This window comes from Macadamia integrifolia, chromosome 4, assembly GCF_013358625.1.
Source record: "Macadamia integrifolia cultivar HAES 741 chromosome 4, SCU_Mint_v3, whole genome shotgun sequence".
NCBI lineage: Eukaryota > Viridiplantae > Streptophyta > Magnoliopsida > Proteales > Proteaceae > Macadamia > Macadamia integrifolia.
Window position 1 is genome coordinate 5,991,766 of NC_056560.1, and position 101,919 is coordinate 6,093,684.

The following is a 101,919-nucleotide window of genomic DNA, read 5'->3' on the forward strand; positions in this document are numbered from 1 at the left end:
CTGTGGCTGTAGTAGCACTATACCAAAGACTTATCATGTTGCTTAGATGGATGTGATTTAAAATGTATTGCATAGCATGTAGTGCATATGATGTGTTTTGCTGTGTGGACTGCTGTGTGGTCCATCTTACCACTTACTGAGCTAGTGAGCTCATCCCACGTGTGCATCCCCTTTTTAGGTGATTTTGCAGGTCATACATCTGAGGAGCACGGGGTGGGTCCCACAGTCGAGTTCCCCGAAGAGGACTGGTGGGCCCCTGAGGAGTTAGAGCACGGCACTGACTGATCGTGCGAGAGTTGTGCTGCGGGTGTGATTGTCCTACAAAGAAGCAGGTCCATCATAAGCAGTTCTTTCGCTCCTCCCGAAAGCATAAGAAATGGTTTCCTTTTAAGCCTTCTAGGTTTAAACGGTTTAAGCCTCAGTGGAAATTCCTTCGGAAAAAACAATTTCGTGGGAAATCTAAGAACACTTCTTGCTTCATTTGTGGAAAAGATGGACATTTTGCTAAGAATTGTCCTAACAGAAGTAAGAAAGATAAGGTGCTTCATATGCTTGCCTCTCTCCATCATGATGATCTACAAGATGCAGACCTTGAATCTCTATATTCATTAGATGCAGAGCCTACTGACCTCTCTCTTTTTGCTATTGACTACCCTGATGAGCTAAGCTGAGCTCCACTTTTGAGGCCGACCTGAGCTCTACCATGTGATGCCGAGCTGGGCTCAACCCTTGATGCCGAACTGAGCTCTAGCCTTTGATACCGATCCGATCTGTGTACTCTGATTATTTTAATGCTTTCCTTTATGTACTTGATATGTGAATTGTACTTTTATTGTGTAAATATCATGCCTTCGGGCCCATATGTATATATAACTATTGTATCACAATTCGGGTATCAAGTATTATGGGAATATTCACAGGTAAACCTAGTCTTCCGCTGATCTGATAATCTTTTATTAGTTGTATGTATGTTGTGGTGGAATACAGTATCAGATGATCCTGGCAAGTTTGGGTTAACCGGTGTTAACCCAGTCACTGTCCCGGTTCAGTGTGAATGGGGTGTGACAAATGGTGGTATCAGAGCATGTTGCTCTGCTCCACTCACAGCATACCATTAGAATCCCGTAAACTCTATAATAGGGAAATGGGGTTGGGTTAATGTAAAAGCTTTAAAGAGTAAAAGCCAAAGAATGAAGTATTAAAAAGGGTTGCATTAGATGTTGCATTCATGGCATGCGTGAGAGTAGATAAAAGGTAAATAAGTTGATGTTATAACCTATCGAGTACTAGTTTGACGAAAATTCGACAGCATAACGGCGTAAAATGGGATTTCCAAAAATTTTTCACACAAACACCTGATAAAAAATGCATTCAAAAATGACAAAGATCAAAAGTAGCAAAATACACCACAACTAAACTACACGAGTATTCAACATATGAATTCACCACAAAGAAATCGCTATCAAAATATATTATTCTACAAATGATTCCATTTACAGTGCAAATACAAGGAATGAGAAGTAATGAAATATACAACAAGGTCCACAAAAAGGAAAATAGATAAAAAGCTGGTGTGGGCGAGCTAAGCCCTCACTGATCATCATCGTCGTCATCAATGATCACCACGTTCACCGGAGGCCTAGAGTTGATGTCGAGGTGGTGGTTGTAGTAGTCAAACCTCGCGTTCACTAGTCGTACTGCCCTCCGTAGTCAGCCAAAATCTGCTGACATGGCGTTGGTCGTGGTGCTCAAGTCTTGGCTCAGTTGGAGAAAGGAGTTCTCCAAAGTAGCCTGCCTCTCCAGGATGCGTTCCTCACTGGAAGCACTCTCGTCCAACCTTCTCAGTAGCTAAACTTGGCCATCCTGCAAGGCCCGCATGGTGGACATCATGCCCTTGAATCGTACCCACCACCCTCAGGTGGTGGGGCTCTCTGATGTGCGGCTACAGCTCTAGAGGGACTAGGATCGGGACCTCTCGACTCCTGAGGCATGTCACCACCCACCAGATCATCCTCCTCGTCCTGAGGAACGTAGTCCTCATCCTCCCCGCTGGACTCCTCCTCCATATGGACATCCTCCATAGGGGCAGCCCTCCTACCCCTACCTCTCTGAGCTCCTGCTCTCGGAGGTGTATCCATAAGGGTATGGAGACCCATCCTCAAGAGGTTACCCCTGTCGAACCTATCAGCCGGAGTCTTCCCCTACTCGCCGCTCAGGTCCACCCAGTAGAACTCGAAGATCCTAGTGAGGATCCTGCCATAGGGGAATCCTCCATCCTCAGGGTGGGAAGTATGGTGCTCCATCGTCTTGAGGATGATATAGGGCAGGCACAAGTGCTCGACACCTCCCTTTACGACCGTGTAGATGCAGAAAGCAATGAAGGCCGCCATGAAACCCACCTGGTTCCAATGACCTCCTCTGGGGAGCAGGTTGAACTGGACCAAACGGGCAAATAAGCGAACCACGGGGTAGAAGGATGTCTCGAACTCCGGACGGGTACTGCTGCCACAGATGGTCTCGTAGATGAAGTCCGGCGTCTCCAAGCTCATGAATGGTCCCAGAGGCTTATTGTCACACCCCGTTCACACTGAATCGGGCCAGTGACCGGGTTAACAACTGTTAACCCAAACCTGCCAGGATCATCTGATACTGTATTCCACCACAGCATACACAACTAATATAAGCTCATCAGATCAGCGGAAGACTAAGTTTTACCTGTGAATAATCCCATAATACTTGATACCCGAATTGTGATACAATAGTTATATACATGTGGGCCCGAAGGCATGATACTTACACAATAAAATACAATTCACATATTAAGTACATAAAGGAAACCATCAAAATAATCTGAGTACACAGCTCGGGTCGGTATCACGGGCTAGAGCTCAGCTCGGCATCAGAACTGCGGTCCCGCAGCACAACCCTCGCACGAGCAGTCATTGTCGTGCTCTAACTCCTCAGGGGCCCACCAGTCCTCTTCGGGGAAGTCGACTGTGGGACCCACCCCATGCTCCTCAGATGTATGACATGCAAAATCATCTAAAAAGGGGTGCACACGTGGGATGAGCTCACTAGCTCAGTAAGTGGTAAGATGGACCACACAGCAGTCCACACATCAAAACCCAATCATATGAACTACATGCCATGCAATACATTTTAAATCACATCCACCTAAGCAACATTACTATGTCTTTGGTTTAGTGCTACTACAGCCACAGTGCGCGTATACTCCGGGTACGAGCCGCGAACTTCATCCCGCAATACGCCCATAGGGCTGTCGGAGAAGGCCCACCGTGAGTACTCAAAAAAGTAAAAATAATGTCATCCACCGGCTCTCAACAGAAAAGTAAATGACTGAAATTAAAGGTGCTGACTCCAGCAATTTAAAAGCAGTACGATTGGCCCTCTTGAATGTACCACCGGGGTTACCGACTATCCTATTGACCCACCCGGCGTTATGTCTAACCGCCACAGTGACCCGATAACCGCGACCACTGCTTCCCCCCAAATGGTAACCCAACACCTTAACCCCTGTTGGGAAGGGTCGTAGCACAGGATGGTGAAAATCCTGAACCGCATGCTCCTATATGACAATAGTACAATTGCATAATGCCTCCGCGTCCCATACCACGGGCCACCAATGCACTAGTTTCCAAGCCGACTACGGCATCTAGTCTATCAATGCATCATGCACAATGATTTCAACATTCAATCACATAAGCATCTCATCACTTGGCATTTAGAATGTAAACATAGCACACATGCATAACAATGTGAGGATGACTAATCTACATAGTAATTTCATGATGGCATGACTAGTATAGATACAAGTAAATGAATGCCAAACAATGCCTTTAAACAAGGCCAAACGTCCTCTCCCCACTTACCTGTAGTGTACAAGGATTCCCGTTCGGTACGGGTGAGATCCGATGCGAGACGCGTAGGATTTGGTGAACCTAACATGATTGAGCGGGGTTAGTACTTCACCATTTTGGAATCAAAATTAATGAGATCCGATGACAAAATCATGTTTAGAACGTTAAAAGAAGGTCACACGTCCGATTTGGGTCCAATCAGACGTAAGAATCACCTTCGGGGCCTCTCAGGTGGGTCAGACAGCCCACCTGTCTGGCCACCGGTCTGGCCCACCGGTTTGGACCGACGGGCAGGTTAGCCCGTTGGTTGGCCCGCCGGTCATGCCTGCTGGTTGGGCCAGGGGGCCCTGCTAAGACCGACGGGCAGGTTGGCCCGTCGGTTAGCCCGCCGGTCTGGCCCGCCGACTGTGCCCGAAGGCCCTGCCCTCTCAGGTGGGTGCTCACAGGCGGGCCAGATGGCCCACCGGTCCTACCCACCGGTCTTGGCGGGAAAACTGTTGTTTCTTCCCAACTTCCTCCATTCTTTGGGGATTCAAATGGGCTTTTCCAACCCATTCTTCACACTTTCAAAGTCTTATAGGATGGTTCTAACCTAGATCTAGGTTAGATTCAAGTGATGGGAAACCATCTTACCTTCTTTGCTCAAGAATACCTTCAAAACCCCAAAATCACTTCAAATCCACAATGCTTCTCCAACCTTGTCAATACCTCTTCAAATCCTTCAAGATCAACACATAAATCATCTATCAAACCTTAGATTCATCATTTCAAAGGGGATTTACAAGATCTCAAGAAACCCTACTCGAATCAAGGGTTTAAGCTTGGGTATGGTGAATGTTTAAGGAACCCAACTTTGCTTACCTCTAAATGTAGATCTAGAGTTGAAGATCACTCTCCCGGCACCGGAATGGGAAGATCAAGCTTCGACGCCGCTGAAATCCTTCTCTTCTTCCTCTTCCTTCTCTTCCCTTCTTCTTCCCTTTCTTTTCTCTCTCCTCTTAACTATCCTCACCGACGTATGAGTGTCATAAATGAAAAGAAAAGATAATTATAAATGCTATATATATACTTCCTAAATAACTGAATAGTTCACATGGATGGGTCACTCAGGTGGGTGGGTGCGCCCACCTGTTCGCCCACCTGAGGGCCAAATCTTGGGATTTTGACAGAGTCCGGGCCCCGACGCGAACCCCACCCCTGACATACGATGTAATATACGTACACACCTTAATATACGACTACAATACCTGATTTATCCGTACATGGCCTTATGATAGGTGCATGTACACGGCTTGGGTACTCCCGTCTCTTCTGGCACTGGCTCGGACTTGTCGGGCCAGCCGGTGTTTAAGGTCACCCTTGCCATCATAGTCCATAAGGAGCCCGCTCTAACTCTCTCCGGTTCGGTTCCTGCAGAGATAAACCGGTTCAACCGTGTAATCAGACCGGGTTTAAGAAGTAGGGTATTACATTATCCCCCCCTTCTGAAAAATTTCAACCTCAAAATTGCATACCTGGTTGATCAAAAAGATGAGGGTACTTGGCTTGCATTTCATCCTCTTTCTCCCAAGACGCTTCTTCATGTGAATGATTAGCCCACCGCACTTTTACATAGGAAATGGAGCGGTTGCGAAGGGTTTTCACCTTTCGGTCCAAAATTTCAGCTGGCTGCTCTGTATAGGTCATGTCAGCTTCAAGGTATTCTGGCTCCATGGGTAATACATGAGAGGGGTCATGAACGTATCGCTTTAGCATGGATACATGGAATACATTATGAACATCCCCAAGTGAAGGTGGCAGAGCAAGCATCTAGGCTACTGAGCCAACCCGGGCTAAGATCTCAAATGGTCCAATGTATCTTGGGCTCAACTTCCCCTTTCTGTGAAACCTTTGCAACCCTTTAGTAGGAGAGATCTTGAGAAATACCTTTTCTCCTGGCTGAAATTCAATGTCTTTTCTGCGGGTGTCCGCATAGCTCTTTTATCGGGACTGAGCTGCTTTAATCCGTTCTCGAATAACGTCGACTTTGTCACAAGTCATCTGTATCATCTCAGGTCCTAACATTCAACGTTCACCTACCTCATCCCTAAACAAAGGAGTTCTGCACTTCTTGCCATATAATGCCTCATACGGAGCCATCCCAATTTTGGATTGGTAACTGTTGTTATAGGCAAACTCCATAAGTGGTATATAATCTTCCCAATTGCTATCCATCTCCATCGTACATGCCCTGAGCATGTCCTCTAATATCTGTATGGTTCGCTCCTACTGACCATCAGTCTGTGGGTGGAAAGCTGTACTCAAATTCAACTGTGATCCCAAGGCACGCTGTAAGCTTTTACAAAATCTAGAAGTGAACCTTGGGTCCCTATCTAAAACAATGCTCACTGGCACTCCATGTAAGCGCACTATGTTGTCCATGTAAAGTTGTGCTAGTTTGGCCATGGAGAACATGGTCTTGATGGGAATGAAATGAGCAGTCTTTGTAAGCCGATCAACGATCACCCATATCGCGTCCATTCCCTTAAGTGTACATGGTAGCCCAGTGACGAAGTCCATTGTAATCCTCTCCCACTTCCATTCTGGTACTGGGAGTGGCTGAAGAGTACCATAAGGTTGATGCCTCGTAGCTTTTACTTTCTGGCATGTGAGGCAAGTCGCCACATACAGAGGCTATTGTGACTTTCACGCTTGGCCACCAGTAATTTTGTTTGAGGTCTTTGTACATCTTGGTACTTCCTGGGTGAAGTGAGTACTCGGAGCTATGTGCTTCTCGCACTCTCTTATCTTATATATCCAAATCATCGGGTACACACAGTCTGCCTCGAAACATCAATACCCCATCACTAGCTAGAACAAAATCTGGGTCGTTCATTGTTTGATCTTGAACTTTAACTCTAATCCGCTGCAATTCAGGATCCAAAGGTTGTTTCATTATTAATTCTTGCCTAATAGCCGGATGCACTTGTAGAGCCGTTAAGGATACAGTCAACCATTTAAGGTTTTTTGGTTGACGTTCAAATTCTAAAGTTGCTCCTTCATACAAGAGGGCTTCATCCATTAGCATCGCCTCTTGCACGAGTGATGGGCTGACTGCTAAGCATGAGAGCGACACAGTCTGTGTCTTCCGACTCAATGCATCTGCCACTACATTAGCCTTGCCGAGATGATACTGAATATCGCAGTCATAATCCTTCATGAGTTCAAGCCATCTCCTCTATCTCATGTTCACATCCTTCTGGGTGAAGAAGTACTTCAGACTTTTGTGATCACTATATATCTCACACTTCTCCGCATACAAATAATGTTGCCAAATCTTAAGGGTAAAAATGACTGCGGCTAGTTCTATGTCATGAGTGGGGTAGTTCTTCTCATACTCCTTTAGTTGTCGGGATGCATACGCTATTACTTTACCGCGTTGCATGAGAACGTAACCCAAACCAACTTTGGAAGCATCAGTGTAGACTGTCATTCCACCTGTGCCTTCAGGGATGGTCAACACAGGGGCCGACACCAACCTCTTATTCAATTCCTAGAAACTCCTCTCACATTCCTCTGCCCAGTCGAATTTCACACCCTTTTTGGTTAATTTAGTCATTGGTGCTAAAATTCGGGTGAAATTCTCGATGAAATGTCGGTAGTATCCAGCCAAACCCAAGAAGCTTCTAATTTCAGTGACATTCTTGGGGCTTTCCCATTCCACTACTGTTTTCATCTTATCATGATCTACTTTGATTCTGGCCTTAGACACTACGTGCCCCAGGAATCCAACTTGTTCAAGCCAGAATTGACACTTGCTGTACTTGGCAAACAACTGTTGATCTCTCAACCTCTGTAACACCATTCTCAAGTGTTGAGTGTGCTCCTCTTCCGTCTTGGAGTAGATCAAGATGTCGTCAACAAAAATAATTACCCATTTATCAAGCACATCCTGAAATACTCGATTCATTAGATCCATGAACGCTGCCGGTGCATTGGTTAACCCGAACGATAACACCAGGAACTCATAGTGACCATACCGAGTCCTAAATGTTGTCTTGGGTATGTCGCTACTCTTTATCTTGAGCTTATAATAGCCTGACCGAAGGTCTATCTTCGAAAATACCCTGGCTCCCTGTAACTGGTCAAATAGATCATCAATGCGTGGCAATGGATACCGGTTCTTAATTGTTAGCTTATTTAATTCCCGGTAATCGATGCACATACGCAAGCTGCCATCTTTCTTCTTGAAAAATAACACTAGGGCACCCCAAGGTGAAACACTTGGGCGAATAAACACCTTTTCCAATAATTCCTGCAACTGCATCTGCAACTCCTTCAATTCAGCTGGTGCCATTCTGTATGGAGCCTTAGACACTGGAGCTGCTCCAGGAGTCAAATCTATGGCAAACTCCAATTCTCTATCAGGTGGTAAATGTGTCAGATCATTTGGGAAAACGTCGGGAAACTCTTTAACCACCTTTACCTCTTCTAGAGGCGTAATCCTTGCATCAACATCAAGTACCGATGCTAAGCAACCTTGACATCCATTTTCTAGCAATTTTACCGCTTGAAGAGCAGAGACAAGGACCTTCCTCACCCTTTTCATTGTATCTGCTCGGTATACCAATTCTTTCCCTTCGTCATCTGTCACCCTAATCAGCTTTTCCGCACACATCACATTAGCTCGATGAGCCGACAACCAATCCATACCCTGTATAACATCAAAATTCTGCATATTGAACTTAATGAGTTGTGCCTCAAAATTCTTCCCACTAATTTCCACTGGGCACGGCCCATATACTTCCTTCAACTGTGTAACTTTACCCGTAGGCATACTAACAATCATTCCGTGATCTAGGATCCTGGGTGACATCCCAAGTTTCTCTACAAATCTCTTAGATGCGAATGAATGAGTAGCTCCTGAATCGAATAAAACATAGGCTGGTATGCCTGATATGGGTAGGATACCTAATATAACAATGCATATAATTTCAGCAGGTCATCAATATTAATCATAATGAATTTCTTAATTTAAAATTTACCTGCTACTACTTCTGTACTGGCCTTAGCTTCCTCGGCTAATAGAGCATACATCCTTCCCTACTGTTGATTCCCCTGAGCTAAGGGAGGTCGGTATGCAGAGGGCTGACTGGAGGGCAAGGCTGGTCTAGCCCGACAGTCTTTTGCATAATGCCCATATGAATGGTAGTTGAAGCAACGAATCTGAGACGTCAGAACTGGGGCGGGGCCCCTCTGCACTTGACCAGTTGCAGATGGAAATCGAGGTGGCCTTGGAGCTGTAGGTGCCACACCAGTGTTGGGGCTAAAAGATGTGGAGCCTGAACCACCAGCTGGTCTAGGAGGGTAGCCAGATGGCCTATAGGGCTGCCTATACATAGGCCCAGAACTGTACGATCCGCGGTATGCCTTGGAGGAATTTCCCTTATCCGGAAATGGGTTTGTTCTCTTCCACAGTCCAGGGGTGAGGGACTGTTCTCCCTTTTGCTTATCCTCCATGGTCTTGGGCTTCTGCACAATCTGGCCATATTCGGTCAAATCCAAGACCTCAAGTGCAGACCCAATAGATGCTTTTAGGCCTTTTAGGAACCTCGTTGCCTTCTCTTCAGCTGTCCTCATATGCCTTGGGGCAAAATGGAACAAACTCTCAAATTGTTGTTGGTACTCAAGGACAGTCTTACCTCCTTGAGTTAAGGCCATAAACTCAGTCTCCTTACGGTCTCTGAAGCTGCACGGATAATGGTTGTCCAAGAACAACTCCTTGAATTGTTCCCAAGTGGGTTCTGGATGGGCAGCCAACAATATGGGCTTGGAGGCTTGCCACCAAGAATTTGCCTCCTTCTTGAGTTGTAACCCAGCACAAATGAGTTTCTGTGCATCCGTGCACTCAAGCACCTCAAATATTTTCTCTAGTTCTTGGATCCACTGGTCCGGTTCCAGAGGATCACTACCCACCTTAGAGAATACAGGTGGTAAGTTCCTCTTGAATGACTCCACTACCCTTGACGTATTATTCGTCGCCGGGAAGTTAGGAGCATAAGCCAGATAGTAAGAGTATGGAGGAGGCATCCCATACTGAGGAACACCGAATGGTGGGATTGGAGGCGTACCTCCCACTTGTGGTCCCGTTCCCGACCCTACAGGCGGGTCCTATGGAGTAAGTACCCGGGGAGGATGACCCGATTGAGAAAGGTCCAATTGTTGCTGAATAGCAGTCATAAATGCTTGCTGTTGCTGAAGCATTTGTTGCTAAAAAGCCTGTTGTGACTGCTGAATTATAGTAGCAACATCTCCCGGAGTAATGACCAGTGGAGGGTCCGGGAGTGTAGTCATAGGTGGGTCCCCATGTGCCCCACCCTGACCAAGGGTCTCTGGAGGTAGTGGAGGTGAGGTATGCCCCACAGAGCGGGACCTCCTGAGATTTTGTGGTCAACCCACCGGACGAGGACCCCGCGAGGTACCTCGGGCATTACTACCGGATCTAGTACGTACCATCGTATCCCTGTACCTGGAACATATCACACACCATATTGGTTAAACAACGTAGAATTGATTTCGGCACACAAGTATATGCCATCACATGGGGTATTGTAGTGTATGATAGCCTGCAATTTGCCGCAACTTAATTTCGAGATACAGGGCCAATGCCCCAACAGGTGAGTCAATGGTCCCACTTGACCATAGCACAATAACATAGGAACAATAATAATAATAATAATCAATATAAACATGTTAATAATATATAAAAAAAAATTTCAAAATTTCCCAAGTTTACACAACCGGTGGGCTGCACTGGCGGGTAGGGGCCCGCCAGTCCTAGAACCCCAAACCGGTGGGTGACACCGACGGGCAGGGGGGCCTGCCGGTCCTGGCCAAGTAAAAATCGTGAACAGGGCCCTGTTCTGTCTCACTTCCTTCCCTTCCTCTTTCTCTCTCTCCCTCTCTTCCTTGGGCTATCTTGGAGGTCTCCTCGGCGCTTCCACTCGCGGTTCCACTCATCAACTCGGTGCTTTTAAGAAGATTCAACTTCCCCACTTCCAAGTAAGTCTCTTCTTCACCTTTCTCAGAATTTCCTCTTGGGGAGTGAAATGCATGTGTAGACTTTAATCTAGGATTTCTTTCCACATTTCTTTCCATAGAATAACATTTCCATGTGATTGTGATGTTTTTCTTGTGGTCATTCGTAGTTTATGAGGATTTTATCTCCTCATTTGGAGAAAAACCCCAAATCGTGCCCTAGTTTTCCCAATTTGGGGATTTCTTCAAATCTCGCTCTTTTTCTCCAATTAATGATTCATTTGTGATGCATTACACTTGATTTGTGCTTAACATGCTATAGAATTCATGAAATGTCTCTTTTGCTTGGAATCCCCATGTCTCCCTATGAAAAACCCCTCTTTTGTATTGGGTTTCCTTGATTTTCATCACGTACATTTATTTGTGGACCTCCATAGTCTATTTGGGTATGTTTTTGTACAATCATTATCCCACTACCATGGCATTTCATCTTAGACCTATGGTTTCAAGTTTTTCTCCATTGTGAATGAATTTGCACATTGGAATTGAATCCTCTCATGTTACATATGCCCTTTGCTGTCGTTTTGCTGTTTTACTATGTCTCCGCTTTGTCACTTACTGTGCATCATGTCCATAGGCTCCCTATCATTTCTAGCTTGTCGCCTTTTCCATTTTGCGAAAATTTCGGTTTTGGGGCTCTCCTTTTACTGTTGTCATTTTTCCTTTCTTTACTCACTCTGCTTTCCTCTTTTCTTACCAGGATGTCATCTCGCACCGGCAAGGGACCCTCTTCCTCTGGCGTTTGACATAAGGGACTTTGCTCCAACAGCAACAAATGATTTGCTTCTGGACATCAATGCAAAAAAATATTTTTGATTGAAGGTTGTTACAAAGAGGAGGCTATGTTGGAAGATCAAGTAACCATGAAGCATCATCATACATCTGACCTTGAGGATAAGGTCATATGCACCCATATTTTGCTTGCATGCATGTTTGCAACCGAACCTTTGGGTATATACCTTCTAAACCCTATATCTTTTGTTTCAATATTTTATTTTTTTCTATAATTATTCAAGTATGTGTTAGATTTATTTTAGCTAAGTAATAGGAAGATCTATTTTGCTTGATCGATTCCTTTCAAGAGGACTGGAGTGCTTAACACCTTCCCTGGACCGTAACATTGAACCTGCTCAGATCAACGGCAAAGGGGTTATGGAGTCATTTTTGTTTTGTGTGGGTCCTAGATCCTAATCTAGGTTGTAACTCTAACCTGTTTCCCTCTTTCTACCCAACAAGGCAAGGTGGAGGACATATGGCGATTCCACATTCACCCATGTTGTTACAACTAGGAATAACACTAAATGAATATTAGGAAATGATTTAGCTTTCAAAACAGAGGCCAATAGACTATTGGAATTAGTTAGGAGTCTCCAATCAAGTCTTAGCAAGAGAATAATGTTATGCAAGTGGGAGGTTCTCAACCCCAACCCTCCTAAACATGCATGCAAGCAGCCCATTCACCTTCTTTAACTAAATTCTTAATAGTCAATCCAATTGTTGGTGGCTAATGCCCATTCTCCTCCCATCCAAAACTTGCAATCTCATCTTGATTGTATCTAGTGGTATTGTAATCAATATAGAAACCCCACCAACCATAGTTGCACTCACTTTTTTTTTTTTTTGCTAAAGATCAACAATCAAATTCCATTTTTAAACTAAGAATCAGAGATTACGAAGAAAAACTCTATTGATCTAATGATCCACCTTTGGCATGGCCATCAGTAGAACAAAGCCCAATCACTAAAGACTATTTACATAAATATGTATCTAGGATGTTTTTGAAACTTCCAACTTACATTAGAAAGTGCAAAAATTGGAGCATCATCCCAAATATCAAATGTTCATGAAATTGCCCCATGCTTAACCAATTTGTTAGCTACCATGTTGGTCTCAATAATCCATGTAGTACTATCCAAATACTACTTATAAAATAACCACTTATGCTCAAAACGTCATGGGATTTTTTTACTCCTAATAGATGACACCACCGCCTCACTTTCTACCCATAACTTATTCATCCCCTTTGCACTTGCATTTTGAATCCTAGAACAAAAGTTGTGAACTTTGCCATAAAGTTTGTTCATAGTGCACAAACCTTCTTATAGGAAATCCTCCTTCATTGTAGAACATCCCATCTGCTCCAAAGCACCCTGGATTTTCGAGAGAGCACCCGTCTTTATAATATTTAAAGACAATTGATGGATGGAACCTCCAAAGAAATTCCAATATTCCTTTAGGCTGAACCAATAGCGTAAACATCATTAACTTCTTAGACAAGAGAAGATCTGGTATAGAAGTCACCTTTGTCGCCTCTAGAGAGGAAAAAACCTTGAGATCTCTTAAAATTACCTGCACCTCCCAATCTGCAGACTATTTCTGATCTTCAATGTTCCTCTTATTTCTTTCCTCCCAAAGATGAATAGGCACTATGATACAAAGCAGCATCCACAACTTAGAACAACATACATCAGCAACCTTCCTTTTCCACCAAAAGAATAGTTCTTTAATAGATGGGAAGCCAACCTATCTTTATTGACTTGATAGATTAGGTTTCTTATGAAGATTAGGTGATGGTATTGATAGATTAGGTTTCTTATAAACATTAGGTGATGTTATTGAAAGATTAGGTTTCTTATAAACCTTAGGTGATGGTATTGATAGATTAGGTTTTCTAAAATAATATGATTTTTGGTTTCTACTTGCTTAAAGCATAACTTGCATCTCGATGGTAAAGCAATTGAGCATTTATCACCTGTTGGAAGGCAGTGTATTTGTAATACCGAGCCTTGCTCCCTAAAACTGGTTTATTGACTGGTTGGTTTGGTTTGGTCATGCAGGGTCCAAACCGGTGAGGATTGATGCGGGTGCCCTATGATGTATGACACAGTAAGGGTGAAGTCAAATGTGGGGTGGTTGGACAAGATTGAGCCGGTACCCGATGTGATTTGCACACATAAACTGTGCCCTTGCACATATCATAAAGTCATATATGAGTAAGGAAGGTATGTCATCATATTGAATGATAAGAACTTGGTCCACGACAAGTGGCGGGAGTGAAATACACTTTAAGAACCCATTTCCCACCTAAGTACAGCAAGATTGGCCTTGTTTTGGCCAACCGGTGGATGATCACTAGTGGGTGCGAACCTCCCAATGTGACCCACTTGTAGGAGAAATGTGGGTCCCGGTAATCCCAACTTGGGTGAGCACATGTATTTTTGGTTCCCCGCCATAATGTAGTCATGTGTGCCTGATAATGTCGGTTATTTCACCCAGTTTCATAATTTAATGCGATTTAGGCCAAAGAGTGACAAAACAAAACAAGCCTTAGTAGATATTTATAACCAAAGGTATAAATAGCCATTTACTTCTCTCTCTCTCTCTCTCTCTCTCTCTCTCTCTCTCTCTCTCTCTCTCTCTCTCTCTCTCTCTCTCTCATTTATGATTTCAACAAGAGTTTGGTGAGAGGATTAAAGTAGAGGGAGAAAAGAGGAAGGAGAAGAGAAGGAAGAGGGAAGAATGGTTCCCCTTGATTTTCAAGGCCGCATCTTGCCTTTTCGTCGCCGGAATAGTGATCAAAATATAATGAAACCCTCTTGTGTGTGGTCAAATCAAAGGGTTAATAGAAAGCTTATGTGATTTCTTTGAATATTTAAGGAAGAAAACCAGGATTTAAAAGTATTGTGGTGACATTTTCAGTTTGGAAAGAGGATCCTAAGTTTTTAGGGTTTCTTGAGCTAAGGTATGATTTTGTTCCCAAAAACCTTAATTCAACTTAAATCTATGGTATAATCAAGTGGATGAAGCCTATAATGTGTGAGAAATGAGGTTGGAACAACCCCCCTGGATTCCCAAGAGGTGGAATGAAGAAGAGAGGAAGTATAGCAAAACCCGCTAAACACTGGTGGGTAGCACTGGCGGCTAGTCAGACCCACCAGTGTGACCCCCCAATCTTACCTGGGCTTTTGGGCCTACAGGCAGGTAAGACCGACTGGTAAAATCGATGGGTAGCTAAACCCATCGGTATGACCCATTGGTCTCACCTGGGCTTTTAGGCCTACCAACGGGTACTAGGACCCATCGGTAGCACCCACTGGTTTTGTGTTAGCCCCAGGTCCTATAAGTTGGTAGGATCGACGGGAACCAGACCCACCGGTAGCACCTGTTGGCTTGTGTCTAGGTGCTATCTGCCTGGGCAGTTTGCACAAGTGGGTCCTCCTACCCACCTGTATGACCCAATTGTAATCCAAATGAACTCTGTTCGAACTCAAACTCATCGATAGCCTTCTTCACGTTATTGAACGCATCGTGACTATGTCTTACGACTTTTTTATGATCCCGAAATGGAAGTATTCTAAGTTTCTTATCTATGATAGGTTTCGAGACATTTGTCTTCTCACGTCGGATCTTACCCGTACCGTGCGTTCATATTCTTGTACAATAATAGGTAAGTGGAGAGAGGACGTTGATCTTAATTTTGGAAATTTTTATTGCATCATTCTCATCTTGTATATATATATCATCATGCCATCTTCATACATCTGCTTGTCTACCATAGGATGTATTTATGAATTGATATGTTGTATCGTGAATTTCAATATTGTTTCTTGCATTGAATTATGATCATTGATTATTCAATTATTGGATGGTGATGGTTAGTTGAGCATGTGATAAGTTGTTAGACTAGATGCCGTAGTTGGCTTGGAAATAAATGCATTGGTACATCGTGGAATGGGACACGGAAGTACAATACAGTCGTACTATCTCATATAAGAGTATGTGGTTAGGATTTGACATTCCATCGTGCTACGACCCTTCCCAATAAGGGTTTAGGTATTGGGTTATCACTGGGGAAAAACTTTGATCGCGGACCACCGTGGTGGTTAGAAGTATGTTTGGCTGATCATTAGGATAGTTGAAAACCTTAATATATTCAGAAGGCCAATCATACTGCTTTTATTTTCTATTATGGTGGTTGTACTTTCTACTGTGGTTCGACCATAATTTACATTTCTATTGTGGTTTGACCACGATTTACTTTTTTAAGTGCTCATGATTGGCCTTCTTTGACAACCTTATGGGCGTATCGCGAGATGGAGAATGCATCTCGAACCTGGGACATACATACACTATGGTTGTGAGTAGCAAGTAACCTGACTTAGTAATGTTGCTTAAGTGGATAGGACTAAAATGAATCCCATGCATATAATATCATTTGATTTTGTAATTGCTTGTGTGAGTTTTTCTTTTCATATATTGAGCTAGTGGGCTTACCCCTCGTGTACACACATTTTTAGATGATTTTATAGGATTTTTAGTTGAGGAACATGTGCCAGAGTCTATCGACGAACCTTCAATGGGAGATTGGTGGGTCCCAGAAGGATTTGACCACAGAGTAGGATGCCCGTGTGAGAGTTATGTTGTGAGGCAATAGTAGATACTCCAATACACTATTCTTTTTTAATTCTTTTAATGCATTCCCCTTTTCATGCTCTAGATATTGAATTGTTATTTCTTATGCAAATATCACACCTATAAGCCCACATGTGAATATACTATGTATAACAATTTGGGTATCAAGAGTAGGTGGGGAAACTTTACAGATATGCATATATGACAAGACTTCCGCTGAATTATATTATTTTATCTCTAAGATTATATGTGGTTTGTTGTGCTATGGTTACTGTATCAAATGATTCTTGTGGTTTTGGGTTATCCGGAGGGAACCCGGTCACCTGTCCGGTTCTATGTAAATGAGGCGTGACAGCCCCGACCCTATTAACCTTGCACAATATTGTCCTTTTTGGCCCATGGGCCTCAGGCTTTAAATGTGTCGTGCTATGTTAAGGAGGCTAGAGGTTATTAACTAGCTTAGTAATCTCTCCCTAGGCGATGTAGAACTAAAGTTTGTATACTTTCATCAATTTCCCAAACCCCCTAGTACTTACCAGTATTCTTAGTGGGAACACCTCACCGATCTATCAGGTGAGTCCGATACTTATCGTATTCTTTGATCTCATAAACTATTCTCCTTTCAACACAGTGTCCCTGTTGTGGCCCCACACACTATCGGGATCGGATCTAATACTATTTGTAATGCCCCTGCCCCATTAACCTTGGATAATATCATCTTTCTTAGTTTATGGGTCTTAAGGCTTTAAAACACATTATGCCATGTTACGGAGACTAGAGATTATTAACTAGCCCAGTAATCTCTCCTTAGGCGATGTGAGACTAAAGTTTGTGCACCCTCACTGATCTCTCAAACCCTCTAGTACTTGCCTTATTCTTGGTGGAAACACTTCACCAATCTCCGAGGTGGGTTCGGTACTTGCCTATTCTTGGGTCTCACAACATTCATTCACTGCACTGCCGCCACTGTTTTCGAATTTGACCGAAAGCCACCGTTGCTATGCTGATGTGTCATTGTTGTTGTTACTATTCTCCTTACTCTCATCGTCTCTCTTGTAGAGATAGCAACAAATTCCAACCCACATGAGTCTCTATACCATCAAATATGATGCCCACCGAATTGCATTCGAAGGTGTGTGTTGGTTGATATGGGTATACCAAATCCTTTGTATAGGCCCCCAAACCATCAACATTGAGAGTTTTCTTGAATACATTGATATCCCACAACGATATTTATAAGGGGATATGTTGGGGCTGATGGGATTGCCAGTGCTGCCTTGGACTATGAGCATTGGGTGACCACATAGATCAGTGTCCAAACAAGCCGTGCGACCATTGCAATGCTTAGTCTGGCTGTGGCGTTGGCCCTCGCAGAGGCTGTCAATTTTGGGAAACCCACACAGACAGTTGTAATTCCCACATTACTCTTAGTGATCTCTAGAGCTCTCATGTAGAGGGCCCGAGCAGGGATTGTTCCCATTATGGATGCCAAAGCCTATATAAAGGCCTTTGATGCCCTCGTGGCACAAGACAACAAAGGCCATTTTAATGGAAAAGGGTTGTGTTTATGATACATATTGTAGAGTCTTGAGGAGGACGACAAGGTAAAGGGTAGCAAAAACTCCAGAGAGAGCATGGCACCAAAGAAAAGAACCTGGATTTGCCTAGCATTCGTCAACCGCCAAAGATGATAAGTTAGTTAGGATGCTTGTAGTTCATCAAAGATGAGAAGTCTGAGGTAGAAGATGAACTTAGAGATGAGAGGTTCGTTTGTAGAAATGATCAGACATATTCTCTTGTTTTAATTAAAGGGTAGAAAGGTAATCTCACACCTATCAACAGCATTTTGGCACGTCATCGCTTAACATATACAAATTAACGCTGTGGGCCGCTTTTAGAAATTTAAAATGTAAGGGAGGTTCGTGAAATTTCTGAAAACATGGGAGAAGAAGTGTAATTAGGCGATAGTCCTGGGATGGGTGTGTAATTTTTCAGAAAAAAAAACGTTGTCTACCTGAAACATCGGGGGCGGGGGGCTTCTCTCTGTCTCTCCCAGACACATAAACTCTCAGAGGGAACCAAAACCAAGATTTTCATGGCGTTCGCATCTTGGTTCTCTCGTTTCAGTTCTTCTTCAAGGAACATTTACAAGATCATCCAGAGTTCATCCGTCCACCATATTCGCACTCATAGTACTTGCACCGTAGAGGCTTTCAACTCCGGGGGTACTAAACCAGTGCGGTCATGGTCAAGCTCTCTTATTCCCCTGGCCGTCGCGCTCTCTGCTGGATCAATTGTCTTTGACATTGAGAGAAATCCTTCGCTGTGCGATGCCGTCGGTGTTGATGATTACCGGTGCATACCTAGACCTCTATCTACTGGTTTAGTTGATTGGTTGATTGAAACGGTTTTGATCATTTAGACCTTTCATGTGACGCCATAAACCTTTTCCAATATTATTCTGTTCATAATTTTCGTCGAAATTAATGAGATTTCTCCTTATCGTTCCTTCCTTTCTTCCTCAATGAGGTTCCCAGAGCTTCAATCGGTTATATATTTTAGGCTTGTTCATTTAACTGAAATACTATTGGTTTCCATGTGAATGATCATATTATAGAGTTCGGTTGCTCAGAGAAGTTGCTATTTAGTTGATTTGATTCGTGTTTGGATTTTCGAATTTCAGTGGTGGTACCGTTGGGGGCAAAGATAGCACGGACCTTCTTGTGAAAGGTTCCCGCAAGGATGCACCCCAAGAGCTTATGGACGAATTGAAGACAATTTGTGGAGTAATTTAACTTGAACTCTTCCATTTCCGTTTTGTAAATCATATTTTAGCAGTGAGCCTACTTACAATGTAAAGGGCTGTACGTTCTTGTTCTAAAAGTTACTTTTAATTTCATTGGCAAACTTGTCCTTGACTTGCCTGGTTTGAAGTAGAATTTTCAAGGATAGGATTTTGTGGCAGAGATTGACGTTTTCTTCATATGCCTAGGGAAATATGACGCTGGATTATGATGAGAGATACTTTCACGGGAAGCCACAGAACAGTTTCCACAAAGCAGTAAATATCCCTGACACTGTTGTTTTCCCAAGGTCTGATTCTTTTTCGCATGGTTCATACCATTCAATCTTTCCGTCACTTCTGTTTCAATTCCCTTCTTTGAGATACATTTGGGTGATTCTTCTAAGGATTACAATAATTTATCTGATTCAGTTTTGATATTTATTTTATCAGATATCTTGTACTTCGAGTACACCTTTAACTTTGATTATGGAAAAATAGTTTTCAAATACTGAAAAAAAAAAGAAGAAGAAGAAGAAAAGAAACAGCTAGCCGGGGTACCTCTCTGCCCTACCTTCTCTTGCCCTTCAATGCAATACTGTTTTTAAAGAAGATTGTGTAATTGGGAATTTTATAGCAGAGTTGGTCACAAATCTGACCATTTATACAACCCACCCAGGACTGAAGGAGAAAAAAAAAAAAAAAAAAATTCCAATGAGCATGCGTGGAGTAGATATCTCCATGCCCTAACAAAATGACCATGTGAGTGGTTCTTGAAAAGATATTTATTGAATTCAGATATACCTGACTTCCTAGCGGACATAGATCAAAATGGACACAGAGTCCATCATGCCAGTTCTCCCCTAGTCTTGGTGGCTACTGCCGCCGGAACCACTCCCTCCACCCATCCTACCCCTGTTACCTCTTCTCCCCTTCCTTCCATTGCCGACGCTCTTCCTTCCACTTCTCCATCTCCTAACCCCACCACTCACTCCCCCTCTTCTCCCTCTGTCCCCAAACGATGGACCTCCTTCTTCAGGATAGCCCCCCCTCCATCATTCTAGTAATGACCTCCCCCTGTACTTTATCCCTCCCTCCATCATCAACTGCACCAAAGTTGGGCTATGCCCCCTGGCTTTCTGGATTCAGAGATCTCAAAGTGGTGTAACTGCTTAGTTGGTCATTTTCTTGGTCGCCGACCTGCATTTCTTGTTGTGGAATCTTCCCTCATCAATCAATGGAGACCCCGTGGCACCTTGTCTACTATCCTGCTTGATAATGGGATTTCCACTTCAAATTCTCAGACGAAGGCGATAAAACTCGTCTTCTTGAAGGTGGTCCTTGGGAAGTGGGGAAGAGACCCATTTTCTTAAGGCAATGGGATCAATGCACTCAGCCCGAAAATTTGATTTCAGCTCCATTCCCATGTGGATTTCCTACGAAATTTGTTGCTTCACTATTGGTGTAAACAAGGTTTGGGTATCGTTGGGTTTGTCACGGGAAAGCCTCTCTACTCGGATGTTCGCAGAAAACGTATGGATCATCTGACCTTCGCTTAAATCTGTGTCGAAGTTTTTGCATATATGCCTCTCCCATTGTTTGTAAAGATCATAGATGATGAAGGATTTGCCTTTTCTCAAAATATCTACTTTGATTGGGCTCCTCCATAGTGCCTTGTCTACAAGGTGTTTGGGCACCATACCAAATCTTGCCCCCACAAACACAAACTCCCCAAGATGCTTTGGCTCATGCTTTTGAAGATCTGTGTTTGGCCTATGCTCCTCCCTACTTGGTCATTTCTAAAAGATCGACATACCCTCCTTCTCGGCCTTCTTTGATGGCCCCTATTGTTCGTGAACCTAGTCATGGCCGAAGATGAGTAGACATTGGTGAACCCCCCCATCCTATCACAAAAACCAAAGTAATTCAAAGGTTGATGATTCTTCAGCTAATCCTTCAGTCACCCACTCTTTGACCATTGAACGAAAGAAATTTGATCTTCTTTGCTCTGTAGACTTGCGTATGGAAGAAGTCAACCCTGATGGCCCTCCCTATGCCTCTTTGAGATCTTTGCTAGCCGCTCTTAGCCCCCTTCTGGTCGATTGCGATTCCTTCTTGTCCTTCCGTCTCGCATCCCATAGATCCCATCACCTCTGCTCCTCCTCCCCTTCGAGGAAGCCCTCCTTTTTTACATGTACCCTCCCACTTAAGACATATTCTCTCACATGCTAAGGTGGACCACCTTAACCCCTCTCCTAGTCATACCCTTTCTAAACCTAACTATTCCTCTTCTGTCTTTTCCTTGATCAATGTTGGTCCTAACCTTAACCTTTATACCCCGGTTAATTCATTCCACTCAAACCACCTGTTTCACCCAGTCCATCCCAATCCATTGGTTCTTCTCACCCATCAGGTTTACAACCTGACTCTTTAGTCTGCTTGTCCCCCCTCAGGTTCTTCTCCTTTGCTAAACAATCTCTCCCATCCACTTCCGTCTATCTCTTCCTCGCAGGCTCCCATTGCAGTTGCTCCCCCCCTCTATCTATGGCTCTAATGATGACTCCATTGACGTCAGCACCTCCTGCAGCTCTTCTTGTGCTCTTATAAAGGCCACCCTTCCCCACCCCTCTCCCTGACAGGTTTCCTCACAGGATCCACCTGTTGACTGCCCTTCCTTGACAACTACCAGCTACGATGACCTTTCTGGTCCCTCCTTCACCAACAACTATGACACCAGCATCCCCCCTGAGATCATCTCCACCTATTCTGTTGACGGCTGCCACCATGTTCCTCTGATGGATGCCCCTCTAACTCCTTCCCTTGTACTGGCTCATCCCTCGCATACTCCTCCTATGGACAATCTTCCTCCTTTGGCCACTCAACGCCACCCTAAGGCTCCAGATCGTCACCCTCATCCCTTGTAGGCTCCATCTGCGGATGGTCTTCCTCCTTTGGCCACTCAACGCCACCCTGCTGCTACTTTTGCTATTAGCCCCCAAGCCCCGTCTCCCTTCTCGATGATGACCATTGTGACTCCTGCAACTACTTTTGGCCCCTGGCTCCGACTTCCCCTATTGCTGCTGCTTTTGCTTCCTTGAGGATGACCTTGTGACCTCGGCTTCTCCTTCAAGCACTGATGCTCGCTCTCCCCTATTGTGGATTACAAAAGGGTCATAAGAAAAAGCCTTCTTCCCCCAAAGGTCATGCCATGCTTTTGACAATGAGCTCTTGTTGCCCCTCCCCTACAAGTTCAAATGATCTAGACATTGAATTCCTTGGCTAAGCAAGCTGAGGTTCGTTTTAGCATCAAGTCTTCCCATGCAACCTTGTGTTGTCTTCTCGAAACCAAAGTCCCTGAAGCCAATGCCTTTCGCATTGCAGCCTCTATTGCTCCTTTTGGTCCTTTTCCTTTAATTATCTTCACTGTCCCAATGGTCGCATATGGATTCTTTGTGACCCTAGTAAGCTTGTTATCTCTTCTTCCTTCTCCTCCTAATGTATTCATCTTTCCATCTTTGATCCTACTAATTCATTCTCCTTGTTTCTCTCGGCTATCTATGGCCTCAATCATGCCTCTGATAGGATTTCTCTATGGAATGATCTCCTCTCCCTTGCTCCCAGATTGGTCCCCTCCCCTGGGCCTTGGGGGGAGATTTTAATGTGGTCAGGATGGCCTATGAGAAGATGAGAGGCTCTCCATTGATCCTTCTTTGGTCGATGCTTTCAATGAATGCCTTGATGAAATTGGTGTCAACGATTTGCGTTGGTCTGGCTATACCCCTACATGGTACAATAAGAGAAGTGGAACTAAGAAAATTGGCAGTAAACTTGATCAGGTGCTTGTAAATGACTATTGGTTGGCTTCCTTCCCCTCCTTTAATGCGACTTTTGATCTTCTTGGAATTTCCGATCATTAGTCCCATCTCCCTTCTTGTTCAGCCTTACATTTCCTTTGACCCCAAACCATTCAAATTCTTGATGTGTGGTCCCTTCATCAAGACTTCCTCCCCTTGTCCAGTCTGAATGGAACAAGCCTGTCCAATCCTTCTCTTCCCCTCTTTTTGCTTTCGCCAAAAAACTTAAAAATGTCAAAATTTCTCTTAAGGCTTGGAATATCTCCACCCTTGGAAACATTTCCTCCCGTGTCTTCTCTTGTAGAGACTCTTTAGCCACCATTCAATCCAGGCTTCAACTTGACCTTAATCCTTCCTTTGCTAATGAGGAGCTATCTTCTTCCATTGAGCTTGCTTTGTTAATTGCTCAAAAAGAAAGTATCCTGAATAAAAATTCCCGCTTAAGCGGCTTGAGCTTGGGGACTCCAACTCTGCTTATTTCCATAGATCCCTTAAAGCTAAGACCAAATCCAATTCCATCCGTTGCTCACGGCCAGAGATGGCTCCATTCTCTCCTCTCCTGAAGACATTAAGTCGAGGCCTCCTTTTATTTTTTTGACCTCTTTAATCCCCCCGCTCTTCTACTCCCCCCATTCCTCCTGGCCTCCTCAACAAATCCATTCTCACCCACCTCCTACCTTCCTTCCATGCTATCCTCTCAGATGAAGAAATCTTTGCTGTTGTTCTTTGCAACAAAGCCAACAAAGCCTTTAGTCCTGATGGCTTCATTATTGGTTTCTTCTCCTCTTGCTGGGGAATTGTCAAGTCTGACCTCATCAAAGCTATTAGAAGCTTTGTCTTCAATCCCTCCCAAATCCAAGGTATAAGTCATACCTTCCTTCGCCTTATTTTTAAGAAAGAGCGTGCTTCCTCCATTCATGTCTTTAGGCCTATTTCTCTTTACAACCTTTGATGGGGACATCAAGGTGTACAACCGAAGGAAGAAGAAGACCCTACCACACGTTCCTTCTTTGTGGTTGGAGGATTAGAAGAAACAAGAAAGAAGAAGGAAGAAGAAGAAGGAAAGAAAGAAGAAGAAAGAAGAAGGAAAGAGAGGGGTCGAACCAGCCTTTCCAACTCTTGGCTCGACCCCCCTTTGTCCTCCCATTCAGCAGATCTTGTGTACCCCACCAAATCTTATTTTAATTTGCTTTGATTCCAGTATTATTTGATTGTTTTATTAATTAGGAAACTAGGACTTCTTTCCATTGGTCTATTAGGTAGTTTATGTTTTCAAGTAATTGAGTTTCTAAATGTCTTTTCTTATTTTTGGAAGTTTTATTCTATTTAAGTGTAAGGCCATTGGCCATTGTTTTTTATTTTTTTTTGGGAAGGAATGAATTATTTGAATGAAGCACAAGCTAACGCCTCTCTCTTTCTCTCGATTCTCTTTCTCGCCTCTCTCTCTCTCTCTCTCTCTCTCTCGCCTCCCCTCTCTCCCACGACTTTCTCTCCCATTCTCTTTCACTCTTTCGCTGCCTTTGTTCCCCTGAACTGCTGCTGCTGATCTCCTCTTTGATGCTGGACTGCTGCTGATCTCCTCTTTGATGCTGGACTGCTGCTGATCTCTTCTTCAATACTGGGCTGACCTCCTCTTCAATAACTGGGTTGCTGCTGTTCTTTTCTTCAATAACTGGGTTGCTGCTGTTCTCTTCGTCAATAACTGGACTGCTGCTGATCTCCTCTTCAATCTGGACTGCTTTCCCTTGTCAAATCAGGTAGACTGCACTTCTTATCTTGGAGGACCTTGAGTTCTTTTTACTTCTCAGACTTGGACAGCAGGTAAGTAGAGGACTGAACCTTCCCATTCCCCCATTGTTCCCTCATTATTTACTCCATCATCTTCCATTAAAACCCTCCCATTTTTAGCCCATTGTTTGACCTTTATTTGCACCACTGTTTTACCTTAGATATTGCTGATTTTCTTATTACAAGTATAACTGATTTTGGAGCATATAACATGGGATTTTTATCTATCTTCGGTGCTTAATAGGATAGTGTTATAACCTAATTTTGCTTGCTACTATGTTCACTACCCCGTGTTCCCCCGTGATGCTTGAGTGAGTTTATGTGTTTTTCTTCTTAGACCATTATTGCTCATTGTTACATTGCTAATTTATCCCACTATATTTTGCATGTCAATCTTGTTTGTTGAGTTTCCCTTATCCTGCCCAACCCAAGTCCCTTGAGTTTGCCCTACTTAGTTAGTTTATCCTGTAGGAAACCTAGTCACCTAGGAACCCCTACATCAACCTTCTTTACAAATTTATTGCTAAGATCATATTGCCTTCAGGTTGAGATCTATGGTTGACTCCCTTTTCAGTGCTAACTAATCGGCCTTTAATGCTGGTAGGAGCATCACCGATAACATTCTCTTATGTCACAAAGTGGTGCGTGGGATTGATAGGAAATCCTGCTCCCAGCCACCCTCCTTAAAATTGATATCCATATAAGGCTTTTGATTCTATCATATTTCATCTCTAATGTCCTCCATGCCATGTCCTTTCCCCCTGTCTTCATCCACTGGATCTATTCTTGCATATCTTCTCCCGCTTCTTTGTCCATGTCAATTGTAGCTTGGCTGGACACTTCTCTTCGGTTGGTATCCGTAAAGGCTACCCCCTCTCTCCTTCTCTTCTCCCTTGCCCTTGATCCAGGCTTTGACATGCATTTAATCTTCCCCCTTCCTAAATGCAAATCCCTCCGCCTCACCCATCTTGTGTTTGCTGAGGATCTTCTCTAAGGCTGATTCTCTTTCCATAGATTTCATTATGTCTTCTCTCCTCGTCTTTGAGCATCTCTCTAGTCTCTGTGTCAATCTCTTCAAATCCCAACTCTTCCTCTCTAGTTGTTGTGTCGATTCCAAGACCCATCTTCTCGCTATTATTGGATTTTCCTTGGGTTCCCTTCCTATTAAATATCTTGGTCTTCCCCTCATCTCCTTAGGCTAACTGCTCATCACTATACCCCCATGCTGGACCACATTAGGAAAGGCACCAACTTTGGAAAGGAAAACTCTCTTCTTTGTTGGCCACTTGGAGCTATCAGTTCAGTGCTCTAATCCTCTTATATCTAATGATTATTTGTCTATGAGCTCTCCCATTGCTCCGTTAAGAAAGTTAAATCCCTCTTTTGATCCTTGCTTTGAAAAGGAAGCGATTCCTCCAGGTTCCTTCATCCCCTCGCTTGGTCCTATGTTTGTCTTCCCAAGATGGAAGGGGGCCTTGATCTTAGGAGGATCCAGGATGTTTACTCTATTGGTATCCTCAAACTTCTTTGGAAGATTGCTTCCAGTCATAACAACATCTGAGTTTACCCTGGGTTTGGTGAAAAATCCTAAACTTGAGGCTTCTTGGCCTCAAAGCCATCTCCTCCCGTATTGATAATGGCTCCTTTGCCTCTCTTTGGCTCAATAATTGGCACCCTTCCGGAGTTGTTTCCTTATGATTGGTGCTATAGCAGACTACTCTTCGGCCTCCCCAAAGATGACTCTGTTGCTTCCATCCTTTCCAATGGTTCTTGGGCTCCCATTCCCTCCCTCCCTCCCTCCCTCCCTCCCTCCCTCCCCCCTCTTTGACCTTTGGTCTTTCCTTCCTCCCATTCCTTATGGACACCGGGGAAGAGGAGATAAAATCATTTTGTCAATCGTCCCCTTTGGTTCTTTCTCGTGCTCCTCTGCCTGTTATCTGGTTAGGTCTCACAATCCCTTTGCTCCCTGGCATAAAATTGTCTGGTTTGAAGGCCATATTTTCCGGCATAGCCTCCCTGCTTGGAGAGCTCTATCCAACTGCCTCCCTACTTGGAGAGCCCTACCCTACTGCCTCTCTTCTCAATCCTTCCTCATTCATGGGCACATCCTTGTCACCTTGCTGCCTCTGCTGGAATGTTATTCAAGATTCTGACTACCTCTTCTTTTCCTACCCTTCTCCTCATCCATTTGAAAAAGATTCCTCTCTTCCTGGTCTTGCTCTCGCCCCCATTTTGTCTTTTCTACAGGAATGGATTTGGGTTGACATGACCTTTGCTGGTGGCTCTATTTGCGACACTGCTAGGAAGCTTGCTTTCTATGCCACAATCAACCACATTGGGATGGAGCGCAATCTGTGTAAATGGACTTCCAATTCCAGATCTTTTGATATGATTTGGAAAACCATCTTCTTCGATATTAGCTCCAAGCTTGCGTTTCGTCCCCATTGCCATGTTAGGGGCTCTCCAAGGAACGTATGCTCATTGTTGTTGCCTGGGGTTTGTCCATCTCCATATTGCACCCTTCCTTCCCACTAGGTTGCTTTTGTTTGGCTTTTGTGCTCCTTTTCCCTTTTCCCTTTTCCCTTTTCCTTCCCCTCGGAGCTGTATCCTTTTTTACTGTTGTTAATGATATTTATTAATCCCCAAAAAAAAAAAAAAAATGGACACATGATAAAAAATGAAGGTCAATGGGGCTCACATTAACTCAGTAGGCATGAATCATCTAAATGACATAAGAAAGAGCTAGAAGTAAGAGGTAAATTAAATATAAACAAAACAGGCACGATTATATATTTATCAAAGAGAAAGAAATGAAAAGAAAAATTGATTAATAAACACATAACGACTCCATAATCTGTAAACAATGAATGGATGTTCATGGTGAATATTATCATAGTTGTGGAGTTTCACCTGCAGCTTGTTTGAGGTACATCTTTCCACATATGGATGAAACACAAATTGAACTGTATATTACTTTAATAATTAAAAAAAGAAAAATGAAAAAAAGAAGGAATACATAACTGTGTAAGACTATAAATACAATAACTAGTATTTGAAAACAATATCGGGCACTTAATGATCATGAAACTTGATGCAAGTCCTTTTTCAAGTCACATCGTCAAAAGCACTCTAAATGGGCATGGTACTGCTCGAAAGAAAGGAACTAAATAACTGTGTAAAGAGTTAGTTATCCACCACCCGCACAACCAAAAAAAACAATCATTACTTGTAGCGGAGAAAAAAAGGATTAAACAAGTAGCAAAGGGTTCTCTCAGGAAACAGGAATGAAAAAATGTTCCACTGTCAGCTACTACAGGAAAGATGGCACTTTATGATTCATCAAACTTGATGTGTTTCTTTTTCAATATCAACTTGTCAACAGTGCTGCCCAGTTGTTTTATTTGGGTTGCTGGCGGTCATGAAGAAACTTGCTTTGTCACTGTTTTCTGTCTATCTAGGAAAATCATGCATCTGGGTTTGAATCTCCCCTCTCCACCTATGTTAATGGTGTGTGGATTTCAATTGCTGGTGACTTGAGGGCCTGATTTTGATTTTTAAATCTATCTACATGATGAGATTTAAATCTGTTGGTGAATGTTTGATTACTGTTTAATTGAGAACTAAAAAATCTCAAGCGTTGAATCATTTAACCAAGCAATGACAAAGGCTTGGCGCACATGAGGCAAAGTACAAGCAATGGAAGGACAAAGCAAAGCTGAGCACAACCACATAGCAAAACCAGAACCTGTTCAAAGAAGAACAGCACCAATGGGTCTTACAGGATGACACCAAACTCAACCGACACTTTAGGATATAATGCCATTACCTGCCAAAAAAAAAAAAAAAAAAAAAAACAAAGCTGCACCCTTCCCCGCCCACCCCAAAGAATAAGAGACAGAGTGGTGGAGGTCCAATGAGAATGTGAAGATACCTGAGATGGGAACTCAGAGTTGTAGGGAAGAAAGGAAAGCTCCACGACCACAGTCGCACACATGCACTAACGTAAGACTAGAATCACAAGTGATCCTAATACTAGGCAGGATTTCAAAATCTGACTGAATAGGGAGAAATTCGAGAACTCACAAACCGTGTCTTAGATGGAGCTGAAACTTGGAGTAGATGAAGGTCCTAGATAGGTCAACAAGCCCTTAAAATATGAGCCAATTCTGATGGTTGACTTGAGAGTTATGCTGTTGACATGAATTAGGAAACTTTTAACAACTTCCAATAGCTTGAGATTTCGGCCTCCGACGAACCTCAAATTTGGAGCAAAGGTCCCTCGTGTATGCCCAAATATCCTTCAAAAGATGAGCCTCAATGGATGGCTGGTTCGGAAGTTACGCTTGAAGAATGAAAAAGGAAACTTTTTGGAGTTTTGTAGTAGCAGCAGCTACAGGCCTTGGATGGTCTTCGAACTGATCTTTTAATGGAAATTCTGGACTTTAACAAGCTTGTAATTATCACTCAAATACTCTCTCACAGCAAACAAATAAAAAGAAAAGAAAGAAAATTGATGGAGGGTTGAGAAGGGTGGAAGAAGAATTTTAGGGAATGGGCATCTCACCCCAAGTTTTTGGGCATCTCTCTCGTAGGTAATAGCTATTTTAGCCATGAGTAAACACTCAATTTTTATAAACTTCAATCTTTTCTTTCATAATAATCAATGGGCTTTAAATAGCCTTACATAATTTGGACATAAAGCAATAGCAAAAAGAGGAAACTAATGGACTAAAATAGGACTTTCTAATTTGTGTCTAACTTGCTAACCAAGCTTAACAAAATTAGAAACTAACAACTGAATTTAGAAGGAAGCTAATCTAATTACAAATAGGAAACTAATTACTTAACCAGAAAGGAAACTAACTTGGATACCAAAGTAGAAACTAAATATTATGCTAGCTGGACCAAATCAATGTCTGCTGGAGATCTTCTCTTGGAGCTGAATAAAGGACAGTTGTATAGCTTCTAAAAGATCCTTTTGAAGAACAAAACTTGCTAAGAAAAATAATGTTCATGTGTTACTATTTATGTGAACAGTAACACCGATTATGGAAGCTGCTGGATAGGCTGGATTGATGGGTGCTTGGGCTCTTTTAGAAGACCACTTAGGGAAGTAAAATATGCACTATTCAAGGAGTTGTTACACTGGTTCAATAGTTGCAGGAGTGGACCAGCATAGGTGCAATATTGGGGCCAACAAGGTTGGCTCGATGGGACAAAACCAGGTCCAGACTTGGGACAGAACTGAACCATGGTTTGGTCGTTCGAGTCCTTTTAACAGCCCTATCTACATCACGCACCCGACACCACAACGTACACAAATCTACTCTTTTTATTCTAAAAACTGACTTCGTTGGTTACAAGTATATAAAGAGAAGAAATAAACAAAGAATCCTAATTGGAATGTAAAACAACTAACTCAAACTCTATCTCCTATTTCCTAAGCAACCTATTTAAAGCACTACATGATTTTATAATACAAACTAAATCACTATCAGCCTTTATTAGACCAAAAACCCAATTTGGCTCGCTTCTGTTTGGGTTTGGGTTTCCAAAGCCGGTCATATTGGTCCATCCACTCTAGAGCCACCGCATCAACTCTCCTTGATAGGGACACGGTAGGGAGAGGGAGAGAAAGTAGGAGAGAGAAAAAATAGGAGAGGTAAAATAGGGTTTTGGCTAATTAGGAGGTGCCTGCCTCTTGGCTTTATGGACGAAGTCGGAGATCTGGCTAATTAGGAGGTAGCAGCCTCTTCTTGAGAAAATCAAGAGAGATAATTTAGGATAATTTTCATGCCCCTTCTATTCCATATTAGTTCCTATTAAATAAGATGAAAAGGTAGTTACAAACCCTTGCTCACGTATTCCACTTACATTGAAACTACCACACCATACACTCCATCTATGCTCCACTACTTCCACTTCCATACTTTATCTCTAACTTCTACTAACTTACCAACTTCTATTAATTACTTACAAATTACATAACACACATAATAAAACATAAAATAAATTAATAAAACTAATTTGTCTGGGCACGTATCACTCCTCTAAAAAGAACTCGACTCCACTGAATTTGGATAAGGACCAAGGAGGCCATTTGAGTCAACACTCTGGATAAGGAATGATTCTGCTACCCATACTGAACTTAATGTTGGGGAGATCTTTAGCAGGGAAGAAACTTCATTTCCTTGTTGTGGTGATTGAAAAGAGTAGGTATTCACATCCCACAATGTTATGCCTTCTTACCAAACAATCATGGTCGATCAAGATGAACATGACACACCTTCAGAGGGAGGACGTCACATTTTACTGTATCCACGAATCCACCAATAAAGCATGTGAGCAAACACTTGTAAATAATCTTGAGATTGGTCTTGTTCACCCATGCAACTTTGTAGGGATTTGGATGTGGTTCTGCCTGTAATCTAAGCTTATGAACGTCTTTAGAGACGATATTAGTGCAACTATTTTCATCGATCACCATGCTATGTAATTGGTCATTACACTTCATGAGGGTTTGGAAGATACTATTGCAGTGTCAATTCTTATCCTTAGAGACCTTGTGAGTGGTCAAAATATGATGAACATAACAAGGTTTTCACTCCACATCATTGTCATTTCCATTGACTTTACATGACTCATGCTCTGTCTCCAAATTAACTGTCTTAAGACTTAGTTACTTTTCTGGGACAATAACAACAACAAACAACGACGATAACTCAGCCTTATCCCCACTAAATGGGGTCTTCTATGTGGATCCTTGCCCTCCAATCAGCTTCATTCGATATCAAAGGCTTAAGCTATGCCTATCTTTTCTCACCACTTTTGCTAGTTTGCCCCTGGCTCTTTCCCTGGCTCTTTTAGTTCCTTCAATCTGAATCAAATCACTCCTTTATACTGGAGCATCCAAAGGACTCTGTTGAACATGGCCACGCCACCTCAAACGACTTCTCGTAGCTTATCATGTACTAGAGCTACTCCCAAATCAGCTCTAGTATGCTCATTCCTTTATCCATCCTAGTTTTGCCACACATCTATCTCAACATCCTCATCTTCACTACACTACGTTTATTTACATGATGCTTCTTAGGTGCCCAACAATTTGCACCATACATCATATCCGATTGTATGATTGTCTTATAAAATTTTCCTTTTAAGTTTTGAAGGAAAACGTTGATCACGCAACGGTCCAGATGCACCTTTCCACTTCTTTTGTATTTTAATTTTTTTTGTGAAAATATCATCCTCTGTATCACTTTCTTTATTAGTTATTGAGCCCAAATACCTAAAATAATCACTTTGAGGAATCTCCCTCTCATCAATTTTAGCCACCACATTATCCTTCTTAGCATCTTATACTTTGTCTTTGTTGTACTTATATTTGAATTTTTTTATTCCAAGGTTGATCTCTTTAACTCCAACTTGGTGTTAATCCTTGGTTTTGTCTCATCCACCAAAGCAATATTAAGAATATTCACCAAAAAAAAAAAAAAAATATCATTAGCAAAAGGTATACATCAAGAAACCTCATCTTGAGTGTCCCTTTTTAAATAATCAATGATAAGCACAAACAAATAAGGGCTAAAAGTTGATCCTTGATGTAACCCAATTGTAATTGGGATTTCACTACCTTGACACCTCACAGTTCTTACATTAGTCACCACACCGTCATACATATCTTTACTTATATCCATATATGTACTTGAAACACTCCTCTTCCCTAGTACTTGCTAGATTAACTCTCTCGGGACCATATCATATAGATATACTCTTCCTTTCCCTCATTTTAGCTGTCTTATCGATAACTTTTCCCCTTCCTTTGTGCTTATATTGTTAAAGTTCTTATTTCTTCACCCTTGCTTTTCCCACAATCTTCTTAGCTTCATTTCTGGCAAATATATACTCTTTTAGATCCTCTGCATCCTTTGTCCTTTGCCATGTCTTAAGACTATCTTTGTAGTCTTAATAGTTATTTGAACCTCACCATCCCACCACCGAGTTTCCCTAGAGGAATGACGTTTCCCTTCTAATTTTCGTAGGACATCTTTAGCAACCTTCTTAATAAAAGTAGACATCTCGTTCTGCATCGTATTGCTGCCTCTTATAGTCCCGCTTTCCTTGTTTGATCACTTTATCAGTAAATCATTTCAAGATATGTTCTTTTAAGTTCCCACACCTTAACCAAGAGAAATTAAGCTCACCTTTCTTATGATTGTGCATAATGACGCAAATTTCCATGACCACTAATTTATGTTGTGTGGTTAGGCACTCCCCTGGTATAACCTTATAGTCCACATAACAACCTTACAGTCCTTACATAACAAGGGTGGGGAGTAATAATAATGGATAAAAAGGCTAAAGAGAAGAAGAGGGTGGCCCAGGTGGGAGGGTGGTTGATTGGTCCTTAGACCAAATTAATAAAATCGTGTAGGCGGGGGGGGAGGGGGGTTAAGAAATTGGATCTTCTTCTACCCCTAGAAATGCCAGCGGTGGACAGTGCTTGGACTTGATAGAGGAGAACTCCAAGTCCAAAATCTGGAATGCTGAAGGGTAAGGATCGAACTACAGCTAGGGGTTTTCTAAACCAGGCACGAGTTCTGTTCCCCACCTTTCAACACAGTCAAATCTGTCTTTCTTTCCCTGGTGGTAACCCCAGGAGAGGAACTTGATCAATGTCACAAGAAGGAAGGGCTTTGGGGATGGGAACCTAGGGGTTAGGATCTCCTTAGAGGGGATTACCCTCTACACTAGTTTTGGATTGAGAAGAAGAGCTAGGGGAGAGATCAAACTAATCTCAGTCAGACAACCAGTAGCTTTAGAGCAGGGAAATGGGGAAAGAAAACAGAAAAGGAGAGAAGAAACAGGAAAGGGGAAAAATAAAGAACAACGAACAACAGGGAAGAAGAAAAACAGAGAGAGAGGGAGAGGTCATACCTTTGCAGAGGGAAGAGAGATTGATGGGGAGGAAGACGGAGGAGTTTTGGCTCTGATACCAAATTGATGGAGGCACAATGAGAGAATGGGAAGATTCCTGAGATAGGAACTCAGAATTGTAGGGGAGAAAGGAAAGCTCCATGACCACAGTCGCATGCATGCACCATTACATACTAAAATCTACTTGTTTTTCATTCTAAAAACTGAGTTTGTTGGTTACAATTACATAAAGGAGAGGAAACAAACAAAGACTCCTAACTGGAATGTAAAACCCAAACTAACTCAAACTCCATCTCCTAGTTCCTATGTAATCCATTCAAAGCAAAACATGATAATATAAAGGAAATAAAATAATAGACTACAAACTAAACCACAACCAGACTTTAGTGGACCAAAAACCCAAGTTGGCTCACTTCCTTTTGGGTTTAGGTTTGGGTTTTCAAATCCAGTCATATTGGTCCAACCACTCTAGAGCCACTGCATCATAGATTGGCTGGATCCGAAGTTCAAGGGAGGATTGTGGGTGGCGAGGTACTCTTCTTCATTACATGATTATTAAGCTTTATAAATTGATGCGTATTTCCTTTATGTTTGTCTACACTATAAGTGGACCTTTAATGATGCTTAAATTAACTGTCTAGTACATTTAGATGATCCCTATTTCCACATTTCTTCTCAAGTACCTTTGTCCTTGACTGAAAATTTCCTGCTCCTTTTATGGTCCAACCGAAGATGAGAAGAATGAAAACACAAAATATTACTCTCACAGTTTTCTTCATTTAGGCTTTCTGTTTCCAGATATATATCATCTAAAAGAGCAAATTTCATGTAAAACCTTATTTTTATACTAATTTTACCAAATACTTTACCTTTTATGTGGGTTTTACCTGGAAACAATTGGAGCCTGATGAACTATTTCTCTTGCTTATGTTTCTTTTGGTTAATAAAATTTCCCCTTTGCTCATCAGAAAAATGATTTCTTTACATTTGCTCTAATTCATTATTTAAACATACAGGTCTGAAGATGAAGTCTCTAAGATTGTCAGATGTTGTAATAACCATAGGGTGAGCTTTCCTAATTTTTTTTTTTCACGGAAGCTGCAGATTTGTCTACTTCTTCTTTTTATTATTATTATTATTATTATTATTATTATTATTATTATTATTAACCTAGTCACTTTTCCTTAAAGATCTGTTTCCTAGTTGAGTGCACCATAGAAAGTGCCCACCTCCCCAATGTTTTTTCCTCTCTTATTAGTAGTAAATGGAAAAATAATTTTGCTTGTAAAATTCAAGTAAAAGAAGATAGTGAACACATCCTTTTCACACAAATACCATGAACTGCAATTTTTCTTTTTTAAAAACTGAAGGAAAGCATGGGATACATTACGCAAAGCTATATTTCTCAAATAAGATTATCATCTCCTATTCTGGGTTTGCAGACCCCATAAATTCTTTCATTTTCCCCTTCCTCATTATAGCACCCAATGCATGAAGAAGCCATCACATTTTGGGTGTAATTTTGGCTTTATCTTGGAAGTCCTTTCCCCTCTTTCCAAATTCCTTGCAATAGGATGTGGCTGAATCTTCCAAAGAATTTGACCTTTCTGATCCCTCCTCGTCTGGTGATACTCTGTTAATTTCATGTTTCGGGAGCTTCTCAGTGATCAACCTGCCCGCATGATCTGCACATGAGCTTAGGGGTCTTCGACTCGGTACAATCTCTTTCAAAGTGGCCCCTGCTGATGAGAGAGAATTGTCTTTTTATCCCTTGGGTAGTTATGTTACACTCTGAACACTAGGACGACCAAATGTAATAACATACACAGGATATATAAACAGATGAGTTGTTATTTTCTCCTCTTCCTTACACATGATGCTTCTGTTTGCCAGATGAAATCGTATTACTTGCAATAGGCAAGAGTTAACCTTTCCCAAAGCCTTAAACCACCCGACTCAGCTTTTGTGGTGGTGCTGTTCCCCAAAATTTTTATTGCAATTCTTGAGTGTGAGATTAATAATATGCATTAACTGACATAGTTGTGGTGGTTTCTTCATCTATTCTCTTCTGTTTTCTATATAAATTTCGATCCTCGAACCATCTAGTCTTTCAAATATTCTTTCCCTCTTATAATTATGTTGCAAGCAAGGTTCGAAAACTCGCTGAAATCACGGATATTTCGGTAGATTTTTCTTTTTCGAGACGAAATGGCATACGAAATGTAACAGTACATAATTTCGGTCATATTTCGGCCGTTTCGTTTTGAAATTTCACTCATTTTGGCAAAAAAAATGCATTGTTTGGTCAAAATTTTGACCATCTTGATTATTTCGTTTCATTCATTTTTATAATTTCAGCCACTTCAGCCATTAGCCCCCCTAAAATAGCTAGCAAACACTTGGGAAAAAGTACACCATTTCGACGAAATTTCGGAGGAACCACCAAAATGGGACGAGTTCTTGAACCTTGCCTAATAGTTAATTGCCTATCAATAGGAGATCTAGCCCAGTCAGTATCACAGAAACCCTCAATACGACCATGTCCATGATCAAAGTATAGCAGACCACGACCTGGAGCATTCTTTAGATATCTCAAAATACAAATAACGACATCCTATTGAGATGTCCGTAGAGAGGAAGTAAATTGACTCACGACACTGACATGGAAGGCAATGCCAGGCTAGGTCACTGTCAAATAATTAAGCTTTCCCACCAATCTTCGATACTTCCTAGGATCATCTAACAAATCACCACTCTCAACCGTGAGTTTCACATTAGGATCCGTAGGAGTATCCAAAGGCTTGGACCCTAACATTCCAGTCTATATCAGAAAATCCTAAACATATTTCCTCTGAAAGAGGAAAATGCCTTTTCTTGACTGAGCAACCTTAATACCCAAGAAATGCTTCAACTATCCTAGATCCTTGGTATGAAACTTCTGTTCTAGATGTGTTTTCAGACTTCGGATCCCTTTTTATCATCTCCAGTTATAATAATATCATCAACATAAACAACCAGAAATATCCTTCATGTGTCGGACTTCCGATGGAGCATTGAATGATCACTGTCACACCCAGACAACCCAAACAAACCACATCAGTGAACCTGCCAAACCATGCCCGAGGAGGTTGCTTCAAACCATGTAAAGATTTCTTCAGTTTGCGAGCTATACCAGACTCCCCTGAGCAACAAACGTTGGTGGCTGCTCCATATAGACCTCTTTATGCAAATCTCCATGAAGAAAAACATTCTTCACATCGAGCTAATACAACGGCCAATAAGAAACAACAGCAAGAGATATCAGAATGTGAACAGAAGCCAACTTGGCCACAGGAGAAAAAGTGTCCTGGTAATCAACTCCATACACCTGTGCATAGCCTTTGGCCAGTAACCGAGCCTTCAACCAAGCAAGAGAACCATCTGGGTTTACCTTAACGACATAAACCCATCGACAACTAATAACAGACTTACCCTGAGGTAACAATACAAGATCCCAAGTATGATTTGCATCCAAAACTAGCAAATCCTCTTCCATAGCTGTCCTCCAGCCATGACTAGATAATGGCTCTGCAATAGACTTAGGAATAGGATGACAAGACAAAGTAGAGAGACAAGTATGAAAAGAGGAAGATAGACTAGAATAAGAAGCAAAGTTTGAAATGGGATGTTGGGTACAACTCCAAACACCCTTACAATGTGGAATGGGAACATCAACATCAGAAAGAGAAATACCTGGATCAGGTAGGCCAAATGATTAGGTAGGAACCATAGAGACAAGGAGAGTGCTGATTCTTTATGAAGACGATGACTATAGAAGATTGTACCAATAGGTGGTGGGGGCTCGACTGTGGAAAGCGGGGGCACCACTGGTGGAGGTGGTGGTGGCACCACTATATTTGCGGTAACCTGTGGAGAACAATGTTGAATAGCATAGAGCGAAAGATCATCATCCATTTTCAGATACAACAACAAATTCATCCGGGTCAGTAGTAACAAAATATTTTTGAAGTGTAGGGCAATAACAACGATAACCTTTCTTAGTACATGAATAACCCAAAAAGATCCACTTAAGAGCATGTGGATCCAACTTCGACAAACCTAAACGATGATCACAGATGAAACAAACGCAACCAAAAATACGAGGAAGAATAAACAAAGGGTCATAAGGAAACAACAAAGAATGAGAAATAGCACCCTGTAACAATGATGAAGGCATTTGATTAATAAGATAACAATGAGTTTAAAATGCTTCTGACCAAAACTGTTTGGACACCTTCACCTTAAACGAAAGATACCGAACGTCCAGCAGATGCCTATTTTTCCTCACAGCAACACCATTTTGTTGGGAGTGGTGTGTCTGAGCAGGAAGATTGATGTATCATTCCCATGGTTTAAAGTATCGGTATCTATAGGCCGATAAGTATCGGTATCGGACCTTACCAATTTGATACTATTGATACGCTACATGAAAATTTTAAAATCCCTTTGTATCGGTATGTATCGTACGATGTGTACCGGTGTGGTGCACTACGATCATATAATGGCCAAGATGGGTCATTTCTCCGTAAGACACGATTTAGAGGGGTTTTTGTTCCAAAGTTGCTGCCAACCATTTTTCTCTTTAACTAAAGTGGAAATCAAGGTTGGGAACAAGGATTTTATACATATAAACAATTACAAACCTTGGATTTCCCAGTGCGATACTCTATTTAGTTTTTATGCATAACACATATGATATATAGCTTTTTTTAACTTTTTTTATGCAAAAGTGTATAAAAAAGTGTTTCCTATCCATTTATGTGCGTATCTTAGCTTAGCTCTGATACGTATCTTAATTTTGGCCGACCAATATGGCGACCGATACCGATACTTTAATCCTTGATCATACCGCAACCAGCTATAATTGAGAAAAAGGGCCAAAAAAGTATTCCTTGCCATTATCACTTCATAAAACCTTGATTGCTATTAAGTGACTCTGAATTTCAGCAACAAATGTGAAAAAAATAGAGAACTCAGAATGATGCTTCATTAAATAAAATCAGGTAACTTTGGAATAGTCATCAACAAAAGTAACAAAATATAAAAAACCTAATTTGAAAGTAATGGGACAAGGGCCCCATACATCCGAATGAACCAAAGAAAAAGGGTGGGGGATAACTTACAAGGTGAAGCTTCCCAAACTGACATGACTCACAATCTAAATTGGAAATAGGATAACGAGGATCAAGCTTCTATAAACTTTGCAAAGACGGATGACCTAGTTGGCAATGGATCTGATGGGACTGAAAATACTTGAACATGCAACGGAAGAAGAATTGCCCTCAAAGAGATAAAGGGAGGTGGAAGCACCATTATTAATTTTAGGGGGCCCCAAGAGCAATAGGTCTATGATTCAAGATCTTCTGCCAAACCCGAGAAGCATTAGAGGAAAGACCAGAGTAAACCTAATCAACCTGAATGCTTTTTGTTCTTGACCGCAAGCGTCCAAATCAATTTGAGGATTCTAACAGAATTAAGCTCTTTGATTCTTCAAAAGCCCAAAACTCCCTCATCCTTAGGAAGGAAAACTCTGCAGCCCAACTGGTAGGGTGGAGGAACCTGGTAGAATCTGAACCTTTCCAAAGAAAGGCACACATGAGGGACTCCAATGCCTTAATGGTGGACTGGGGAATCCAAAAAAGGCCAAACTAATAGTTGTTACCGGATTGGAGGACTGATCTGATCAATTCCAGACGAACGATTTTGATTAATGAAGAATTGGTGTTGCCTCTTTGCTGCTGTGAAAGTAAGCTGTGGTGAGACTTGGTGAAAAGTGAAAAACTCTTGGGAGTTTGGACTAGTGAGATTCTGTCTAGCCCTGTTGGTGGGAAATCAAGTTATATCCTTCTCCATATTCTGCTTTTTCCTCCCAAGTAATGTTATTTCATCCACTGTTATTGATGATTACTGAGTTTGATTTAACTTGAGTCTCAAAGGGTTGATCATCGTTTTATTGTGTTCATATATTGTTCATACTGAGATTTAAATCGCAGTATTTAACCACCAACTATAAGCTGGTGGCAGCCCTGTTTTGGGCTCTAAATTGCTAAAATCGATTTTGGAGATTCAAGGGAATATGGCCAGTAGATTTCCCTCATCTCTTGCGGTGTTAAAGGTCCTGCTAATCGGCTCCTTCGACCAGGGTATTGGATTGATCAGACCTGCTCATCTGCTGTTGTGTTAATCCTCTCAAATTCTGGTTTACGGGTTTCAAAATTTCACTGTTTTGACTGTTGATTGAAATCTGACCATTAGAACATTGCAGTATTTTGGGGATTATTTAGTCTAACAGTTTATGATCATTGACCAGAATCTGACCTCTTGGATAAGGTTGACTTTGACCTTATCGTTGACCTAGCTTCTCTTTAGGGTTTTTCTTGAGATCCTGTTAAAGTGGTGTTTAATCTGAACCTAAGGTTTACCCTACCTACCCCTCACCACCCACCCTTTTAGTGTACATACCCCAAACAGATGAGGTTACTGAACAAATCTCACTGGAATCCGAAAATAAGACAAAATCAGAAAACCCATTCTATATCCCAAGCTTCTAGCTCCTTCTATAACTTTGTCCTTAAAATATCCAACCCACAAGAGAACTCTTCTTCAAATTAACCTGAAGACTATGTAACCCTCCAAAAATTCTGAGAATAACCCCCCCAAAAAATCTACGTAACTTCACTCTAAAAATGATTTGCTGATTCACATACTACCAATTTGGGTACTCTTAGGAGTTATGCCATTTCTTGGTCCCACAACCAAGCCATCTTCCGCTTAAAATATTGTTGCTTATTTCTTAAGTTCATCCCAGAATTGCACTTGAAAGAAAGCCCAAAAACGAAGGAATATACATCACTTCACTTGCTTAAAATATGATGGTCCATCTTCCCCCAACATTCAACAGTTCCCTTAAAGTTGAGCAACTAATACTCGCAACTCGGCAAATAATTTCTTAGTAGATAACTTAGGTCATTCGTTTCCTTGATTTTGACAATGTATGACTGGGTTGGTTGGCTTCTAGAAGTGATGTCTAAACTGCTGCTCCTTTTGTCATAAACAGGTTCCTATTGTACCATATGGTGGAGCTACGTCGATTGAGGGTCACACTTTGTCTCCACATGGGGGTGTTTGCATCGACATGTCACTGATGAAAGTATGAATTAAAAGTTTCTGGCTAACGTTTATGACAATTAGCACTAACTTTACTCTTGTATTTCCTTTTGATCAGCTGTTAAGAGTTTTATATTCATATGTTGTAGCAAACTGTTCATATATCTGTGAAGAATGAGTCAATAAGATGTCCCAAACAACCAAGTTGATTTGAGTCTTTGTAGCGGGATGTGCTCCCTTGGCCTTCTTTGATAATCTTTGCTTGTTTCCATGTGCTGAATTCTTCTACTAGATAGGTCCTTTTTTGGGAAATAAAATCAATTATTAAAAAAAAAAAATATCCCCAAATACGTGACAAAAGGAATCAGTAAAGGGACAGCATGAACAAGATCTGTACTGATGGGAAACCATCATTGGGCTCCAGATTACTAACTGTTCCACCATGTATGAGGCTCAAAAGCCCAGCTGATGATTATCCTGGAGACCCTCGGGCCTCCATGTAGAGAAGAGGGTGTTCTTTGACGGTCTTTTTGTTAGTTTTTTATTTTCTGTGTTCCCCTTCTGGTTGGTCCTTTCTTTTGCAATAAAAGCATTTATTCACAAAAAATAAAATCCCTGACATAGTTGGTCAACTTGGGCACCTTGGTTGCCTTGGTTGCCTTGTTGGTGTCACTTTACTTTTGGACCCTCTACACTGCCTTGGGTTGCCTATCCCCTTGACAACTATGGTATGGAATCTTACGAGATTTTCCAAGTTGGGTAGTTAATGTAGACTAGGATAGAGAGACTAACCAAGTCTTTTGGATTTTATATTCAGAAGAACAACCAGAACCAACCCAATTAACAGTAGAAAAGTCAGAACAGAAAAGAAGGCACAAATGTCACTTGACTCCAACAGTAGGGTGCTTCGGATCAAACCAGAAACAGTTCCAGCAGCCTATCAGGGACTGCTTACAGGTCTCTCACAACCTAATTAATATAATCAGCAGCATAGAAATTTCACAGGACCAAAACACAATAGGACAGCCTACCGATTTCAGTTTCAGTCTCTAAAAACCACTACAAGACAAAAATAGCGAGATTTGCAATATCTCACAAGTGGCTGTTCAGAATTAGCCCAAACCAGGGCCGAGTCTTACTGGGATGGGGAGGAAGGATTAACCAGTATTTTCGCTCCAACCGATGGCTGGAAGCCCTACAGGGATCAAGGAACCGATTGGAAATTTTAATGTAATTCTGGGCAGAATAGAATCTTAAAATACCTGGTTCAATGCTTAATACTATACCCCTTGAAAAGAGAAGGAACCTTGAAAAGAAGAAGAAGAACACTTGCAAGGAACCTCTTGGGCTTCACACCTCAAAGTGTCACGGATCACACACCAGTCCACGACTTTGATCAAACACAAAGCAAGTTCTCACATGGAAGAAGCAACAGCAACATAATTTTTATTCATAAAATCGTCTAGCTTTAGGAGCCTCCTCTTCTTTATTTATAATGTTGATGGGGGAGGGATTTACAAAATAGAAGGCTCCTTAAAAGAAACCTTAATTTAGTCTCCTAATACAATACTTACTAAAAACTGAAATTAGAAACTAACTACTAATGACTTGACTCATAAGAAAACAAATATAACTTAAATCAAACCCAACTAAAAAGGAAACTAATGAACAAGGAAACAAACTATTAATCCCGTATGCAACCTTAAAACCCCTCTTGGAGGCCCATAAAAGTGGCCTATTACACTCAAAGGACACGGGATCAAAGGCCCAGCATGTATGGAACCCAATCCTAGGCTTATTCCTAATAAAATAAGCCTAGTTTGGTGAAGAATCTGCATCAACTCTCCCCATCTTGAAAAAATTCGTCCTCGAATTTTGCAGTGATGAGGGAGAAACAATATGTGTGTAGCAGCTTTGACCATTCCCAAACAAAATTCTGGTTGCTTGTAAACTTTCGGAATGTAGTCTTCAAGGCATAGAGCTTTCTTTTCAAAGAACCATAATCGCATAACAAACTTTATATGTTTAACCTCTGAATCAATACCAACTATGAATGTCGTATGCATAGAGTCATCAACTTTGGTAACCTTCTCATCAAGGATTGAAGGAATAAGCCCTTCATTTTTATCGTGAATCTCAAAGACTTGTTGTGGAGTGCTCTCAACCACTATCTTCTCGTCCACGGCTTCAATATTGTCTACTTTCTTCTCTTCAGTGGAGTCTTTTTTCATGGTTTCAGTAACCAAGACATTACTTGTAACATGAATGCCACATAACCCATCATCATATGCATCGGCATCATCAAAGATATTAAAATCCCCATACTCAAGAGGATATGGATATAGATCATGGTCTACCTTATCATGTGCCTTTTTAATTTCAGCAACGGCATTTGTTCTCTGACAGTGTGGACAAGTCTTCGTATAGTGCCCAATCTCTTGGCATTGATAACATTGCACTTTATTGCCACTAGTCATAGGTGGCTTCCCTTTGTCAGAATGTGGAGGAAATGTGGTGTGTGTAGGAGTTGTAGTAATAGAGTTAGGTGCTGGAATTTTTTTCTAATGCTCTTTAGCTTGAAAACCAAACCTTCTACCTTCCAGTTCTGTTAAATCCTCTGCCCGAAGAGCCTTGTCATAGCAATCTCTCATTGTGTACACATCAGCAACACCAATTCCCCTATTAATCTCATCCCACAATCCCAGTCAAAACTGAGAGAGTAATTGCTTTTCATTATCCCTAATGCCTGTGCGAGAATAAAGTACATCAAATTTGTTCATGTACTCTGCAACAGTTATATTTCCTTGACGAAGAGAGTTCAACTGGTCTTGTATACGAGCTTTAAAGTTTCGTGGCAAGTACTTGTCTGATAGTTTTTGCTTCATCTCCTCCTAAGTAGTAGGCACTCTACAACGGTCTTCAAGTTCCTGCTCATAGGTTCTCCACCAATCACGAGCAGCCTCAACTAGCTTAGCATAAGCTAGTTTAATTTTTTGTTCCTCAGATAGGTCATAATAATCAAAGTAGTCATCCAATGTAGCTATCCAATCATAAAACACTTGGGGGTCATGCCTACCATCATACTCCTTGAGGTCTAGCATGACTTTTTGTGACTCTCTAGAGTGTTTATGATATGTGGGACGTTCATTGTCAAAATAACTCTTCATACAAAAGTGGTTGTACTACAGGAATCCTCTGTGGCCCTCTCGAATTAGGGTTAGGTTTCTTGTTAGCAAATTGGGCAACTGAATTCATAGGTGCATCCACTTCAAGTGGTAAGTGGGTTGTTGTAGTTGGGTCTCCACAGCCACTAGCCTTGCACCAAGAGCTTGCTGTTCTGTCCTTATTGTCTGTAACATCTCCATCATAGAAGCTATGGAGTTCATAATATTAGCGGTAGGATTGTTCTCTGCCATGCTCTGATACCACTTGATGTAGTCTAGGATAGGGAGACTAACCAAGTCTTCAACCACAGGATTTTATATTCAGAAGAACAACCAGAACCAACCCATTTAACAGTAGAAAAGTTAGAACAGAAAAGAGGCACAAAAGTCAGTCGACTCCAACAGTAGGGTGTTTCAGACCAAACCAGAAACAGTTCCAGCAGCCTATAAGGGACTGGTTACAGGTCTCTCACAACCTAATTAATATAATCAGCAGCATAGAATTTCATAGGACCAAAACACAATAGGACAGCCTATCGATTTCAGTTTCAGACTCTGAAAACCACTACAGGGAAAATCTCACAAGTGGTTGTTCAGAATAAGCCCAAACCAGTGTCGAGTCTTACTGGCATAGGGAGGAAGGATTGACTAGTATTTTAGCTCCAACTGATGGCTGGAAGCCCTACAGGGATCAAGGAACCGATTGGAAATTCTAATGTAATTCTGGGCAGAATAGAATCTTAAAATACCTGGTTCAATGCTTAATACTAGACCCCTTGAAAAGAGAAAGAACCTTGAAAAGAAGAAGAAGAACACTTGCAAGGGACCTCTTGGGTTTCACACCGCAAAGAGGATCACACACCTAGTTTGGTGAAGAATCTGCATTAGTAGTTTAGTTTAGTTGGAAATTGTATTCTTCTCATTTCTTTCTTTTTTTTTGTATTTTAGTTTAGTAGGAACTTGTATTCTTGAGCTTTCCAGATCTATGCTCCAATCTATATATCTCTACTAGTCTAGAATCTTTGTTCTCCCCCCCCCCCCCACCATTAAAGTTACTGAGTCTCTCATTTGTTCCTTCCTTTGGAAAGGTTCTGACTCTTGCAATTTTCTCCACCCCACCCGTTGGAGCAATGTCTGTCTCCCCTAATCTGAAGGCGGCTTGGGTCTTAGGAGCATCAAAGACGTCAACTCTGCGTCCATCCTTAAGCTTATTTGGAGGGTAGTGACCAAACAAAACAACATTTGGGTCTCCTAGGTCTACTCCCACCTCGTGAAGCATAACTCCCTCTGGACCACTTCTCCTGGTCCGGATGCCTCTTGGGCCTGGCATGGCACCTCAGCTTAAGGCTCTTGGCCATGGACGCTATCTTATACTCTATTGGCAATGTGTCTCTACCTCCCCCTGGCTTGACTGTTGGCACCCCTCAAGTGTGCTCCTCTATGTTATTATCCTCAAGATTATCTATACTTCGAGTCTGGATCGATTAGCTATTGTCTCTTCCATCATCCTCAATGATGACTAGGCCCCATCCTCCCCCCCCTCTGGATGACATCTGGGGCAATCTTCCCACCCCTGGCCGGAGAGGTAGGGAGGATTCTATTCTCTAGAAACCTTCCCCTTTTAGCTTGTTCAGCTCCTCCTTTGCCTGGAACTTCGTCATATCTAAAGCCCCCCTTGTTCTCTAGTGCAAAGTCCTATGGTTCAAAGGTCATATTCCCCATCACAACTTCACTACTTGGCGGATTATTATCAATTGCCTCCCCCACGCAGTCCTACCCTCATCTACCGTCACATTCAAGTTCCTATAGCGTGCTGTCTGTGTTGGAATGGTATTGAAGATGTTGACCTTTGTTCTTCTCCTGCCCCTTCTCCTTCATCATCTGGAAAGTCCTCAGTCGTTGTTGGCCTTCTAGTAGGAGTGTGCTCTTTTTCATTAGGGAATGGATCTGGGCTGATATGACATTTCTAGACCCCACCATCTGTGACATTGTTAGGAAACTTGCTTTCTGTGCCACCATCAACCACCTCTGGATGGGATGGAATTTTCGTAGATGGATGTCCAACTCTTGCTCTTATGACAAGATTTAGAATGACATCTACTATGATGTCAACACCAAGCTTGCCTCCCTCCCCCACCGCTCAGTCAGAGATTCCCCAAGAAACAGTTTCATTGTTGTCTCCTGGGGCCTCCCCCTTGATGGATTGTGTCCCTTGGTTGTGCCCCTCTCCCCTCCCTCCCCCCTTTTGTTTGGGTTTTTCCCCTTTTTCTTGGCTCTCGCCTCTCCCCCCTTTGTGTATTCTTCTCCTTTAATATATTTTATTCATCCAAAAAAAAAAAAATTATATGAGGAGACATGAGTCTATTGATTTGATTCTTGAATTTTTATTGAGTTGTGATGAAGTTCTTTCATTATTGAGGCTATTCTTGAAGCCATATTTCTGTGTTCTCCCACGGGAATACTGAATATTCTCATTGCGGTTGCCCTGCCTCAAGGCTGGATTGATTTGGAATTAGTGCTGGGCCTCATATATGCGCCTCCCCCATCCAGCCACAGGTAGTGCGCTCCCTTGGTGAGAGTGTTCCTGTGAGAGAGATTCACATTATGCTGCTGGTTTTCACATCCCCTGTTCTAAGTACTGCTTCTATCCAGTTTCTGCTGGAGCTTTACAGTGACTCGATTTCTTCAATGTCTGGTAAGGTTTTCCATTCTTAACTCTGGTTTAGGTCTGGAAATATCCGCTGGTTTGATTGGGGGATTTTGATTTGAGTGTTGTGGTTGAGCTATAATAAAAGAAACATTTTATTGTTTGGTTATATTCTGGCATTACTGTTGCCTGTACTCTTAAGACCTAAAGAAAAACCAATCTGATCTGATCAGACTGAGATTTGAGGGTTTTGATCTCCCATCAGAAAGGATTTTGAAACTTCGCTGATCTGCTGAAGTTTGATTATGTTTATTGCTTGTAAGCTCAGTAGTTTGATTGCTGGGTGCGTTTTAATCACTTCCTCTCTGCTGGTCTGTGGTTTTACTGTGTAACAATTGGAGTTTTTTAAAAATTTTGAGTGTGAGTGTGTGACAGCAGTAGAACTTGATATCAGTTTCTGGACATTGAGGAAGAGAGAAGAGAAGCAAGAGAGAGAACGGAAAGTGGAGAGAACTGCCCACGTTTGAGAGAAAGACAGAATACTCAAACCCCTCAAGCTGGACCATCGATAGCACCCATGCCCACCTTGGAACATCCTTGGAGAAATACATTTTGAAATGAGGCTTTGTTAAACAAGTCTTCAAGTTGATCACTAAAATTGAAAAACGGAGTAGCAATCAATTTCTTCGTCGCTGCATCGCAAAGAAAATGACAGTCCACTTCAATATGTTTGGTCCTTTTATGAAAGATGGGATTACCATCAATATAAATAGCTGCTTGATTATCATAGAACATTTCCATTGACATGCTGATCAGAAAACCAAGCTTTTGAAGAAAAGATTTAAGCCACATCAACAACTCAGCTACAGTATGAGCCATAGCTCTGTACTAAGCTTCAGCGCTAGACTGAGCTAATGTAGTTTGTTTTTTGTTTCTCAACGTAACAAAATTACCTCCAACAAACGTACAATAGCATGTAGTAGAAGACCTCCGATCACCATCAACACCAACCCAATCTGCATCAGAATAACCAACAATCTTGGTGACATCATAGTTGTCACGATGTCTAGGTGACTTTAGGCATTAGAGGGAGTTCAAATGCAAGGTGACTCCAACAAAGCGACCAAGGCATTCGCCTAGTCGACGCCTTGACGACATGACACTCTTAAGATACCTTAGTATTCGACATGCAGCCTCCCAAGGAGCTTGCTTAGGCATCTCCATAAACAGAATAATCACACCAACAACAAAGGATATGTGAGGTTGGGCAATAGTAAGATGTATGAATATGCCAACTAACCTCCGATTCTGGTGTTTGTTGGCAAACTCCTCATCCTTAAAAGCTCAAGTTCATGAGGATTATCCATGGAAGTGTCTACATGCTTACAACCTAGCATTCTTGTCTCACTCGGAAGGTCAAGAACATACTTCCGCTGAGACAAACTAAGTCCTTTCTTGTTCCCAATGACCTCAAAAGGAAAAGAGCAACCTAGTGCAGGAGGCTCCCGCTACTGTAGGGTCTGGGAGGGGCAAATGTACACAGCCTTACCTCTTGCTTCGCAAGAGAGGCTGTTTTTAAGTTTCGAACCCAGTGCACGTGGCTTGTGCGCAAGTCATGTCAATTTATTGTATAGTCATGTATTAGTGATTGCTAAGATGGCTTATATCGTATTAGGCTGGTGTTGGTCAAGCATTTGCTAAGGCGTGGCACAAGTAGTTTTGAATTTGAAAAGAACTTGTCTGTGACATACCGGTTGGTTCCTGACGGTTCAGTGGTCCGACCTGGGCCTACAGTTAATTCTTTTTCTCAACTTCACAACTGAAACCAGCCACCTAATTACATGGTCGGTTTTGGTTTTAATTGGTTGAGTTCTTTCGGAGCGCCTTAGCGATAAGGCAGGCATAAAGCGTCGCCTTATTGACTAAAGCGTTCCTGTGTAATTTTTTTATAAAACCAATCTATTTGGCTCAAATCCTAGTTGAATCCTATTACTCATATGTTAAATAAATACTAAAGGTTCATATTCATACCAATGTAGGATATTCATCAAGAAAACAAATCAATAAAGTGAACAAACTAAGTTCATCTTCATCAATCATCAATCATCATAACATATTAACATATAATATAAATACATAATTATGAAACAAAATTATAAATATAAAGAAATGAAGACATAAAAAATACAAGTATTTATTATACTTACCTCTAAGATGCCAAAATGAGTGCCTAAGCCCTAAGGTCATCCACTATATTTCTACTCTTGTCAAAGAAGAATGAAGCTCACCGCTGCCAGAGCAAAATGGTCGCCTGGATCAGTGGTTCTTCCTTGTTCCTTGATTCCTTCTCAAAGCCCTTTCTTAAAATGCTTGACAAAATCCAAACCCTGTTTGTGAATTGTGTTTTTGTTTTATTTGTTTTGGTTATTTTGGGTGGAGTAAAACTGATCTCATACATCTCAAGTATTAACAAAACCATACACTTACCAATAAAAAATCTATATTTGGATCTTTATCAAGTAATTTTAAAATATGTTAAAAACAAAAAAAAAAAACCCCATAAGGCGTCACTTCACGTAAGGTGGAGCATTGCCTTACCATCTCTAGACCGCATCAGCACCAAGGCGCTGATGGCAGCGCATTAAAAACTATGGTTGAGTTTAAGTCGGTTAATTGGGTTTGGCTTTTAAATGACACCCTTACAACAACTTATCGACCCATGGCCTTTATTTCATCAATCTTTTGCATTATATCATCTATTCTCTACTCAATTCAATAAAACTCAGTCCATCTTTTGGCCTGCCCTTAAAGTGCATGGCCAGATTGGATTTTCAATTGGCAACACATAATATTTTTTTTTTTTTCTTATAAATTAGTTACAATTAACAGTACATGGGAGCACATAGTGATACAAAATCATACAATGGAAAAATATAGGCCCTAATCTCAAAGTGTCCCCTCACCAAATACTAAAGTACTCTGCTACTTACATTGGAATAGCATTCCCAAAAACAGAAGCTAGCTCTCACAACCCCTTGCTTTGACTACTTTAATCCTCTAGACCATAGTTCACAGCATCTAGGAGAACCAAGGAGTCAGAGGGGGCCTGGATGCAAGGCGACACCGACAAGGCGCCTGAAAGCCTAGGCGGCATCTTATGAACTATGTTCTAGACATCAACTAAGTTTTTATCTCATTGGTGACTCAAAGAGAAAGCCAAAAAACTCTGATTTCTGTTTTGTAAGCTTTAACCTCTTAGGTCTCTCTTTTTTTTTTTTTTTTTTTTTTTTTATTTGTTTTTAACATCCTATAGAACTGCCCAAGGGGTCTTTACTCACACACACAAGAGGGGAGGGGGGTGGGATGATAGGAAAGGGGGGTGGGGGGAATGCGTGTGACAGGAGTTGATCCCTAGACCACAAACTTGGCGCTTGCTCTACCAGAAGGCTGCAACCAGCGTGCTATGCACTGGATTCACCTCTACAAGGATACAAAATTATTGGGCCTTGGCCTTGGCCTTTTTCCTTGGCTCCTGTTAGATACCATTTTTGCCATCTTGCCCCGTTGCTCCGACATGATTTGTAATCCAAAAAATTTTAAGTTCAATTCTGAATAATGCTTCTTAACTATAAGATGTTTTAAGTTTTCTGGGGATTTAAATGCTCTCAGTATAAAAGTTAACTGAGGAAACATCTGCTACTGCAATAACCAGAGGCTGCAATTCTGCTGTTTGCATGGCAGAATGTTAAAGCACTGCATGTTGAAGACATGGATGTGGTTGTCGAGCCTGGGATTGGATGGATGGAGCTTAATGAATACCTGGAACCTTATGGTCTTTTCTTCCCACTTGATCCAGGTCAGTTCAGAACCTATATTTCATAATTCTTTTGTTAGTTTTGCTTAAAAAAGTTCATGGGATCTATTATATTTGAAAATAACATTTAATTGAAGTATTAATTGATTGGAAAATTGGAAGTCTCTTATGTGTCGATTCAGCTTTGTCATGGCTTCATTTGAAACCCCTCTATAGTTGTTAGCCTACCATAAGCTTGCATGCCTTCCTGCTATTGGTACAAGCAGTACGGAAGAAGAGAGAAGGGGGGGGGGGGAGAGGAAGGGAAGTAATCACACACAAAAACTTGCCTCACAGGCTGCAACCAAGCTCAATTCATTATCTTCAAATCTGGCTTCTCTTTTGTTTTACAGCCAATTTATAGGATTCCCTTACATAAAAATGGAAACCCAAATAAAATAAGGAAACTACTCTAAAATAGAAACTAACTCACCCAAGGAAAGCTCCCTACGTATCTACCCAACTTCTAAAACAAAGAGAATAAAACTAGTATAACAAAGAAATAAAATCTTCCAAAAATAAATATCTTATGTGGCCTGCCAATCCTTGCCAGACCAGAAAACCAGTTTGGCAAGGGCTGGCAGGGCACATAAGATATTTATTTTTGGAATATGGGATCACTTTGGTCCAGCCAAACCAGCACAACTGCATCAGTTGTTGCATCAACCAAACACCAACACCAACCCTTTCTATAATCAGGCTAGGCCTTACTAACCGATCGGTCTGGTGTCGGGCTTTAATCGGTCAGGCCTACAGGTGCGGGCTAGCAGCCTAGCTTTTGAGACCCCTATTGGTGGTGATTCCTCCCTTGCAGATCATATGGTGATTCCAGATCATAGGTTTTCTGTCTTTTCTTTCCAACAATTGCTTATAAGTTTCAGACTTTTCCTTTTTAAGGGCATAATATTTTGTGCTCTCAAATTCTCTGATTTTCTGAGTTTTAAGAATCCTAGCTTCTGAAGGATTCTCTCATTGCCTCAAATCTGTCCATCAGATTCAAGTCATAGTTTACAGAGTCGATGTATTGCTTGTATTGTTAATTCGACTGTAATTTCAGGCTGATCAGAATTGTTTAAATCAAGTTATCTGTTTTTTTTTTTTTTTTTTTTTTCCCTCTCAAACCTGGTTTTATCTTTATACTTGTGATCTTGTTACAAGCTGATCTTCGTCTGGATTTCACTGGTTCGGGATTGACAGTGCATTGATGATAAATGCATTATATTAATACAAGGAGGAAAGTAAATTTTTAGCTTCTCTATAATGGCTAAGACTACAGCTTTGTTGGATTATGAAATTAGTGTTATACTTGTATGTGGGAAGGCATATTCATTGGCATCCAAGCTCTAAGTATTGTTGGCCTTTTCAAGCACCTCAGGAAAGATCCAAGGGGCCATCTCCTTATCTATGGGAGCTGATGGCAATTTGGCTTGGGTAGTTGTCTTAAAACTTGTTCCTGTTGAATTGTGGTTTGGATTTCAAGTTTTTTTTTTTTTTTCCTATTTGGAAACTGGGGCTCTCTTTCTCTTATAAGGGTTGGTGGTTTTCTAAGTTGGTTTTAGTTTCTATTGGGGTTGAGAATTGTTTTTTGGGGAAGGCTATTGTGTTGGGTTTTCTTGGGGAAGCAATTTGGAGAATCTTTGCGATCATACTAGTTGTTTTCTGTCACCCTATGGGCTGCTATGTTTTGAGCTTTCTGCCATCCTCCGTGCAATGCTAGGGATCAGGTTTTTCGTTCTCATTCAAAAAAAGAGTAGGGTTTTGTGTAGGGATTTCTATTGGGGCAGGTTTGGGTCCTTGGTTTCCCTTTGAGTTTCCGATTACAATCTTGGATTTTTTGTTGTTGTCTCCGTTGGTAGTGCTCTGATCCTGCATCTTCACTAGTGAATGTAGGCATACTGCTGATTAATTTAGATCTTTGTATTTGTTAATCTTTTAATATTTTATTTTTTATTCTCTTATTTTGTTACATCAATTTCACATTTCTGTTCCATGAAATTTATCAGACCTTGACAGAACAGTTCCTTTCTTTAAAAAAATCCAGTGAACTCCTAAGAGGTTGGATTTCTGAACAATCATTGCCCATTTTCAAAAGCCTGGATTTACATTGCAAAAACAGCTCCCAAACATATAATACTGGAACTCAGGAAGATGTGGAATGAACCAAAATGAAATGGAACTGAATCTCTGTTGCTGTCTTGCAATGGATGAATGGTTATATTCAGGAGGAACAATCATTGCCCATTTTCAAAAGCCTCAATTTTCCAGAAATAGCGCAGTTCATTGCTTTGGATTTCATGTTTGAGGAAGGTCGTCAAAACTTGATCCCTTCATTTTTGTATAGTAATTAGGAGTTTTAGTGGAAAATATTTAAAATATATAGCCAAAAGGTGGATCAAATGAGTGAAGGGCACTGGATTGGTTTGTGCATCTGCCATATTTAGTAGGTCTTCTCATGGTAAATCCTGTTGAATCTTACCTTGAATGGAAAAAACCTCAACAAGCAATTAGGTTGTTGATTGCACCTTCTATGATTATCTTTGTGACTTGAGCCAAGGAGAGACTTCTTTATAGTCTATACTATGTTTTCTTAGTGATTGAATCACATAATTCTTTTGTCTGTCTTATTGTCCAGGAAAAAAAAAAGAATATAAAATCTTTTTGTCAGTTCAATTCTGTTTAATATTTCTTCAATCGCATTGACAAGCAGGTCCTGGTGCATCCATTGGGGGCATGTGTGCTACACGTTGCTCTGGGTCATTAGCTGTAAGGTATTGTGGGTTTTCCTTTACCTTCGGCTTTCTTATAAGTAATTTGCAACAAAACAGTCTCAAAACGTCAGATCTAGTTGATAAGCAATTGTTCTCTTATTTATTTATTTTTGTTAATTCTTCTAACCTGAAAGGTTTCCCTTTTTCCTCTGGAAAATTGACTATTTTAACACATGTTTCATTCAGAACTGAGGTAATTGATACTACTAGATCACCTACTTTTCTGTCATCAATTCCCTTTTCCAAACAACTTCATTGAAAGAATAAAAGAGCAACCTAGCGCATGAGGCTCCTGCTACTATAGGGGGTCTGGTAGGGGAAAATGTACTCAGCCTTTTTTTTTTCGATGAATAAAAAATTCATCACCAAAAGGAGAAGATATATAAAGGGAAGGAGGGGGGGAAAAAGGACGGCAACCCAAAGAGGGGCCAAACCAGGGGAACTACTAGCCTCAAGCCGAACAAGGAAAAACCAAAAAACAAAGGGAAACAACACCATCACTGGGATGTGGGGAATGGAAGAGGGAAGTTCCCAGGAGACAACAATGAGCCTGTTCCTTGGGAAGTTTCTCACAACGCGGTAAGGGAGAGATGCATGCTTGGAGCTGACGTCAAAATAGACTGCCTTCCATATTTTATCACAAGAATGAGAATTGGATGACCATCTACGAAGATTTCACTTCATCTAGACATGATTGATGGTAACACAGAGTGCAAGCTTGCCAACAGTGTCACGGACGGTAGAACCAGCAAAAGTCATATAAACCCATATCTGTTCTCTACTAAGGGGGAGGATTCTTCTTCTAGAAGGCCAGCAACAACTGAGGACCCTCTTACAGATGATGGAGGAGAATGGACAAGAGAAAAAGCGATGATTCACGCCTTCAGAGGCATTCTAGCAAAGGCAGCATGAAAAGGGGACCTGAATGTGCCGGTAGATGAGGAAGGACTGCGTGGGGAGACAGGTAGAGAGGGTAGGCCAAGTAGTGAAGCTATAGCAGGGGATGTGACCATTAAACCAAATGGTATTATGCCATGGAACAAGAGGGCCCTAAGATTAGACAAAATCCAAACAAGGCAGAGCTGAAAGAGCTAGGAAAAGATGGTGTCTAAGAGACTTTCTCATCTCTGCCACATTTTCCTAGTGGAAGAGGGGGAAGGACGGACCAGATACCATTAAAAAGGGGGGGGGCAAAGACGAGGGAGGGGACCGGATCCCATTCAAAAGGATGGAGTCAAATGTGGCATTTCTGCTCAAACCTAAGGAATAGACAATCCTAGAGCTAATCACAAAGAGGAATAGAGGGATGCGGAGGGTCAAGTCAAAGGGAAGTTGTGGCACTGTTGCCAATACTATAGGTGATGGCCTCTAGGGCCTTGGATATTTTGCTAAGGATATGCTTCTAGACCCAAGAGGCATCAGAAGAAGGGGAAGCCGTCCAAAGAGAGTCATTCTTAAGGAGGTAAGAGTATGCCCCCTATATGCTATTATGCTTAGTTGCAGTCTTCTAGAAGAGTTTAAGTATGCTGATACTGTTGACTTCTTTGACTCTTTAGAGGCCGAGACCACCTTCAGATTTGGGGAGGCAAACAGAGGCCCAGTTGAGGGGATGGAGGAATTTGGATGTATGAACCCATTTCCAAAGGAAGGAGCAAAGGAGAGATTCTATGGTTTTGATGGTGAAATTAGGGAGGGAGAAGACACTTGGCCAGTAGAGTTACATAGATTGGAGCACGGAACTAGTAAGCTTAAGACAACCAGCGTAGGAGAGGAGCTAACGTTTTCAAAGATGGGCAATATGCCTGGTAGCAAGGTATTTGACCGGGAGAGTACTGAGGGAGAAGCTTGTAAGCTCAATAAGGCGAGCTTTAGAAGCTTCAGGGACATTGGAGAGGTAGAGGCGGGATTTAAGGAGACATGTGGATGCCGGAGAGGTTTTCAAAGAGATGGAGGGAAGACATGATGGAGGAAATGGAGAAGGGACTAGCTTTTGAGAAGATCATAAGATCATCAGCAAAATCTAAGTGGGTGAGCAGGAGGGACTTGCATTTGGGAAAGAGGCAGATGAGGTGAAGGTCAGTGGAGGATTGAATGGATCTAGAGAGAATCTTAAAAGAAGAGAGAAGAGAAAGGGGGGAGAGGACACCCTTGTTTGATTCCCATAGAGGAGGAGTAATACCTCGCTGGACTACCATTGACTAAAATGGAGAAACGAGGAGAGGAGATACAAGCGTGAATCTAGTGAACGAAAACAGGGGGAAAGACATTTGGAGAAAACCTTAAAGATGAAGTCCCATTTAATGGAATTGAAGGCTTTAAGGATGTCTATCTTAAGGAAGGGGGAGGGGGAATGGGATTTCCTATCAAAACCTTGGAAAATCTCGTGACATAAGAGGATGTTGTCAGCAGTGCTTCTCCCAGCAATAAAAGCAGATTGGTTAGCACTGACAAGGAGTCGACAACCAGTTGGATTCGGTCAACAAGAAATGAATTTGTATAGGAGATTGCAGAGAGAGTGGTCTGAAGTCAGCCATAGAGGAAGGCCCTTCTTTTTTGGGGATGAGACAGGGAAGTGTGATTAATCCCTTTAATCTGGTCGGGATCTAGGAAGAAACTACGGATGGCTGTAATGAGATTTGACCTGATGATACTCCAACAAGAGTTCGGACCGGGGTTTTGTTGGCTTTGTGGGAGAGGATGGCTGCCAGGATCTCATCATCCGATGGGACGGAATGGAGGGAAGAGAGAAGATGATTGGGAAGGAATTTGTTTTCAAGTCAAGGGGGAGGGGACCTGGAGGAGGGACTGTTTCCAAGTTTTAAACCTATGGCCAACATGTTGCCAATGGTGTAATAAGAGAATAAAATATTATAATTTTCCTTAATTTTGGGCTTTCTTAGATGTAATTTGCAATGAAACAGAAAGTCTCAAAACTTTAGGTCTGGTTGATAAGCGATCGTTCTCTTGTTTGTTTGTTGTTAGTTCTTCTACCTGAAAGGTTTTCTTTTTTTCTCTGGAAAAGTGACTATTTTAACATGCATTTCAATCACAGATGGTGGGCTATATTTATGGCAGCCTTCTTGTCACAATAAAGCCTTATAGGTGCCTCAGTATCAAATCCCAACTCTTGGACGACTAGTTTTGTCAACCAGAGAAGCCCACACACTCCATGAGTCATTGCTCTAAATTCATCCTCTGCACTAGACTGAGCCACCACAGATTGTTTCTTGCTCTGCCATGTAACTAGGGTTCCACCTACAAATGTGCAATAGCCTGATGTAGATCTCCTATCGGAGACTAAGCCAATCCAATCTGCATCAGTGAAGTCTTCTATCCTCATGTGGTTATGCTTGGCAAAATGTTGTCCTTTTTTTGGAGAGGACTTTTTAAGTACCGGAGAATGCGGTAAACCGCATCCAAGTGCCCACTCTTGGGAGCATGCATAAACTGACTCACCACCCCTACTGCATACGTAATGTCTGGACGAGTCAAGGACAAATAGATAAGCGTCCCAACTAGCCTTTGATATTTCCCTGCATCAACAAGAGAAGGGCCAGCATCTTCCCCCAGCTTAGGATTCTGCTCAATAGGAGAACTTGTAGGTTTTCAGCCTAACATTCCTGTTTCTTTCAATAGATCTAGGATAAAACTTCCTTTGGCATATATTTATGCACTTCTTGAATCTGGACACTTCAATCCCTAGGGAGTACTTTAAGGGCCCTAGATCTTTGATTTCAAATTGTTGGGCTAAGTAGGTCTTCAGCTTGGCTATCTCATCTCTGTCATCATCAGTTACCACACTGTTATCAACATAGACAATCGGGGCTGTAATGGTGCCATTACCACACTTAGTGAACAAAATGTGGTCAGCCTGACTTTGGGAATAGCCATTTTCAGAATGGCCTGTCTGAACCTTTCAAACCAGGCCTTTGGAGATTGCTTAAGACCATACAAAGCCTTATTGAGAGGACACATCTTTCTTGCAGCTGAAGGGAACTTAAAGCCAAGAGGAGTTTGCAATATACACCTCCTCTTTTAAGTCGCCATGGAGGAAGGCATTTTTCACATCCAATTGATACAATGGCCAATCCTTATTCACTGCTAGAGATAAAAGGACCCTTATGGTATTATGTTTAGCCACAGGAGCAAATGTTTCCTGATAGTCAATCATGTTTAGCCATAGGAGCAAATGTTTCCTGATAGTCAATCCCATACACTTGACTGTATCCTTTTGCCACAAGCCTTGCTTTGTACCCCTCAATAGTACCATCTAACCGGTACTTGATTGTGTAGACCCACCTGCATCCAACTGGAGTTCTCTCCTTTGGAAGGTCAACCAATTTCCAAGTACAATTTTTTTCCTGGGCCATCATTTCCTCAGTTATGGCTTACTTCCACTTAGGGTCAGACATAGCTTCAGAAGCATTCTTGGGAATAGAAGCAGATGAGACTGCAATAATAAATGCAACACCTGTACGGGAGAGAGAGAGTCATAGGAAACAATCTAGCTATAGGATTAGTACATGCTCTCTTTCCCTTCCTAATAGCAATGGGAAGATCTAACTCTAATAGGAAGGAAGAATATTACATGACTGAGGAGGGTGGATCTTAGGAGTTGAATTAAAAGAGGACTCTTGGCAGGTTTTCTTATTCCTCCTTGTGTACACAATCACCTTTTCATTACCAGAACCTGAACCACCTCTTTTTTTTTTTTTTGTTAAAAGATAATTTTATTGAGAAAAATATTCAAAAGGAAAACATCAATAATATCCACCTCTTTATGTTTCCCAATGTCAAGCATAAAAGGAGAGATAGGCAACGGGTCAAGAAAAGGGATCTCATTAGTAGCCTTTTCACTTCTATTATGCTCCCCCTGAAAAGGATGCTGATGAAGGGAAAAAAAGGGTGCAGACTCAAGGAAGGTGACATCTTTAGAGAGGAGCTTTCGTCTAGAAGAACGGTGAATGGGTGATAGGCTGATAGCACTTAGATCCCTTGGTAGTGGAGGAATAGCCAAGAAAGATAAAATTAAAAGCCTTGGGGTATAGTTTAGTCCGAGAAGACTTATTAACATGGACATAACAGATACACCCAAACACTTTGGGGGGAAGAGAGAAAGAAGAAGACTGAGGAGACAAGGTGTCCAAGGGAGTTTTGGAGCCAAGGAGTTGTGTTGGCATACGGTTAATCAAATAAGCAACAGTAAGGAGAGCATCAGACAAAAAGGTTTTAGGAACATGCCTGCCAAAGAGGAGACTCCTACTGACCTCCAACAAATGACGGTTTTTCCTCTCAGTTACATCATTTTGATGGGGTGTGTCAACACAAGCTAGCTGATGGATAATGCCACGATCAGTAAAAAAGTCTTGAAAACCACCATACATATACTCCCCCCTTTGTTAGAGTGAACAATTTTAATTTTGGTGTCAAACTGTGTACATACCATATGATAAAAATTTTTAAAGGCATTATACACATCACTCTTGTGCTTCATCAGAACAATCCAATTAGCATGGGACAAATCATCAACAAAAGAAACAAAGTAACAAAAAAAGAAGTAAAGAAGTAGTAGTAGAAGGCCCCCAAATATCAGAGTGTACAATATGAAAAGGAACAGTAAATCTATTACCATGATAAGGATAAAAGGAACGACAATGTTTGGCAAAAATACAAATACATGGTTCACAATGAAAGACATGGGAACTAGGAAAAGAAGTAAATAAATGAGATAACTGTTTCCTCATAACAACAAAAGATGGATTTCCTAAACGTTGATACCACAACATCATAGAATCCACAGAATTGCTATTAGTACATCCACACACATAAGACTGAGCTGTATTTAAAAAAGGAGATCAAGTAGGTAAAGTCGTTCCTCCTCACGCCCATTGCCAATAATCCTCTTTGTCACCAAATCCTAAAAGAGAAAATGAGAAGGAAAAAAGTGACAACAGTTTAAGGATTTTGTCAGGTGACTCACAAATAAGAGATTACGGGTAATGGCAGGAACGTGAAGAAAAAAATCAAGTGAAATGGAAGAAGTAATAGGAATGCTACCTTTACAAGAAATGGAGGAAAGAGAGCCATCAGCAACCCTGACCTTATTTCTACCAAAACAAATAGAGTACTTATCATAATAATGGGACGTACCTATCATATGATCTGTAGCAGCAGAATCAATAACCCAAGGTGGAGCTGTGGAAGGGGCAGACGATGAGACCTGCAAGGCGGAAGCTGAGGACTCTGGCAAAGTAAGTGAAGAAGATGATGAGCCTCCCAGTTGAGACATGACCTTGCGGAATGCTGTAATATCCTCCCTAGTAAGGGAATTGTGCTCTGCTTGTGGGCTAGGAGCAGAACCTGTAGTAGCATGCTCGGCCTCAACACCGTGGGCTCTAGCTCCCCCACTACGTCCACCACGAGCACCACTAGTACCACCACGTATGCCAGGAGGTCGACCATGAAGAACCCAATATCTCTTTTTGGTATGCCCAGACTTTCCACAATGATCACAGCGTCTGCCATCCCCACGGGGTGGGCCTTGGCCTCGGCCACCACCACACCAATCTCTCTGAGAGCTAGTAGTAAGAGCTGATCGCTCAAGGGAAGGAACATGTCCCATGGCCACTTGCCTAGTCTCCTCATTCTGCAAATAGCTACACACTTTATTAAGGGATGGATGTGGAAACTAGCCCAATATCTGTATCCGAATCGGATCATACTCAGGATTCAACCCCCCAAGCAAAATAAGAACTCGTTCCTTCTCAAGTATTAGGTAAACCTTAGCTTCATCCTCAGGATTGGACAGTTGGAGGTCCCTGTAGTGATCATACTCCTCCTAGAGACTAATGACAGTGTTGTAGTACTCAGAAATGGTCTTATCCCCTTGCTTCATGCCAATGACCTTCTGGAGTAATTGATAAACTTTGGTCTAGTCACCCACACATTCAAAAGTTTTAGTAACACTATCCCAAACATCCTTAGCAGTTTCTTTCCTCATAAACCTTCTTTCAATCTCAGGTTACATGGAAAAAATCAGCCATGTCATAACAGTGGAGTTTTCAGTCTCCCACTTTGGATATGTCTGGTCATCTGGTTTAGGAGCCTTAATGGCACCCGTAACATACCCTAGCTTTCCCCTACTCCGCAAGGAAAACTTCACAGAATGAGCCCAATCCAAATAGTTGGTATTGTCCAACTTCACAATAGAGATTTGAGTATGTGGGTTATCAAAAATCATAGGAATAGGAGGAGCACCACTCGATACACTAGTTGAAACATCACCAAAGAGAGCTCCAAGTCCATTATCTTCAGACATGTGGACGAGGAGTCACAAACACATTGGGGAGTACACACTCTACCCAATTTTCTTTTTCTTAAAGCAAATAAAAATAATTCCAGCAGACAAACCAAGCAAACACTTAAAAAAAAAAAGGATTCATACCATCTACCTTTTTCAAGGGGTAGGGTCATAACATCCACATAGGAGTACAATATCCCTAAAAAACATCAAATCTTGCAACCAAATAGCAGTCGGAAGCATAACAGCTACATTTCAGAATAAAAAAGGACCGAAAACAGGGCTGGTGGTACCCTGTGAGCAACAAAAATTGAGTTATACAGCCTCAACTCAAGGAGGCTTGCAGCGAGACTTAGAGGGGTGAGAATACACCCTAGGGCGATCCAAATGGGCCTGGTTTCAGCTCCAAAGCTGACCAGATGAGAGAAAGAGAAAAAAGCTCCAGGCTGGCGGTGAGCTTACCTAGGCCTGGTTTTGCTTTTTGCAGCCTTGAAATGTCTCTTTATTCGAAGGAAAAGACCCCTTTGGTGTCCCCATGGTCTCCTTGCATGCCTCTCAAAAGGTTTCTTCAAGCTTACCACATAGAAGTCACATTGGAAAGGAGGGCTTACTATTTGTGAAGGATCAAGCAACATTGCGTTATCTTGCCCCTTCACCTCTTGAGTTACTGATCATTACCTCCATTGCTATGAGATGTGCAGCAACAAGGCAAGAGAATTAGTCATTGTAGTGGGATGAGACAATCTTTAAGGATCACTCATACCACTGAGGAACCAACCAACAATTGTGAATGAATTGTCCTCAACTATTAGAAGTTTGTTGCATGCAAGTTTTCAGGATTGAGTGAGACTGACCATTGATATGATCTCTATTATCATCTTGTAATTCATATCTGGCATGTCTGAGCATTGTTAAAACCATTATTATTTCCTTATAATGCATGTCTGGCATATTAGAAGCAGATAATTGACTGAAATAGTTCCCAAGATGTCAACATTATGTAAATTTATGGAAGCTTTTGAACAACTGAGAGTTTCTAGGAAAATTCATTTGGTGTTTCAGTTGCACATGACCATTTTTTTTTTTTTTTTGGGAGCAAGAACCAAAATCATCATTTGCTGCAGTTTTATGTTGCTTTACTAAATTATACTTGCCATATTTTGTTAATTGGATTTAGTGATTTAGTTTTCAGCATGTAGGTATGGAACCATGCGTGATAATGTCATCAACCTTAAGGTTTGTTCGATCCTCTTATAGTTTCTGCAGTGGTAGTCAGAATCTTTTCTCAGACGTCATTTAATTGCAGGTTGTTCTGGCAAATGGGGATGTAGTCAAGACTGGTTCTCGTGCAAGAAAAAGTGCTGCAGGGTATGTCTCTCTCTCTCTCATGACCAGACCCAGACCCTTATGTCAGGTGAGGGTACAGCCCTCACGGGCACTGATCAAACAACCGATAAACATTCACAAAATCAAGCATAATAAAACTCATCAAATTCAAGTCTCAACAAAAATAACTAGATCATAAATCTTAAATCCTAACACCTACTGGTGATAATCTAAGGTATGTCCACACATTAAGATTTAAAAATCACTCTATCAGAGTTTACATAAAGTTGCTCGATACTACAACCATCTACTTAATAAAAGCAAGCTAAGAGGAAACTTTGAGTCGCCTTTGAACTCTGCTGCAACATGTACCTCCATCATATTCATCTGTGGTGTCAAAATAATGGGTTAAGCTCAACATCCCAGTAAGAAGAAAATAGTAAGAGCACAAAACATAACAAACAATCAAAGAAAACAGCACTTAGAACAACTCTTAGTTTTCTTCAAATAGCACTTTCAATAAAACAGTCATTTAAAAATCATCTCCTTTTATCATTCTTTTTTCGACACTGAGGGAAACAAACTGCCGCTGCCCATAACACGAGGGGAAAACACCGCCAATCTCCAATTGTCTCCAAATATCTCCAATATCATTATACGCCACTGAAATCTTTCAATTGTACAGTGGGTATTCTTCCGCTGCTCCATGGAACACAAAACCGCTCTTTTGGCGATGACTCTCCACTAGTCCGGGGCAGCCTATCTACCCTAAAAAACTTCATAAAATCATTTTCTTTTAAGAAACATATGTAAAAACATAGATAAAATCTCAAAGTAATGATCAACATCACAATATACCTCGTACAATTGCATTCATCTCCGTAAATCCATGTATCACACAATTCAAATAAACATAGGTAAACGCATCTCAACAATACAAGCACATCAAACACCACACCATACAATCAACCACACATTTGTGGTTTAATCGGAGGTCCAAGAAAAAGGACACCACTAGTGACCAACCATACCATTCTGTAGCACCTCCAACGGATCTGCCATCATCAGGTAATATTTCTCCTATACTTGATTATATTTGTTTCCCATTTAGAGGATGATAGTCCCATTGCTGTTCGAAAGTGAGTTCGTTCCTATACCCACCCCGTTTCCCATTTTGTTTCTTATACATCTCTATCTCCCTCCTATAGGGCCTTTGTTTCTTTATTGTCTTTTATGTCTATTCCACGGGGTTGGAAAGAAGCCATTAATTATCTGAAGTGGAAGGCTGCTATAGTTGAGGAAATGCTGGCATTATACATAATGGTACCTGGGAACTTGTCTCTTCTCCTCGAGGGAAAAAGTTAGTTGGGTGCAAATGTGGTTGTAAAGTCAAGCAAAGGGCCGATGGGACTGTTGAGTGGTACAAAGCACGCTTAGTGGCCAAAGGTTTCACCCAAACCTATGAGATTGATTACCAAGAGCCTTTTGCACCAGTTGCAAAGATGAATTTAGGCAGGGCATTGCTGTCAGAAAGGAAAAACCCTAAATCAATTCATTTTGGATAACAAATCTTAATTTTTGTCTATTTGCAAATGAACTATTGTTTTGTGTATAGGAAATGTGAAGGCTGCATTATATTTATCTATGATGGGAAAGGTTTATGAAGAGGATTCAGATGCCAAACAATGGAGTCCCCATAGTTGTCACGGCGTCAAATCGATCCAAGGCGGTGGAGGAGTGCCTAATCGATTTGGCGATGAATCGCTCGCTATGGCGTTGCCATGGCGGTCAAATCGCCCATGTGCCATTTTTTATTTTCCCTATTTTCTAAAGTTATTTAGTATGCTACTTTTTTATTTTCCCTAATTTTAAAATTATTTAGCATGCTACATGCCTACAATATATACCCTATAACATATAAAACCAACATTAAGCAATATCAAATCATCAAAAATCAAAATAGCCCTATCAAAATCACCCTGCATTTTACAAAAAATCGACCGCCTAGTGAATCAGGCATGACCTGGAGTCCATGGCGGTGCCATGGCGACGCCTATTAGCCAATGGCGACCGCCATTTATGAGTCACGTAAATCGTAGCACTGCCATGAACTTCTTTTTCTGCCAGGACGCCAAATTGTCGCCTTGGTGACGCCTAGGCGATGCCATGACAACTATGGGAGTCCCCACAATTAACTGGGATTTTTTGAGTTTATAATTTTTTAGTTACGGCTGACACTACTTTAATGACGTTTTTTATGGTTATTCCGGCAATGATAGGTAATTGGCCTATTCCAATTCTGATAGGTGTAAGAGTAGGATGTTGTTCATGGTACCAATGGTTACACTGGAAAAGTAAAGGAGGGTGAGAAGCCACAGGATATTCGAAGTTCAGTTGCCTGTAAAAGTCCCTATAGCTGTCAAATGATATGGCATACTTGGAAGTTGGAAATATACAATAATATTTAGAAGAATGAGATTGCCCCCCTCTCCACCCCAATTCCTCTGGGAGGTTTTTTTATTTTTGGGTGAATAATAAATGCATTAGAAGAAGGGGGAGGAAGAATATGGCTCCAAAGAGGAAATTACAAACCCAATAAGGGTATCAAACCATAAAGAACTACATCGAAGGCCCACATGGACTTAAAGACTCAAGACATGTCAAAAAGGCCCACATGAGCTAAGAGACAAGTACCAAGAAGCCCAAAGCATAGAGGGCAACCAAGACAATTCTAGGCAAGGTTCCACCAAACTCTACCCAACTTATCTCCACACTTGATCTTCCAAGCTGCCAAGGAGAATCGGAGTGTTGCTAGCAAGAAGGCAGCCATGGCAACAGGGCGCTGGCCTTGCGGAGGGCCGCGACTGAGCTAGAGAAGATGGCCAAGCGAAGGTTATAGTTGCAGCAGAGGGGCGCCGACCTTGCGGAGGGCAACGGTGACGTTCCTGTCGGCTGAGCATGGCTGGCTGCCTTGCAAGTTGCTGGCCAAGAAGGCGCCGACAGTGCTAACGATTTGATCTAGGAGGAGATGGAGAAACCCAACGAATCCGCAGCAAATCCAACAGTGATCTAGATATAGGCTGTGGCTTGGTCAATGGAAATTTTCATCTGAATTGAGCAGCAGCTCAAGGATAAGCATTTGCAGGCCTAGAGAGCTCTTCCAGAGCCAATGAAAGTCTGGAAGGGTCTGGAGAACTTGACGACACAAGATCCAGATCTGATCGGCGACTTTGCCGGCGGCACAACGTCACTCCAAAAATTGAGCTTCGGCTTAGAATCTCACCAGATTAGAGGCTTTACGGTAGAAAGAAGTGCAAGGGAGTCGGCAGGGAGTGGATCGCGAGCTCCCATCATGTGAGACAGAAGAGGAAGAAGGGAAAGGGTGATAGGGAGAGGGAAAGAAAAGAAAGAGAGGGAGAGGATGAGAGAAGGAGAAGGAAGGGTGCGATAGGGGGTGAGGGAGCAACCCAGCCTCAAGGCCAGGCTGCACCTAGCGGCAGCTGAAAAAGGGTACTTTCAGAGAAGGGTGAAAGAGAAAGGAGAAGGGATTTTTTCCACCACTTTCCTTCGAGTGGGGATGAGACCCCTAGGAGGTTATTCTAGCCTACTTTACAAAATTCCGTGTGTAGTTCTAGTTAGTAGAGATCGATGCACTAAAATGAGTTAAAACTTTCACAGATGGAACAACAACCAGAAACTCAGCCTTATCCCAACTTAATGTCATCGGCTACATGGATCTGTGAAAAAAAGTAACAAAATAGGAGAAATGGGAGTAGGAGAAATGAGAGTAAAATTAAAGTATAAGGGAAGAAACTGAGCACCAACAAGTCAGGAAAATCTTAGCTAGGTCGTGTCAGCTACATGGATCCGTACCCTCTAATCTGCTCGATCGGAGGTCATTCTTCACTAATTCTCCTATGGTCATTTTATGCTTGCCCTTAGTTCTCAAAGATGGGAGAACAAAGAGTTAAAATCTCATCAATCTTACAACATGTAAATATTTAGAAATACTATACCTGAAATTTTATTTAAGCAAAGGTTTTCATTGCTCACTTAAGAAAGCTAGTGGCAAATGAAAAGGCGGTGAGGCTTGGAGTGGTTCTGAATTTCTAGAAAGGCCTGTTTGTTTCATTTATTGGGTTTATTTTCTTGGACAATAGTTAAGTTGGTTATCGGTCCTTTATCATTATGTGTTTAAGGTCCTAGGTTAATAATTTCTGCTTTCAACTACTCGTAAATGGCAAGATGTGGTTCAATGATTTTGGATTTTGGTGGTGGTGCAATGTTCTTGATAATTCTTGAGATGGAAAACCGTTGGTTACTCCTAGGCTTTCTTATAATTAGGTTGTATTCTTATGAAGTTGAGAAATTGTGAATATTAAAAATGAATTTTTCCAACATGCATGGATTATTTGATAACACAGTGAGTGGAACAATGAACCACGCCATGAAACTATAGAGGCATAAAACTTATGAGTCACACCATAAAACTATAGGAAAAGGTTATTGAAGCCCACCTAAGAGAGGAAACCAAGGTATTAGAGAACCAATTTGGTTTTATGCTAGGGAGATCCACAACAAAAGCTATTTACCTCCTAAGGAGGCTTATGGAAGTTTTTAGAGCCCATAAAAAGGACCTCCATATGGTCTTTATTGACCTAGAGAAAGCATACGATAGAGTACCGAGAGAGCTAATTTGGCATGTCCTAGAGAAGAGAAGGGGTAACTATGTAGATATAATTAAAGACATGTATGAGGGAGTGGTGATGAGTGTCAAAACGACAGATGGCAATGTAACGAATTCCCAATCACAATTGGGTTACACCAAGGATCTGCTCTATGTCCTTATTTGTTTGCACTCATTATGGATGATCTAACCAGGCACATCTAAGACTATAGTTTTTAAGGCGGTAAGGCGACAGAGGCATTTGAAAGTCTTTCAGAGCGCCTTAGCGATAAGGCGGGCATAAAGCGTCGCCTTATTTACTAAAGCGTTCTTGTGTAATTTTTTTTTATAAAACTAATCTATTTGGCTCAAATCCTAGTTGAATCCTATTACTCATATGTTAAATAAATGTTAAAGGTTCATATGCAAACCAATGTAAGATATTCATCAAGAAAACAAATCAATAAAGTGAATAAACTAAGTTCATTTTCACTAATCATCAATCATCAATCATCAATCATCAATCATCATAACATATTAACATATAATATAAATACGTAATTATGAAACAAAATTATAAATATAAAGAAAAGAAGACAAAAAATACAAGTATTTATTATACTTACCTTTATGATGCCAAACTGAGTGCCTAAGCCCTAAGGTCATCCACTATATTTCTACTCCTGTCAAAGAAGAATGAAGCTCACTGCTATCGGAGCAAAATGGTCACCTGGATCAGTGGTTCTTCCTTGTTCCTTGATTCCTTTTCAAAACCCTTTCTTAAAACCCTTGACAAAATCCAAACCCTGTTTGTGAATCTTGTTTTTGTTTGGTTTGTTTTGGTTTTTTTGGTGGAGTAAAGCTGATCCCATACATCTCAAGTGTTAACAAAACCATACACCTACCAATAAAAAATTTATATTTGGAATCTTCATCAAGTAATTTTAAAATGTGTTAAAAAAAAAAAAACCCCCATAAGGCGCCACTTCACGTAAGGCGGAGCACTGCCTTACCATCTCCAGACTGCATCAGCGCCAAGGCGCTGGTAAGGTGACGCCTTAGCAGTGCCTCACCTTAGCAGCGCCTTAAAAACTATGTGCAAGACTTGGTTCCATGGTGCATGCTATTTGCTGATGATATTGTGTTGATAGATGAAACTGTGGATGGGATTAATATTAAACTAGAGCTATGGAGATCAAGCATGGAATCAAGAGGTTTTAGGTTAAGCAGAACGAAGATAGAGTATGTGATGTGCCCCTTCAGTCAATCTAGAAAAGGGGAGGGAGTGGTGACGTTGGGGGAACAGGAGCTATCCCGGAGGAACTGTTTTAAATACTTGGATCTATCATTGACAAAGAGGGGGATATAGAGGATAATGTTGCCCATAGGATTAAAGTGGGGTGGATGAAGTGGCGAGGTGCATCGGGAGTGTTATATGATGAAAGAATACCTATTAAACTCAAGGGAAATTTTTATAGGACAGTTATACAACCAACTATGATGTATGGAGCAGAATGTTGGGTAGTCAAGAAGAGTACTTTGAATAAACTAAGTGTAGTGGAGATAAGAATGTTGAGAGGTCTACGCGGCAAGACCAGGAGAGATAGGGTAAGTAATGAGCGTATTAGAAATGATTTGGGGATTGCACCAATCCAAGACAAACTCTGTGAGAGCCGATTGAGGTGGTATGGCCATGTCCAACGCAGACATGTGGAGGCCCTAGTAAGGAAGAGTGACTAGATTCATTTGGAGGGAGCTAGAAAAGGTAGGGACAGGCCTAAGATGACTATTAACGAAATGGTCCGAAAAGATATGCAAAGAATAGGGCTTGACCCTAGTATGACTTCGGATAGAGTTTCGTGGAGGATAAGGACCCGTGTTACTGACCCCCAATAGGGAATGTTTCCATGATGCGTCTTTCTATTTTTCCGTACCTTCTTCTATTATCCCCATGTTTTTTTTTCTTTTAACTTATCCTTTATGCTGCTTTACTTTCTATTTTCCATATTGGATCCATGTAGCTGACCCCATTTAGTTGGGATGAGGTTATGATTGTTGTTGTAGTGAGTGGAACAATGGGTGCAACTTCTATGTCACATGATGTGGATCCAATTAGGAAGCCAAACAACAACTGAAATGCCATTAATACCGCTAACAAGCATAAACTTCTTCTATAACTTGTAATGCTCCATGGAGATTTGGGTAGTCACCTGTGAAAAAGGCTCTGGCAGAATCCTTTTGTGTTAAATGCAATCCTGAAGCTGGTAGAGGGACCAATTTCCCAAGCTTCAATAAACCACACTCTTACCTTTGAATTTAAGCTAATGTGCTGGTAAATCAGCTTAAGCTCAACATATTGCTGCCTTTCTACAAAGAAGCAGATAAATTGTAGAGTTCTAAAGCATCAAATCCTCAACTTTTTTATAATATCCCTTGAAACCCCGACAGGAGGTTGCCCAAAATGCTTCATTAGTTCCAAAAAGGACTGCATAATTTCACATAAGAGACTGAACTAGATTACTAGACACTGCATCTACTATGCAGAATACTTCGGATGACAAATTCTTAATTTCATGCTTATGGTGCTGAATCTTAGACGAGACATCTTAAAATGAGCGCTTTCTCCAGTGAATAGAAAGCATTTATATCTCCCCCATACTCGAGTTTCATTTGAGCTACTTTTTCTATGATCATCATATTTAGCTTGATTGCATAAGCTTATACACAATAATTAGCTTGTGGGTTATTATACTAGTTAATCAAATAATGATCAATAGGAAAATGGTATTTATAACAGGATTGTCCATCTTTCAGTAGGCCATACTCGCAAGCTCTAATATGTTGTTTATCCTAGATATGATTTGACAAGGCTGATAATTGGAAGTGAAGGAACCTTGGGAGTGATAACTGAAGTTACTTTACGGCTTCAAAAAATTCCCCAGTACTCAGTGGTATCTTTTCCCCTTCCTTTATTAAAAGACATTGAATTTTCATATCTTTGAAGTTTTCCACACTGATGTATTTGTTTTTCATTAAGCTGGAGTGGTTTTAATCTTCAAACTTTACCTCAAAATTCAAAAGTGAAGTCGTTTAGCCTCTTAAAAGCAAGGTTCAAGAAGTCAGTTTCGATCGAAATATTTTCGAAAACCATCGATTTTCGATCAAAATTCTTCATATTTCGGTGGTTGGTTTTGTTTGACCATTTCGGTGGTTAAATGATCATATTTTGTCCCGAAACTCCATGGAAATCCTAATTAAGAATTCCTAAAAACAATGGATGTTTAATTGTTAAAAAACACTCAAAATGTTAGTTTGGTTTCATACCCTAGGTTGCAATGTATTGCTTACCAGGGTTGTATATTGCTTGGCAGTTGACGTTTTACCTTGGCTATATATTGCTTTTATATATATATATATATATATAGCTCAAATATAGCGTATGCTACACATAATTTAGTACTATAACATACAAAAATAAAAAAATAAAAAAATCTAAAATATGCAATTGCAATATACAAATGGAGAAAAATCATCTAATATTATTGAATGTCAGAATGTTAAACTACAAGAACTCCATACACATGCTAATGCAGAAGTAGGTTACAAGTAAACTACCCCAGCAATTTATAACACCAAACAAAAAACTCATGACCCAAAAGTTACTCAAGACTAACCAGACTAAGAAATGAGAGAAATTAGACCAGCAAATAAGGCCCCAAGGATACAATAGCCATGCAGCAGCAAAACCAACCCAAAACCCAACCCAATAGGAGAGAGAGGTGCGGTTGGGGCTGTGGGGCTCCAATTGAGCTGCAAACTTGGTCGATTGTAGGGCCTAGGGATGGTACAAAACCCCCAAATATGAAGAGCTTCTGACAGCTGGTTTGAGAGTTATACGTTTTCTTGATTTTCAGACCTAGGAGAGAGAATCTGAGAGAATTCTTCAAGAACTGTAATACCGCTGCTTGGGCAGCAACAAGAAGAGGATCGAGTGATCCTTGGGTGGTTGTGAACACCCTCTGAAAAGGTCAGGCAGATCAGAGATCAATTGGGGGAAGGAAGAGGAGATCGATCTCTCTCCTAATTCCTCCATGGGTGCTGGTCGGTTTTGGCTTTTGAAGTTCTGAACAGATCTATTTTTCTTAGAATTCTTCAATGTCAGTAAGCAGTAACAGCAAGCACTAACAGTTGTAGTAAACAGAGAATAGGAGAGAAAAGAAACAAGACAAGTGTGGGTGGGATTGGCTATCTCGGCCTGGGCATTTCACACACAGTTGTTCCGGCTGTTTAAGCTATTGATTGCAATCATTCATTATTCAAATCTGAGAATTGAGAGTACATAAACTCCTCTATATATAGAGGGTAGATTAGTAGTCATACCATAACTAGGAGTAGACTCCTAGTAGGTTTAGACCTTACATAATAGGAGTTGGACTCCAAATAGGACTAGACTAGAACCCAAATTGGAGTAGGTAACTAACTAGTCATTCACTAATAGGGAAACCTAAACTGACTAGAAAACTAAAATAACAAAGGAAATAGACTTAAAATAGAACTCTAACTAAAATAATGAATTAAATCCCGTTTTCCTACATTCTACTCATATTTTAGGCCCATTAAAATGGCCCATTACAAAGAAAACCCATGGGATCAAAGGCCCAACACATACATAACCCAACCCTAGGATTATTTGCAATAAAATAAGCCCATAAGTGACTTATCTACATCACATTCAGGTGTACGAGTGTTACGACTATAACTCTATAAGTGAACACTATCGTATTGACTATTTCACGTTTTCAAAAAATTGTTGCAAGAAAATCAATTATTTAAACAAAAAAAAAAAAAAAAAGTGAAAAAAAATAATTTTAAACATGAAATTAAATATGACTTTGTGAAGTCGTAATTAGCTTATGGTATCTAACATATAAAAAATTGAAGCCTAACTACAACATATTTACCTTATTTCTTTTGCAGAAATTAACTTTAGGGGAAAAGGGTATATCTCGGATTGTGAATCTTCAAGAAGTTTAGTTCAAATGCACCAAATCTTTGCTGTAGATATGTTGTAGAAGCCTCTAAAATGTTGTTCCACCAAGATTTGCATGTAGAATGGCCAAAAAGCCCAAAATCATGGAGTTGGACTCGAAGTTTCGATCAAATATGCTGAAATGGATCATGGGTCAAAACAGTGACCCATTTCAACCGAGATTTGGTATCTAAATTAAATGAATGTACTGTTTCTGCAGTACGAAGCTAAAATGCTGAAATAGTATACATTTTTTATCAAAAACTTGGAAGTTTTAGTCAGAACATTGCGTGCCTATAGAGTCACATGCAGTTTTGTATCAATGAAATTCGACACCTTAATAATTTTTAAAATCTCAGTCTTCTTTTCTTAGCATGTTCACTTGAACTGGTTTTCCCATCCTAATCAAAGTTGTCACAGTGTCTAGGCGACCCAAGGCGTTGGAGGGGGCCTAGACAGGGTGAAACTAAAAAGGCAACCAAGGCGCCTGGACGTTGCCTACACCTTGACAACTATGCTCCTAATCCTTGTTATGAGGTAGATATAATGCCTTAAGGTTACAAAGTGGGACAGGGAACTGGAATCTTGATTTACTAGCTCTAAGTGAAATTAGTTATGCCACTTTTTTAGTAACTAAGCAGTAGATTAGGAGAAATGGTAAAACTAAAATGAAAATGGGAGGTTATTATTATCACAAAGGTCTCTTATTTTTTTCAAATATCACAAAGCATCTATTCTGCCACGTGGACAGTTGATATGTCCATTCCAACTGTTGGATAGAGAAGACATGATCTACATTAGCCACATGTCAAATTTCAGAATCTAATTCAATGAACCAAATACCACCTTTTGTATAGGCACACATCCCATGTATGTCCATGCATGTGTACCGGTACTCTAGACATTACTGTGTACTCTCCCAACTCTGGGTGAGAAATAAAACATAAAAATGGATGGCTCAGATTTTTCTCATGATTTTCAGAAGCATCACCTTCCATTGTTACATGGATAACTACCCAAAACAAAAGAATAAAAATGATGGAGGTCCTGGGAAAAAATGAGTTATGTTTCAGGTATCTGAGCTATCAAATAAACTTATAAGATTCTATTGACACACTACGCAAAAATGCTAGGTAAATTTATAAGTGAAGCCAACCCCATGCCTAAAAAATACAAAACAAGTGAAAAGAAGTAGCTTTGGTGACACAATAATGGTTCTTTTCTCTAAGCTGGAACGCCTCATAGATCAATTTATAGCCACTATGACATTACCCAGTTACCCTACAATTTTTCTCCCAATAGAAGTAATATTCTATACATTGTGGAATTGTGCCACTTAAATTTCTTATTAATTCGTTACATGCTAATATTATGTATTAGATTTGATGACCTTGCATCATTGCAGGTCGCGATGTGCAACGTTCCAACAATTAAGGATGCGGCTGATGTTGCTATTGCCACTATGCTGTCTGGGATCCAGGTATAGTTAAAGCTGCAAATCTAACCTTCGTACTACTAGTACTTTTTTCTATCATTCTGGAGCTTTTTTTTTGGGTGAATACCAAAGAGGGAAGGAATAGGGGGGAATATACAAGCTCCATAAAGGGAGCAAACAAATATAACAAAGAAAAAGTAGCAGAAGCAACAAAAACCTTAATCCCGGGGGGGGGGGGGGGGAGAGGTTCTATCTACCAGGCCAACAGGAGAGAACTCTTTCCAAACTGAGGAGATGGAGCATTTAAAGAAAATGTGAGTGTCTTTAGATCAATTCCAACATATGCAACAGGCTTGGGGAATATTGATGTGACGGTAAATGACGAACGTTTGGGTGGGGAGGCAGTTGGAGAGGGCTCTCCAAACACTCAAGGAGTGACGGAGAATGTGACCAGGGAAGCAAACAGTCTTATGCCAAGGGACAAAAGGAACTCTGGATTGCATTAGATCAAATCTCAAGCAGAGAAAGAGCTGAATCTTCCTAAGGGACAATGGGACCAGATGACTCTATCAGCACTAACATGGGGAGGTGGGAGAGGCGAGAGGGAGGACCAGAGGGAAGAGAGGGTGAGGAGAAGATGGGGGGGGGGAACAGGCACCATTGGAGATAGCGGAGGACACTAAGAGGTATCTTAGCCAATCCGGAGGAGTATACAGTCCTAGGACCAACAATCAAGAAAAGAATGCCTGAGGGATGCTAATTATCAAGCCATAGGAAGGTAGATTAACCATCTCTAATGGATGTGGAAGTGGCCCTAAAGGGCTATGGGTCTGGTATTCAAGAGCTGATGCCAAACCCAGGAGGAGCTGGAGGAGGGGGAGACAGTCCATAAGGAGTCTTTATAGAGGAGCGAGGAATGGACCCAAGAGACCCAAATGTTGTTCTGTTTAGAGGAAAGCTTCTAGAGTTGCTTAAGGATGCCCACACAGTTTGCATCTTTGATCCTACTCAAACCGAGTCCACCTTCATGCTTGGGAAGGCAAAGAGAAGCCTTACGGATGGGGTGGAGGAATCTAGGGGCATCTATACCTTTCCAGAGGAAGGAATACATTAAGGATTCCACAACCTTGATGATGGCTTTGGGAAGCTGAAAAATACCAAACCAGTACATGTAACAAGATTGGAGCATAGATCGGATGAGTTCCAGGCAGCCCACATAAGAGAGGACCTTGCCTTTCTAAGATGGAGTCTTTTCCTAATGTGATCAAGCATAGGGGAGTAATGGTGGGTAATTAGCCTAGGGTGATTATGGGCAAGCCTAAATACTTAACTGGAAGGGAGCCAAAGGAAAAGCCACTCAGCTAGAGGAGTGCTTTAGAGGCTTTAGAAACTTCAGAGAGAAAAAGACAGGATTTTAGGTGATTTATGTCGACGCTAGATAGGGATTCAAAGAGATGGAGATAGGACATAATGGTCTTGATTGAGAGGGAGTCGGATTTGGAGAAGATCATGAGATCATCAACAAAAGCGAGGTGAGAGAGATTGGGGCTTTGCATTTGGGGATGGGGGAGATAAGGAATTAGTCAATAGAGGATTGGATGGATCTAGAGAGAACTTCTAGGGCAAGGGAGAAGAGGTGAGAGAGGGGACAGACTTGATGGATACCTATAGAGGAGGCGAAGAAGACGGCTCAGCTGCCATTGATAAGAACAGGGAATTTTGGAGAGGAGATGTAGGAGTGAATCCAGTTGACAAAGGATGAAGGGAAGGACATGGCAAGCAAATTTTGGAAATAAAATCCCATTTAATCATGTCAAAAACCTTGTGGATGTCAAAGTCTCATAAGTACGAGTCAAGGGAACAGTCCCCTAGTCTCTGATTTCCATATAGAGTCAAAAAGGAAGCAACAAAGTTACCGTAATAAGGGAGAACAAAGGCGATCTGATCAGAAGAGATGGTAGTAATCGGTAATTGCAGGGAAGGAAAGGGGGGACTGTGATGTCAACATCAACATGGGGGCTTGGGGACTAAAGGATGGGGAAGCAGTTTTGTCCAATGGTAGGAAAGAGAGACCAAAGGGCCAAGATTAGTGGATTTTGAGTGTCCACAGAGAAAACCTAAAACAATTGTTTGATTCCAGCAAGAGCTTCGTCGTCTTCTTCATTGCCGACCACGTCTAGGGTCACAGGAACCACAAAAATGATTTGGGAGGGGGAATAGATGGTACCGCAATGAGGAGCAGTGGCAGTACAGGCTTCAACATTGATTTTTGTCTTATGATCTTCCTTAGGGAAATCCATAAGCTCAGGAGGTGAAGGGTTTTGACTCCAAGCAGAGGTGGGATAACCAAAGACCCACTTTCTACCTGTGATCAAGGAGGGAGGGACAAAGTGAAGGAGAAACCCCTCTTTGGAGAGGAAGGGAGCAGGGCCGAAGAGAGCATTCCAAAGTTTGTTGGGGGCTAGGGGAGGGGGAAAGATGGGGGACGAAGCAAGGGAGGGGCTGGTGGCTAAGGTCAGGCATGGGGATTCATGTCATGGTTCAGGGGCAAGGGAGGTCAGCATGGTTTTCATTCTGGAGTTTTGAGTTTCCAGTTATGGTGACTTAATGTGTTTGATCCAACCTAGTGGTATTTGTTGCGTAAGCTTAGCTTAACAAACATGAAATAGTGGAGCAAGAAGAGAGACTGGAAGGAGAGGATCACCCAATATGTTTGGTTGTCCCCCTAATTGTGTATATATAATTATCAAAACCAGTAACCTTAAATTAGATACCTTGTAGAAATAGGAAACATAGATCCTTGTTGTGTACGATGTCTTGTATTCCGTCATATTTTAATCCAAGGAATACTGGTGCAGTGCCTTAACAGGTAGGACGACGTTGGGGGTTGCAAGGGGGCCTTCGGCCCCCCTGTATAGCAGGGGTGTAGGGGGGCCCGCTCGAATTTTTTATTTAAGGGCAGTTTTGTACTTTTCGGATTAAGGTTTTTGATATATATTTGTAGTGAGGATTTCTTTCTCTGTAATGCAAGTAATATTGAGAGGTGCGAGGGACGAGCACTATAACCCTATTCTCCATTGATAGTGAAGTAGGATCTTATCTCACCGAGGACGTATGCAATCTTGCCGAACCTGGTAAATCTCTATGCATTGCTTGTTCATGTTTTTCCATTATCTTCTGCATCGTTTGAGGGTTGCATTTCTACAATCGTAATCTAACCAATTTAGGAAACAAAGTACTACCTTAAGTCTAGCCTATCTAGAAAACAATTAACCAATGATAAAGTCAACAATTAATCACGATAGGTACAAACCCCTATCGTGACACATACTTTAACATTTTATTTTATTTTATTTTGAAAATAAATTCATTTCCCAGGGAAGAAGGGGGAAGGGAATATATAGGCTCCTAGTGGAACAAAAAAAGTTAAAAACACGTCAACCAAAGGGAAGGGGCAATAGGCCCATTAGGGGAGGAAGGGGAGGGGATGATGGGGGGAGGGAGATCCCAAGAGGCCACAATGAGGCTATTCCTAGGAGAGTCACGAACAGCCTAGGGGGAAGCAAACAGAGCTTGACTCTAACATCAAAGGATTCCAAATCATACTGACCAAGCAGGAGCTGGAGGTCCATCTTATAAGATTTCTTTCTATTCATATGTGGATAATGAAAGCACAGAAGGCAAGCTTACCAGTAGCATCATAGATAGAAGTTCTAATATAGGTCATGTCAACCCCCACCTCTTATTAGGCCAAGAAAAACTGAGAACTTTTTCCCAGTTGGAGGAGGAAAAGGGGCAGCTAAAGAAGAGATGATAAGGACTTTCAATCCCATTCCATCATAGTCAACAAGTCGAAGGGACATTAATATGGTGGTGAATCAGGAAGGATTGGGTGGGGAGACAATTGGAGAGGGCACTGATCCGTGAAGCTATGCTGTGGAATATGGCCTATAAACCAAACAAATTATTGCCATAGGGCAAGAGGATTGTGAGAGTGACCAAGCTAAGAAGGACGTGAAGAGGTCGGAAGGCGAGGGGGACCAAATGACTAAATCACTTCTACCTTGGTGCCTAGGAAGAATAAGGGGAAGGGAGGACCAGATATCAAGGAAAGTGCAGAGAAGGGGGGGGGGAGGAGACCAAGACTCATTAAAAATGATGGTGGCCACAAGGGTGTCTCTATCCAATCCAGAAGAATAAACAGATCTGGCACCCACTAAGGGGAGGGGGACACCAAAAGAATGCTGGTTATCAAGCCAAAGGGAGGCAAAGAGACCATCACTAATAGAGGAACGAATCAAGGAAAGGGAAAATGGACGCAATGATAGGATTAAACACTAGACCCAGGAAGCATTTGGATGGGAGGAAACAGTCCAGATGGAGGACTCCTTCCAAAGTAGAGAGGAATAATCCCAACGAGACCTAAATGCTTTTGTGCTTAGAAGCCAACTTCCAAAGGAGCTTGAGAATACTAGTGGAGTTAACATCATTTATCCGGCGCAAGCCAGAACCCCCTTCACTCTTAGGGAGACAAACTAAGGACCATTTCATGGGATGAAGGAACCTGGGAGAGTCAGCACATTTCTAGAGGAATGAGCAAATGAGAGCTTCAGAAAATATGATGCTAGACTTTGGAATTTTGAAGATTCCAAACCAATAGATGTAACAAGACTAGAGGACGGATCGAATGAGCTCTAGACGACCCGCAAAGGAGAGACGTTTGCCTTTCCAAAGATAGAGCCACTTACGAATAAGAGCAAGCATAGGAGAGCAATGGTGAGCAGTTAACCGAGCAGAGATAAGGGGAAGGCCAAGGTATTTGACAGGAAGTGATTCAAGGGAGAAACCAAAGAGATCAAAAGAGAAGAATTTTCAACTTTAAACACCCTAGCTAGGAAGAGGTGGGATTTGAGAAGGTTGATGTGAATCCCAGAAAGATCTTGAAAAAGATGAAGAGAAGAGGGGATAGACTAAATGGAGAGAGAATCAGCTTTGGAGGAAATCATGAGATCGCCTGCAAAGGCTGAATGGGTGAATTGAGAGCTTTGCACTTGGGGAGGGTGGGACATGAGGTTGAGGTTTGTAGAGGATTGGATGGATCTGGAAAGAACTTCAAGGGCAAGAGAGTAAAGGAAAGGAGAAAGACCACATCCTTGATGAATGCCAACTAAGGAAGAAAAGAAGCGGCCAGGGATACCATTAACAAGAACAGAGACGCAGGGGGGAGGAAATAAAGGAAAGGACCCAGTTAATGAAGATAGGGGAGAAGGACCAAAAATGAAGAACTTTTGAAATGAAATCCCATTTGATGGAATCGAACGCTTTGTGGATGTCAATTTTGAATAGGATAGCAGGAGAATGGGGTTTCCTATCAAAGCCCCTGACCCACTTTCATTTCAGGTCAACAATGCTTCGACCTGAAATGAAAGCGGATTGATTAGAGCTAACGAGGGTACCAATGACAATCTAGATCCTATTGGCTAGGATTTTGGCAATGAATTTGTAAAGAATGTTACACAGAGAGGTAGGCTTGAAATCGGGCATGGAGGAAGCACCCTCTTTCTTAGGGATAAGATAGAATGGTGTGGTTAACCCTATGAATTTGGGAGGGATTGAAGAAGAAGCTACGAATGGCTTTGAGAAGATCAGGCTTAATGGTATCCCAACAGGTAGTGAAGAAGCCCATTCTGAATCCATTTGGGTAGGGGCTTTGTTGGATTTGAGAGAGAATGGCGGTAGAGATTTTGTCATCAAAAGGAATAGCTTAAATGGGGGCAAGGAGATGGGGGGAATGAATTTAGTGAGAAAGTTAGGGGAAGAGGAGGATTTAAGAGCTCAGAGAAGTACGTAGAGGCTTCAGCTTTGATGGCATCAGGATGAAGAAGAGAAGAGCCCTCGTTAGATATGAGCATAGGAATAGAGTTAAACTTGTTTCTAGCCTTGAAGGATTTGTGAAAATAAAACAAGCTAGAATCTCTAAGCTCAAGCCATTTGTTCCAAGGCTTTTGCTTGAAAAAACTCTCCTCTAAATGATCCTAAGGGAGGCAGCATGCTCTTCTTCAGCAAGGATGGAATAATGGATATCCTCCTATAATCTGGCTTAGATGAGAATTAATTTGTTTCTACACTCAGAAACACAGGAAGAAATATTATCCAAGGTGGGAGAGTTCCAAAGCTTGAGGGAGAACTTGACATTTTTAAGCTTTCTAGCAAAAGCAATGAGGGGACAGGTGAAAGCATGGACAGGCTTTTAGACCAAGCCTCTTTGATAAGGGGAAGGATGTCCTAATGAAGGGACCACATGTCAAGTAATTTGAAAGGTTTGGGGCCAAAGGAGATGGAAGGGCAGCTAAGAAGATTGATAGGGCTATGATCAGATATGCTTGGAGGACCAAAAGTGGCATGGGAAGAGGAGAAATCCGATAACAAGGCTTCATTGACAAGAAGCCTATCAATCTTACAAGCAATCCTGTAATTACTGATCCTTCTATTATGCCAAGTGAATTGGCGCCGGACCACCTAAGATCATTCATGGCTAAATCATCTAGACAATCATTGAAGAAATTAACAAAAGATGGATTAATGGAGGATCCACCCTACTTCACATGAGATCTTCTAACAACATTGAAATCACCACCCATACCCCAATGAAGAATGGTCGTCTGGGAGGCAATGACTCGGAGGCAAGGATTAAAGTATTGGTATCAGTCGCCGTATCAGTCGGTCAAAATTAAGATACGTATCGGAGGGTATCGTATCGTATCGGAGATATGCTAAGATACGCACATAAATGGATAGGGAACACATTTTTATACACTTTTGCATAAAAAAAAGTTAAAAAAAGTTAAAAAAAGCTATGTATAACATGTAGAATGCATAAATACTTAAGTAGAGGATATCGTATTGATAGACAAATATATTGAGTTGAAAATGTTCAAAATGATGAGGTTTGAGTTTCTTATAGTTTTTTCTTTCCTTATTGCCATTGCCACTATGATGAGTGCCTTGAAGAGTGTTGTGGTGGTTCAAATCCTTGGCTAGGACCTTTTTCTTCAATAGGAGCAACTACGATGATATTCTGCACTTGTCGAATATAGGCACAATATTTACCCCAGTCGAAATACTTATGGTAGTGGGTCTCCCATTCATTGTAGAATCTTTTGTACTGCTTAGGAGTGGCCAATGTTGGTCCTGCATAAGTCCCATATCCATAGCCTGAAGAAGCACCTGAAGATACATGGTGTCCGTGTCCGTGTCTGTGTCCGGATGAGGAACCAGCATGATCTAAACTTCTGTACTGCTCTGGATTGGCAAATGATTGTCCTGCATAAGTCCCATATCCATAGGCTGAAGATACATCTGAAGATACATGGTGTCCATGTTCGGATGAGGAACCAGCAAGATCTGAACTAATGCACATTGACTCAATGCTACTCATCAATGTATCAGTAGCACTCGGATTGTGGGATCGCCTACCCCTCCGACTATAAGACTTTGGTTGTGTGCGAGCACCATGATGACTATCTTGGGTTGCATGTGTAAATGTAGCCTCCTCTGTGAAATATAGTGGTACATAAGTTTGGCCACCACCACTACCACCATCACCACCACCGCCACCACCACCACCACCACCACCACCACCATCATTACCATCATCATCATCATCATCAGCAGCAGCAGCAGCACCATCCTTGTCTTGATCATCATCATCACTATCTGGTTGAGTTACGCTATATGTAGCACCTGATCTCGTCCTCCTAATATCGCCATCATTGGAGCTATCATCATCCTCTTCCATAGCTGATGGTGCTTGGGTTTCATCATCAACAATATTTTTAAAATCTTCATTTATATCTCTAATGAGGTCATCTATAATGGGATTAGGTGTGGTTTCTCGTCGATCTTCAGACAATTTGTCCAACACTAAAACATTTTCAGTCTCCTCAATCCATCCCCTAACTGGATCTTCCTCGTCGAGTATGTGGGTGATGTCAATTGGGTTGACATCAATATCATCTCCTGATTTCTCCAATTCTAAATATTTCATCTTCAATTTCATGTTGTAGTGCACATACACTAGCTTCTCCAGCTTCTCACAGACGATTCTGAGGTTTGGTGTATATCAATCCGAACGTTCTCTAGTTACGTTTGCAACCACTTGAGGATGCTGTGGTATAAAAAAATTTTGGTGTGGACCAATATATTTGAGTAGATGTAAGAAATAAAAAAAATTTGAAACCCTTACTTTGGGGAAAAAATGTGGGTTTCATTTGAAATCATGTATTTAGTAATTATAAGTTATGACATTATTTTTAAGAGTTGAATGAACTAAATTTTCTAAAAAAAAAAAAAATTGGGATTTTTCCTTTTTTTAAAAAATAATTTCGGAATAAAACTAATTAAGAAAATATATTTTTTTGAGAAAAATCAAAATTTTCCATGGAAGTTGTTAAAACACTTGTTTTTACATAACATATAAAAAATCTAAACATTTTTAACCATTGACCATGAGTAGATCTAAGAAATTTGAAAAAAATTGAAACCCTCATTTTCTTTTGAAAAAAGTGTGTAAATCCTTATAAATCCAATGATTTCATGTAATAATGATACAAAAAATATGATTCTAAGTATAATGAACCTTAGATTTGTAAAAAACTTGAAACTCTAAGGTTAAAGTTGAAAAAAGTGAGTAAAGATTCAAGAACTTACTATTCAAATTTTTCAACTTTCAAGTTCAAGGTTCTTCTTGGACTATGTTTTTCTCCTTCTTTGAACCATTCACTTCCACAATGTTTCTTTCAATCTACCATTTGAGTCTCCAAAAAGGTGTGTGAATCAAAGGGGAAGAAAGAAGAGAAATATAGAAAACTGTTGGTGAGAGTTTGAAGTGTTTGTTTCAAACAACAAAAGGCACATTCACACTTAAGTAGCCGTATCGTACCGTATCGGTTCGATACTAAACAATACAGTCGATATGTACCGATACGTACCCATACTCATGGGAATTTTCATATTTTCAAAAGTTCGTATCGCAGAGTATTGTACTTATCGGTACCGTATCGGTACAACACAATACGGTACTACCGATACGCCGATACACAAAAGAGGGCCCAAAACTCCCTATAGCGTATCGGTATGTATCGTGCTGATGCCTACCGATACCGATACGTATCGGCCGATACGGCACGATATGCACCGATACTTAAAACCATGCTCGGAGGTCCTCTTTAACAGTGTTTAATCAGAGACGGGACTCCTATTGTATGCCATTAACTCTTTATTCTATTTCTTAATGTCATCTAGTATGGTTTTCTACGGGTTTCAGTCTCATGTTTCTTTGAAGTCTTGTTGCTATTATCATGAATTAGAAGTATTTTCAATGGTAACAAACTGTAGATAAAGTTTGTTTTCTCTGTTGAATACTGATTGCTGAAGCTGAATCCTATTCTTTTTGGGTACTAAAAATCTATTATGCTATGGGTAAAAGCCACTTTTTGCTCCCTCTCTCTATCGTACCTAGGTAGTTGGTACAGACAAGGATTAAAGTTTCTGTATTGGTGGGCCAAAATTAAGATTCATATCGGAGATTCGCTAAAGATACTCGTATAAATGGATAAGAAACACTTTTTTATGCACTTTTACATAAAAACAAATAGTTAAAAAAAGCTATATATATAACATTTATTATGCATAAACACTTACTTGAGATTATCGCACTGAGAGTCCAAGGCTTGTAGTTGTTTATGGGTGTAAAATCCTTATTCCCAACCTTGATTTCCACTTTAGTTAGAGAGAAAAATGACTGACAACAACTTTGGAACATAAACCCCCTCTAAAAAATTCATGTTTTGCTGGAAAATGACCCATCTTGGCCATTAGATGACCGTAGCACACTGTATCGATACGTATCGTATCATATTGATATATGTCGACCAATATATACCGAACCTTACATTTCACCATGATTTTTTATTTTCCAAAATAGTATTGGCGCGTATTGGTATGTATCGGTGGTGTATCACTATGTATCTTATGATATATATCGATACAAAAAGATTTAAAATTTTTCGTGTAATGTATTGGTAGTATCATATTGTTAAGGGCCAATACCGACACCTGTCAGCCGATAAGCTATGATACTTGTACCATGGGTACAGAAGTGCTTCCATACTAGTAGATAAACCAGTATAGTTTTTCTAGTTTGTTTTGAAACTTTACATTGTCCAATTTATGTTTTCATTCAGGTCATACCAAATTAAATATGCTGGTTTTGTTGTATAATTTGCCAAATGGATTTTTAATGATATGGAATTGTTTGGGCATGATATGGACTAAAAATACTTTACTAATAGATGCATTTGTCTGTTTTCTACATGTTCTCATGATCTTCACTAGGTGTCAAGAGTAGAGCTGTTGGATGAGGTTCAAGTGAAGGCTATCAACATTGCTAATGGGAAACACTTGCCTGAAGTTCCAACGTTGATGTTTGAATTTATTGGGACAGGTGGGAGTTAATTCTTTTCTTGTCTTTTTGGTGGCTCAATTTCATGTGCTACATATTTATTTTCTCTTTCTTAGCAGGAAACTGCCATTCAGTTCCTTGAACTATGTTTGTCAGTGGATATATGGTGTTTTTTTATAACTTGCATCTTGTGGACAGAAATCATTGTCACTCAACTTGGTCAACGTGCGAGTCTTTTCTTCCCATGATTTTTATAGCACTTTGTTCTAGCCATAAACAAAGCTAAATGAAATTGTATAAAAGAGGTTTAGATTATCCATTATTGCATTCTTTTCCTTTGCAAGTAGGATTGTTTAAGAGATGGCATGAAAAATTGATCTTCATTGTCTCTTATCTTGAGTTATCCTTAAAATTTCACAACCATCAACTTTGATTTGTCTTAATAGAAGTTTTATTTGGCTGGGTTTAGTCCTTGGTACATACATTGTATAGAAATTAGACCTATTTTCTGTTGATTTCAAACAAATTTATTCTGCTATAGGTTACTTAATCATCTTTATGTGCATACTGAGTCCATCTTTTTTTTTTTTCCTCCTTTGTATTGAAGTTTCAATATTTTATGAACATATTGATTGGTTTCATTGTTTAGCTTTTATGACATTATCAGAGACCAACTCTTCAACTGTTATCATTTAGTTTCTGTTCTTGGCAAGGATTAGAGTATCGGTGTCGGTTGCTGTATCGGTCGGCCAAAATTGAGGTACGTATCGGATGGTATCGTATTGTATCAGAGATACGCTAAAGATACACATAGAAATGGATAGGAAACACTTTTGCATAAGAAAATGGTTTTAAAAAACAAATTATATATAATATGTATTATGCATAAACACTAAATTGAGATATTACACTAAGAATCCAAGGTTTGTAGTTGTTCTATAAATGTAAAATCCTTATTCTTAACCTTGATTTCCACTTTAGTTAGAGAAAAAAATGGCTGACAGCAACTTGGAAACAAAAACCCCTCAAAAAAATTTTTTATTTTTTTTATTTTAATTTTAATTTTTTTTATTTTAAATTACTCATCTTGACCATTATATGACCATCGCACCCCGTATCAATATCGATCGATACCATAGTTGTCACGGCGCCGAAGGTGAACCAAGGCTTTGGAGGGCTGTCTAAGCGCTTAGGCGAGAAGGGGCCCGCCTTAAGGCGAATTAGGTGCTAAAAAAGACGTTACTATTTTTTTTAATATACCTATTATATCTAGTATAACTGTACAACAATGATATACTTAATTTTAAATTGCTTGTAAAAAATCAAGCTTTTAAGTTATATCAAAATACAAGAAGCATGACTTTAAGCAACATCAAGGGAAAAAAGTACACACTTTAAGCAACATCAAGAGACAAGAATCAACATTCAACATGAAATTCATATCAATGCAAATTGCAAAGTGATATATATTTTCTAACATGAGAAAACACAACAAAAAATGAACAAATTATTCATAAAAAAAATCTATAAATAAAACAAAAGGCATAACAACATATAATTCCTAATGAAATATTATAAAGAATATAATATTTAACTATTTAGGTATGTAGTTAGATATACTTACCTCTATGATGCCCAAAATGAGATCCACAAAGTCCATCATAGACTATGAATCCATGAACCATGATATTTTAATGTTTAACCCCCTGTTAATCAATACGTATAAGTTAGTGACACTAAAACACTAAGCAACAAGAGAAACCTTGTTCCTTAATATATGAGTCATGACTCATAATAGGTGATAGGCCATGGGTTCCAATCCTACCTAGGGAGAATTAAAAATACCTAATGGAAATTGAGAAACATAAAAATAAACCAAAATGCTAAACTTTAGTAAGCTTTAAAGTATGAAATTATGAATTTTAAAACAACAAAATAAACCATCAAGCTAAACTTTGTTCTTGTTTAACCATAATCAAGCTAACAAATCAACATCTACTTCTTCTCCCTCCTGTTGTTGCTGACTCATAGAAACAGTTGGCCCATCACCAAAGTCTTCTTCAATATCTTCATCATCACGCACAACATCGTGGACCTCTTCAACTTCATCATCTAACGATTCCTCAACAGTGGCCCTCCCCCTACCACGACGTGTGTAGCAAATATTGGCTGCACTTGTTGATCCTTGAGCCCTCCTAGGTAAATTACGACCCCCAACCGATGCAGATGCACCAACTGCTCTATCAACATCTCCCCATGTGAGGTCGTCTCCAGGATGGACTAAATCTCCATCTTCTTGCTCCCCTGTTATCCATTCACTACTCCAATTCATTTCATCAAGAATTAATGGATTATAATTGCTTCCCTTTTCCCTTCTTTCTTGGAACCTTGAATGAAACCGACGATTATATTGGATATAGACTAGATCATTCAAGCGCTGATGTTCTAGTCTATTCCTCTTCTTGGTGTGAATCTGAATCCATAAATACCTCTTTATTTAAGTCAAGAAATAGATGTAAAAAGTATAATTATAAACTAATATTAAAAAAATACTTACAAAATCAAATGTGCTCCAATTGCGCTCACAACCGGAAGCGGAACAACAAATGCCTAATATACGTATTGCATATTGTTGAAGTGTAGGGGCCGAAGATCTATGTGTTTCCCACCAAGAGACTATATATAAGGAAAAAATTAGATACACATATTGTTAAATACTTATTAAAATTAAAAAAAAAAAATACTTAGTACTTACTAGGATCCAATGCTCCTTCATCGACTTTCCGTTGTTTTTGGGCCAAAATCCTTGAAAAGCTACCTTCACATTTTCTGTACATTTGACACTTACGTATGATCTTGTCTTGCACAGCTAAGTCGGGCACCATTCTTTCAATAACTGCCATGAATGCATCTTGTATTTTACATGATTCTTCAAAAGGAAGTCTCTCATCATTGATATAGTCAAAATATTTGCTAGCATTTAGGTAAAAGCCAGCAGCATATAAAGGTCGATCCATTTGGACCTCCCAACGGTCATTAATAATTGCTAACACCTTCTTTCATGACCGTTCTTTGTTGGAAAAATTTACTTTTATCATTTTTTTTCCTATTTCCATTGCCAAATAAACTTCAGGTAATGCAGGCCTCTCATCACCATCTCCTAACCTCAAGACAATTAAAATTGGTTAGGATGCTCTTAAGCAATCTAGTACACGGTTCTAGAATGTTTGTGCAAGTATTGTCTCAAGTACTTTCTTACCTGCCTTTGTCTTCGACAACTTAGAACTATTCCAATCATCAGATACAAATAATTGCTTCAAGGCATCCTTGTTCTTGTACCAACTTTGTAGTGTCAAGAATGAGGTAGCAAATCTTGTAACTCCAGACCTCACCAGATCTATCCCATTTGTCTTTTTCCTCAAAGCATCAACAAGTTTGTAATGTCTGTAGATAAAACTTGTCATTGTTTTTGCCTTCTCTATTGTTGTTTTATAAGCTTTCAACTTGCCAATGTCCTCTAACATGAGGTCCAAACAATGAGCTGCACAAGGAGTCCAATGAAGCTTACTCCGTTTTTGCATCAACATTCTACCAGCTGCAACATAATTAGCTGCATTATCTGTAACTACTTGTACCACATTATCCTCCCCAATTTCTTCAATTTTACTATCAAGCAGCTGAAATAACATGTTTACATATTGAGACTCACTAGATACATCTACAGAGCCCATAAAATAAGTCCCCAATGGACAATTGAGAAGGAAATTAATCAAGTGTCTACCTCTCTTGTCAGTCCACCCATCAGACATAAGAGTGCACCTATGCCTTTTCCAATAATCTTCATCTTTCTTCTTGATACAGTCAATCTGAGCTTTTTCATCCTGTAACAAGGGCACTCTTAACTCATGGTAAGAAGGGGGCTTATATCCTGACCCAAACTGCGCAATGGCTTCAACCATCTCCTCAAAGCTCCTTAACTTGACTGTATTGAATGGGATGCCAGCTTCATAAAACCATTTTGCAACATATGCATTAGTTTTCTTTCTGTCTGCATTTGATCTTAAGCTGCTTTGTATTGGTGTATGGGTATAACTTTTAGACCTCCTCTCACTAACTATTTCTTCAGGAGTTCGTCGAAGATAAGAATCTATCGGACCCTTTACTGCCACTTGTGTAATAACATTAGCTTTATTCCTTTTGGAAGATGTCCCAGAGCTTGGCACAAGGTTCTTTATTGAGGAGTCTATAGTTGGGGGCCTTGGTGCACCAGACTGGAGTTGCCCTCCACGTTCTATCTCTTCAGGCAAATCCTCTCCCTGCTGATGATCAACAGAATAATCCTCATCAAATACATCAGGCTTCCTCTTCTGATTTTGCATGATAGCTTCATGCATCTCTCTAGCGATTGCTGCAATTGTTTTTGGGCACTTTGATATATCTCCATACCCACCAATTAAATGTTGCTTAAGCCTTTTGATTCCTCCTTTGGCATCTTCTCCATAAAGTGTACATCGCACTAAGTTTTTATCATTAAGATCTGGCCAATATCCATACTTCCACCTGGGGTCTTTTGATTTGGCCTTCCTAGTTGGATCTTTGCTTGGATCATATGTTGATGCTCCAGTGCTAGTAGATTGCCCGCCATATCCATTTGAATAAACTACAATACTACACAAACATAAGGAACAACAAGAAGAGAAACTAAGTAACAAAAAATAAGAAATAAAAATGAGAGAAGGCATTGCACTAATGCACAACAGTCAATAGTAGTAAAAAAAAATTCATAAGAGAAGAAGCATTGCACTGCCACTAATGCACTCTACAATCTAAAAAATAATAACTAATGCACTACAGTCTATCTACAGTAGCAGGGAAATGCACTAGCAGGAGAAGAAGGAATCATGCAGTAGTAAAAAAAAGTTCATAAGAGAAAAAGCATAGCACTAATGCACTAATGCACAACAGTAGTAATCATGCAATCATAAATTCATAATACATATTACAGTCTACGTCTACTTGCAGGGGAAAAAAAAAAGGAAGCACTAGCAGCGGTGCTGCCAGCGCAGGACAAGAAGCAGAGAAGAAGAAGAAGAAGAAGAAGCATAGAAAGAACCGGCAGCCTCCATAAGAAGCATTCGAGAACAGCAGAGGGGAAAAAAAAAGCACTAGCCACTAGCAGCAGGGCTGCTAGGACAGATGACACCAGAAGAAGGAAGAAGAAGAAGAAACACAGGAAGAAGTAGAGGAAGAAGAGAGAGAAAAAAAACCAGACACAAATGAAGAAGAAGCAAAGAAAAAAAAACGAACGCAGACGAAGAAAGCAGAGGAAGAAGAAAAAAAAAAACCAGATGCAAACGAAGAGAAGCAGAGGAAAGAGAGGGAAAAAAAAAAAAAAAACTCAGCTCGTAGACGAAGAAGAAGCAGAGGAAGAAGAGAGGAAAAAAAACCGCCATAGATGAAGAAGCAGAGGATGAAGAGAGGGAAAAAAAAGCCACAGAAGAAGAAGCAGAGGAAGAAGAGAGGAAGAAAAAAAAAAAAAAAAGAGTCGCTGACGAAGAAGAAGCAGAGGAAGAAGAGGGACAAAAAAAAAACCAGTCGCAACACACAAATGAAGAAGCAGAAGTAGGAGGGAGGGAAAAAAATCTAATGCAAACATACCTGAAGTTGAAACAGAGGAGGGAACGATGGATTTCAGCCAAGTCCAACTTCAATCTCAATCGGTCGGTTGAATCAATGAATCCAACGGAGGTTCTCTAGGTTTAGAGGCGTAGAGAACTTAATCGCAGAGAGACACTTCATCGAGAGAGAGAAACAGTGGAGGGTTTTAAATTCTAACCCTTTCATGTTATATTTCCCCCCACCAACAAACCTTTTTCTTTTTTTTGTTCACTTAAGGGGGTAAAATGATTCCATGCATCTCACACCATTTAAAAACCTGTACTTCATCAAATGAAAAGTTTACAATTAGAATATAAAAAACAAATACTTAAGTGAAAGGAAAAAAAAAAAAAACACAAGGCGTTCGCCTTTCATACCAAGTCGTCCACGGCGCCAAAGGCGACGCCTTTTGGACGCCTTAACACCAAAGGCAACCGCCTTTCCTATGTACACAATGGCGTCCCTCGCCCTGCCCCTAAAAAAAGGCCTGGACGCCTAGGCGACGCCTTGACAACTATGATCGATACACACTGATATGCACCGATACATACTGAAACGTACATTTCACCTCAATTTTTAATTTTCCATAGAGTATCGTTACGTATCGGTGCGTATTGTGTCGTATCAGTGTGTATTGGTGCGTATCGGTATGTATCGTAGGATATACGTTGATACAAAAGGATTTTTAAAATTTCATATATCTTATCGGTAAGGGCTGATACGATACGATACGTACTGATACTTTAAACCATGCTTCTTGGTACCCTTTTTTTTCCTAGTTGATGTAGTTTAGTCAAAGTTGTAGTTATAGTTTAAATTATCATACCGTATCGGCGATGCGTATCCGTATCAGCCCTTACTGATACGATATATGAAATTTTTAAAACCCTTTTGTATCAATATGTATCCTACGATACATACCGATACACACCGATACAATACACACCAATACGTACTGATACGGTACGCTACATGCCGATATAGTGTGCTATGGTCATAAAATGGCCAAGATGGGTCATTTTTCAAAAAAACACAATTTTTTTAGGTATTTTTGTTCCAAAGTTGCTGCTAGCCATTTTTCTCTCTAACTAAAGTGGAAATCAATGTTGGGAATAAGGATTTTACATTTATGAGACAACTACAAACCTTGGATTCTTAGTGTGATACTCTCAATTTAGTGTTTATGCATAATACCATGTTATAAATAGCTTTTTTTAACTATTTTTTTATGTAAAAGTGTATAAAAAAATGTTTCCTATCCATTTGTATGCATATCTTTAACAATTTAACGTATCTCCGATACGATACGATACCCTCCAATACATATCTTAATTTTGGCTGACCGATACTACGATCGATACCGATACTTTAATCCTTGGTCGTAGTCGTCAAGGCGCCTAGGAGACTCAAGGCATTGAAGGGCCACTCAAGGGCTTAGGCAGCAATGCACCCTATATATATAATAAAATAAATATATAAAGCAAAGGGAAAAGAAGGGGGGTTATACAAAGCCTAATAAGGCAAGCGCTGCACTAGGTAGGGGGTAAACAACCCTTTAAAGGGCAAGGGAAGACGATAGATAAAGGAAGGCCCCATGAAGCAACAATGAGCCTGTCCCTTGGGGTATCAGAGACTAGACCATGAGAAGCCCAGCTAAGTTTGGAGGAGACATGTAAATAGATGGTGATCCAAATCTTATTATAGGATATGGAGTTGGAAGACCATCTATGCAAATATCTCTCCATCCAAATGTGGTTGATAGTGGCGCAAAAGGCGAGTTTCACAGTAAAGTATTCATTATATCTAGTATAGCAATAATATAAATTATGCGTACAACATTATAGCAACAACAATATAGATTGAATCTACGCACTGATGTGCCATCATATCTAGCAACATAATCAACAACGTATTGTTAGAAACAACATTATTTATAGGGGGAAAAAATGTAGGTAAAAGAAAAGGAGAATGAGAGAAGTGAACCAGTGAATTTCTATTTCTTTTTTTTTTTCCTTTTTTTCTTTTTGAATTCTAAATGATCCCAATTAGAGGGGGAAAACGTAGGTAAAAAAAAAAATCGACCACCCACGCACCTAAGCATTCCAAGGAAGGAGGAGAGAGGATTGGAGATCAAGAGGTGAATGCATTGGGAAGAAGAGAAGGAACTTGGTATGAGCCATAAACTCAAACGTCCTAAGTTCGAATCCCACTAGGCACACCTTGGGCCACTCACACGGGGGTGTTTACTGCTCTTCACTACTTTCAGTGAAAGTTGAATGGTTCTCATTCAACCTCGGTATGACCCGGTCCATGTTGTTGTAAGGTTAGTATGGGCCCGCGGGACTAGTCAGGCCGAAGGCCTGGATTTCCCTTCGTTAGGAAAAAAGGAAAAAGAGAAGGAAGATGAGACATGGAGCTTGGAGGGGTTTTAAAGAATCCAAAAACAACCAGAGGGGATTGGGCATAGTAGATAAGAGACCAAGAGGGTGCAATAGAAGCAGCAATTCAGGGAGCATCAAGGTTAAGATCGTTCTTGCCCCATCTCGCTGATCCAAAATAGAGCGATCTAGCAAGATCTCTCCGAGATCATGTAATTTTTCCCGATCGACTTGGTGGTTGGTCTTGGTGGCCATATGATCTTTGTAGCCGCTGAAACTTGGTATTTACCCTATTTTAGGCTTTCTAAACACAATGGAAAAATCAGTTTTTAAAAATCAAACCTAAAATGGTACTTTGACTTCGTACCCTATGTAAGCAATATGCTTTATTCCACAGTCCACATTCCATAATCAACATATGACAACATAATCATAAGAATTTAAAAGAAATCATAAATAATTACTTAATTGTTTAACAAGTAACGTTGATGATTGAGGAGTCACATTCACATACATTGCAAATAAAAATAACTCCAAATGTGGATGAGGAGGTAATATTCTCTACTCTTTAAGCTTCAATGAGTGTAGGAAAGGAGATCCTCAGGCAAAAGCACCAAAATCCTTGCTCCTTAGTGTTATTTCTTCAAAGTAGAGAGATGCAAGATAAAGTAGAGATCTTCGCGAGATTTGACGAGATAGAAGACGAGATCTTGGTTGAGTTTTTGTACAACTATAACTCACCATATATCTCGTCTTGCCCTTTTAAAAAAGAGAGATATTAGTGAAATCTCGCCGAGATCTTTAACCATGGGGAGCATTCACCTCTAGTACTCTAGTTTCTAGGAGGCAACAGAGATCCAAATGCAAAGATTTCATCCTGAAACGGACTTCCCCATACTTAACAATGGAGTTTAGACCCAATTAGTCATTCGGGAAGATGGGGGGCAACCAAGGCTCACAGGGGGTGATGAGCAAGGCATTGTCCTAGTAGGAAGAGAACTGCTTTCTTAGTCTTCTACGATATTCCTTACGGGAGGATGACCTACTGGAGCATGCAACAACTGAGAGAGAAGCATTCATAGGTTCAGAAGAGGTCACAGAGTAAAAGGAGGCATTACGATGATCTTAGATCAGAGGGGGCCTTGGCAGCAAATGTGGCACGACGACAGGAGTCGGGGACTCATCAAAGGGAAGCTTCGAGGGCGGCTCATGGATAATTGCAATCGAGGGCGAAAAAGCAGAGGAGCCTATGGTGAGGGAGCTCGATTACAGGGACTGGTCGATGCTGGTGTAGACAGCAAGAGCATGATTTAAAGTATCGGTATGTATCATATCGTATCTCTATTATCGATACGAGACATGGAATTTTTTAAAACCTTTTGTATCGATATGTATCCTATGATACATACCGATACGATATGATATGTATCGATACTCTATGGAAAATTAAAAATTGAGGTCAAATGTACGTTTCGGTATGTATCGATATGTATTGGTACGTACCGATACGATGTGTGATGGCTATATAATGGCCAAGGTGGGTCAGTTTTAAAAAAAAAAAAAAAAACCGATTTTTTTTTGGGTTTTTTGTCCAAAGATGATGCTTTCATTTTTTTTTTTTTTTCTCTAACTAAAGTGGAAATAATGGTTGGGAACAAAGATTTTACATTTATGAGACAACTGCAAACCTTGGATTCTTAGTGTAATACTCTCAATTTAGTGTTTATGCATAACACATGTTATTTATAGCTTTTTTTAACTATCTTTTTTATGCAAAAGTGTATAACAAAGTGTTTCCTATCCATTTATGTGCGTATCTCTGATACGATACGATACCCTTTGATACGTATCTTTATTTTGGCTGACCGATATGGCGACCGATACTGATACTTTAATCCTTGGGCAAGAGTAGACTAGGCCCTCTCGAAGGGGGGCTTCAAGAGGCGCTTGCTGAAGAAGCAAGGGCGTGGAGGTAGTTGAGGAGATCCGACTGGGTGGCGGGATGAGGAGAAATAGAGCAAAACTGGTTGATGACGACAAAGCAGAAACGAGACCTGAGGAGGTAGTGGCAGAAAAAGAGGACTGAGGGGTAGCCTCAGTCGTTGCAAAATAGAGCTTGTTGAGGATGGTAGCAGCAGCGGTGGACAGAGGGGAAGCCTCAGTCTATGAAGAGTGAATGCAATTTATGGTGGTGCAGGTGATCGATCAGAGAAGCAAGCAAGTGGCGACGGCAAAAGCCGGTGAAAAGAATCACGGGAGGATGACGGCGAGGGGAGCTAGCAGAGTAACCAACGAACAGGGGGAACTGAGAATGACAAACAGAGGGGGATCCTCAGTCGAGCATCCCAAGATGGGAGCCAAGCAGGAAATGGGTAGAGGAGGAGGCTCACCAATGGGAACTGGGTGGGGGAGGGGATGGTTTGGATTGGTTGAAATGGGTAAAGAGGAGGGGGCCCAATGACAATTCGGGTCAACCTGAAGGCCCAAGGTTAGCAGGTCAGGAAGGAGGGGGTAGAAAAAATAGGAATGCTTCGGTTTATACTGGGACGGGCCAAGGTGGCAGGTTGAACATGGTTCAGTGAAAGGTGGGGGATATAAGGGTTCAAGTGAGTTGACGAAGGGCAAAAGGGGAGGAAGGGAGTTAGCGATTTGAGAGAAATTGGAAGTTGGGACAAAAGGAGAGGAGAGAAGGAAAAGGTAGGAGGCAAAGAAGGGGCTGCAGCAGAGAAAGGGGCTACGATAGAGGATGGCAAAGGGAATAGAGAGAAGTCAGCAAGAGGAGGGTTCAAGAGGTGATGGGAACTACTAGAAGGGGAAAGGGAAGGCAAGCAAATGGCAGACAGGGTCCTACCCGAGGTAGCAGGCAACATTGAAGGGGAAACTTCTCCCATCCTAGAATCAGGAGATCTGAGCAAGTCAAATCTTTTGAGACCAACGGGGAAAGTGAAGATGACCGATGGTTCGATGGAGGCATCAAAGGTGCACAACGAGAGGTTGTAGGTGGTATCATCCGACGGAGTAGGGACCAGAGTTTTCTTCAGCTGACAGTTTCTACTCCATCGGCGGCCTCTACTGGTATCTCAAATACCAGGGCAGCAAGAGGGATGCGCAGAGGAGGGATGTAGCAAGGGTGTCCAGGGTAGCAGAGTCAAAGGAGATAGCTATTCTAGTATTATCCACGGTGTTAGCAGCAGTTTCTGAAGGACCAGGCATAATAGAGCATTTCTTTGTATGGTGCAGAGCAAACACACTGGAGGCAACCAGTCATAGAGGATCCTTTGGGTGAATGAGTTCCCTTCCTCATCCAAAACATGAACTGAAAGAGGAACAACACCAGCAGGGATATCAACGCAAATAAGAGCATAGGAGAGGTTGTTCATGGCTTTAGTTCTTGCATCAGAGAAAAGAGGGGTGCTGATGATGGAGCCAATTAAGCTTAAACCGTCTTTACACCAGATATGCAGTGGGAGATTTAGGAGAGCCACCCAAGGAGGAATTGACGAGAGGTCTATCGTGTGTAGTTGGGAGAATTGGTTCCACTGGCAAAGGAGAATTGATTTTTTCCTGATCTGCCAAGGACCACCTTCTAAAACCTGCAGCGATCTTCATCAAGCGAGAACTTAAAGAGGAAGACTCCATTTTTTAGCAAGAAGCAATCTAATAATCTGCGAGGTTTCCATTGCATGGAGAGGGAAACCTTAACAATGGGGAAGGGGCGCTTGCTAACTAGAAAATGGCCTATGAGACAGAGTTTCCATTTGGAAATTTCAGGGTTCAGGAGGCTTGGAGGACAAAGGCCAACGTTTTGGTTGTGTATGTTGATGATATTGTGGTAACTGGAGATGATGATGAGGAGATAACTAGGCTGAAAGCTTATTTGGCTAAACAGTTTGAGATCAAGGATCTAAGACACTTGAAATATTTCTTGGGTATTGAAGTGTCAAGATTTAAGAAGGGAATCAATGTATGCCAGAGAAAATTTGTTCTAGATCTGTTGATGGAAACAGGAATGCTGGGATGTAAAATAGTAAGTTCTCCTATTGAGCAGAATCATAAGCTAGGAGAGGATTATGGCCCTTCCCTTGTTGATGCAGGAAAATACCATAGGCTATTGGGGAAGCTGATTTAGCTGTCTCTGAGTAGCCCAGACATTTCTTATGTAGTGGGAGTTGTGAGCCAGTATATGCATGCACCCAAGAGTGGGCACTTGGATGCTATGCACCGTATCCTCAGATACTTGAAGTCCTCTCCAGGAAAAGGACTTTTGTATACCAAGAACAATTACTTGAGGATTGAAAGCTATTCTAATGCTGATTGGGCTGAATCCATTTCTGATAGGAGATTTACATCTGGTTATTGCACATTTGTGGGTGGTAACTTGGTTACATGGAGAAATAAGAAACAATAGGTTGCAGATAGATCCAGTGTAGAGGCTGAGTACAGAGCAATGGCTCATGCTGTTTGTGAGCTCACTTGGCTGTGTTAGTTGATTCTCGAGTTGGGGTATGACACTGAAGGACCTATGGGACTTTACTGTGACAACAAAGCAGCAATAAGCATTGCTCACAACCCAGTACAACATGATAGAACAAAGCACATTGAATTAGACCGGCATTTCATCAAGGAGAAGATTGATTACGATAATATTTGCACACCCTTTGTGAGGACAGGTGATCAATTGGTGGATATATTCACCAAAGGTCTCATTCCTCCCCAGTTCAGTACCTTCTTATGCAAGCTGGAAATGCTTGACATTTATTCTCCAGCTTGAGAGGGAGTGTTAGAATATATGTATTAGGGGTACACTATGAACTATCTTATGTTAAGTTGTCCTTACATGTAATTTCTCTTATTTTCCTTATTTCTCTTTCACTTCCCTAAGGGAGGAATATGTAACTCCCTAAACTAAGATTTGAATCTAATATGGGTGAGATAAGCTAGAGCTCATTCACGATTTTACTCCTACCATATCTTCTCTTTCTCTCTTCTTCTCTCCTTCTTCCTTCCTGTCTTCCATCTTCTTCCCTCATCTCTAACCTTGGTACTTCTTATTTCTAACTGATCCTTGCCCTCGAATCTTACCTAGGACAAGACCTAAAATATGCATGTCTCACCTCACTATTTCTCCTATAGTCATTTTAGGACTGCCCCTAACTCTTTTAGTTCATCAAATCTGAATTAGATCACAAAGTTATGAATAGTATCAGAATAAAAGAAACGAGCCATATGATTGGAAGCACTAAAGTTAATACATAGTGGAGTACAGGAAAAAATGAAAAAAGAAACCGTCAAACCATACCAATAACCAAAAAAGCAAAAAAGAAATGCAAAGGTTGTTAAGATTAGATGTTATATTATTTTTCTGTTGTATTGTACTTACACATATTATTTGTCTCTTGTATGGACATAGTTGTTTGAAGTATTTTTCTATGTGTACTTATACCAATTATATATTAAAATTATTTATATTTAGCTTCTTTGAGGTTAAAAGGAGGTCAAGGGATCACCCTCTGAAGTGGTGATCTTAGATTAATAGGGCATCAGAGAACTGATACATCAGCACCACTGCTACTCTAACCTCACCACTCTGTGCCCTTCTGTTTGTAGCTCTTCCATACACAACCCTCCCCAACTCTCCCCTAGCTCCCATTTCTATCATCATCCTCAGCCTCTGGATTATCTGATGGCCCCTCATATATCACTCCTACACAAAGCTCCTCTTGTAAAATGTAGCTCCTTTTTACAACAAATCTCTCACAACTGCAGATGCTGTTTTGTTTGGAGGATTATGACCAAACAAAACAGCATCTGGGTCTCCTGGGTCTACTCTCACCCCTTGAAGCATAACTCCCTTTGGACCACTTCTCTGGGCCCATATGCCTTCTGGGTCTTGCATGGAATCCTTAGCTTAAGGCCTTTGGCTATGGACACCATCTATTACTTTATTAGCAATGGTGCCTCTACCTTCCTCTAGCTTGATCTTTAGCACCCCTCAAGAGTCCTCCTTCATGTTATTAGCCCCATGATTGTCTATTCTATGGTCTGGATCGTTTGGCTACTGTCTCTTCTATCATCCTCAATGATGATTGGGCCCCTCCCCCCCTCTCTAGCTAACATCTAGTCCTCCCTCCCCCCTTCCCCTTGGCCAGAGAGATAGGGAGGGTTCTGTTCTTTGGAATCCTTCCCCCTCCATTATATTTAGCTCCTCCTTTGCTGGAACTATGTGAACCATATAATTTTGCTAAACATTGTTGTTCATCTTATCCTTATCATGGTAATAGATTTGGTGTTTCTTTTAACATTGTGCATACTGATGTTTGGAGACCTTATCCTACTACCTCCTTGTTTGGCCATCATTATTTTGTTCTATTTGTTGACAATTTTTCTCGTACTAAAACCATTATTATGAAAAAGAAGAGTGATGTTTATGATGACTTCAAAAACTTTTAAAAAATGGTCTATTCCAAGATCAAAATAGTTTGGTCTGATAAAGAGTGGGAGTACATGAATGGTGGTCTCCAAAACTTTTTTATCGACAATGGTATTGTACTTCAGCTTGCCTGTGTTGATACATCCCAACAGAATGCGGTTAGCTGAGACTCAAAATCGTCATTTGTTAGAAGTCAGTAGGAGTCTTCTCTTTGGCATGCAGGTTACTAAAACTTTTTGGTTTGAGACTATTCTTACTTTACAAGATGGATAATTTTGTAAAGTAAAACCCTAAAGTGGATAATCATGTAATTTTCCCAAATTCTTGATTTTGCATCTAAATCCCTTAGAATAGAAAAGTAAAATAAAAGTTAAATCTAAAAAACATCATTATGTCAAAAAAGATTAGGTGAGACTGAAATCAGGGCAAAAATCAAGGTTGGGCTCAGAGTAAGCCACAGACCCTGACTTGGGGCGAAAAAGTTTTAGGGCTGGGTCGGTCCTCAAGGCCAAATTTTTTTTTCCTAGCCCAATGCGGGCTCAAGGTTGGCCAATGGTGGGTACAAGAGGTCAGGGCCAAACTAGAACCCCTAATCTCTATATAGTCTTTATTGATTTAAAAAAAAAAAACTATGATAGAGACTCTAGACATTTAATTGGAATATTCTAATGCAGAGAGGGCAAAGAAATACGATAACCTCTATGATAACCTTAATACAAGAGAAGGAGAAAAATTGATCTATAGAATAGCCAAAATAAGGGAAAGGATGAGTAGAGATATTGACCATGTTAGATGCATTAAAAGTGATGATGTTAGAGTACTGGCACGAAATGAGGACATTATGAAGAGATGGGTTGATTATTTTTGCAACCTATTAAATGAAAAGGCCTTGACTGATAGGATGGACCCAGAAGTAGAAGGGGATAGACATCACGCTAACCCTCCTTATGGACAACTACAACATGTTGGTGTGACTAAAGTTAAAGAGGCCCTAGGAAAGATGAAACAAGCAAAATACCAGGCCCAGATGAGATCCCAATTGAAGTATGGAAGTGCCTAGGAGTAATAGGAATATCATGGCTAACCAAGCTGTTTAACAAGATTCTGTGTACCAAGAAAATGCCAGATGATTGGAGGAGAAGTAGTTTGGTTCCTATTTATAAAAACAAAGGCGATATCCAGAACTGCAATAACTATAGACATAAAACTAATGAGTCACACCATGAAACTATGGGAAAAGGTTATTAAAGGCCACCTCAGAGAAGAAACTACTATAATTGAGAATCAATTTGGTTTTATGCCAGGGAGGTCCACAACAGAAGCTATCTACCTCCTAAGAAGACTTATGGAAGTATTTAAAGCTCACAAAAAAGACCTCCATATGGTCTTTATTGACTTTGAGAAAGCGTATGACAGAGTACCTAGAGATCTTATTTGGCATGTCTTAGGGAAGGTGAAGGGTTCTTTAAATTATGTAGATATAATTAAGGACATGTATGAGAGAGTTATGATAAGTGTCAAAACTACAGAAGGTTAAAGTAACGAGTTTCTAATTACAATTGGGTTACACCAAGGATCAGCTTTGAGCATGTATCTGTTTGCTCTCATCATGGATGATCTAACCAAGCACATCTAAGACCAGGTCCCATAGGGTATGCTATTCGCTGATGATATTGTTTTGATAGATGAGACTGTGGAAGGGATTAATACTAAACTGGAGCTATGGAGATCAAGCTCAGAATCAAGAGGTTTTAGGATAAGCAGAGCAAAGACAGAGTATATGATGTGCCCATTTAGCCAGACTATGAGACGTGAGGAAGTGGCGAAACTTGAGGGGTGAGAACTACCACAAAATGACTATTTTAAATATTTGGGGTCAATCATTAGCAAAGAGGGTGATATAGAAAATGATGTCTCCCACAGAATTAAAATGGGATGGATGAAGTGGAGAAGTGCCTCGAGAGTGCTATGTGACAAATGCATGCCTATTAAACTCAAGAGAAAATTCTACAGGACAGTAATACGACCAGCGATGATGTATGGGGTAAAGTGTTGGGCAATCAAGAAGAGTAATTTGAATAAATTGGGTGTAGTAGAGATAAGCATGTTGAGAGGGATGTGCGGAAAGACCCAAAGAGACAGAGTAAGGAATGATTGTATTAGAAAAGAGTTAGGGATGGCTCCAATCCAGAACAAGCTCCGCGAGAGTCGATTAAGGTGGTATGGCCATGTTCAACGAAGACCCATGGATGCCCTAGTAAGGAAGTGTGACAAGTTTCAATTACATGGATCTAGACGGAGAGGCAGGCCTAAATTGACCATTGACAAAGTTGTAAGAAAAGATATGCAGCTAGTAGGGATCGATCCTAGTATGACCGCAGATAGAGGTAGGTGGAAGAAAAGGACTCGTGTAGCCGACTTCATATAGGGGATGTTCCAAGGATGTTGCTTTGACTACTGCTTTAACTTCTTTTTACCTCCTTTTTTTTTTTTTTTTCCTTACCAGATCCTTGTAGCTGACCCCATCAAGTTGGGATAAAGTTATGGTTGTTGTTGTTTCTAGTGCAGAGAGGAGTGTCGAATAAATATGTAGATATAATTAAAGATATATACGAGAGTTGGTGTCGAGTGTGAGATCTGTGGGTGGTCAAGGCAATAAATTCCCAACTACAATTGGGGGTTACATTAGGGATCGACCTTAAGCCTATATTTGTTTGCGCTTATCATCAATGATTTAACCAATAGATTCTAAAACAAGGTTCTATGTTGCATGCTATTTACTGATGATATCGTTTGGGTAGATGAGATAAAAGTAGGAATATAAAGTTGGAGCTATAGAGATCAACCTTGGAAACAAGAGGATTTAATATTAGTAAGTCAAAGATGAAGTACATGATGTATAAATTTAGTCATACTATGATGGATAATGTGAGTTTATGTAATAAGGGTACTTTAGGAACTAGTTTATTGTTTTGTTGTCTTATATTGTATTCTCTTATTTATCTTTTACCTCCCTAGGAAGGTGTATGTCATTCATCTCAATGAATCTTTTATCAACACACAACATTCTACCATCATCTCGTCTCTTGTTCTTCTTCCTCTTCCTCTTCGCCTTCAACCCTATACTCTTTTCTCTCCTCTTGCTTCCATATGATCTTTCAATCTTTATATTCTACCACTGCCTCTTTCTCTCTTTGCAACCCTAGATTACGAAGGGGTTCAAAGGAGGGGACTTTTATATGAAAGGATTGAAGAAATTATGAGATAGGAATAAAAGGAGACCACGGAGACAATAAGGGACGTTTTTCTTTGAAGAAATAGGCACTTGGAGCTTGCATCAAGCTAGCCGAAACCTAGGCAGCTTTATTGCCGGCCATGGAACATTCTCTTTCTCTCTCTCTCCAGCTTTGGAACTGGAACCAAGCCCCTTTAGATCGCCCTAAGGTGTATTATTACCCATTCTTGCCTCGCATCGTGCTTCTTCGAGTTGTTGCTCCACAACTCTTTTTTTTCCCCTTAGACTATATGGAACCACCAGCTCTATTTTGGGTCTCTTTGGGTGTTTTCCCTACTTTGTTAGTGTGTTTCGGCATCATGACTGAGCTTAGTGCAACTGCAGAAGTTCCAACCAATGCTCTAAGTAGTGCTCCTCCTACTAAGATAGCCTTTGAAAACCCAAATATCCAGATTTCCATTATGAAGTTGGATAATACTAACTACTAGGACGGGGCACATTCAGTGAGGCTTTCCTTGTGGAGTAGGGGAAAGCTAGGGTATGTTTTTTTTTGGGTGAATAAATAATTCATTACCACTGGAGAAGAAAATACATACAGGCCCCTAAAGAGGGGAGGGGGAAAAGAGGGAAGACTTCAGGGAGAGCCTGGGCTCCTGATCATAGATCTAGGAAGCTCCCAGGAGGCTACAATGTG

At 40.8% G+C, this 101,919-nt stretch overlaps 1 protein-coding gene and 1 pseudogene across 2 annotated transcripts; one reads left to right on the top strand and one right to left on the bottom strand.

The window, feature by feature from the left end:
- Positions 1 to 12,387: 12,387 nt before the first annotated feature.
- LOC122075146 lies at positions 12,388 to 18,225 on the bottom strand (annotated as a pseudogene).
- Positions 18,226 to 18,403: 178 nt separating this feature from the next.
- LOC122076977 (D-lactate dehydrogenase [cytochrome], mitochondrial-like) lies at positions 18,404 to 88,595 on the top strand. Of its 2 annotated transcripts, XM_042642662.1 has the most exons (13): positions 18,404 to 18,722; positions 19,051 to 19,153; positions 19,360 to 19,460; positions 34,745 to 34,793; positions 40,825 to 40,917; positions 50,427 to 50,541; positions 53,246 to 53,306; positions 61,806 to 61,842; positions 61,913 to 61,974; positions 69,453 to 69,549; positions 73,033 to 73,107; positions 83,458 to 84,284; positions 88,547 to 88,595. In XM_042642662.1, the coding sequence occupies exons 1-12, from the start codon at positions 18,463 to 18,465 to the stop codon at positions 83,575 to 83,577; spliced, it is 1,173 nt and encodes a 390-aa protein (XP_042498596.1). In that variant the 5' UTR covers positions 18,404 to 18,462; the 3' UTR covers positions 83,578 to 84,284; positions 88,547 to 88,595. The 2 variants fall into 2 exon arrangements, with proteins under 2 accessions (XP_042498596.1, XP_042498597.1); XM_042642663.1 differs by lacking the exon at positions 69,453 to 69,549.
- The last annotated feature ends 13,324 nt before the right edge of the window (positions 88,596 to 101,919 follow it).

Excerpts from the sequence above, each read along its gene's own strand:
- LOC122076977 (XM_042642662.1), top strand. The coding sequence starts at position 18,463 with ATGGCGTTCGCATCTTGGTTCTCTCGTTTCAGTTCTTCTTCAAGGAAC. Across the intron at positions 34,794-40,824 it reads GATGTTGTAATAACCATAGG|GTTCCTATTGTACCATATGG; the intron begins GTGAGCTTTCCT and ends TGTCATAAACAG. Across the intron at positions 61,975-69,452 it reads GCAAGAAAAAGTGCTGCAGG|ATATGATTTGACAAGGCTGA; the intron begins GTATGTCTCTCT and ends TGTTTATCCTAG.